Source organism: Rhodamnia argentea, chromosome 1 (assembly GCF_020921035.1).
Source record: "Rhodamnia argentea isolate NSW1041297 chromosome 1, ASM2092103v1, whole genome shotgun sequence".
In the NCBI taxonomy this organism is placed as follows: Eukaryota; Viridiplantae; Streptophyta; class Magnoliopsida; order Myrtales; family Myrtaceae; genus Rhodamnia; species Rhodamnia argentea.
In genome coordinates this window covers 17147531-17254225 of record NC_063150.1, presented here as the reverse complement: position 1 = coordinate 17254225, position 106695 = coordinate 17147531, and the positions used below count along the sequence as shown (strand labels likewise).

The 106695-nt window shown below is 41.2% G+C and overlaps 6 protein-coding genes and 2 non-coding genes across 12 annotated transcripts in view; 5 read left to right on the top strand and 3 right to left on the bottom strand.

Moving 5' to 3' along the window:
* The first annotated feature begins 29896 nt into the window (after positions 1–29896).
* Positions 29897–41701, top strand: LOC115728337 (probable LRR receptor-like serine/threonine-protein kinase At3g47570). Its single transcript, XM_048282287.1, has 4 exons — positions 29897–29908; positions 39622–40460; positions 40606–40976; positions 41577–41701. The coding sequence occupies exons 2-3, from the start codon at positions 39662–39664 to the stop codon at positions 40974–40976; spliced, it is 1170 nt and encodes a 389-aa protein (XP_048138244.1). The 5' UTR covers positions 29897–29908; positions 39622–39661; the 3' UTR covers positions 41577–41701.
* On the top strand, positions 37767–38792 carry LOC115733771 (probable LRR receptor-like serine/threonine-protein kinase At3g47570). Its single transcript, XM_030664393.2, has one exon. The coding sequence runs from the start codon at positions 37767–37769 to the stop codon at positions 38790–38792; it is 1026 nt and encodes a 341-aa protein (XP_030520253.2).
* A 298-nt stretch (positions 41702–41999) lies between the features above and the next one.
* Positions 42000–73961, bottom strand: LOC115731186 (rRNA 2'-O-methyltransferase fibrillarin 2-like). Of its 3 annotated transcripts, XM_048282298.1 has the most exons (8): positions 73791–73958; positions 72985–73280; positions 72379–72474; positions 72211–72288; positions 71949–72125; positions 70416–70484; positions 69920–70112; positions 42000–42043 (listed from the first exon to the last, which is right to left on the bottom strand). In XM_048282298.1, exons 1-7 carry the CDS (start codon positions 73807–73809, stop codon positions 69930–69932), a joined length of 918 nt encoding a protein of 305 aa, XP_048138255.1. In that variant the 5' UTR covers positions 73810–73958; the 3' UTR covers positions 42000–42043; positions 69920–69929. The 3 variants fall into 3 exon arrangements, with proteins under 3 accessions (XP_048138255.1, XP_048138256.1, XP_030517687.2); XM_048282299.1 differs by lacking the exon at positions 42000–42043 and having other exon boundaries at positions 69738–70112; positions 70416–70445; positions 73791–73961; XM_030661827.2 differs by lacking the exon at positions 42000–42043 and having other exon boundaries at positions 69738–70112.
* Positions 64956–65945, top strand: LOC115733405 (LRR receptor-like serine/threonine-protein kinase EFR). The gene has a single exon (XM_030664061.2). It carries the CDS (start codon positions 64956–64958, stop codon positions 65943–65945), a length of 990 nt encoding a protein of 329 aa, XP_030519921.2.
* LOC115733843 (probable LRR receptor-like serine/threonine-protein kinase At3g47570) lies at positions 66546–68942 on the top strand. The gene is given in 4 exon segments (XM_048282283.1): positions 66546–67234; positions 67236–67650; positions 67799–68169; positions 68819–68942. Coding segments are annotated over 3 exon segments (1473 nt in total). The 5' UTR covers positions 66546–66547; the 3' UTR covers positions 68819–68942.
* On the bottom strand, positions 71142–71211 carry LOC115728341. Its single transcript, XR_004013818.2, has one exon. It is a non-coding gene; the product is annotated as a small nucleolar RNA snoR60 (small nucleolar RNA).
* On the bottom strand, positions 71377–71449 carry LOC115728340. The gene has a single exon (XR_004013817.1). It is a non-coding gene; the product is annotated as a small nucleolar RNA snoR60 (small nucleolar RNA).
* A 31762-nt stretch (positions 73962–105723) lies between the features above and the next one.
* LOC115731081 overlaps positions 105724–106695 on the top strand; it is a 3039-nt gene continuing 2067 nt past the window's right edge. For 2 of the 3 annotated variants that reach the window (XM_030661705.2, XM_030661703.2), the window contains exon 1: positions 105918–106150. In XM_030661705.2, coding sequence (XP_030517565.2) covers positions 105923–106150 — 228 coding nt within the window. In that variant the 5' untranslated portion in view covers positions 105918–105922. The other variant, XM_030661704.2, reaches the window with a different exon arrangement.

The following is a 106695-nucleotide window of genomic DNA, read 5'->3' as shown; positions in this document are numbered from 1 at the left end:
TGACGCATTCTGAATCGATTGGCATAGGTCTTGTAGTCCAATTTTATCAAATTAACGTCCAATTGAAATTTTCCCCAATTTGGGCAAATAGAAAAATTTGGGGTTTTTGTGCAAATTGATAAGAACTTTTGGGCAAAATTGTATTTCTAGATAATATCCAGGCCCCTAAGTTCAATTTTGAGGTTTAATTGTGAAAATTCCTAGTCAATTTGGATTAATTTTGAAAATTTTGCAAAAATTACTGTTCGAACCGGTTCGGACCGGTCGAATCGGTCCAGAACAGTACTTCATCTTCTTCAGAACGTCTGCGCGAATGAACAGTGTTTGGGCGAATTTTGACGAGCAAATTGACTGGGCAATCGAAGGTAATTGGACTAATTGACTTGGGCGTTTTATACCCGAAGTAACCATGCGTCGATTAAGCCTGGTTTCGGGGACAATGGCCGTCGGACGAGCTCCGGCGAGCCGGTCAAAATCTCGGTGACGTAAAAAGTCAACACTCTCAACCCAGGATGCAATTTGTGTTCCCTTGAGGCTCGATGGACTTCTAACGGGCTTGGACGGAATCGTAATGATTCCGTCACCGTCCGGCGAACCTATATGCATGTGATTAGCACGTGAGAGCCTCGGCCAGCTCACGTCCGACGCGCCAATTTTTCAAAAAAACGAGTATAAAAGCCGGAGAAGATTCTAGAAAGGAGGGGGCTCATTTGCTCGCTCAACACACCAGAATAGAGAGAGAAAGAGAGGGAAAGCTAGAGAGAGAGGCTCCGGCGAAGATTGGTCAAAGTTGCAGACCGAGACCGTGAGATCTTCGTCGCCGTCGTTCCCGGCCAAATCAGGTCACCGGACCACCGCCAGAAGCTTCTTCAAACTTCCAGAAGACGATCGCGGCGGCTCGTTCGGCCTCAAACCTCCATATCAGGTGAGTCGAGCTTCATTTCCTTCTACTGTGTAATCATGGCATCTCATCTTCGCGATCACGATTTTCTCAATTACCGTGTGCCTTTTACTGCTTGAACTTCACTAATCACAATCGCATTCCACTTTTGCATTGATTTCGCCCGAGTCACTTGAATCGAACCTCCAACCGGTCGCGACCGGGCCGGACTTTGGCCGAGCGAATCCAGCAACTCCGGGCTCAATCGGAGCCCGAGGTAAGTGTTCTTGACCTAATTTACGCGTGCCCGAAGCTCAGATTTGGTTATTATGCTATACATTGCTTGATTGAAGTTCTAGATGCCACGACCGTATATGATCCGATTCTCGTGATTTTGTGAATGAAATGTTTTGATTCCGAGATATGTAAATATAGAGGTTAAATCGAGTAGATCTACGGTGATTTTGCGCCGATCCGGCGAGACCTCACCGTTGGATCTCGCCGGAGCAATTCTGACCGTCCATTGAGTCGTCGCGAGGTTGAAGACGACCGAGCCGACGTGGCACGGTCAACAGGTCGGCGTCCGGGTGTCGTGTGCCGTCTGGTCCAACTCACACCTGACTCGGCCTAGTCGTTGGCGCGAATAGGCTGAGTCAGATCTGATCGAACGGCTAGGATAATTCGATTAGTTTAATTCTAGGCCGTCGGATCCGACTTTTGTATTGTTTTAGATATTAGTATATTAGATAAAATTTCGAAAATAGGTGAAACGGTGCCGTTTTTGCTTGAAGAAGCGTCGTCGTTTAGGGTTAATAGGAACGGACGGTCTAAATGGAATCGGGATCAATCGTAGCCGTCCATATATTAGTGGATGCGGCATCGTTTAGCTTAGTGGGCTTCGACGGCCGAGATGAAGTCTTGAGATTTAATCATGGCCGTCCATTTGATGTTAAGAAGCGGCGTCGTTTTAGTGAGATCGAGTCAACGGTCGAGATGAATTCCAGAGTAGATCTTGACCGTCCGTTTGAATAGGGCGATACGGTGTCGTTTTGTTTAGTAAAGGCCCGACGGCTGAGATTGATCCGCAGATTGATCTCACCAGTCCATCTTTTTCTTTGATATTCAAATATTAGAAAATCAATTTTAGAAAATTCAAAAATAAATAGAATAATAGCATGCAGTGTCGTTTTGGTCTTTGAGCGGGTTTGCGGGCGGTCGGACCGGGTTGACCGGCCGTTGACCGGTTGACCCGGTCCGGTTTATTAATAAAAAATAAATAAAAATTCATAAAAATTTCCAAAAAAAAAATCCAAAAAAAAAATTGCAAAAAATACCTAGAAAATTCATAAAAATTCCCAGATTTTCACAAAAAATTTCTAAAAATTTGTAGATCGATTCGGGACTCATAAAGTCTGGATCGATATTTTTGAGACTTCAAGGGTCGATGAATGTCGATCCGGAAAATTTCCAACTTTTTTAGAAAATAAATAAAAAAATTAGAAAAATTAGAAAAATTCCATAAAATCACAAAAAATGGGAAATGGCCACATTCAACTGGCCCAACCCCAATTTTATGATTTTCGGGTCCCGAACTCCCAAAAATGACCATTCTACCCTTTTGGGCCTTTCGCCCCCCAAATTTTACCGAACCACCCCAAAACCCAAATTCGATATTTTTGTGAATCGATAGAATCCTCTTAGGCTCGTTTGCTTGATTTGTTTGATTGATTTGATATTGATTGTTTTGAATGCGCATTTTAATTTTTGATTTTGATTGTTAGAAATAGAAAATTCCCATCTGCATGTATACCTAGAACTGTTAGAACCTACCTCACCCGATATCGCATCTGCATGAATTCGTAGGTTAGAAAATCACTCAACATCGGTAACCGAAAGGGCGTCGATTAAAATTTCGGCGTAACCAAGTCCCCGGACCCAATAATCTCTGGTTTTCGCGGAACCGAACGGTTTCTCCCGACCGCTCGGTAAGGTTTTTCGATCGTACCTTCCAATAAATCGATCGGTGGCGACTCCAAATTGCATGTACACCTCGCACATGCCACCCGACCACACAAGGTCAATTTCGATATTTTATAAATTTTACCCTACATCACGATTCGAGTAATGGGTCTTGGGAGAGATCCGCGATCCTAAAAGACACCCCGCCGACAACCGGGGTCTCATATAATAAAAAAATCGTGAAGAGGGATCGGCTTGTTAACCTTCGCTCGTTCATAATTTCCGGGAGAGTGTCGCGACAGACCGGCGACTCAGCTGGGGACAAATTAAGAGGACTTAAGCCGATAAAAATGTTAATTATTTTCTAACCTCGTTTTTCTACGGATGCTCTTGAAGATGAGGTACGTCCACTAACAAAAAGTGTTAAATGTTGATGCAGATGGGAGTTATAAGGGGTGGCGTCCGTGCTAACCATTTTTTATGCAGATATGGAGTTTTGGATTGTTTGTTTATTTATGCAAATATTGAAGCGGTGTTTTGAATATAAACTGTTGTGCATGTCTTGCATATTCCGAGGATCACGACACTGCACACACAAGCGTCTATACCCGAGCCGCGAATCACCTTATAGGTCGCCATAGATAGGGATCGGTATGCGAAGCTCTTATGTTTGATTGCACTTGGGTTGACCATACTTGATCCCGCTCGCTATGCAAGATTGATGGTCCTACCCACTTGTTGTTTGATTACACTTGTGGGCGGCCCATCGATTTGTATAGCGGGAGCCTTTTAGGTCCATTCCCGAGCCTTTTTGATTTCTTTAGAGTTGAACCTCACTTGTCTCATGCGCATGTGAATTGGATGGTTGGTATACCTAAAACCAAAAACAAAAAAAAAAAGAGTAACATCGGTTGGTAAGGCTTTCTACCCTTTTTATTTTGAACTTGTAAATTTAAATTTTGCATATCATGCATTTTCACGACATATCATCACAACTTGTAAGATCGTTTAAGTGGTCGGGGTTGAAAGTCAAATTTTCCTTTTTAGGATAGATGGCGCCCCAAAGTCATGTTGATGTACCCGACGTATTCACATGGGAGCGAAGGACCGTTCGGCGCAAGGACCGAGTACCCGCTACATTTCGAGTCTTTGGATTTGTCCATGGACGGGAGCTCAATGGACGGAACTGCGTTCGTAGCGAGAGTTGCGATTATACCCGTTGTGGACGCTACTTGGAAATCAAGCGTGAAAAGGAGAGAATTTGGGAGTTGTACATGAAATTGGCGAAGAAGCCTCGTGCGACCAAGACGACCCCAAGACACTCCCCAATTAAGAAGAAGGAAGTCATCACCATATCCTCCGATGATGAAGAAAGATGTCAAGCTTCCCGATATAGTAGAGATTTCATCCGATGAGGATACCATTCCGATTGTCTAGATTAGTACGACTTTGGGGCATTTTCTAGGTTTTATTACGGTTTGAGTCGATTATGTACTTTCATCGACATTTATTGTCCGAACATCTTTAGATGCTATCATGTCCTATCTCTTTTGACTTTATTGTACTAGACTTGTGAATTTTGTGAGTGGACAAATTTGGAGTTGTAAAAAGCGGTTTTTTACCCCGATTACGCTTAAACAATCCTAATCAAATTACATGCCATCTTTGGGTGAGATTAGGTCTGTAATTACCCTATTTGGCTTATTTGGGTCAAGTGGGAGTAGTTGACCCTCATGTTACCAAAAGATGACATGGAATTTGGTTAGCACATTTGCATCACATTTTATGCATATGCATATTAAAACCGTGGTAATTGACTTTAGGATCATCTTTTTTTTGCATTTTTAAATCATGGAGAATGGAGACGTCAAAGTCATCCCAATACCGCGCGAGGACCCATACCCGTGGGATTCCGATGAGTCAGAAGAGCAAGAAGAGTGGAAGCGTCCTCGACTTGGATAGATTCATTCCCCCCATTTAGATTTTTACATATTTGTTATCTTTTAGATGCTTTTAAACAATCTGGTTTGTAATAAATACATATTATTTCTTTTATGAGCATTTCATACATACATATAGAAAAGTCAATTATCACGGATCAATGTCTCCAATCCTTTAATATTTTCCATACTAATTTGATGTTCCGAAAACAGGTGAGTAACAAATACGAGGACACGTAGCAAGACGCGCAAATTAAGGATGGAACAAGAGGAGCTCGCACCTCGTATGGGTAATCTGGAAAACCAAATGAATATGATCGCCACAATGGTGGCGGAGATGAAGGCAATGATGATTGCAAGCCAAGGGAGATACCCCATTGATCCTAATTCTCAAGCCCCCGCAAGGTCATCCGATGGAACAAACGCTAGTCCGGCGCCTGCCGCTAATCCCACTTTGAATCCGGAGAGACCGCCTAAGGATCCTCCTGTTGTGATAGATTTGGAAAAGAAGGAGAAACAGGTCCTCAAAATGGAAGAGGAGATAAGAAGGCTTGCCAAGATCGAAGAGTGTTTGGCGAGTCGGGGTTTTGAACTCTCGAGGTTCGACAAGGTTGCACCGTTCGAAAAGATAGAGGTTCCCGCCGACTACAAGGAACCGGACTTTGTAAGGAGATATAATGGGACCGGGTGTCCCAAGGCGCACTTGAAGTATTATTTGCGCCGAATGTCGCAATTCTCAGACAATGTTCCGTTCTTGGTTAACACCTTCCAGGAGAGCCTATCTGGGGCAGCCCTAGCGTGGTTCATTGAATTGGAGCCAGAGAGGCTCGCCGATTGGGACAAACCGGCAGACGAGTTCCTTCGGCAATACAAGTTTAACACTTTGACCGCCATCACTAGAGAGGACCTTCCGAGGACCGTAAAGGGAAAGAGTGAGGCCGTTCGCGCCTACGCCCAGAGATGGAGAGCACCGGCTGTGCGGGTAAAGCCGTCCGTCCCGGAAGAAGAACTAATAGACCTGTTTCTCAAGGCCCTTCCCTTTGAGTTTTTCGACAAGCCGAACACCTCTGGGTGTCGGACATTTGCGCACCCGATCAAGGTAGCAGAATGCCATGAGTGGGCACTAAGAGAAAAGAAGATGCCCGAGGCGCCTTTCAAACGCCAATACTCTTTGAGAAGGGATAATAGGGAGCAAATCGGAGAAGTAGCCTTTGTCCCTAACCCGCCAAAGCCCAGAAATTTCTCGCCTTCAATCCCTACCCAAGGAACGTCCTCCTGGACCGCTTCCAAACCACCGGAATTCAGAAAAAAGAACCAAATTGTTTTTACCCCACTACCCCGACCCTTATCCAAACTACTACCAATGCTTCTGGAGAACCGCTTAGTTGCAAAAGAGCCACCTAGAGCTCACCCGCCAAGATTTCCCGGGTATGATGAGACCCGGACGTACATATACCATATGGGAGAAAAAGGGCATAATGTGGACAGCTGTCTCGCTCTCAAGTTCAAGGTGCAAGCATTAATTGATGGAAAAGTTCTAGAGTTTGATAAGGCTGAACCTAATGTGCAACATAACCCGTTACTCGAACATCGCGAGGTGAACGCGATTTTTGGAGGCGAAGAGGAAGAAGTTCTGGAGTTCATAGTGGACATAAGTAAAATGCGGGATGTCTTGACATTGGCCTCACAATACCCGGAAGGAGAGAGTATTTCCCGGGAGCAAAAGGAAGCTTGCTTAGAAAAGCTGATTAGCTTGGGCGTCATAGGAAAAATGGAAAATGTCGCTTTCAAGGGGACCTACGTGGCGGTGGACATGCTGTCAGAGGAATTTGCGATGAAACCTACAAGGGGAGCTGTTTTGAAAATACCCTCGGGATATTTGATGAGCATCAAAGATGGTCAAGAAATTGAAGAGATAGACGAATATGAAGTCCGTCTGGATAAAGCGCGCAAAGGTGATAGAAGATTTATGCAGAAGGCCCTAGAGAGGGGCGAGATAGTGGATAACCTCGGAGAAGATAGTGTTGGTTACAACTTTAAAGTGTTGTATTCGGCACCCCCAAGCTTTTTCGTCGATTCTGGAGATGTAGTCCCCGATGGGTGGGGTGGAATGGACGACCCCGAAAGTGAAGAATTTGTGGGAACGGTCGATGAAGTCAAAGACCAAGCGGCTCCTCGGAATGAACAGGTGAATCAGGAGTCCAACGTGCGACTTTCTAATTTGGAGACCCATATGCGACATTTAACAACCATGGTAGCGGAATTATCGCAACCGATGGCTAAGAATGACGCCACGAGAGTAGAAGAGAACATGCGGATTCCCGGAGATACGGCGGACCATGGAGACACAGAATCGAAAGATCGCCCTACCGCAAGGGCAAGGAGACGATATGTCAAGGAAAATGGATGAGTTGAAAGAGCTGATTACGCCACTTACTCGGGCAAGAAATGTTCCGCCCCAAGGCGTGAACCCGAGAGTGACCTTCCGCACGAAGTATAATGGCGCTGGGTGTCCTCTAGCACATATCTCATATTATCTTCGCCAAATGGTTGGCCATTATGAAGATGATGAAACGTTGATTCGGAATTTCGGACGTAGTCTGGCGGGCCCCGTACTGGTGTGGTTCCAATCAATCGATCTGGACTAGATCCCGAGCTGGGAGGATTTATCGGAGCACTTTATACGACACTTTGAAGCTGGAATCAGAGGTTATTTCACTAAGGCTAATCTGTTGAACATCCGGAAAGGTGAAGATGAGAGTTTTGAACTCTTCGCCAGGAGATGGAAGAAACATGCTATGATGGTGCAACCGCCACCGTCGGAAAGGGAAATGCTGGAGTTCGTACCGAAATCACTTCCGGCTGAATATTTTGACCGCATGTATGCGTACGCGTATTCGTCGTTCCAACATCTGGTGGAGATTGGTATGATGATTGAAGGAATTATCCCGAGAGTCAGAAAGGAAAGGCAGAGGGATCTAGATGAAGAAAATGCCACGTTGGTGAGGCCAGGTCCAGAACATAACCCCGAAGATGTTCATGAGGACGAAATGATCGGGATGGTAGATACCCCGATTCGTTTCGTGATTGATTTGAACAAAATTGATAGCTGGGAGTTGGAAGCTTCTAGTTCGAAAAAACCGTCATCACAAGAAGAGATCATACCGGTGAAGATTAAGTTACCGCCGGTGGAAGAGTACAACTCGAAGGCGGTGCATTGGGACTATGAAACGGGCGAGATCGACGCCATAATGAGATCGGGAAGATGTTATCCACCAAGAGAGGCGGACCCCGAAAAGAAAGTCCCGATCACGGAAGAGGTAGAGAAGTTGCAATCGGTCGTAAGGAACAGTGAATATGAGGTCGTTGACCAACTGCGGAAAATGCCGGCACGGATTTCCTTATTAGATCTCTTCAAGAATTCTGAAAAGCACAAGAATGCCCTTTTGAAAGTGCTGGATGAGGTGCATGTTCCGGAAACAATTAACGAAGTTCAATTAAGGGACTTCGTAGGTGCTATCCTTTTGAAAGACCAGATATCCTTCTCAGATGAGGATTTTCCAAGAGAGGGGCGTGTCCACAACAAAGCCGTCTATATTGCTGTGAAGTACCACGGGAAGGAGGTCCCTCATGTCCCGATTGATAATGGCTCGCCTTTCAACCTATGTCCTCTGAGCACCCCGAGAAGCTTAGGGATCAATGAAGATTTCGTGAAGACATCCAAGGCCACCATCTGGTCATTTGATGGAGTCTCTAAAAATGTTGTAGGAGAAATCGAGCTGGACATTAACATTGGACCAAGAACTTTCTCTATACCGTTCCAAGTACTGGACATTCCTAGCGCCTTCACTTTGCTCCTGGGAAGACCATGGATTCATGTGTCCGGAGCGGTACCTTCCTCCCCGCATCAAAAGTTAAAATTTGTGGTTAAGGGCCAACTGATCACCGTCCATGGCGAGACGGGACATTGAGCCGCTTTAAAAGGGATGGTTCCATACGTCGAGCCTTCAAAGGAGGAGGAGCTGAGTTATCATACCTTCGACATTGTATCTGTCATGCATGTATCGCCGGATGCAAAAATAGCTGCACCAGAGCTTTCGAAACCTACGGCTATGGCGGGGAGAGTGCTACTCTCAAATGGATTTATTCCAGGTGCCGGATTAGGGAAATACGGTCAGGGAATCCATAACCCTTTGAATTTGAGCTCAAATGACCACAAGGTTGGTCTGGGTTATAATGGAATAGTGAAGAATAACACAGGTCGAGGCCGAGGTCGAAACAAGTGTTATGGAGACCGCGGACGCCATGGACACCAAGGTGGCCGTTTTATAGGCACCGACACATGGAAAGCTAGAGGAAAAATTTTCCTAAACCCCTTATTCGAGGTATTCTCTAAAGGAGGCAAATGGCTGGAAGATGAGGACATCTCTGAGGATGCAGAGCCGGACTTATTCAACCCGTTCCTAGATAATCGGGTGAACGTGATAATTGAGTGGTTGGATGATGATTTCCCCACCCCCGAGTAAAAGGCCCTTTCTGAACTTTATTTTTTAATGCATTTTTGATTACTGCATTTGTTTTTGAAGCTTTTCATTTTTTTAGCACCCTTTGGGTCGCATGCTGCGATCCAAGAAGTGCAGTATTGTATTACTCTTAGTTGCATTTATTAATGAAAATCATCACAAATTTGATTATAGACATGTGGAGCAACGGATTGGTCCGATGATGACAATTGATTCTACCATGAGACTTGAGGACTGATCCGCCATATGATTTTGGATTTTAAATATCTTTTGAGAACCAGGATGTCCGGAAGATCGTGGACTAGTTCTCCTTTCTTTGTCTAAAAATTGGAATTTGAAAAAATGTTTTCATGGTAAAAATCATGCATCCTTCAATTTTATCATCTTTGAATACTAACCTTTCATGGTGCATTTCGGGCATGTCATCCCACCCATACATAAAAGGTTAATATGTGACTCGGATCAGCTCGATGATTATGCATGCGAAGTTGATATAGACGAGGTTGATGTGAGCGATATCAAGAAAGAGTGGGATTGTTTTGAAGAATCCGAACCACTTATCTCCGAAGAACCCATTACTATTAATTTGGGAGATTCTGATCGCGTCAAGGAAGTGAAAATAGGAGGACACCGTCAGAGCAGATGTTTTAAGAATGACAAGCATTGCTCAAAGAATATCAAGATATCTTCGCCTGGTCATATGCTGACATGCCGGGTCTAGATCGTAAAATTGTGGAGCATGTTTTGCCCACAAATCCTTCTTGCACACCAAGAAATCAATCGCCCAGAAGAATGAATCCCGAACCGGCGGGTAAGATCAAGGAAGAGGTGATGAAGCTCCTTAAGGTTGGATTTATCGAGGCTGTCCCATATGCTGATTGGGTCGCCAACATCGTACCGATTAAGAAGAAGGATGGGAGAATTAGAATATGCGTGGATTATCGGGACTTGAACAAAGCTAGTCCCAAGGATGATTTTCCCTTACCGCACATTGATGTGCTCGTCGACAGCATTGCGGGCTTTGAATTATTCTCCTTTATGGATGGATTCTCGGGATATAATCAGATCATGTTGAAGGAAGAAGATAAGATCAAGACCTCATTCACTACACAATGGGGAACTTTCTGCTACAAGGTAATGCCCCTCGGATTGAAAAATACAGGGACAACATATCAGAGGGCTATGGTGACCCTTTTTCACGATATGATACATAAGGAGATTGAGGTCTATGTGGACGATATGATTGCCAAGTCCAAGCCTGGAGAAGACCATGTTAAAGTGCTGAAGAAGTTATTTGATCGATTGAGAAAATACAAGCTCAAGTTGAATCCTGCGAAATGCGTATTTGGCGCAAGATCCGGAAAGCTGCTAGGATTTGTGGTGAGCAATCGTGGTATTGAAATTGACCCTTCCAAGATTAAAGCCATATGGGAAATAGGGACTCCCGCCACTGTCAAAGAAGTAAGGGGTCTACTAGGAAGATTGAATTATATATCCGGATTCATATCTCAACTATCAGAAACGGCGAAACCCTTTTTCAAGCTCCTGAAGAAAGGTGCGAAGGTCAAATGGGATGCGTAATGTCAACAAGCGTTTGAGAAGATCAAGGAATATTTGGTACAACCTCCAGTGTTGGTACCTCCTATCCCTAACGTTCCTTTAACTCTATATCCGACGGTTAATGATGAGTCCTTGGGAGCTTTATTAGCTCAAACTAACCCCAAGGATCGTAAAGAGCGGGCCATATACTATTTGAGCAAAAAGTTCACAACATCTGAAGTCAAGTACCCAAAGGTGGAAAGGACTTGCGTAGCATTGGTCCGGGTCCTCCACAAATTGAGGCGAGATACGCTGCACTATCATATAGAACCGGTCACCGAGAATGACCCCATCAAATACCTTTTGGATAAACCAACATTGTTGGGAAAGATGGCTAAATGGCAAATACTGCTTTCAGAGTTCGATATAAAAACCTCTCCCCAAAAGTCTGTCAAGGGAAGAGCAATTGCTGACATGTTAGCCGAGAATCCTCCTAAAGACGTTTCAGAGCAAACCAAGGGAGGTCAAATCCTGAATATATCCGAAGACAAGTGGACAATGTACTTTGACGGCGCAGTGAACCTTCACTGGATCGAGTGCCGGGCGAGTTCTGATATCCCCTGAAGATCAACATTATCCAGTTTCAGCCAAGTTGGTATTCCCCTGCACCAACAACATTTCCGAATATGAAGCCTGCATACTTGGGTTACAGTTGGCTGTATCATTAAAGGTGAAGAAGTTACTGGTATATGGAGATTCCATGTTGATTATCTTATAAACCCAAGGGGAGTGGAAGACAAAGGATCCCAAGCTTATTCCCTATCATAAGTACCTTGAGGAGCTGATCCAACATTTTGAGGAGATCACTTTCGAGTATCTTCCAAGAACCCGAAATCATTTTCCCGATGCTCCGGCCACACTATCAGCCATGTTACAAGTGCAAGACGGCCTTGAGATAGAGCCGTTAAGGATTGACATCCTTGAGCAACCTGCGTATTGCATGGTCATTGAAGAAGAACCCGATGAAGAACCATGGTATCATGACATTAAGAATTATTTGCTGAACGGCGAATTCCCCTGAGACGATCAACCAGAAGATAAAAAGTACATAAGCAAAGATGGCATCTAAATTTTTCCTCGGCGGACGGATCCTATACAAGATATCCTTTGACTCAGTCCTATTGAGGTGCGTGAATTCGAAAGAAGCAAATCTCATTATGAAAGAGATTCATGAAGGGGAATGCGGACCGCATATGAATGGCCACCTCCTCGCTAAGAAGATCATGAGACTCGGGTATTCTTGGATGACTATCGAGTCGGATTGCAACCAACATGTTAGATCCTGTCATCAATGCCAAGTGTACGGCGACAAGATAAATGCGCCGCCAATCGAGCTACATCAAATGTCAGAACCATGGCCATTCCGCATGTGGGGAATTGATATGATTGGCCCTATCAACCCAAAGGCCTCTAACGGACATTGTTTTATTCGGGTGGCTATTGGTTATTTCACCAAATGGATTGAAGCCAGCTCATATGCCAATGTCACTGCGAATAGTGTAGCTAAATTCATCAAGCGAGATATCATCTCAAGATATGGAGTTCCAAGAGCCATCATTACAGACAATGGTTCCAATCTGAACAACAAGGTAGTCGATCAATTATTGGAATAATTTAAGGTACGACACCTTAATTCTTCACCTTACCGCCCACAAATGAATGGAGTCGTGGAAGCGGCAAACAAGAACATCAATAAGATATTGGCCAAAACTGCTGAGAAATATCGAGATTGGCACGAAAGATTGCCATATGCTCTCATGGCCTACCGAACTTCAATTCGTACTTCAACCGGGGCAACTCCCTACTCTTTGGTATACGGTATGGAAGCAGTCCTACCAGTAGAGGTGGAAATCCCCTCTTTAAGGATTCTGTCTTAGGTAGAGCTCACGGAAGATGAGTGGAGCCGACAGAGACACGAACAATTGAATTTGATTGATGAAAGGCGATTAAGGGCTATCTGTCATGGTCAAAGTTATCAGAAGAAGGTGACCAGAGCTTTTAACAAGAAGGTTAAACCTAGAAATTTTGAAGCGGGGATGCTAGTTGTGAAGAAAATGCTCCCAAATGCACAACACCCGGGAGGCAAATTTATGCCAAATTATGAAGGCCCCTACGTGATTCGGAAGGTCTTATCCGGAGGAGCTCTTATACTTGTAAACATGGATGGAGAAGAATTGGCGAGTCCGGTAAATGCAGACGCCGTGAAGAGATATTACCCTTGAAATAAAATTGAGCTTCGGAGCGATTGATGAGCAGATCTGAGTCACATAGAATTTTGCATTCGCGTGACACTTGCATACATGCATCTGCATACATTTGTATTTTTGTAGGTGAACTGGGAATCATGAAGAACTTCGCAGAGTAACCGATCAAAACAGGGAAGTTATTTGTTATTGTGGATTACAAATTTTGAATATCTTTAACTAATTGGTTCCTTTTGTTTTTATAGGAAGCGGGAGTCAACACACGTAAGAGACAAGAGAAGTTGCTTAGGGGCTTGAAATTTTGGATATCTTGAACTAATTGGTTTCTTTTGTTTTTACGGGAAGCGGAAGTCAATATTTGAAGAAGACAGGTTTGAGGTTCTCCTCCTTCACAAAGTATTTTCATACACTGTCGTGCTTAAAAATTAAAAAAAATTTGATTTGTAAAGCCATAAGGCTCTTTCAAAGAAGCATTCCTTCCAAATTACAAAAACATCTTCCGAATATATCACTTTGATAAGAACTTTTTGCAAGCGATGAATTTTTGATGAAATGCCTTGAGTTTTTATAAAAGGGTATGTTTTGAAAGCTTTTCGAAAGAATGATCCTTCAGAAGAAAAGAGGCAAGCAATATCCTCAAACACATCCCCGATACACTTGAGCGATGAGTGAGAGTGGTAGAGCGAAAGAGCTTAATTTTGGGACGTAGGGATCATTCGCGGTGATTACATGGATTAAAATGATGAAAGACATTTCCATTTCAAAATTATCCATACACATTTATATCCCTTTGATAACCAATCGAGCCGAAAAAGGGAGAATTTTCTGAATATAACCCTGTCAAGAACCACCCCACACTAGGGCGTACTTGGAGGTTCGGTGGATGATTCCTTGGAGAAAAGATCAAGGTAAGACTTTATTGTGCTAACCTGCATAAATCTTTTTGTGATAGCCTCGGGTGATTTCTGGCAGAGACTTGGAACACCTCAAAGTGAAGAAAAGCACTTCATTTCTATATCCCTAAACACTTGAACTTTGTTAAGCCAATTTGAGCCTTTGAATATTCATTTCTAAACTCTTGTTGGTGATCACCTCCCCACCTTGGGGCAAACAAAGGAATTACCAGCAATAAGTCAAAATGCATAATTTGGAAGAATTCCCGATGTCGGCCTCGAAAAGAGCCGACCAATGCAAAAAATGATGAAGAATGAAAGGACTGGAAAAAGCAAAGTGTCTGGTAAAAGCAAGGCTAAAGCCCATGAAAAGAGCATCCCGAAAAGGGGCAAATCCTGAAGAAATATCATCAAGATGAAAAGAGGGAAATCCTCAAAATCAATTGAAGAAAGAATGATCATGAGTCTATTGCAAAAGCAAATGGGTGCTGGAAAAATGTCAAGGTGATCACCCAAAGTTTACCCTCTTTGAAAATATGGCCATTCTTAAAGAGCTCACCTTAAGCCAAGATACAACCTGTCACCGAGACTTTTCCGATCTAAGAGGTGTTTCGGGTTGACGCAAAAAATCACACAGGAAGCTATCGCTTAAAGAGGTAAGTACAATCCTGTCTTATCATGTCTTCGGGGTTCTTGACTTGTAAACTCGAAGAAGCTATTGTTGATCAAGGTTCATTTCTAAGCCTCAAAATGAATATCCTTTGATAAGCCTTTGACCTGGCCCGAATTACGGTCCCTTTTAAAATGCCTTCTCCGATTAGTCGGATTGTATGCATCTCGAATGATCCCGAAACCTCAAGGTTAGGTTTTCTGTGAGTGGATTTGAATTTTAAGAAAAGCCTTCCTAAAATGGTGAGAAGCCCTCTTGGATGAAGGAAAATCTTTTGAAGAACTTTCAAAACAACCTTTTTGTAGAACACTCAGGATGTGTCATTTAAAATCCATCCCCAGTGAAAATTTGAACTTGTGATTAGACACATTTCATTCGCAAGTACACTTTGAAAATTTGTCCGGAATTCTAAAGTTTCTCCCCAGAGCTTAAAATTGTCATTCTAATGATGTTTGATTGAACTTTCTGCAGGTTCCTTGGTGATCCCAAATCCTCGGAAAAGTTACATTTTAGAGATTTGATTAACTTGGATTTTCTGCGGGTCTTCCGGCATCCCCAGGTCCTCGGATCCCCAATTAGAAAATTTGAAATAGGGTTTGAACTTCTGTAGGTACACTAGTCAACCTAGGTCCTCGGATGGCACCCTCTCCGACGGTGAGTAGCTTCCTAGATGAAAGCCGATCTGCTTTTTAGAAAATTTGAAATAGGGTTTGAGCTTACGTAGGTATACTAGTCAACCTAGGTCCTCGGATGGCACCCTCTCGGACGGTGAGTAGCTTCCTAGATGAAAGCCGATCTGCTTTTTAGAAAATTTGAAATAGGGTTTGAGCTTCCGTAGGCACACTAGTCAACCTAGGTCCTTAGATGGCACCCTCTCGGACGGTGAGTAGCTTCCTAGATGAAAGCCGATCTACTTTTTAGAAAATTTGAAATAGGGTTGGAGCTTCAGTAGGTACACTAGTCAACCTAAGTCCTCAGATGGCACCTTTCCGGACGGTGAGTAGCTTCCTAGATGAAAGCCGATATGCGTTTTAGATGGTGAGTCCCTACATAGACGATAGCCAATCTCTTTTAAATAGGTGAAACCCCTTTGTTACAAGGGTGAACCTCCCTTCCGGACGGTGAGTAGCTTCCTAGATGAAAACCGATCGTTTTAGATGGTGAGTCCCCGCATAGAAGATAGCCAATCTCTTTTAAATAGGTGAAACCCCTTTGTTACAAGGGTGAACCTCCCCTTCCGGACGGTGAGTAGCTTCCTAGATGAAAGCCAATCTGCGTTTTAAATGGTGAGTCCCCGCATAGAGGATAGCCAATCTTTTTTAAATAGGTGAAACCCCTTTGTTACAAGGGTGAACCTCCCTTCCGGACGGTGAGTATCTGCATAGAGGAAAACCGATCTGCTTTTTAAATGATGAATCCCCAGTGGATAGTCAAACCCATTTTAAATAGGTGAAACCCCTTTGTTACAAGGGTGAACCTTCCTTCCAAATCTTCAAACCACCGCTCGACACCGCACGGACGCCGACCATTGCAAATCTCGTCACACCATTCATTCGAAGGTAATTCCATACACCGAATCTTTCAACCTCGGATCGACAAATCTCAAACCATAGACAAGTGAGCTACGGGTAAGTCTCTCTCTCTCTTCTCATCTCTCTTTCACATGAAATGAGCATGAGTAGAAACAATTCCCCACAAAGTCGGAGCTTTAATGACAAGGGTAAGGCAATTGTATGTCAAGACTTATTTTCTTTAAACTTTTCCCCAGCAGAGTCGATTAAGGATCCAGGTGTCACCTTATCTTTGAAAGCAACCTCTAAGTGAGATTACTTTCAAAGAGGGGCAACTGTTGACACCCGATTTTTAGTCAGTTTTCCTTTAGTTTTATTTCTCAAAATTCACCAAAAATTCACAAAAAAATCAAAAAAATTAAAAAAAAATCAACATTGGAAGCCTTGGCCAAGCATAAGGAACCAATTTGGAACAAAAAATAATTTTTCATATTTTTTTACATTTTTTAAATATTTTCGGGAAATAGGAAAATACTTGAAAATTTATAAAAAAAATGCTTTTCGAGGTCGCAAAAATACAGAAAAATATCCAATATTTTTATTTTAATTCCCTTTTAATATTGACCTCAAGAAAAATCAAAAATTGAGTTCAATTTTAGGTGTTCCTTCACAACGCCTAAGGTTGAATTTTCATAAAAAATACAAATTGAGTCTTTTTATTTGCAATTTTTGCACATTTGTTGTCTAAACATTCAATTACAGTCCCTTTGAACTTCAATTTGATGAATTGCACCCTCAATTGCGCGAATTGCACGAATTGCACAGAAATTCTTAAAATTTTTGCAATTAAGTCCCTCAACTTTGCAATTTTTGAAATTACTTTCAATTGGTGAACTTTCTATACACAATGGGACCACCCCTAGGGTTTTGGCGCATTCTGAATCGATTGGCATAGGTCTCGTAGTCCAATTTTATCAAATTGACGTCCAATTGAAATTTTTCCCAATTTGGGCAAATAGAAAAATTTGGGGTTTTTGTGCAAATTGATAAAAACTTTTGGGCAAAATTGTATTTCTAGATAATATCCAGGCCCCTAAGTTCAATTTTGAGGTTTAATTGTGAAAATTCCCAGTCAATTTGGATTAATTTTGAAAATTTTACAAAAATTACTGTCTGAACCGGTTCGGACCGGTCTGATCACCGGTCGGACCGGTCGAACCGGTCCGTAACAGTACTTCATCTTCTTCAGAACGTCTGTGCGAATGAATAGTGTTTGGGTGAATTTTGACGAGCAAATTGACCGGGCAATCGAAGGTAATTGGACTAATTGACTTGGGCGTTTTATACCTGAAGTAACCATGCGTCGATTAAGCCTGGTTTCGGGGACAATGGCCGCCGGACGAGCTCCGGCGAGCCGGTCAAAATCTCGGTGACGTAAAAAGTCAACACTCTCAACCCAAGATGCAATTTGTGTTCACTTGAGGCTCGATGGACTTCTAACGGGCTTGGACGGAATCGTAATGATTCCGTCACCGTCCGGCGAACCTATACGCATGTGATTAGCACGTGAGAGCCTCGGCCAGCTCACGTCCGACGCGCCAATTTTTCAAAAAAACGAGTATAAAAGCCAGAGAAGATTCTAGAAAGGAGGGGGCTCATTTGCTCGCTCAACACACCAGAATAGAGAGAGAAAGAGAGGGAAAGCTAGAGAGAGAGGCTCCGGCGAAGATTGGTCAAAGTTGCGGACCGAGACCGTGAGATCTTCGTCGCCGTCGTTCCCGGCCAAATCAGGTCACCGGACCACCGCCAGAAGCTTCTTCAAACTTCCAGAAGACGATCGCGGCAGCTCGTTCGGCCTCAAACCTCCATATCAGGTGAGTCGAGCTTCATTTCCTTCTACTGTGTAATCATGGCATCTCATCTTCGCGATCACGATTTTCTCAATTACCGTGTGCCTTTTACTGCTTGAACTTCACTAATCACAATCGCATTCCACTTTTGCATTGATTTCGCCCGAGTCACTTGAATCGAACCTCCAACCGGTCGCGACCGGTCGGACTCGTGACATCCCGAATTCCGACCCACTTTCGAAGCTTTGAATAAATGAAAGGTCTCATTGATGTATTTCAGTCTAATCTCACTCGGAGTTGATCCCTCTCGAGCAGACTAACCAAATGGGAATGGCTAGCTAGGAAGATCAAGTACGTGGACCTAAGAACTTGATCCCGGATTGACTCTTTGGCCATGAAAATTGTCGAGGGAATATTCCGGACCAATATAGGCCGATCCTAGAATGATTAAGGAATGATTTGGATAATACCCTACGCTTGGATCTCGGGTGATTCCGTTTGACCTCGTATGGGTTCCGAACGTCCCCGAATTATTCTCTAACGATCGTGTCCATCGGGACTAGTGATTGACCCTCACAATTGAATGACAACCAAGGTCGCCAAGGCTCGAGTAATTCTTAAACGTGATTTTAATCACGGGTCGATACGCGTAGCTCCTAAAAGCCGCCCGTTAGTTTGAGATACGCTGAAAATTCTATTGATCGAGATTGATTGCGAATCGAGCTTTAGAATTTGACGTCGGATCTTCAGGGGTTTCAATAAATAAAATTTTGGATGTTTCCTCATCCTGTGTGAAATTCCTTCGCGGTTCGCCCCAAAGAGGTTCAGGAAAAGTATATTTGGACTGGATATGGGAAAGGACCCATTTGCCCTCGAAAAATACCCCATTTTTCACTTGAAACTAAGGGTATTTTGGCCATTTTCCCCTTTGGCCGAGATTGACTAGTCAATGAGGGGAGATAATTATTTTTCTCTTGACTTTGGGAGCATAATTAATTATTATTAACCTATATTAATTATTATATTGGCATCTTCTTCTTCTTTATCCAAAGACTCTCTCTCTCTCTCTAGCTCACTTTCTCTCTACCTCACTCTCCCTCTCCCTCACTTGGCCGAACACCCTCTCTCTCACCCTCCGTTGCCGAAAATTCTTCAAGCCTTCTTTGGTGTCGCTTTGGAGCGCTTGGAGTCGCTAGAACGTCGCCGAGTCGCCGGCCGTGCAAGGACCGCCGGAATCGCCGCTCGATTCAAGCTTTTCCTCAACCGTTCAACGGAGGTTTTTGCGAGTTTTTGAGGTAGGATTGTTTCTAAACCTAAATTAGGTGGTTAGGTTGCTAAAAGACCATGAAATTGTGAATTTTTGATGAAGAAAAGTGTTGGATTGGAGCTTGTGGAGGGGTTGGACGAAAATTGCAGAAATGGAGGTGAGATATGCTTGTTCTTGCAATGAATAGTAATTGCAAGAGGATTTTTGTTTGGTCAAAGTTTGACCATGGTTACCCTACCAACCCTAGTTACTTTTTGTTCAACTATGGTTGCTTTATGCTATTTATTAATCATGGTTAGGTTAGTATTTGACTCTAGTTAGTTTTTGAACCATGGTTAGTTTAAATATTAACTAGAGTTACTTTTATGTGACATAAAGTCGTTACGCCACGGTGCTAATTAAATGTGACATTATTATAGTATAGTACTATGGTCGTGAATTAATTATATGTTAGAAAATTATCATTGTTCGGCCGTGATATATTTCCACGTTAGTATAATTGTAATGGCACGTGATTTATAAATTGCTACGTTAGCGTAATATGGTCGCATGACGTGGATTGGATACTATGGTAGTATTAATTGACCGGGTAGTCTCGAATTAATATTTGGATTAGTGTGAATTAATCGGGTGATCCCGAATTATTAATTCTCTAACGTGAGCGAATCACGTGGTCCCGAACTATTCTGAGAAAATGTGATGGTCGTATTCAATCAAGTCGTCTGAGGCCAAAGTGAGCCGTATTCGTCTGATTGTCCGAGACCGAGGAAATGTGATGGTCGTATTCAATCAAGTCGTCCGAGGCCAAAGTGAGCCGTATTCGTCCGATTGTCCGAGACCGAGAAAATGAGAAGGTCGTATTCAATCAAGTCGTGCGAGGCCAAAGTGAGCCGTATTCGTCTCGATTGTCCGAGACCGAGAAAATGTGAGGGTCGTATTCAATCAAGTCGTCCGAGGCCAAAGTGAGCCGTATTCGTCGATGATTGTACGAGACCGAGAAAGTAAGAAAGTCGTGTTCAATTAAGTCGTCCGAGACCAAAGTGAGTCGTGTTCGACTAATTGTCCGAGACTTGATCCGGTCGTGTTCCTATGTGTCCGAGACCGAGATCCGTGGGTCGTATTCCTATGTGTCCGAGACCCCGGTATATGTATAGAGCCATGTTCCATAAAGGTCCGAGGCTCAATGTTATGAACTTATTTGATGGCGGTGGAGTAACGTGGAATATTCTGGAGTAACGTAGAATATTTTGGAGTAACGTGGAATATTCTGGAGGAACGTGGAATATTTTGGAGTAACGTGGAATATTCTGAAGTGACGTGGAATATTTCTCGAGTAACGTGGAATATTCGGAGTGACGTGGAATATTTCTCGGAGTGACGTGGAATATTTTCGAGTAACGTAACAATTTTCGAAGTAATGTGGATATTTATATTATGGCCTGATGTGGTTAAAACGTGCCCTGGAGCACGTAGAATATTTTATTGTCGGCCGAGGCGTGGAACGCAGAGAGGGGAGTAACGTAGAATATTTGAGAAGGTGTGAGAATTTTCGGAGAAAGAGTGGAATTTTCTGGAATTGAATTGGGGAATTTTTTTGGGTAAGAAAGAAAGAGTTGTTGGAAATTGTTGCTCGCCTAGATTGTGTCTGGAGGCACTAGCGACCTGATCTAGGGTTAGAGATTTTCCTACTTTGAGATTTTATCTCACCCCAGTCGTGGGTTCGTTGTTTATTTCGGACCCTCCGCCGCAAGCATGAATGATCTGCCCAGGAGATTCGGTATTCCCCGAGGTCATGGTACCGGGAAAAGATGGGAAGGTTGTAGAGCCATCGGATTCGAAACAGCCACTTGAGCTTGACGAGGATGAGTTGGAGGCGAGAGATGATATAGTACCAAATAGCGAGGACGAGGCCTAGGGTAGTTGGCCTCTTGACTTTTGTTGGTTGTTTTATTTTGGATGTATAATAGGCTTCGACCACGTAATCGTTTTGTTTTAGTGGTCATAGGCTTGTACAAAGGGCCTCCGAAGCCGTAGGTTTGGAAAATTGTATAGAACATGTGGATATGTATATAAGTTTGTTTTTTTTTTTACCGTCCCAAGTCATCATGATGTTAATTGTTTCTGTACGGGGATTTGTTTTTGCTTCCGCATGAATTTGTTGGCCTTTGGATCCTGGAGAACCGTACATAATCATGGCCAGGTGGGATGTTAACGAGCTCGCAGGATTCGGGTCGTGACATCCCCGTTTGAAGTGGTATCGGAGCAAGGTCAGCTCGATCAAATGAGATTGAGACTTGGAGTAATAAGGAGTGATGACTTGGGGACGATTAGATACTGGGACCCTTAGGATAAGGCATTGATTTCTGAATTTTGAGGATTATAGGCTTGAACTTGTATTGTATTCTAATGGTTCTAGTATCGTTTTGTTTTATTGGTAAATTTGGGTGATGATATTATTGAGGTTTATAAGTGAGCAAGCAGGAAATTGAGGAGTCATAAGTATGGATTTTGAGGGTGTACATGTGGTTGAGGCTAATAGACGATTGCTTTTGAGTGAAGGGTCGGTTGGATTATATGACTATGATTATGGTTTGTCAATGACTCAACTTGAAGAATATGCTAGAACATAGGCAATTGATCTATGAGACGTGACAGTCATTGGTGGAGTTAGAGATCTTTTGTGGATAAGAATTGATCCGGAAGCGACTATGGTACGTCGAGTAACGAGGACAATCATGCAAAGAGGTGTTTGTAACATTAAAACGAAAGTCGAGGGATGTGCATGCGTGAGCTTATCACTATCAGACCTAATAAACTGTTGCTTGGTATGGGACAAGTTGACGGGATACCTATAAACCGTAATGAAGCATGGTATGGGACATGTGGAACGGGGCTTCCTCCGTAGATGTATGACTTGGGACAACTTGCAACGACCGTGTCCGATGAGGGCGGGGGGTGATCGCCGGGACAGAGAGGTCCGGACAAGGAGCGGCTCCCGACAGGCTTCTAAAATATCAAGGAGGCAAGAATGAACCAGGCCATAAATTGAAAGGGAAAGTCTAGGTATCAAGTTAAGTTTGATCTTGATTAAGAGACGTGTTGCACCGAGTTGATCCTCAAGGTGAAATTTCAAAATTTGCTTGGCATTTGTGATGGTGCCTGGGATTGGTATGATTAAAGGCTTCGTCTTGGGCAGTGGATGCCGTTATGTAGTTGGCATCATGTGATTGTTATGGCAAAGGTCTAACCGAGAGATTAGACGGCGTGTGGGGTTCATACCCCGTTGAACCGGTATCTTCCGAAAGTGCGATAGTCTATTGTTTTCGTATTAGAGGAACAGGTGCCTTTATAGTTAAAGTATGAGCGATTGACTCACTTAAGTAATGTCTTGAATAATTGCTTGATGTTGGCCTAGTTGAGGCATGCTTAGTAATTGGTGGATAATTGAGAAATTGCCTCGTTGAGGCTAACTTGATAGATAGTCACCGGTAAAGGGTGACTTGGAACCCTTGGATAATTGGCCAGTAGTTGAGAGTTACCTAAGAACCACTTGGGTGGTTGATTGCTTGGTGACGAGATAATGAGAGGAGCAGCCCGGAACCTGCTAGACTCGAATAGATGACTTAAGTCTTCAATTCCTAGAGGGAATTGTAGTGGTTCAAGTGCCATAAGAACCTAATGAGGTCGAACAACCAAAGTATGGTCACTAGAGGAGCATTTTGCTCAAGTATGAAAAATATGAGAAAATTCAAGAACCGAAAGGAATCATGATAAGTGAGTAAATATGAACCACGAGAGTATGAGCGCTAGAAGAACGTTTGGCCGAGCTTGTAAATTGTGCAAAACCCAAGAGTTGAATGGGTCAAGAAAACCTTGAAAGGAATTTGGAATTCGATGGATAAGCGGACTCGAGAAGGAGCTGCCGTTGTTACCTAAAGCAGATAAGACTCCTACTGTTGATTGTGTTGTTAGTAAAGTAAATGGTAGAGATTGTAGACGAAAGAGAATGGAAAAGAAAAATCGTTTGAAAGAAAGCTTGTGGAAGAATGCATAAGAGTGAGATTGATTAAGTTTGATGGAGAGTAAATTTAAAACTGTCTTTCTCCGGATTGGGGATTGTGTAAGGAAACCTCCGAGGTTTTGGGTGCACGGATGAAAAGAAAGTGACCCTGGCAGTTACTAGCCTTAAGAGGCTGTCGTTATTTGGTGAAAGGTCATCAAAGGAAGAGTTTTTCCTTGAAGGCATGATATCTACCTAGATTGCCTTCGCTAAGTTGTTCAATAGAAAATACTTTCTGAGGTTTCTCGAAAGTAAGGATTGCCTGAACTTCAATAACGTTGCAAAGATCCGAAGGCGATCAACCAATACGAGACAAAGTTCTCGAAGTCGTCTAAGTGTACTAAGGGTGGTTAAGGACCCTTTGAATGAAACGAGAAGTCCCCGAGTGGATTGAAATTCGAAAGCCTTACGGCTAGTTGTCACTCCTAATTCTGAGAAATGGTAATGGGTTGTAATGAATGAAGTGGATAATCGGAAGAAGAATAAGCAAGAGAATTTCTGTTCATGGATTGCGAGTAAGGGAATTTTCACTTATGGAGCATAGAATGTGCCTGTGAGGAATGACTATTACCTCGGCGTAAAACCCGTAATGAAAGATTGATGTTTCTTCTCTTCTCGTCACGGGAAGATTATGAAAAAAAAAAAAAAATTATGTCGCTTGCCGACTTTGTTGATTTATATGCGATTGAGTGAGGTTGAATCGGGACCACCGGCAGTGGTATTGTGAGTTATCATCCTAAAGGATAGGGCGTCATTTTTTTTTAAAGGGTGATTGGATCAGGAAAGTGAATGGACTTGATAGTCCCGACTACTCACGGTGTTCATGGATGGATGAGTAAGCAAAAAGGGGTACTTGGATTGTAACCCGTAAGGTGAATTGATTTGATCAATTAAGATATCCAAGGTGTGGATGTGCGGAGACCAAGGAAGAACCTCGACTCCTTTGAACCTTGTCACTAAAGATGACTGGGTTATTAGAAGAGAATGTCAAGTGTGGGGGCATTTGAATCCTGGAGTAAGAACACCGCTATTGGCGTGGACTTCAAGGACAAGGTGGATTTGAGGTAGAAGAATGCCACTGAAGTGTATACTTTCCTTCATAGGGTAAGAGACCCTAATGTGGAAGGAAGAGAAAGTTCTAATTGTCGTGGCATTAAGATTGAACATCTAGACCGAGAAAGAAGACGCAAATTCAAATGATCTCCGTAAAATTTTTCTAAGGAGCCGTCTTGTAGACAATGTTGAATTCCGGGAAATGTTGATGTTCGATTAAATGAATGAAATGGGGACAAGATCGCATTAGCTGGTTGTGGAACCAAGAGATTGAGGCACCGATGCTTCCCGAGGAAAGAGTGACAAAAATGAATAAAATGCGGCATGGTCTAACCGGAAACCTATAAGGACAAAGAGCCAAAGTATAAGCTCTCAAGTGGATGGTGCGGATGACAAATTAAATGAATCAACACTTGGTAGCAAGAGCTGATAATAATCGGATTGGGCATTCAAGAAATAATTGAATTAATTGTTACCATCTCAGAGACGATGATCGGACTCGTTTAAGGAGTCACGAGAAGCTTGACCCCGAGGAGACAATCATGATATGCTAAGTGTGAAGAGTGCGAGTTTTGGGTCGGATGAGGTGAAATTCATTGGTCATGTGGAGTCCGAGAGAGGGGATCCCTATGAATCCTTCAAGAGTAAAAAGTGATGATGGATCGACTAAGGTCGATGTGAGTTATTGAAATTTGAAGTTTCCCGAAATTGATGAACTGTCATAGACGGATCGTAGGAAGATTCCCCACAAGAATTATTCCATTGATGAAAAGGACTAAAGACGAGATGTAGTGCGGATGGATGAAACCGTTTATGAAAATGAGAGCGTTGCTTGTGCAAGGAATGACCTCGCAACTATGTGAACTACAAGAGTTAGAAATATTGACCGCACTAAAGGGAACTAAAGGAAAGGTCATGATTGAGATGCCCTTATCGCTAAGGAATGGTAAATTAGGTAGCAGAGGCATACAATTGAAAATTGAGCGTCTTGCATTTGGCAACGAAGGGATAGACCTCACTGTGAGGAATAAGAGATTCAACTTCTAAATTGGAAGTTTACCAATTGACTAGTTTGATGGCTACTTGAAGCATCAAGCTTGAAGGTCAGAAAGGAATTGAGATGTGGCGATGAATGGACCCGGACTTCTAAGGGTCATGGAAACGAATAGAATAAGGAGAAAATCCAAACTTCTAATTACTTGGAAAAGAAATCTCGAAGTTGACGATAGAAACTATGGAGTTCAATAGACGAGTGTACGAGTTCAATAGTGGAGAGGAATCTAAAGATATGACCTCATCGAAATTTGAGGGGAGAATTACGATGTCCAATGGAATGGACTGAATGTTAGATTAGTCTTACATGTGGTCAAGGATGAGACATGCCGGCCAGGAAGAGGCATGACCTTGAAAATCGAAAGATTACTATGATCGTTGAAGGTTTTCAAATGGAATTGAGAGCAAATTACTACAAAAGTAATCTTGAACTTGCTTAAGGAGTCGAGAATGTTACGACTCGATTTGAATAATAGAGGGCAAGTTGATAAAGGCCATGAGTTTTATGCGATGCTTTGGAAAGACCTTCAGTCCAGAATTAGAAAAAGCTGGATTGTAGTAAGGTATGCATGTTATTCTTGGACCAATAGTCAATTGAAGAGGTGATTTGAATACTCGAGGGCATGCTACCAACAGATTTTGCGAATGTCAAAAGGGAAGAGGAAGGTGAACACAATGGAGGACCAAAGAATAAAAGTTTTGAAGGATGAAAACCATTGCTGTTAAGGACGTTACCGAAGTGTCAAGTGACGACAAGAACTACTTTGGGAAGCGTAGTAGTGATGAGGCGTCGCACCCCATAAGACGAGATGATTGGAGGATTGCAAATTTCGAGGACGAAATTTTTGTAAGGGGGAAAGAATTGTGACATCCTGAATTCCGACCCACTTTCGAAGCTTTGAATAAATGAAAGGTCTCATTGATGTATTTCAGTCTAATCTCACTCGGAGTTGATCCCTCTCGAGCGTACTAACCAAATGGGAATGGCTAGCTAGGAAGATCAAGTACGTGGACCTAAGAACTTGATCCTGGATTGACTCTTTGGCCATGAAAATTGTCGAGGGAATATTCCGGACCAATATAGGCCGATCCTAGAATGATTAAGGAATGATTTGGATAATACCCTACGCTTGGATCTCGGGTGATTCCGTTTGACCTCGTATGGGTTCCGAACGTCCCCGAATTATTCTCTAACGATCGTGTCCATCGGGACTAGTGATTGACCCTCACAATTGAATGACAACCAAGGTCGCCAAGGCTCGAGTAATTCTTAAACGTGATTTTAATCACGGGTCGATACGCATAGCTCCTAAAAGCCGCCCGTTAGTTTGAGATACGCTGAAAATTCTATTGATCGAGATTGATTGCGAATCGAGCTTTAGAATTTGACGTCGGATCTTCAGGGGTTTCAATAAATAAAATTTTGGATGTTTCCTCATCCTGTGTGAAATTCCTTCGCGGTTCGCCCCAAAGAGGTTCGGGAAAAGTATATTTGGACTTGGATATGGGAAAGGACCCATTTGCCCTCGAAAAATACCCCATTTTTCACTTGAAACTAAGGGTATTTTGGCCATTTTCCCCTTTGGCCGAGATTGACTAGTCAATGAGGGGAGATAATTATTTTTCTCTTGACTTTGGGAGCATAATTAATTATTATTAACCTATATTAATTATTATATTGGCATCTTCTTCTTCTTTATCCAAAGACTCTCTCTCTCTCTCTAGCTCACTTTCTCTCTACCTCACTCTCCCTCTCCCTCACTTGGCCGAACACCCTCTCTCTCACCCTCCGTTGCCGAAAATTCTTCAAGCCTTCTTTGGTGTCGCTTTGGAGCGCTTGGAGTCGCTAGAACGTCGCCGAGTCGCCGGCCGTGCAAGGACCGCCGGAATCGCCGCTCGATTCAAGCTTTTCCTCAACCGTTCAACGGAGGTTTTTACGAGTTTTTGAGGTAGGATTGTTTCTAAACCTAAATTAGGTGGTTAGGTTGCTAAAAGACCATGAAATTGTGAATTTTTTATGAAGAAAAGTGTTGGATTGGAGCTTGTGGAGGGGTTGGACGAAAATTGCAGAAATGGAGGTGAGATATGCTTGTTCTTGCAATGAATAGTAATTGCAAGAGGATTTTTGTTTGGTCAAAGTTTGACCATGGTTACCCTACCAACCCTAGTTACTTTTTGTTCAACTATGGTTGTTTTATGCTATTTATTAATCATGGTTAGGTTAGTATTTGATTCTAGTTAGTTTTTGAACCATGGTTAGTTTAAATATTAACTAGAGTTACTTTTATGTGACATAAAGTCGTTACGCCACGGTGCTAATTAAATGTGACATTATTATAGTATAGTACTATGGTCGTGAATTAATTATATGTTAGAAAATTATCATTGTTCGGCCGTGATATATTTCCACGTTAGTATAATTGTAATGGCACGTGATTTATAAATTGCTACGTTAGCGTAATATGGTCGCATGACGTGGATTGGATACTATGGTAGTATTAATTGACTGGGTAGTCTGAATTAATATTTGGATTAGTGTGAATTAATCGGGTGATCCCGAATTATTAATTCTCTAACGTGAGCGAATCACGTGGTCCCGAACTATTCCGAGAAAATGTGATGGTCGTATTCAATCAAGTCGTCTGAGGCCAAAGTGAGCCGTATTCGTCCGATTGTCCGAGACCGAGGAAATGTGATGGTCGTATTCAATCAAGTCGTCTGAGGCCAAAGTGAGCCGTATTCGTCCGATTGTCCGAGACCGAGAAAATGAGAAGGTCGTATTCAATCAAGTCGTCTCGAGGCCAAAGTGAGCCGTATTCGTCTGATTGTCCGAGACCGAGAAAATGTGAGGGTCGTATTCAATCAAGTCGTCTGAGGCCAAAGTGAGCCGTATTCGTCTGATTGTCCGAGACCGAGAAAGTAAGAAAGTCGTGTTCAATTAAGTCGTCCGAGACCAAAGTGAGTCGTGTTCGACTAATTGTCCGAGACTTGATCCGGTCGTGTTCCTATGTGTCCGAGACCGAGATCCGTGGGTCGTATTCCTATGTGTCCGAGACCCGGGTATATGTATAGAGCCATGTTCCATAAAGGTCCGAGGCTCAATGTTATGAACTTATTTGATGGCGGTGGAGTAACGTGGAATATTCTGGAGTAACGTAGAATATTTTGGAGTAACGTGGAATATTCTGGAGGAACGTGGAATATTTTGGAGTAACGTGGAATATTCTGAAGTGACGTGGAATATTTCTGGAGTAACGTGGAATATTCCGGAGTGACGTGGAATATTTCGGGTGACGTGGAATATTTTCGGAGTAACGTAACAATTTTCGAAGTAATGTGGATATTTATATTATGGCCTGATGTGGTTAAAACGTGCCCTGGAGCACGTAGAATATTTTATTGTCGGACTGAGGCGTGGAACGCAGAGAGGGGAGTAACGTAGAATATTTGAGAAGGTGTGAGAATTTTCGGAGAAAGAGTGGAATTTTCTGGAATTGAATTGGGGAATTTTTTTGGGTAAGAAAGAAAGAGTTGTTGGAAATTGTTGCTCGCCTAGATTGTGTCCGGAGGCACTAGCGACCCGATCTAGGGTTAGAGATTTTCCTACTCGAGATTTTATCTCACCCCGTCGTGGGTTCGTTGTTTATTTCGGACCCTCCGCCGCAAGCATGAATGATCTGCCCAGGAGATTCGGTATTCCCCGAGGTCATGGTACCGGGAAAAGATGGGAAGGTTGTAGAGCCATCGGATTCGAAACAGCCACTTGAGCTTGACGAGGATGAGTTGGAGGCGAGAGATGATATAGTACCAAATAGCGAGGACGAGGCCTAGGGTAGTTGGCCTCTTGACTTTTGTTGGTTGTTTTATTTTGGATGTATAATAGGCTTCGACCACGTAATCGTTTTGTTTTAGTGGTCATAGGCTTGTACAATGGCCTCCGAAGCCGTAGGTTTGGAAAATTGTATAGAACATGTGGATATGTATATAAGTTTGTTTTTTTTTTTACCGTCCCAAGTCATCATGATGTTAATTGTTTCTGTACGGGGATTTGTTTTTGCTTCCGCATGAATTTGTTGGCCTTTGGATCCCGGAGAACCGTACATAATCATGGCCAGGTGGGATGTTAACGAGCTCGCAGGATTCGGGTCGTGACACGGACTTTGGCCAGGCGAATCCAGCAACTCCGGGCTCAATCGGAGCCCGAGGTAAGTGTTCTTGACCTAATTTACGCGTGCCCGAAGCTCAGATTTGGTTATTATGCTCTACATTGCTTGATTGAAGTTCTAGATACCGCGATCGTATATGATCCGATTCTCGTGATTTTGTGAATGAAATGTTTTGATTCCGAGATATGTAAATATAGAGGTTAAATCGAGTAGATCTGCGGTGATTTTGCGCCGATCCGGCGAGACCTCACCGTTGGATCTCGCCGGAGCAATTCTGACCGTCCATTGAGCTGTCGCGAGGTTGAATACGACCGAGCCGACGTGGCACGGTCCAACGGTCGGCGTCCGGGTGTCGTGTGCCGTCTGGTCCAACTCACCACTGACTCGGCCTAGTCGTTGGCGCGAATAGGCTGAGTCAGATCTGATCGAACGGCTAGGATAATTCGATTAGTTTAATTCCGGGCCATCGGATCTGACTTTTGTATTGTTTTAGATATTAGTATATTAGATAAAATTTGGAAAACAGGTGAAACGGTGCTGTTTTTGCTTGAAGAAGCGTCGTCGTTTAGGGTTAATACGAACGGACGGTCTAGATGGAATCCAGGATCAATCGTAGCCGTCCATATATTAGTGGATGCGGCGTCGTTTAGCTTAGTGGGCTTCGACGGCCGAGATGAAGTCTTGAGATTTAATCATGGCCGTCCATTTGATGTTAAGAAGCGGCGTCGTTTTAGTGAGATCGAGTCAACGGTCGAGATGAATTCCAGAGTAGATCTTGACCGTCCGTTTGAATAGGCTGATACGGTGTCGTTTTGTTTAGTAAAGGCCCGACGGCCGAGATTGATCCGTAAATTGATCTCGGCCGTCCATCTTTTTCTTTGATATTCAAATATTAGAAAATCAATTTTAGAAAATTCAAAAATAAATAGAATAATAGCATACGGTGTCGTTTTGGTCTTTGAGCGGGTGCACGAGCGGTCGGACCGGGTTGACCGGCCGTTGACCGGTTGACCCAATCCGGTTTATTAATAAAAAATAAATAAAAATTCATAAAAATTTCCAAAAAAAATCCAAAAAAAAATTGCAAAAAATACCTAGAAAATTCATAAAAATTCCCAGATTTTCACAAAAAATTTCTAAAAATTTGTAGATCGATTCGGGACTCATAAAGTCTGGATCGATATTTTTGAGACTTCAAGGGTCGATGAATGTCGATCCGGAAAATTTCCAACTTTTTTAGAAAATAAATAAAAAAATTAGAAAAATTAGAAAAATTCCATAAAATCACAAAAAAATGGGAAATGGCCACATTCAACCGGCCCGACCCCAATTTTTTGATTTTCGGGTCCCGAACTCCCAAAAATGACTATTCTACCCTTTTTGGCCTTTCGCCCCCCAAATTTTACCGAACCACCCCGAAACCCAAATTCGATATTTTTGTGAATCGATAGAATCCTCTTAGGCTCGTTTGCTTGATTTGTTTGATTGATTTGATATTGATTGTTTTGAATGCGCATTTTAATTTTTGATTTTGATTGTTAGAAATAGAAAATTCCCATCTGCATGTATACCTAGAACCGTTAGAACCTACCTCACCCGATATCGCATCTGCATGAATTCGTAGGTTAGAAAATCACTCAACATCGGTAACCGAAAGGGCGTCGATTAAAATTTCGGCGTAACCAAGTCCCCGGACCCAATAATCTCCGGTTTTCGCGGAACCGAACAGTTTCTCCGGACCGCTCGGTAAGGTTTTCCAATCGTACCTTCCAATAAATCGATCGGTGGCGACTCCAAATTGCATGTACACCTCGCACATGCCACCCGACCACACAAGGTCAATTTCGATATTTTATAAATTTTACCCTACATCGCGATTCGAGTAATGGGTCTTGGGAGAGACCCGCGATCCTAAAAGACACCACGCCGACAACCGGGGTCTCATATAATAAAAAAAATCGTGAAGAGGGATCGGCTCGTTAACCTTCGCTCGTTCATAATTTCCGGGAGAGGGTCGCGACATCGAGCTCCGACGGTTCAAGGCGATACTGGCGGCGGCTAGGAAAAATTTCAGCAATGGAGGTGGGAGAGAGAGAGAATTCGGCCAAGAGGGTGAGGTAGAGAGAGAGAGTGAGCTAGAGAGAGAATGTGTTCTTCAATAATGAAGAAGAAGCCCAAAAATTCAATAATAAAAAGTTAGGATAATAATGGGAGAGATATTTTGGTGTTTTGAATGCAAGAGGGGCAAAAATGGAAATTCCCCTCCCCCCCCACAAAAACTAGTCAAATTTCGGCCAAGGGGGAGAAATGACCAAAATGCCCTTTGGTCCAAGTGAAAAATTGGGCATTCTCCAAGGACAAATGGGTAATTTCCCATTTTCAATCCAAATTTTATTTTTCCTGAACCATTTAGACAAACCGTGAAGAAATTGTACACTGGATGAGGAAACGTCCAAAATTTATTTATTGAAACCCCTGAAAGTACGACGTCAAATTCTGAAGTTCGATTCGCGATCAATCTCGATCAATAGAAATTTCAGCATATCTCGAACTAACGGGCGGCTTTTAGGAGTTACGCGTATCGACCCGTGATTAAAATCACATTTAAAAATTTCTCAAGTCATGGCGACCTTGGTGGTTATTCAATTGCGAGGGTCAATCACTAGTCCCGATGGACACGATCGTTAGAAAATAATTTAGGGATGTTCGGAACCCATACGAGATCAAACGGAGTCACCCGTAATCCAAGCGTAAGGTATCACCCAAATCTTTCCTTAATCATTCTATGATTGGCCTATATTGGTCCAAAATATTCCCTCGACAATTTTCATGGCCATAGAGTCAGTCCAAGATCAAGTTCTTAGATCCACATACTTGATTTTCCTAACTAGTCATTCCCATTTGGCTAGTCTATTCGAAAGGGATCAATTCCAAGTGAGATTAGATTAAAATACATCGACGAGACTTTTCAATTATTCAAAGCTCCAAAACGAGTCAAATTACAGGATATCACAAATTTTGATTCAATGTGCAATACCATCCTTGAATTTTCGATTTGTTTAATGTGATATCCGAACTTTAACCCAATTTGCAACGTCGTCCTTGAACTTTTAATTTGTTAAATGTGGTCCTTGAACTTTTGATAAATATTCAATTTAGTCCATAAACCATACGAAGATATCAAGTGGTCTCTTCCCATTTAAGATCAATATCGAACATTCTCTTATAGTCGATAAACTAAATTAAACATGCACAAAAAATTCAATGACCACATCAAATAAATCGAAATTTGAGGGACCACATTGCATATTGGGTTAAAATTCAAAGACCACGTTAAACAAATCGAAAGTTATTGAGCCAAAGTTCACGAACTATTTGTACCATTTTCGTTACGGAATACAATAATCACCTTACCCTACATAGGTAGTAATAACTAATCTGAATTTTGAAATCCTTCTTTTCTAGAACATATAAAAAAAAAAATGAACTGCATTATCATTGTGTATTCCGGCTACCATAATAAGGAGAGAGATGGAGAGTCGAGAATCCGGGAAGATGGCATCTAATTTTTTTGTTGACCTCTCGGAAGAACTGCCGAGACAGATCCTCGTTTTGGTGATTCGTCGAGTTCGGCCGTAACCAAACTCAACGGGCTAAAGTTGCCCGATAATCAGCACAAGAACTTAGAGGTAATGGAACGACAATTTACCAATCAAGGTTATCCGTAGATATTGGTTTATTAATGTTCTTAAAGCTTTTTCACAATCTTCAATCCAATGAAGAACTTCATGGGACAATTGGTGTGGTGGAGTTACTGAGCTTCTTTATTTTGTAGTTTCACATTCCGAGTCATTTCGTTTTCATGCCCGCGAGTTCCAAGTCTCTTCTTGATTCCAATGTAGAAAATAGAAACGGTCGGACCGTGTGATCTCAAAAGGTACTTTTTCTATTTTCTACATAGAACTACCATAGGTAGCAACCTTTATCGTTTCAGTCTCTTGAGAATGGTTGCCCCCTCTCCGGTGCTCATCTCACTCGGTACCTTTGCATTGCTCCTCCAATGTCGTCGGGTGCGGTTCGCTTCCCCGCCGTTCTTGTCCTAGACACCGGGTGCACAGGTGCGTCCGCCCCCTCCTAGATGGATGAGAAAGAAATGTTTTATCAACGGCTGTAATTGAACCGCAGATCATGTATTTGCTCAAGAAATGACTGAGAGAAATGGGGACCAGGGCCTTCTAGACGCGGAGTCATGGTCAGTCATTGGGAGTTGACATGACGATCAACCCGTAGATTGTTTATCTCAATTCTCTTTCACGTGCCGTGTAGACTTAGGTTGAAAACTACAAGCACGTGGGCCCCAGTAAAACGACTCAGGTCAAATTCTCAGCAGATGAATATAAAATTTTAGTTTGACCAATATATATATATATATAATTTTAGATTCTTGACCAATATAATTTAGATAAAATTCCATTTTTAATCCTTGAACTAACACAAATTCCTAATCGTGTGCAAAAGGTGCTTATCTCGCCTGCTGCCTTTGCGTCAATCCTCCAATGTCCTCGGTTGCGGTTCACTTCCCCGCCATTCTTGTCCTAAGTCACCTGTTGCACAGGTGCGTCCACCCACTTCTAAGTGGATTGAAAAGAAATGTTCTATCGACGGCTGTGATGGAATCGATTTATTGTGAATCAGCTCCATGGAAGTATTTGCTCAAAAAATGACCTAGAGAAGTGGGAACCAGAAGCCTTCCAGACGCGCAGTCAAGGTCAGTCAATGATAGTTTACATGACAATCAACTTGTAGATGGCTTTGTCTCAATTCTCTTTCACGTCCCGTGCTGACAAGGTTGAAAACTACAAGCATGTCGGCCCCTGTAAAATGACTCATGTTATAATTAGGGAAAGTAAAAAAGGGTCAAATTTTCAGTGAGTGAGTATAAAATTGAAATGCCAATAGACATGCAGCTTTACCGATAAAAAGATTTGAGGTACTATAGATGCGAGGTTTGACTCTCGCGCTATGCAAAGAGATAAAGCAAAAGTCGGAGAGATGAAAGACAGAAATATGACAAAAAAAAATAGAATTTAGATAAAATTCTGTTTTCAATCCCTGAACTAACGCAAATTCTTAATCGAATATTTAAACTTATAATCGTCTAATCAAAATGATTCAATTTCCTTCAGCTTTATAATCAAGTTTTCGTTGCTCTAAATCTGAGATTAGTTGGAGCTAACGTGTTCGTCTGAATCGGCTAGAGTTTTGAGTTAATGTACTTGAAGTTCCATTTATGAATACTTAATGTATACACCACGGCTATTGAATGCTGTTTCGGTGAATAGTAGAATACTAGTTGATTTTGAAGGATGACTTCATAATTTACATGTAGCTATACTCATGTACTAACTCCGCCTTTGTCCAAATGCTGTTCCGGTGAGTAGTAGAATACTTAATGTATTATACGATTCTTCAAAGTTAAATGGGAAGCATTCACTTTGTCTTTCCTTTTTGTTTTGTTTTGTTTTTTTTTGTTTTTTGTTTTTTTGCGTTTTTATCACGTTAGTCCATTCCGTAACCATCGCCAATTGATTGCATGAAGTCGACTCATTCGCTAGTGAACAAAACGAGCCATGTTACTAGAAATTTGCCGTGATATGTGGGCGGGATGACTACAAACATGTGGGCCCCAGTAAAATGACTCAGATCAAATTCTCAGAGGGTGAATATAAAATTTAGATAAATATTTGACATTGATAGTTGACATGGCAATCAACTTGTAGATTGTTTTATCTTAATTCTCTTCACGTCCCGTATAGCCTTGGTTCAAAACTGCATGCATGTGGGCCCCAACAAAATGACTCGGGTCAAATTCTCAGCGGGTGCATATTAAATTTAGATGTATCGTAGAATATAATAGCATAGAACAGACAAAATATACATATAGTTTAGATAAAACTCCATTTTTAATCCTTGAACTAACACAAATTCCTAATCGCGTATTTAAACTTTTAATCGTCTAATCAAAATTATTCAATTTCCATGAGCTTTCCAATCAAGTTTTCATTGCTCTAAATCCGATTAGTTGGAATTCACTTATTTGTTTGAATCGGCTAGAGTTTGGATGTGACTTACATAATACTTTAAACTTTCAACGTACTTAAAAAAAAAAATCTCCTTTTATGAATAGTGGATCATCAAGACATAAATCAAGCATTTCTGGCATTTGACTTGAATTTATGCGACTTTCGGATTTTATATATCACATAGCCTACTAATGCACAGTGGGGTCGAAACACCAATACGTGGACCAGTAAGACATAAATGTCATTTAAAGATAAGTGGATCATCTTCTTTGTAATTCATCGCCCAAATATTGGCCTCTGGAGAAAATTTTGATCCACAAAAGTACTGGGATTATTAGAACCGACTTATTTATTTTTAGCTAAATCTTGCAAATTGATATTATACATTGAAACGATAGTACATTCATATTTTTAATTAGTCTGGTCTTTTGCCTTGTACTAAGGGTGGATATAAATAAGTTGGGAGACAAATGGGGCGTCGAAAGATTTAAACCTCCCGCTTAAATATCATGTGAGATTTTGTGAGAATACTACTAACCATCCTAAAAGTTTAAACTATTAGATGAAAACATGATTTCATATTTAAGTATTCAAACAATCCTAACTCTGCCTTTGTCCAAATGGGTCGGGTCAGTACCTAAGATGGTATCATATGATTCTTCAAAGTTAAAAAGGAAGCATTCGCTATGGACTTTGTGGAGCTCGTGTGAGAGCCACACCTAGAACTACGTGGGTGGCAACTTTTATTGTTTCAGTTCAACTCCTTGGAAATGGTTGCCACCTCTCCGGTGCTTGCTTGCTACCTTTCCATCACTCCTCCATTGTCGTCGGGTGCAGTTCACTTTCCCCGCCATCCTTGTCCTGAGTCACCTGTTGCATAGGTGCGTCCACCCCCTTCCAAGTGGATTGAAAAAAAATGTTTTATCGACGGCTGTGATGGAACCGATTCATTGTGAATCGGCTCCACCGAAGTTGACAAAGAGAAATGGGGACCATAAGCCTTCTAGATGCGTAGTCAAGGTCATTCAATGATAGTTGACATGACAATCAACTTGCATATGGTTTTGTCTCAATTCTCTTTCACGTCCCGTATTGACTGGGTTGAAAACTACAAGCATGTCGGCCCCCGTAAAATGACTCATGTTATAACTAGGGAAAGTAAAAAAGTCAAAATAAAAGGATTTGGGGGTGGGGACACTAGTATTATAGATGCAAGGTTTGACTCCGGCACTCTGCAAAGAGGTAAAGTAAAAGTCAAAAAGAGAAGAGTTAGAGATAAGACGGACAAAGAAAAAGGAATATAAAATTTAGATAAAATTCTGTTCTTAATCCCTGAACTAACGCAAATTTCTAATCGAATATTTAATCTTTTAATCGTCTAATTAAAATTATTTAATTTCCACGAGCTTTATAATCAAGTTTTCACTGCTCTAAATCCGATTATTTGGAGCTAACGTATTCGTCTGAAATGGCTAGAGGTTTGAGTTAATGTACTTTAAGTTCCTTTTATGAATACTTAATGTATACACCGCGGCTATTGAATGCTATTTCGGTTAATAGTAGAATACTAGTTGATTTTGAAGGATGACTTCATAATTTACTTGTAGCTATACTCATGTACTAACTCCGCCTTTGCCAAAGGCTGTCTTCAGTAATAGTAGAATACTTAAATGTATTATATGATTCTTCAAAGTTAAATGGGAAGCATTCACTTTGACTTTTCCTTTTGCTTTTTTTTTTTTGTTTTTGTTTTTTTTTTTTTTGCGTTTTTATCACGTTAGTCCATTCCGTAACCATTGTCAATTGATTGCACGAAGGCGACTCATTCGCTAGTGAACAATACGAGCCATGTTACTAGAAATTTGCCGTGATATATGGGGGCGGGATGACTAATTAACTTGGCGTGCCCAGCTGAGATTTGACTTCAAACAGCTGCTAAATAAATATCTTCTCCATCGAAGCTTGTACGTACAAATTACAATCCTGTTCATGGTCCTGCAAATTCCTTTTGTTCAGCTTCCTTAAGGTATCACTTACGATTTCCCGTCAAGTACTATGAAGTCTCTCAACTTGTCTTTCCTCGAGTTCTCGTCGCCATGTCGTCTATTTTTCACATGTGTAGTGGTGCTTTTGCCGTTCATTAGCCTAGTCTCTTCAGTTAATAATGGGACGGACAAGCTCGCATTGCTTGCATTCAAGGCCACGATAACTGAGGATCCTTACGGGGTGCTGAGTTCATGGAACCATACGGCGGACCATTGTCAGTGGTATGGTGTCAGGTGCGGTCGCCTCCACCACAGAGTAACGGGACTAGACCTACAAGACAGAAAGCTTTTTGGATCCATCTCTCCTCACATTGGAAACTTGAGCTTCTTGAGAGTCCTGATGCTAAACAACAATAGTTTCCACGACAAAATCCCGCAACAAGTCAGCCATTTGCACAGGTTACGTGTCTTGCAATTATTCTACAACACATTGGAAGGCGAAATCCCAAGAAACCTGTCGGGTTGCGCTCGCCTTACACAGCTCCGCCTAGGTTTCAACCGGCTGGTCGGAGAAATTCCCGTTGAATTTGGTTCTTTGCTGGAGCTTCAGTATCTCACTTTACCTGAGAACCATCTAATGGGAACTGTTCCTTCATCCATCGGAAACATGTCATCATTAGAGTTTCTCAGTCTCTCTAATAATGAATTAAGTGGGAAGATACCCTCAGCTCTTAGAAAACTAACCAAACTCATAGTGCTTGCTGTAGCACGAAATAGGTTGTCTGGCTCAATTCCTCCATCTATCTTCAATCTTTCTTCTGTGATGCTGTTCGACATCGGTGAAAACCAAATAGAAGGGACTCTTCCTGCCAATATAGGCTTCACTCTTCCAAACATTGAGATTTTCAGCATTTACTCTAACCGATTCACTGGAGCGATTCCTTGGTCAATATCTAATGCAACCACTTTAGAGTTGCTACAAGCGCAATTTGAACGAGCTTTCGGGGAACATGCCTCCTTTGGACCGCTTAAACAAGCTCCGAGCATGGAACTTTCGATTCTAATTATTTGGGGAGTGGAGGATACGATGATTTGAGCTTTCTTTGCTCGACTAACACTACCAACCTACAGGCCTTGTTCATAGGAGACAACAGGTTTGGCGGGACATTGCCCCAGTGCATCGGTAATCTCTCCATCACTCTCTGGCAATTGGTGCTGAACCAGAACCTACTGTTTGGCACGATTCCTCGAGTAGTCGGAAATCTTGTCAATTTGGAAAGGTTGTTGTTGGACCACAACGGGTTTTCAGGTACGGTCCCCACAGATTTTGGAAATCTTCATAACCTAGTGGACCTAGATTTATCGTATAACAAGTTTTCGGGAGCAATTCCTTCTGCATTAGGAAGCCTAGTAAACCTGGCACGACTCTCTCTGGATCACAATAACTTTCACGGCCACATTCCTTCACGTATATCGGAGTGCCGAAGTTTGGTGGAGCTTGATCTTTCTAGTAATAACTTGAATGGTACTATACCTCCAGAGTCCATAGGTCTATCATCACTATCTATACTTTTGAACTTGTCTCAGAACCATCTCACCGGTGTCCTGCCTAAGGAAGTCGGGAAATTGAATCTTTTGGCTCAATTGGATGTCTCTGGAAACATGTTGGAAGGCGACATTCCAGCCAGTCTTGGCAGTTGTGTTGGATTGGAAGTGCTCAAAATGCAGGAGAACTCCTTTCGAGGCTCCATTCCTTCCTCTCTTAGTTCGTTGAGGAATATCATGGGGCTAGATCTTTCACACAACAATTTATCTAGTCAGATTCCAGAGTTTTTCGAGGCACTCCACTTATTAGAGATCCTGAATCTATCGTACAATAATTTTGAAGGCACATTACCCACTAAAGGAATCTTTAGTAATGCCAGCGCTACTTTTGTCTCCGGAAATGACAAGCTTTGTGCAGGAATGCCTGAATTTCATCTCCGAAAATGCAGCTCTAAAAACTCCGGCCGGAGACTAATCCCTAAATGGAAGCTCACCATCTCAATTTTCTTCGGGGTTTCAGGAATAGCTCTTGTTCTTGCTCTTATGTACTTTCGTTGGTTGAAGAAGAAAAGAACAGAACCAACTTCAAGTTCTAAAGATGATTCGTCATTGAATCTATCTTATAAAATTCTCCTTAAAGCAACCAATGGGTTTTCTTCAAATAACTTGATTGGGGTCGGTGGTTTTGGATCTGTTTACAAGGGAGTCCTCGATGAGAATGGAATTGTTATTGCTGTGAAGGTACTTAATTTGATGCTTCATGGAGCTATGAAGTGCTTCTTATCCGAGTGCGAAGCTTTAAAGAGCGTCCGACATCGTAATCTTTTGAAAGTCCTCACAGTATGCTCGGGCATTGATTATAGGGGCAATGAGTTTAAGGCCTTGGTTTATGAGTTCATGGTCAATGGGAGCCTAGAAGTTTGGCTGCATCCAAGACCATCATCAGCTAATCTAGGTGGCAATGTGCAGAAATTGAGTCTCATCCAGAGGGTAAATATTTCCATCGATGTTGCTTCAGCATTAGATTATCTCCACAACCACTTGCAAAGCCCTATTATCCATTGTGATGTAAAGCCAAGCAACGTCTTGCTAGATGCCGAAATGGTTGGACATGTTGGAGACTTTGGTTTGGCAAAGGTTGTGATTGAATCCACCGATGACGCTAAAGCGAAGATGAGCTCAGCTGGTGTAAGAGGAACTGTCGGCTATGCTGCTCCAGGTGAGTCTCCTCTCCTCTGTCCCCTAAAGGCAAACGAATGCATTATAGTCAATAAAAATGCAGTGTGTGTGCATTATTTCCTTCTGCCTCAACTGCTTGTGCTGCTATTACTTATCTTTTATTTGGAAATTCGAATGAAGCGCAGAATATGGAACGGAAAGCGTGGTTTCAAGAGAAGGTGATATTTATAGTTATGGCATTCTCTTGCTTGAGATGTTCACGGGCATGAGTCCAACAAACGAAATGTTCAAAGAAAATTTAAGCCTTCATAACTTCGTCAAAGAAGCCTTGCCTGGACATCTCCTAGAGATTACCGATCCTCTTCTACTTCAAGAGATGGAGAGCCATATGGGCACCGGCAGAGGTGATGCAGGCCGGGAATGCCTGGAGATGGTCTATGGAATCGGAATCGCCTGCTCAGTCGAAGCACGCAGAGAGCGGATGAACATTACAGAAGTCGCAGCTCAGATGCATTTTATCAGGGATAAACTTCATGCAGCTGGTTTCCAAGGATAGGTAACATATAACTTTTTCTTTTTATTTTCCTTTGGACCACCGGATCATCGCCATATATGCGCCGATAGGGAGGCATTCATGTGCCTGCTTGTGTGGATGAATTCAAAATTGCACACATGGTTCCTCAATTTTCTGGTTTTGTGTGAATAAAAAAGGCATGAATTGCCAACTGAATCACATGAATGCACATTACAGGAATAGAGAATTCATCCTATGGAACCATCGTTAGAACTCTAAGGGCAGCATGAGGAAATTCTCGTGATCAAAGCAGTTGACAGGCTAATCATGATCCTCCATTCCTTAATTATGTTCAGCGTATTCATTCGCAGTTGCATCAAATTGCAATGGATTTAGGACATTTTGGGTATGCTTTTGACAGAAAAATAAATGAATCTAAATGTCTCTTCCAGGTTATATGAACTCAGGAGTGCTTGGAGTCGGTTTCTGCAATTTCAGTAGTTTCCTTCGTCCATGCTTAGCACTAGAAAGAGGGGACGCATGCTGTGTAGTATAGGAGACCTAGAGAAGGCAAAGGTTCTCCAGTCCCGGCCACAACATATAATGAGGGTTCAATCTTGTCTGTAGTCCAATATGACTCAGGTTTGAGCCCAATTGCTGCAAGAACTGCAGCCAGCTTTGGTGGCTCGATGCATTCCTCCCCGCAAACCTTTGCGTGTATGATTCTTCCGTGAGGCAGAGCAGGAATTTGAGAAGCAAATCATCTCATCCTTTTCATGTACGACTTATAATGAGAGTTCAATCATGTCTGTAATCCAATATAACTCAGGGTTAAGCCCAACAGTTGCAAGAACTGCAAGTAGCCTTTTAAATTTGATGATGGTTGATCCATTCCGTCTTCGCAATCCTTGAAAAACATCAATTGAATTACCTACCTTGAGGTGGAAATTTTCCAAACTCATTTCAGAATATTGGTCCATTACAAGAGCCTACCAAAAACCTTGAATAGATTGGAATCCCAATCTAAGAAAGACATACATAAAGAATGACATTCAATTGCATCCTGAGAGGCTAAAAGAAGGAGATTGAACAACTAAGGCGGCCTGGGACTTTTTACAATGCAGGAGCAGCTCTCTGTTTCTTTTGTATGCAGTAGCCACCAACGACGCAAGCATGCTCTCGCTCAAAGGGCTCGAGAGTGACTTGCTGAAAAGGCTTGAATCGCTCCACCTGCAATTTCTTCACTTCCTGGGAAAATACCATCTCGGTTGGAACAGTAAATTCGAAACAGCTTGCCTACAAAATCAAACACCAACAAGCGGCATTTTCGCCCTCCAACTTGAGCACATATTACAAAGGGTTTAAAAAATATAAAGGAATAACGAAAGTCTACAACTCTCTCTCCCTCCCTCTCCCAACTCATCGTCACCCTCCCTCTCGCATGTTTGGCGCTCAGTTGTCCATCGCAACATTTTACTTATGCCAAAGCACAGTGAACACCCCTCGCAGTTCCCATGACTTGGTACTCAGACGCGGTGACCAGCGCAAGTACCGATTTTTATTTTAACTTTTGCCATTGTTGCTACGGTCTTCAATATGGATTTTGGACTTCTCTCATGTGGCAATGGTCTCTTGCTCTATAACGTATAAGAACAACGAATTCTGGTCCACTGGGTAAGCCAAAAGAGGAAGCTATCTCGGATTTCTCTTTAATTGGTTTTGATCCCACTGTTCATGATCATGTCAAATTCAAGGTAAGTGTTGTGAATTATATGTCCTAGTACATTCGCATGCTATGTAATTATTGTATTGATAGAGTTCTCAAAGTGTTCTTGTCTGTGCTAAACAGGACTTCAAGTCTAGTCATCACATCGAAGCAGGTCTTAGTCCATGAGTTAGGTTGATAGAGTCCTTTTAGCCTAGGGCTTTGCGTTTTATGTGCTGATTCCTCTCAAGCTGATCTGGTCTTGAAATCAAGTGTTGTTCAAAGCAGGTCTTTGTTAGTACAACTGGTTTTTATCTTTAGCCCACACCATGTTATGGCTATAAGGATCTACCCATCCTTCTACTGAAAAGGAAGTTCCATTGATATGTCGATGCCAATTAAAATTTGACACACAAATTACTGCCAATACGGTTGAAGCATATATTCCTGTCGTGTCGCTTCAGCAGAGAAACTGGCCATGCTAATTATTTAGACTAGAGACTTCTTGAAAAAGGGATCACCAATTTCCAGCAAGAAAACAAAAGATTTTGAATGGGAACACTGAGAAATCTGCATACCCAAAGGGAAACACAAGATATCGAAGGAAAAGAAGAGCAAGATACAATTCCTTCCTGACTCGATGATCGAATTAATTAGTAGAAGCGATTGTCCGAGTAAATAAATATGGCCTAAGCTTATTTACGAGAATTCAATATTAGAAGGAAAAAAATAAATTAAGGGGGGATTGGTAATTTCAATCAAATTTAGCAGGCTGTCCTCGACATTTTCCAGTTCCTAAAGTGATACGTTCTCGAAGAGCGGTATATTCTTCTTGTTGATCAACGAGAATTACAATATCAGGTAACCCCGTATTTAATCCAACGGCCGTGTCAATCTCACAGATGGAGGCATGTGAACGATTAAAGCTTCTCTACAACGGCGGTAACAGAAACCACCCAAAAACAGAGTTCACCTTGAGTGATTAAGCCACATAGCTGATGGAGGAGACGTTGCTCTTGGGAAATCAGTCGAACACAGCTCAAATCTCTCTTTATCTCTCAGAGTACATGAGAATGGATGGAAGGTAACACCGTCCTCCAAGCAAAACCATCGGATTTGCAGAGCAAATGCAAATCCGAAGGTTGTGTTGTGATCATTTCGATCTTGTTGTGTCCATTACCTCCGTATTACTCTACAAAATCGGCCACCAAATTGAATCTCGACCGATTTTTACATGATGTTTTTAAATGGCTGGTCAACCGCTTCGAATATCATCCAACCCCATCACCAGCTTTGATGTGCAGATAGCTCAAGAGTTTCTGCTTCATCGGAATTACTGAGGTACTCCCCCATGATATGATATTGTCGTGAAGCACCAAGCGTCGAATCCTGAATTAGTATCTTAACAATGGGGCCAAAAAGCAAAGAGATGTGGTCATGTCAAAACAAAAAAGCAGAAGAAAATTAATTGGGGAAAAAAAAAAGAAACCACCGGAACAAATGTGGACAGACAATGTGTAAAAGCTAGAGGGTAACATACCACAAATCCAGTAGGTCCACAATCACGATCTACATCTACTCGAACTTATCTATCTTTTGCAAATAGGACGATGAACCGATTTCTCCGTTGACCAATGTTATATTAGACATTATAACCTCCCAAAAATTGAAGTAAAATCCTAATACATGAAGTACATATAATGAAATGAAACGGTTCTTCAAGTGCCATAAACGTCAAAGCCGGAGGCTCCAATGATCCAACATTATAAGCAGCAGCTTTGGAGCCAGATTCACCGCGTGCACTTGGTATACATGTAAAGAGACAAATTAGAGTGAATTCAAATTGTTCAACCATATTAGACAAGCGGTCTTTTTATGTTCCTTTGTCATTCAAGCAAAACAAGTCTTGGGAGTCATTCAAGCGGTCTTTGTATGGCCCCATCTTTGATGGCCGGAGTAGTCACATGCTCGCCGCCCTGCCAAAACTCCTTATTTGAGACAATTTGGCGACTTCATGCCCTTGTTTTTGACAATTTGGTCATCCCGGATCCTTATTTAAAACAAGATCCACTTTAAGGTCTTCTTTTTTTTAGAAAATAGGGCACTTTAGACAGTTCATGAATTGATACAAATTGTTTGCTAGTTAGGTTTGGCAGTTCACATTTGACATTGCATCTAGGACAATGTTAGATCGGTGATATAATTTCTTCACCCCTTTTTTTGTTGAAATATAACGCGCGGAAACTAACCCAGATCTTGCAAATAAATCAATGCGAAAAGCCCGGAGAAATAACGATGAACAATAAAGGACACCGGAGATTACGTGGTTCGGTCCGAATATCGGTACCTACATCCACGGGAGAGCCAGCAAGAACAATCCACTATAATCGGAGAATCGGAAATACAATCGCTCAATACGCTCGTGTTTCCCGCACCTAGATTATACCCAAACCCTAAGTGTTTACAAATAAAACAACTCAATCGGATATACGAAAACTCACGAAGCACAAATCGATGAATGTTTGAGCCCGAACGAAAACTCTCGCGCACGACCTTCAAAACCAGAACACCGTGCGTGCTCACGTTTTTCTTTCTCTTCGTGCGGTGGCCGTTTTTACTCTTCTGCTAAAGGAACTTGGAAATAAAAGCCCTCACTTTTATTTCCTCTGTTTGTGCAGCTTTTTAAGAAGTCAAAAAAACTTCTTTCTTAATTGACCAACCAATCACATGAAAGTTGAGTCCCCTGTACGAGCAAACGAGTAATTCTCTTGGGTGGCAATCTTGGATAAGCTTCCTTCAACAGAATAACAAATCTTCACGAGATTTGACGAGGTTTTCAAGAAAAGAAATTCTAATCCAAGATTTCTTTTCTTCCCAAATATATCCATTTATGAAAACGATATACATTCTTCAATTTATTCGGATTCCGCAAACGGTTCAAACTCGAGACATAATTAACAATTCTCCACCTTGGCTCGAAGTTTGAAACCAAAGTCATAGTGCTCATCATCCATGCTGCTCTCCATCGCCCCAATGGGCGATCACTCTTCACAGACGCCAATAGTGCTCAAGCAAAGCTTGAGCTTCGCCAAAGGAACAGGCTTAGTCATCATGTCCGCGGGGTTCTCTGCTGTAGCAATCTTTTTCACAACAACCTTACCCTTCGATAAGACATCTCGGATGAAGTGGTACCTGATATTGATATGTTTCGTTCGCTCGTGATAAACCGGATTATACGCCGGATAAATCGCACCTTGGTTATCACAGTGTATGTCAACATTTTTCTGTTCTAACCCAAAGTCCAAGAGCAAACCTTGTAACCATATCGCCTCTTTCGCTACAAAGGTTAGTGCCATGTACTCCGCCTCGGCCGACGACAAGGCTACGTGGTCTCGTAAGGACGCTTTCCAACTAATTGCACCACCCGCAAGCGTAAACACGTACCCTGCTAAAGACCCGCACTCATCCAAGTCACCCGCATGATCAGAATCCACAAAACCGGTGGTCTCACTGCCATCACTGTCCCTCCGGTATACTATACCAACGTCTGCTGTCCCCTTCAAATATCCGAGGATCCATTTCACGACTTCCCAATGAGTTTTACCTGGACGCTTCATATAACGACTAACTACACCGACAGCTTGTGAAATATCGGGCCTAGTGCATACCATAGCATACATAATACTACCCACGGCATTAGAATAAGGAACACGAGACATATGTTCCTCCTCCTCCTCAGTCTGCGGTGATAACTTAACCGAAAGTTTAAAGTGCTTCGCTAATGGCGTACTCACGGACTTCGCCGATCGCATATTAAAACGTGCGACAATTTTCTCAATATATTTCTTTTGAGACAGACGTAATAATCCTGCGATCCTGTCACGCAAAATCTCCATACCCAATATTTTCTTCGCAGCACCTAAATCTTTCATCTCAAACTCAGCACTTAACTGCCTCTTCAGCACATCAATATCGGACATATTTTTCGCTGCTATCAACATATCATCAACATATAATAGCAGATATATCAAAGACCCGTCCTCTAATCTCCTAAAATAAACACAGCTATCCATCCGACTTTTTGAATAGTCTTGACTCGCCATGAAAGTATCAAACCGTTTATACCATTGCCTAGGAGATTGTTTCAGCCCATATAATGATTTCTTTAATAAGCAAACATGATCTTCCTTACCCGGAATAGCAAATCCCTCCGGCTGCCTCATGTAAATCTGTTCCTCCAATTCACCGTGAAGAAACGCCGTTTTTACATCAAGTTGCTCCAACTCGAGATCCCGTGCAGCAACTAAGGCAAGTAAAACACGAATGGAAGTATGCCTTACCACGGGAGAAAACACCTCATTGTAGTCAATGCCCTCCCGCTGGGTATACCCCTTCGCAACAAGCCTCGCCTTGTACCTTGCTGCCTCGATACCGGGAATGCCCTCTTTCCGTTTATAGACCCATTTACTTCCGACAATCTTCTGGCTCTTGGGTACTTTAACTAACTCCCATGTCTGATTTCGATGGAGTGATTCCATCTCTTCACTCATAGCCCCTAGCCACTGCGACGACTCAGAACTAGCCATCGCCTCGGAGTAAGACGAAGGCTCATCTGTCTCCACCTCATCACCTACGATCAAAGCATAAGCAAAATCAGTATAAGCATAACGTACCGGTGGTTTAATTTGCCTTCTTTGTGTGCCTGCGGCTATACTATGCTGCGGCTGTCTTCGTTGTTCACTATCACCGACTTGAGGAACTGCGGCTTCATCTGCAGTTTGAACATCTATTACCTTCGAGGTCTCTGGAGTCTCCACCTGAAGCTCCACCTCACTACTAACACCATGATCCGTGCGTTCAGCTGGTTGTGTCTCGGAACTCCTCTGTCGAAGCATTGCGGTCTCGTCGAAGATCACATCTCTGCTAATTAGAAAACCGGGTGATCCGGGATCGGTGCACCACAGCCGGTAGCCTTTCACCCCATGTGCATAACCCGAAAATATGCACTTCTTCGACCTCGGCTCAAGCTTACCATCACTCGCATGAGCATACGCAGGACATCCGAATATTCGTAATCCGGAGTAATCAACAGGTTTCCCCGACCATACTTCCTCTGGAGTCTTCTACTCGATAGCAGATGATGGAGATCGATTAATCGGGTAACATGCCATGTTCACCGCTTTGGCCCAAAATTCCTTGCCTATTCCAGCATGCGAAAGCATGCTCCGAGCCCGCTCAAGTAAAGTTCCGTTCTTCCGTTCCGCCACGCCATTCTGCTGTGGTGTCCCAGTGCTTGTGCGGTGTCTCACAATCCCTTCTCTCTCGCAGAACTCGGTAAAATCTTTACCACAGAACTCCATGCCGTTATCGGTTCTCGGGCACTTGATCCGTTTATCCGATCGCTTCTCAATCAATGCCTTAAATTTCTTGAACCGATCAAACACATCGATTTGTGCTTCAGAAAGTATACCCATACTTTCCTGGAATAATCGTCGATAAATGTCAGTATATAACGAGCACCTCCTTTCGAAGGAACAGGAGACGGGCCCCAGACGTCCGAATGAATATATTCTACCGGTTGCTTGGTCGAATGAATACCTGTAACAAACTTAATCCTGCGCTGCTTCCCAAAGATACAGTGCTCACATAAGTCTAACTTACTTGTCTTCTGACCCTTTAACAACCCTCTATCACTCAGCATCGTCATACCTGCCTCACTCATGTGCCCTAGACGCATATGCCATAAACGAGTTAAATCAGAATCTGACTCACCCGATGAAACCGCAGCAGCTCCTGTCACAGTCTCTCCCAGTAGATGATAGAGAGAACTCAATTTCTTCCCTTTCATCACTGTCATAGCACCTCGAGAGATCTTCAGCACTCCACCTTCAGCGGTGTACTTACACCCGATATCATCGAGTGTCCCCGGAGAAATAAGGTTCTTCTTGAGCTCCGGTACATGCCTCACGTGCGTCAATGTGCGCACCACACCATCGTGCATCCGAATCCGAATCGTCCCGATCCCCACAACCTTGCAGGCTGCGTTATTCCCCAACGGAACTCTACCACCATCTGCAGTCCGGTAAGTAGTAAACCAGTTCTTATGTGGCGTCATATGATAAGAACACCCCGAATCTAGCACCCATTCATCTCCTGATGAACCCTGCATCACACACAAAACGGCCTCTCGCATCACTAGTGCTCTCTTCAAGAACATTCGCCACACCGGTTGTGGCTTTACGCTTATCACTTCGTTTCTCAACTTAGGACAATCTCTCCCGATGTGCCCCTCTTCGTGACACTCAAAGCACTTCACGCGTCCCTTGGACTTCCTATGGCGTGACTTAGATCCGCTTTTACCTCTGCTGCTCTCTTGGACCCTCGTTGTTGCTCTCTACCCCGAATCACTAGTCCTCGCGCTACATCCTGCGCTAGATCGTCATCTCGCAACTTTCTCTCGCCACTCTTTAGAAAATAAGGCGGACTTTACCTCTTCCGAGGTAATCGTAGTACGCCCTCGCAATGATGAATCGCTAAAGTGCTCCCATGACTCTGGTAGGGAAGCCAACAACATCATGCCCCGCTCTTCATCATCAAGTGTCTTACCGACGTTCTTCAAATCCATCATGAGTTTATTAAATTCATCTAGATGGGTTCTGATAGACATACCTTCGATATATCCGAACTGGAACATCCTCTTCAGCATATACAAGCGATTGTTCAAACCCTTCGTTACATAGAGCGCCCGAAGTTTTGTCCACAATGCTGCGGTATCCTTCTCCTCGCCTACCTCTATTAACACTTCATCCGATAAATTCAACAGGATTAAACTTCTAGCTTTCCTCATTACCACATCCTTTTCAGCATCTGTCATCGTTTCGGGCAACTCAGCCTTGCCCTCCAATGCTTCTGCTAAACCTTGGGTTGTCAATAACGCCTCCATCTTGAGGCTCCATAACCCAAAGTTGTTCCTCCCGTTAAACTTCTCAATTTCAGCTTTCACTCCAGACATAATTGCAATAACAGGATATCCAGATAATAATCGGACAAGCAAAAGCCCCAAATCACAATCTAGAATATCCGAACCCGGCTCTGATACCAATTGTTGAAATATAACGAGCGGAAACTAACCCAGATCTTGCAAATAAATCAATGCGAAAAGCCCAGAGAAATAACGATGAACAATAAAGGACACCGGAGATTACGTGGTTCGGTCCGAATATCGGTACCTACATCCACGGGAGAGCCAGCAAGAACAATCCACTATAATCGGAGAATCGGAAATACAATCGCTCAATACGCTCGTGTTTCCCGCACCTAGATTATACCCAAACCCTAAGTGTTTACAAATAAAACAACTCAATCGGATATACGAAAACTCACGAAGCACAAATCGATGAATGTTTGAGCCTGAACGAAAACTCTCGCGCACGACCTTCAAAACCAGAACACTGTGCGTGCTCACGTTTTTCTTTCTCTTCGTGCGGTGGCTGTTTTTACTCTTCTGCTAAAGGAACTTGGAAATAAAAGCCCTCACTTTTATTTCCTCTGTTTGTGCAGCTTTTTAAGAAGTCAAAAAAACTTCTTTCTTAATTGACCAACCAATCACATGAAAGTTGAGTCCCCTGTACGAGCAAACGAGTAATTCTCTTGGGTGGCAATCTTGGATAAGCTTCCTTCAACAGAATAACAAATCTTCACGAGATTTGACGAGGTTTTCAAGAAAAGAAATTCTAATCCAAGATTTCTTTTCTTCCCAAATATATCCATTTATGAAAACGATATACATTCTTCAATTTATTCGGATTCCGCAAACGGTTCAAACTCGAGACATAATTAACATTTTTTGTTTAGCATATCTTAGGAGGCATCCTACGAGATATACGATTTTTAACGTCTTGCATGCTGATAATTTTTAGATTGCATCTAAGTTACAACATCACAAAATATATGGCTGGGGTACTAGGGAAACTTAGATTTATTCCTATATTTGCATTTTGAGTTAAGTTTCCAATTTTACTAAATGCTCGCTTTCGGAAATTAATTTATCCAGAGTGGGTGTTATTGCTTAGCATGTGAAATCTTCACATTTACATTCCCTTTAATAACAATTACTAATGGGGGTCACGTAATAGCTTTTTACGTGATAGCGGCCATAACTATTGGTGCAAGCAAATTCTGGAATTGGCCGCCAACTTGTAATAGGTATATATTGTAATACCTGTCGTTGCAAGCAAATGTAATTGTAATACCTATCGACAATCGAGTCCTTTTTAAAATATGATGGTGGTTTGATCATGGCCAATGCAACACAAGAACCTACACAGTTTATTGCTAGATAAGTGACTTTTGTGTGATTGAGTCAATTTGGCAAGTGAATGCTTTTACGTGTCAACAATTCAACCGTAAGTATGTAGGTTATTTCAAGCGCGCCCAATAGAAAAAAAAATTATTTTTTTATGGTGCTCTAACGGAGAAAATCAATAATCAATGCCCCAAATTCTACCACGTGTCTAGCAACTAATGTTGTGCGAGGGCGGCCCTCGTCTAAGACCGGCCGAGGGAAAAAAAGAGAAAAGAAAAGAAAAGCAAAGAGCAAGAAGAGGGAAAAAGGGAAAAATAAATAAAGATTCTTTTAAAAAAATAAAAGTATTATTAAATATTATCTACGTCAGCGCCGGCGATACCACATAGGACAGCCGGCGTCGATGTGAGCGATTTTTGGTCAATAGGCTAAATCGGCAAACTTGAATGCTTTAGAACTGAATTGGCAAAAGTGCAAAAGGTTTAAGGTTTTTTCGACAATTTTCTAAATAAACTATGTTCTATTTTAAAAAGCGTTTAAAATGTTTTTCACGACCCATTCCAAAAAATTCAAAAGTCTAGTTTACAAATTTGGTGCGTGTTACAAATCAAAATCAAATCATAAAAGTCTGCTGTGTTTGCAAATTTCCCTCCAACTAAGCCCGTGGTTGGTGCTCGCATGCCCTAATATCATCCATATGTAACTTTGACACATGTTACGAAAAGTTTAAGAATAAATAAAGGAATACTAAGAGTCTCCAACTCTCTCTTTTGTACTGTAACTTTTGCCTTCGTTGCTTTGGTCTTCAATACGGATTTTGGACTTGCTCTCAGGTGGCAATGCAATTTATTGTCACAGAAGGAGAAGAATGATCTCAATCAGTCGGTTAGCGCAATGGCGACCGATTGTCCTATACTGATTTTGACGATGCAACTTCAGTTTTTTATCGCCAGGAGGAGACTAGAGACGCGAATTGTCTTATCCTGATTTTGACTTCTTGAGAGAAGTAATTTTTTCTTTTTAGCTTCTTTAAGTGGCTCCAAAACTATTTCTGGAACTAAAAAAAAAAAGCTTCAAATATAGAAAACTGAAATTGCATAACCAAATGAATTTATGCTCTAAAAGTTATTTTACCAAACGAATTTCTGATTGAGAAGCACTTCTAGAGCAAAAATTCTATTTCAAAAGTATTGTCATGCGCGCCCTTACTTTACAAAGTGCACAAATATGCCGAGTCTTTGCAAAATGGACTAGATAGGTACGTGCAGTGTAAGATATGCTACTACTGGATGAGTTCTTCTTGTTCCATCTGAAGTTGTTGACATGGCTCCCTTCTGTGCTTTAAATTCTGAAAATGGAGATCTCCATAGAATTCAAAGAGTCTGGGAATGCCATGTTAGCTTAAAAAGTAGTGTGAGCTACTTGGGAAAACATTGAGGCGAAGACTGGTTTTTTCTTACCCTAATATTAGTAGAAGCACAGGCGGAACTAAAATGAGAATAAACTCCAGTCATTGCACTATCAAATTTAACCTTGGTAACTTATTTATTCAATCAAGAAGATTACGAATTTTTTTCAAGAACAATCACTCCGGATATCTCAGACTCCAGAGATGATGAAATTCTTCGAGAAGAATCTCAGGCAGCTTCAACTCACATGGAAGCAATATTCAATAAGCAGATAGACATCGCAAATATATTTAGTTTTGGATGTCAATCCTCAAGAGCGATGAATCACAATTGAGGATTAACAAAGAAGCGCTCTGTTTTTGCCTGGACTTCACCGGCCGGAATGCTTTGCATTTGCAGGATCTAAACGGAGCATTCAACAACTGCGATCCAGCTTCAGGCAAAAAGGAGATGAGAACTTTTGATCCACCGGAGAGCTTGGGATTTAACAGCAAATCATATTAAAGGTTTTGCCTGGAAGTTGCACGCCAGCACCAGTCAGACAAAAGCCGAAGCCAAGAATTTAACTTTAAAATCTAAACTACCGGAGCCAGAGTTAATAGCGGATCCCAGCAGTCGACCAATAATAGCGAAGAATAATTTAAGCAATCTGAATCCTATAAAGTAGCAAATACAGTATCAACAAAGTAAAACGCCAAATAGTTACTCCATTTGTTTTGCGAAAAAAATGAAGCATTTCTGGAAAATATTTTTTAGGAAGTCGTTTCCTAGGAAAATAGCGATATTTTCCGACGTTTGGCTAAAATCTGAAAACGAATTGGAAAATATTTTCTGCTTATTAGTAAGGAAAATCAATTTCCATCGCACATAATTTTTTCATTTTTAAATAATTTATTAATTATTTTTTTACTTTTTTTCATTTTTTAGAATTTTTTCGTTAAATTTTTTAATTTTCTTTTCTTTTTTCTTTTCCCTTTCATTCCTCCTTCTTCTTCCTTTCTATGCCGCTGCTCCTTCGTCCGCTGCTGCTCCTTCTTCCCTCCTCCGCTACTCTTCCCTCCTTCCTTAGCCCGGTGCCGGCGAGCTCGACGCCGGCCGGTCCCGAAGAGTCTCGAGCTCAAGCGAGCACCCACGGCGCGGGAGCGAGGAAGTTGAAGGTGAAGGTACCCTTGGCGATGGACTCAGCAGCGTCGAGGAACGGCTCCACTAAAACATGCTCGTGGCGGAGGCCAAGCTCAAGAACGGGGAGGCAAGTCTTGGCCTCGCTAGATCCGGCGAGATCGTGGCTCGCCTCGTCATGGAGGCAAAGATCTCAAGATCGCAGCTCCGTCGGGGATGGAGGAGAGAGAACGGCGAGAGAATAGGGATGAGGAGAGAGAACGTGGATTGAGGAGAGAGAGGAAATTTTTTTTAATTTCAGAAACTTACGAGAACAGGAATAAGGAGAGAGAAAGGAAAATTTTTTCAATTTCAGAAACTTACGTGAGACGCCCGAGATGGAAAGGGAAAATGATTTTCATTTCTCAAAAAGGAAAATTTTCTTAATTTTAGAAGGTTTTCTCTGTTGATTGAAAAATATTTTCCATTGACCTATCATTTTCCTCCTCCAAACACCGAAAGTTGAGGAAAATATTTTTCAGCGAAAATATTTTCCGTGAAATAAAGGGAGCTTTTAGTTTTTGTTTGTTCTTCCAAGACTTATTTCTGCTTCGATATCATTATCCAGTAGGGAGAGTCACATCTCATAATCTCACGATAATACTTGAGCTGCTGAGTTGTCGCGATGCACCTCTCTTTTTACAACTTTTTCATGTTTTATTTTTAAAAGGGATATATTCACTAAAAGTCCTAAAACTTGTAAATAAATACAATCGAGTCCTAAAATTTATCTAATTTGTGCAATCGAATCATTTTGTTAACTTTGTCCAATTTGACTAATGAAAAATACTAACATGATTTTTTTAATATTTTTTCTCTCATATATGACAATGACGTGGCTAAAACAATGTCGTTTTGACGTAAATCTGATTTTAATATGATTTTTACTGAAATTAATTTACAAATAATCATTAAAATTATATTTTTAAAAAAAACCAATGGGATGGATCCAAGGCCCGCTGATCCACGTCGACCACTTCCCTACAATCGCTGACCGTTCTTGACGGTTGTGGGCCGGTGGCGGCGAGGGCTGCGAAGCCCTCACTGCTAGTTCCGGGTATTTTTTTACTTTATTTTTAAATTAATTTTAATAAAATTTTATAAAAAAATCATATTTGTGCTAAAACGACATCGTTTTGACCATATCATCACCACGTAGGAAAGAGAAAATATTTTAAAAAAAGTCACAAATAAGCATTTTTCGTTAGTTAAATTGGGCGGGGTTAACGGAATGACTTGATTACGTAAATTCGATAAATTTTAGGACTCCATTGCACCTTTTTGTAAATTTTAAGACTAAATTACACTTTCGTAATAGGTTTTAAAATTTCTAATGAATACACATATTTATGAAAATATCATTTGGCATACTGTCACAAAATCACATTTCCCTTTCAAAAATAAAAACAGAGTACGGAAATGCTAGCCCCCAAACCTCATAGCTTAATGCTCTCCACCACCCGTCATCGTCGTATGCCGCCCTGCAACCTCTGGACACCGCCAATGGTTATCGAGCTCCGTCATCCTCCCACCGCCACTGTCAACCTCGCCTGCCACTCCGACATCCGATTTTTCACTTTATTTGCTCTCTCTCTCTCTCTCTCTCTCTCTCTCTCAGCCCAACGCCCACGTCGAGCTTTTTGACCAGTGTGACATGAAAATTGGCATCCACAGGGAAAAATTAGGAGGCAATCTGGTTAGAGATGGCCGGTTCCGGTTCCACGAAAAGGTGGAACCGGAACCGGCCATTGAAAATACTAGTTCCGGGCCGGTTCCGGTTCCGAATCGGAACCGGCGGTTCCGGGCCGGTTCCCGGGCCAATTCCTTCCGCTTCCTTTTTTAATTTTAATTTTTAAAATAATAAATAATATAATAAATATAATAAATTATAAATTATAATCAAATTGTACATTGTAATAAAATGTGGGAAAAAAGAGAGAGAGGAGGAATGGGCTTGAATTTAATGAATTATCATTAAGCGCCTACATATCTCCTTGGAGATAGAAGAATCAAAACCCATGTAGTTCTTTTACCTTTGATAACCCCAACTTACCTCATCGTCAATCGTCGCTACCCGTTGTGGTACCCGTGGCGGTGGTATCTCCACAATCCTCGCTAAAAAATTCGTGTTCTCGATTCGGTTCTTGGTATCGAAATTTCGTCCTCGTCCAATCATCAACACAAGCTTGAGCTTCCACGGACTACGGGCTTAATCTTGACCGGCGAGAGTCCAAAACTAATCGTCCAGCGCTAAATGCTTGTTCAACTGCAACTATTGAAGAAGTGGTTACTAATATTTGGCGAGCGATGAAGGCGAGAACTGGGTAATCGATTTGGTAATTCTTCCACCACTTTAGGATTTGAAAATCTGTACTATGTTTTGCATCACGAAACTCAAATCGAGTGGTTAAATATTTTTCTAATTCAAAAATACTACATGTTGCCCCTTTTTTATTTTTTATTTTTTTGCCTACTTTTGAGCATATTATACCCTCTACTAAGTGAATTACCACATTCGCTACGTGAGGCGGTAGATTGTAAAGATCCGGAATCACTTAAACCATATCTACTACAAAATTCTCCAAATAATACTACTATAGATTCTTTAACATCTCCTTGTATATTTGAAATATCTATTAAATCTTCCAAATGTAAACAATCATGATAATACACATTCAAATAATCTAGTAAACCGTCTAATTTAATACGTGGATAAAAAAGGATACCAATTAAATAGACAAGAGGAATTTGCAAATAATAATGCAACCGTTTTTCTCGCATTACTAAAATAGTTCGAGCTAATTTAGTATCATTTTCATATTCACTAAAAACACTACCAATATTAACACACTCTATTAAAAATAAATGCATAGAACGATAACAAATACCAGATAAAGTCTTGGTAGCATCATTAAAAATTTTCAAAAAATCTAAATTTTTTTTTGCAAATGTCCCAATGTTGCGGAAGTAAAGTAATTTCGGGAATATTTTGTGAAATAAATATACATAATAAATCTTTGTAATCAAAAGTTTGCCGAAGCAACTCGTAAGTAGAATTCCAATAAGTCGGAATATTTTTTGGAAATCTTCTTGCCCTTCTCCCATGTTGTTTACAAAAGTTTCCCCACGATTTCATAAAATGGGGGCGACTCCATAAAAATTTAATTGCACCCTTTATTGGGGTGAGAGAAGTGTTAAGAGTTTGTAAACCATATTGTACACATAATTTAAAACATGGCAAGCACATTTAATGTAAAAAAATTATCCGCCAAAAGTGGGTTTGCAAATATTTTCTAATTCAGGAATAGAAGCGGTATTTACGGCGGCATTTACGGCGGCATTATCAAAACTAATTGAAAATATTTTATTTATCAAATTATATTTTTCTAAAACTTGCCTAATTATTCTATAAATATTATGAGCCGAATGTCTTTCATCAAAAAGTCGAAATACAATAAGTCTTTTTTGAATAGTCCAATCGTCACTTATCCAATGATACGTAACACCCATATAAGAATGAATTTGCTAAGGATCACTCAAAATATCGCTACCTATATGCACACATCCATTGAATTCCGCAAAAAATTTTGCTAAAGATTTTTTTCCTTTTTTATAAAGACGAAAAACTTCGCGTTTAAGAGTATTTTTTGGAATAGTTGGTGCTTGCGGAACTAACGCAGTATTTATCAAATATTTCATATTAAAATGTTCACCAGTATTAAACGGAGCATGATCAAGGGCAACATATTCAGCTAATATTTGTTTATAAAATGCATCGATGTAACGGAATATAAGATGATGATTAGAAGTGGCGTACCCAAAAATTTGTTGTAGCGTATTGTCAATCCCCGCTTGCGTTGGATTTTTTTTGTCGGATGCCGACGGAATGTTCCGTAGCCGTCTCCTTTCATAAATTTATATGTTTGCGAACAATATTTACATTTTATATTATACTTACCGTTGCCTTCATCATGAAACTTGTCGAAGTGTAGCCACAAGTCGGATGTATTATCTCGGCCCTTCTGTTCCGGCTCATTTGCTGTTGACGTTTCTTCGACACCAGTGGAAGGATGAAGACTTTCTTGTGTTGGGATGTGCTCGACGTTCGGAATAGGGACATAGTTGATATTATCGTCGTTGTCTTCCCAACATGCATACTCACGAGGATCATATTCAGGAATGGGATTCTCGGAATCTCCCATAGTCATCTTGCTCTTGTCGGCATTTCTGTTTCCACTTGCCATTTTTGAGAGAATTGATCGGAAATCCGATTGAGAGAATTGAGGCGGGATAGAGAGAATTGAGCGAATTGAGAGGATTTGAGACAATTTGAGAGAATTATTAAGAGAATTTGTGAGAAAAATGAAAGGGAGATGATAGGTATTTATAGACAATAATTAAAAATTTCATCATATTTTTTTTTTTAGGCAACGGCCTATTGGTGTGGGGGGGCAAAGAGCCCAACGGCTCTTTGCCCCATCATTTTTTTTTTAAATTATAAATGACGGGTCGGAATTGGCGTTTCCGGGCCATTTCCCAAAATTATGGAATTGTGGGCCCGGTCAACGGACCAGTTCCGGGCCCACGGTTCCAAATGGCCACCTCTAAATCTGATAAAGATAGAAAAAAGAAAAGATGTTAATTGGTAATTGCGGCAAAAGTAATGGTGGTTTTTGATATTTTCCAATAGAAAATTCGTAGTACCAGCTGCAAATTGGAGGCAGAATAGCTATTGGGAACATCACGTCTACTCCCTTTCCATCCCAAAATTGTCGATTCCAAATCTGGGCAGATTCTGCATCACATGCGATAGAAAGAAAGCATATATCTCGCGTAGCATATTGCAACATTTGGCACGACGAAATGAAATAGAATGTCATAAAAAAAAAATGAATCGGAATGGAATGAGTACAACAGTTCTTGAGTTTGTTTATCGTGAAGGAACGAAAACGAGAAAATTTGATAATATCTTTTGTAGCGTTGGGAAGATTCTGGATTGAAAAGGAAGTCTTAAAATAGTATATTGTGTAAAGGAAAAAACAAGATCACACTTGAAATGGTTGTATAAAATTATTTTGTTAATATTTGGCTGAGGAATGGAATGGCCGTCGTAGGAATAAGCACTCTTAGACTAAGCATTCTACCCTTCTTCTAGGAAGCAAGTTAAAGTGACAGAATCCAAGGCGGAATGATAATTCCATTCCAAGTAAATTCCTTTTTACTATGTATCCTTTAAGTCACTTCTAGAACCCAATGTGAAAATAGAATAGTCTGAACGGATCTTCAGGTGCATGAGCTTGACTATGTACAGTGCCGTAACCTGTAGCTGTCGGGGAACATAATGAGAACTCAGCAAAGTAGATCTGCATTTGCATGGAAGACGATAAGACGAGAAAGTAAAGAAAGAAGGGGAAAGAAAAAGAAAGAGAAAGGAATGAGTTGCCGTAGGAAATTGGTAAGTGCGTCGTGGTCGTGGAGAGATTAGACTTGACGGAAATTGATTTGGAATTACAGCTTAGCCAGACCGAACTTTCAAAGTTTTGTTGCCCGAGTTGCACGTATCTCCATTGGGTGAGCGTTTTGTCAATCCATAGGAGTTATTTTGCAGATGAATAAGCTTGATTGAGTCAAGTCATAGTTATTATTGCGTTTTGCTTAATAATGTTTATCCCGTATTTGATAGGATTGTAAGTTGGTCGGCTCGAGTAATCTTTGTTTTACCTAACTCAGCTGATCATGCTAGGATATATTTAATTCTATCACGTGTTTGGTAGCTGTTCAGGATAGGATTTGTGGCGTTCGATCGTGCTTTCTAAGACGGAGCTTTTTCACTTTCAAAGCCCATGTTCCCATTCTCTTTTTATCATTTTCAGACGATTTTCAAAATATCAATAGAGCTTTTTTTTTTTTTTTTTGTGCCTAATGCTCTTGATTTCAAATGGAATTGAAAATAGAAAGCATAATTAGTCACCTGTTGCGCAGGTGTGTCCGCCAGGTCCCGCGGATGACAAGGAAATGAAAATTTCAAGCTGTGATTAACTCGATTCATATGGGAATCAGGTCCACCTAAGCATCTGCAAAGAAGGCTTCCCATGGTAAGTCAACGTCAGTCATTGATTATTGACTTGGCAGTCAAATGAGTTTTCTTTTGGTAAAAAACTACTGCTTGTTGGGCCCAGTAAAGTGACTAGCTTCATAATTGGAAAAGCAGAAGGGTCGAATTTGGGTTTTTTTTCAATTTAATTTTTTAAAAATAAATATTTACAAAAATATTTTTTAAAAATTAATATTTAGCATCGCTGTTGCGAGCGAGGCCCTTGCCGGCCAGGCTCCTCGCGGCCCAGACAAGGCCTAATCCCTTTTTTTTTAAAATTTCATATTATTTTAAATTATTCTACTTATAATAATATTATTATTTTTTGAAGCTTGTCTTAATAACATAATTAGCAATAATTAATGCAAAAATTTATTAATATCTATAATTAATATTAATAAATTTTTGCATTAATTACTTGCTAATTATGTTATTAAGACAAGCTTCAAAAAAATAATAATAATATTATAAGTAGCAATAATTTAAAAAAATACGAAATTTAAATAAATAAATAAAAAAGGAGGCCGGATATGGGCCTTGTTGGGCCCAGCTAAAGTGGCACCTCAACCGCCGAGCGTGGCCCAAATCTATAAATATTTATTTTTAAAAATATTATTGTAAATATTTATTTTTAAAAAATTAAATTGGAAAAAAAAACCCGTCAAATTTAAGTGTGTGGAAATGATTTTTCATCTTTAATCTCTAAATTAACGTAAATTTTTAACAAGTACTTAAATTTTTAACTTGTCTAATCAGATTATTGAATTTGCATGAGTTGTCTAATCAAGTTTTTACTGCTCCAAATCCTAGTATTTGGAGCTAAAACATTGGTAAGAATTGGATTTTATTTTTGTTAGTTAAAAAATTAGGGGTCAACTTCTTTGTAATGTATCGCCCGTATGGAGATAATTTTATTGGTTCGCTTCTTTGCAGAGGCAAGATTATGATAGCAGATATCATATTATGATGGGTGCCTTCAGTCGATATTCGGTGCCATTTTTGCATGACCCATTTAGAAGACAAGCACATTTATTTTTCTAGTGCAACTGGACTTGAAGTATATGGTGTAGTATCTTGGCACAACGTGGGATTCGGCATTCTGCAGGAGGATGGAATGATGAACCCCAATGAATGATTAGTTCTATTAAAACCAAGGACTGGGCGGCAAGGCTTCTCAAGGTATCATTCTTAGCAACAATATGTTACATTTGGATGGAGTGCAAATACAAACGTTTTCAAAACAAATTAAATGATATCCACATTATTTTGGCTGAGGTGCATAAAACTGTTAGAAAAACTACGTCACTCTATACAAATATTGAGACCGTCCTAGGCTAGTATTGCATTGGCTATTATGTGGAGACTTCCGATCTCCATCTTCCCGCATTATTAGTTCTACTTGTCATGCTGGGAGATGCCCTAAGTTTTTGTATTTCATCTTATAATTAATACTTAAATTTTACACGAAAAATTGAAAATAAAAATCCCACCTTCGGAGATTGGGATTTCGGCACAGCAAGGGCACCACTTTAGGAAGAGAAAATCTACATATCATGTGTAGGGGAACGATATACACTTAGGATTCTGTGGTATGGCCCTATTCTTGAGTTCTTCGAGACATAAACGTCAGTTAAAATAGGAATGGATCATCTTCTTTGTAGTGTATTGCCCCCTAGGGAGATAATTTTTGTCCACAAACGTACTGGAAGTTATCAATTTTAGTGGATCATAAGGACCGGCATATTGCGCCATTTGTATTTAAATTTGCAAAAATTGATAGTCTACCTTAAAATAAAAACATAATCACGTTTATAAATTCCTATGCCCTAATCAATTAACTGCACTATAATTTTATCTTAATTCCGTCATTGCCCAAATGGATTGATTGGATCAGGTGAGATCGTTACATAAGAGGGTATTATGTGATTCTTCAAAATTAAAAAAGGCGCCTTGTCTAAAGACCTTTTGAAAAAGAGTTCTTTTAAAAAGTTAAAGAGGGTTTTTTTTCTTGCCTTTTCATTCCGACGGAAGAACTTTTGCCGTGTTATATGGAGCCGGTTGTCTCATGAACTTGGCGTGCTCGGTTGAGATTTGACTCACAAAGACCTCCTGAACAAATATATTCTCCATTGAAGCATGTATAGGCAAATTACCGCAACGTTCCTAAAAAGAACACATTCGGAATCTGGCGGGCGATTCCACTAACTCCAAGATAATGGAATAAGAGTTAAGTGGAAGTGCTCTCCAACTAAGTAGGTAAGCAGACGTCCGGATCAGATATTTTTTAATTTTTGTACACCTAAGCTAAGGTTCACATTTAATTCCAAAAACACAATATACATTAATAAATACCAAACATTATAAATCCCAAAGTTCTAATAACAAAACCATAATTAATGTTATTCTCTCTCTCTCTCTCTTTTTTTGCAGCCCCACGCCCACATCGAGTTTTTTTTTTTTTTTTTACTAGTGTGACATGAAAATTGGTGTCCACGGTGAAAAATTAGGAGGCAATCTGGTAACGTCAGGAAAAAAAAGGATGTTAATTTGTAATAGTGGCAAAAGTAATGGTGGTTTTTGATATTTCCCAATAGGAAATGCGTAGTACCAGTTTGGGAACATCAAGTCTACTCCCTTTCTATCACAAAATTATCGATTCCAAATGTGGGCAGAGTTTGCATCGCACGCAAGAGGAAGAAAGTACATATCTCGCGTAAACATATCACTACATTTGGTACGACGAAATGAAATAGAATGACATAAAAGAATAAATGGAATGGAATGGGTACGACAGTTCTTGAGTTTGTTTGTCGTGAATGAACGATGAGGAGAAGATTTCTGATTGAAAAGAAAGTCTTAAAATATTATAATGTGTAAAGAAAAAAAATAAGATCACACTCGAAATAGTCGTGTAAAATTATTTTGTTAATATTTTGCTGAGGAATGGAATGGCGGTTGTAGGAATAAGCACTCTTAGACTAAGCATTCCACCCTATTTGTAAGAAACAAGTTAAAATAACGGAATCGAACGCGGAATGACGATTCCATTCCAAGTCAATTCCTTTTTACTATGCATCCTCTTAAGTCATTTTTTTGAACCCAATGTGAAAAAGAAATAGTCGGATTGGAAAGATAGGGTTTGTGGCCTTTCGATCGTGCCTTTTAAGACGGAGCTTTTTCACTTTCGAAGCCCATGTTTCCAATCATTTGCTAAAGTGGCCAAGAGAAAAGAGCACCAGAAGCCAAGTCAAATTCAGTCATTGATCATTTCAGTCAATGAGTCTTCTTTTGGTAAAAAAACTACTGCTTGTTGGGCCCAGTAAAGTGACTCGCTTTATAATTGGACAAGTCAAAAGGGTCGAATTTACGTAAATTTTTAACAAGTACATAAATTTTTAACTTGTCTAATCACATTATTGAATTTGCATGAATTGTCTAATCATTTTTCTACTGCTCCAAATCCTATTATTTGGAGCTAAGACATTGATAAGAATCATCAAGTGTTTTGACGTAAATTTTTAACAAGTATTCTTTGATGGATATATTATGTATATATGGAACATTTAGTCCATATGATGAAAATTGGATTTTATTTTTGTGAATAGTAGAATACGAGTTGATTTAAAAGGATGTCTGCATAATTGATTATTGGGTTTACTCATGTCCTCATTTTTCTTCATTTATTGGATAGTTTTGTCATAAGTAATTATGGTATTTGACTAAAATTTTGGTGATTTTTTTGACATTTTTTAACCACATAACCTACTAAGAAAACACCCTACGCGATTGTTGACTAATCCTAAGATTGTGTTGTGTTATAAACTACGCTAGAGCGAGCGAAACTCTGATATGTAATAAAAATCCATCCGTCCTCTACTCTATGGAGTAAATTGGGTTCAATGTACTAAATGCAGAAGCACTTCAATTTTGCAGCTCAACATCAAGGGCAGCAGTAGGGCCTGGAGTAGGCGAGGTCTTCTGACGTTGACACCTGCTCTAACTTAGGTCATATCTTGCGGTAGATACTACAGTAAAGAGATTTACGATGAACTCAGACAAATGGGATTGATTGTGGATTGGCATAGCCCAATTTGGACCAGCGATATCAGCTTACAAAATTTTATCGGCTAGCTTCTTTGCAGACACATGCTTCTGATAGCGAAGATTGTATTACGATGGATGCCTTCAGTCAATTGACTAGTTTAGAAGACATGCGCATTTATTTTGCCAGTGCAACTGGACTGGGAGTATATGGCGTTGTATCTTGGCACAACATGGGGTTTGGCATTCTGTAGTGGGGGTGAAATTATGAACTCCAATGAATGATCAACTCTACTAGGAGCAAGGACTTGGCGTCAAGGCTCCTCAAGGTATCATTCTTAGCAACAATATATTGCATTTGGATGGAGTGCAAACACAAACGTTTTCAAAACCAATCAAATGATATCCACATTATTTTGGGTAAAGTACATAAAATTGTAAGAAAAAGTGCGTCGTTTCTATAAAAAATATTAGACCTTCTTAGGCTAATATTGTATTGGCTATTATGTGGAGACTTCCTATCTCCATCTTCCTGCATTATTAGTTTTATTTATTATGCTGGGAGATGCCCTAAGTTTCTATACTTTATCTCATAATCAATACTAAATGTTACACGAAAAAATGAAAATTAAAATCCCACCTTCGGAGATTGGGATATGTGCACAACGAGGGCCACCACTTCAGGAAGAGAAAATCTACATATCATGTGTAGGGGAACGACATACACTTAGAGGATATCATCTTCTTTGTAATGTATCGCCCCTATGGAGATAATTTTTGTTCACAAACGTACTGGAAGTTATCAATTTTAGTGAGTTATAAAAATTGACATATTGCGTCTTGTATTTAAATTTGCAAAAATTTATCTTCTTCCTTAAAAAAAAAAACTTTAATCATGTTACAAATTCCTATGCCCTAATCAATTAACTGCACTATAGTTTTATTTTAACTTCGACATTGTCCAAATGGATTGGATCAGATGAGATCGTTACATAAGACGGTATTATGTAATTCTTCAAAATTAAGAAGGGCCCCTTTTTTAAAGACCTTTTCAAAAAGGGTTCTTTTTCTTGCCTATTTTATCCCGATACTAGAACTTTTGCCATGTTATATGGAGCCGGTTGTCTCATGAGCTTGGCGTGCACGGCTGAGATTTGACTTACAAAGACCTCTTAAACAAATATATTCTCCATCGAAGCATGTCTATGCAAATTACAACAAAACTTGTTTATGCTCCTGAAAATTCCTCTTCTTCAACTTTCTTACATTCTTCAGGTGTCAATTAAGATTTCACCATACCACAAGTACTATGGAGCCACTCAACTTGTCTTTTCTCAAGCTCACTTCGTCATGTCGTCTCTTTTTCGCATGTGTAATGTTTTTGACGTGTATTAGCCTTGTCTCTTCAGCTAGTAACATGACAGACAAACTAGCGTTGCTTGCATTCAAAGCCGGGATAACTGAGGACCCTTACGGGGTGCTGAGTTCATGGAACCATACGACCCACCATTGTCGGTGGTATGGTGTCACGTGCGGTCGCCGGCACAGCAGAGTCACGGGACTAGACCTACAAGATCTGAAGCTTTCCGGATCTATCTCCCCTCACATTGGAAACTTGAGCTTCTTGAGAGTCCTGATGCTCAACAACAATAGTTTCTGTCACGAGATCCCGCAACAAGTCGGCCATTTGCACAGTTTGCGTGTCTTGCAGTTATTCGACAACACATTGGAAGGCAAAATCCCGAGAAACCTGTCGGGTTGCGCTCGCCTTACACGGCTCCGCCTAGGTTGCAACCGGCTGGTCGGAGAAATTCCGGTTGAATTTGGTTCTTTGCTGGAGCTTCAGTATCTCTCTTTACCTAAGAACCATCTGACGGGAACTGTTCCTTCATCCATCGGAAACATGTCCTCGTTAGAGATTCTCAGTCTTGCTTTGAATGAATTAAGTGGGAAGATACCCTCAGCTCTTGGAAAGCTAACCAAACTCAAATCGCTTGCTGTAGGACTAAATAGGTTGTCTGGCACAATTCCTCCATCTATCTTCAATCTTTCTTCTGTGACGCTGTTCGACATTGGTGTAAACCAAATAGAAGGGACTCTTCCTGCCAATATAGGCTTCACTCTTCCAAACATTGAGATTTTCAGCATTTCCTCTAACCGATTCACTGGAGCGATTCCTTGGTCAATATCTAATGCAACCACTTTAGAGTCTGCTACAAGCCAATTCGAACAAACTCTCAGGGAATGTGCCTCCTTTGGACCGCTTAAACAAGCTCAAAGCATGGAACTTTGGTTCTAATTATCTGGGAAGTGGAGGATACGATGATTTGAGCTTCCTTTGCTCGTTGACTAACACCACCAACCTACAGGTCTTGTTCATAGGGAGACAACAGGTTTGGCGGGACGTTGCCCAAGTGCATTGGTAATTTGTCCGTTACTCTCTCGCAATTGAAGCTGAACCAGAATCTACTGTTTGGCACGATTCCTCGAGTAGTCGGAAATCTTGTCAACTTGGAAAGGTTGTTTTTGGACCACAACGGGTTTTCAGGTACGGTCCCCTCGAGTTTGGAAAATCTTCATAACCTAGTGGAACTGTATTTATCGTATAACAAGTTTTCCGGAGCAATTCCTTCTTCATTAGGAAGCCTAGTAAACCTGGCACGACTCTATCTCAATCACAATAACTTTGACGGCCACATTCCTTCACGTCTATCGGAGTGCCAAAGGTTGGTGGAGCTTGATCTTTCTAGTAATAACTTGAATGGTACTATACCTCCAGAGTCCATAGGTCTTTCATCACTGTCTATACTTCTGAACTTGTCTCGAAACCATCTCACCGGTGTCCTACCTGAGGAAGTCGGGAAATTGAATCTTTTGGCTCAACTGGATGTCTCTGGAAACATGTTGGAAGGTGACATTCCGGCCAGTCTTGGCAGTTGTGTTGGATTGGAAGTGCTCAAAATGCAAGAGAACTCTTTTCGAGGCTCCATTCCTTCATCTCTTAGCATGTTGAGGAATGTCAAGGAGCTAGATCTTTCACACAACAATTTATCTGGTCAGATTCCGGAGTTTTTCGAGGCACTTCACTCATTGGGGATCCTGAATCTATCGTACAATAATTTTGAAGGCACATTACCCACTAAAGGAATCTTTAGTAATGCCAACACTACTTTTGTCTTCGGAAATGACAAGCTTTGTGCAGGAATGCCTGAATTTCATCTCCGAAAATGCAGATCTAGAAACTCCAACAGGATATTAATCCCTAAATGGAAGCTCGCCATCTCGATTTTCTTCGGGGTTTCAGGAATAGCTCTTGTTCTTGCTCTTATATACTTTCGTTGGTTGAAGAAGAAAAGAACGGAACCAGCTTCAAGTTCTAAAGATGATTCGTCACTGAATCTATCTTACGGAAATCTCCTTAAAGCAACCAATGGGTTTTCTTCAAATAACTTGATTGGGGTCGGTGGTTTTGGATCTGTATACAAGGGAGTCCTTGATGAGAATGGAACTGTTATTGCTGTGAAGGTACTTAATTTGATGCTTCATGGAGCTGTGAAGAGCTTCTTATCCGAGTGCGAGGCTTTAAAGAGATGTCCGACACCGTAATCTTTTGAAAGTCCTCACAGTATGCTCGGGCATTGATTATAGGGGCAATGAGTTTAAGGCCTTGGTTTATGAGTTCATGGTCAATGGGAGCCTAGAAGATTGGCTGCATCCAAGACCATCATCAGCTAATCTAGGTGGGAATGCGCAGAAATTGAGTCTCATCCAGAGGATAAATATTTCCGTCGATGTTGCTTCAGCATTAGATTATCTCCACAACCACTTGCAAAGTCCTGTTATCCATTGTGATCTGAAGCCAAGCAACGTTCTGCTAGATGCTGAAATGGTTGGACATGTTGGAGACTTTGGTTTGGCGAAGGTCGTGATTGAATCCACCGATGACGCTAAAGCGAAGATGAGCTCAGCTGGTGTAAGAGGAACCGTCGGCTATGCTGCTCCAGGTGAGCCTCCTCTCCTCTGTCCCCTAAAGGCAAACGAACACATTACACTGAATAAAAATGCAGTAATTGTGTGCGCACTATTTCCTTCTGCCTCAACCGCTTGTGCTGCTATTATTTATATTTCATTTGCAATTCGAATGAAGTGCAGAATATGGAATGGAAAGCATGGTTTCAAGAGAAGGCGATGTTTATAGTTATGGCATTCTTTTGCTTGAGATGTTCACTGGTGTGAGTCCAACAAATGAAATGTTCGGAGAAAATTTAAACCTTCATAACTTCGTCAAAGAAGCCTTGCCTGGACATCTCCTAGAGATTACCGATCCTATTCTACTTCAAGAGATGGAGAGCCATATGGGCACTGGCAGAGGTGATGCAGCTCGCGAATGTCTGGAGATGGTCTATGCAATCGGAGTTGCCTGCTCAGTCGAAGCACGCAGAGAGCGGACGAACATTGCGGAAGTCGCAGCTCAGCTGCATTTTATCAGGGATAAACTTCATGCAGCTGGTTTACGAGGATAGGTAACATATAAGATCAATCGCTTTTCTGCTTTTTATTTTCCTTCGGACGACCGGATCATTGCCATATATGCACCGATAGGCATGCATTCACGTGCCTGCTTATGTGAATGAAGTCAATAATGCAAACATGGTTCCTCAATTTCTGGTTTTGCGTGAACCAAAAAGGCATGAATTGCCGCCTGAATCACATGAATGCACATTACAGAAATAGAGAATTCATCCTATAGAATGATTGTCAGAACTCTTAAGGGCAGCATGAGGAAATTCTAGTGATCAAAGCAGTTGACAGGCCTAATCACAAACCTCCATCCCTTAAATATGTTCATCATATCGCAGTTGCATCAAATTGCGATGGATTTAGGACATTCATGCAGCTTTATTAATAAGAGTCTGCTTTTAACCGGAAAGTTATCGACTTTGCTGAATAAATACATCTAACATTTCTCTTCCAGGTTATATGAACTCAGGAGTGCTCGGAGTCGGTTTCTGCAATTTCAGTAGGATTGTTTTTCTTCTTCCATGCTTAGCACTAGAACAAGGAGATGCATGCTATGTTAGTATAGTAGATCCAGGGAAGACAACGGTTCTCCGATCTCGGCCACAGCTCAAAATGGGAACTCGACCTCGTCTGTTATTCAACAACACTCGGGTTTCCGCCCAATTGCTGCAAGAACTGCAAGTAACTTTTTAAATTTGACGACAGCTCGATGCATTCCTTCTTCCGCGAACCTTTTCATGAACGATTCACCCGTGGGGCCGAGCAGGAATTTGAGAAGCAAATCGTATAATCCTATCCGGCTCTCGAAATTGCACTTCTCGTGCGTGGGCGGGATTTCGCTACAGCGGTCACTGTGAACAATTTGTCCATGCAGACCAACTACTTTACTTATACCCAGCGCTCATTACAATTTTTAGTCATTATTCTACTGAATTATCTAGTAAGATTTCCTGCCCGCCCCATACGATTTTGCGTAGTTTTTAATTGCGAGCAGTCATAAAAATGTGAGTACTCTACTTACAAGAGTTCGTAAAGAACCTTCGTGGTGGTTGGCAAAATTCGAAAGTTTTCGATTACGTGCATCGTCTTTTCATGAGAGATTTTCCAATGAGAAATTCCTTTAGCCATCTTAAAACAATTTATTTTGATGCAAAAGATAAGAATCTAAGAAAATTTAGTGGGTTGTGTACTTGTGTTCCATTCCATACAACCTCAAATTAATTATCGTTGAGCCTGTTATGCTACACGGTTTGGACAGAACAAGACCAGACATGTTTAGCTTTGTCTAAACACCTTGTGGAAATCAAATATTAGAATCATACTTGGTCATCCTCTATAATGTTAAATTGATTTTACACTGATCAATAAGTGCTCTTATTTATATGGAAATAATGAGTATTATTAGCCCTTTTTTGAAAATTTTGATAAGCATTCATTAATTTGAAATGCAAGTGTGCAGCTTATTCAATTAGATGTCGTCAGATCCCAAAAAAAAAAATTAGATGTTTATAATTCAAACAACGCAGTAAATTGTCGGTTCAGATAATTAAACATGAAAAATATCGACTGCTTAAGGTGAAAAAATCTCTGACTCATTTCAGAATATTGGTCCATTACAAGAGCCTACCAAAAACCTTGAATCCATTGGAGTTCCAACTACCAATAATAATAATAAAGACACGCATCAAGATTGACATTCTAAGTGCATCCCCAGACACCAAAAGATAGTGAGATTCGCACAGCCAAGGTGGCCTGGGACTTTTTATGATGCAGGAGAAGCTTTCTGTTTCTTCGGCATGCGATAGCCACCGACGACACAAGCATGGTCTCGCTCAAATGGCTCGAGAGTGACTTGCTCAAAAGGCTTGAACTGCTCTGCCTGCAGCTTCTTCACTTCCTGGGAAAATACTATCTCGGCCGGAACAGTAGAATCGATACAGTTTGCCTGCAAAAACAAGCAAAACGAAAAGTAATTGATTACCCGCCTCTTCTCATTGAAGGAACGCTTTCTTTTTCCCATTGATTGGTTTTCACCCTCCCTCAAATATGATGAGATCATTTCTGATGTCACCGCCTGTCTCCTAGGCTTGCAAAAAGTTGCACCAGCTACCTAACTTAATTTCTAAGGGAAAGTGATAAAGAAAGATGAGTGTGACCAACAGTCCTCTAATCCAACAAGCTACATCTAAAAAATAATAATAAAGAAAACCAAGTGCGCATCTGTCCAGAGAGAGAGAGAGAGAGATACCTTTATTGAGATGACAAAGTGACCTCCACCCTTGAGAAAATATGACGCATTTAGAGCCAAAATTCTTGCCTGAGATGTAACCACTTATCATTTGAACATCACATATGAACGAGACACATCTTCAGGCAGACGGTTATCCAAATAACAAAGACCTTGCATTCCTTTCCCTCTGACGTATAATGAACACACTTCATTACCCTGAGTTCTAAGTCTAGTGTAATTCTGACCAAAAAAAAAAAAAAAAGTCTAGTGTAATGAGTGCTTCAACAAGTCATGCAAGTTTTATCATAGTCAGCATTCAATCGATAAACAGTCAAATGTCAAGAGACTTCCATGACTATTGCCACAGCAACTTTCACCATAAGTACATACAAAAAGACCTTTCAGATGATCAGAGAGACATATCATGTGCATCCAAAGTTTAATTAAATTAAGATTCCCTAGCCCAAAGCCGTAAAGGCAACATAATGTACACAGCCATGCTATAATCTGGAGGTCAGGTTAACCTTATCAGCAAAGTTTGAAATGGTAACTTAAATCAGCAATTGGTCAGAAGGAAAATAACATGCATAAAGACCCCTAACCAGACTTAAATATTTAGGAAGCCGCACATTGTTGTCGCTGATAGTAAACTAAATAGTCATGTACACTAGTTAAATGACAAACCTGATTTTCATAAATGCTTAAGCTTCATACAACATAAACAATTTGAAAGGTTATAAACCCTGCATCAGAACTCAAGAGTGCATCACCCAAACTGTCTTGAAGGGGAATCCAAGTATTTCATCAAATGCTTTGTAACAATCATAAAAAGGAAATAAAAAGGGGGAAGGGAAAGAAAAAAATATTTTTAAAAAAAAAAAAAAAAAAAAAAGATTCAACTACATTCTCAAATCTCACAAAATAAATCAAATTAGAACTAGAGAAACAAAAAAAAATTATGGAGTGAGCCAACCAGATATGCATCAGAAAACTCGAGCTTGCATCACCCATGCTGTCTTGAAGGGGAATCCGAGCTAATTCTTCATGTGCATCAGTTTCCCTCTGGGGAAAACATTTACACTCAACATAGCAATGAAGAAAACTGTAGTTACAGGGGTGTGTGCGTGTGTGAGAAAAGGTAAATCACAAAACCAAGAAGTTAATCCCCAAATAACAAGTCATCCCATCCATACAAAACGAAGCCTCACAAATACATGAGGAAATGAAAAAAAATTCCATGGCAAAGAAATGCATGGGTTTGCATTATCAGAAATAAAAAGTTGGCAATTCATGAAACCTGCTTCCAAGGATCAAAAGGTAAAAAATCTGCATTTTCATAAAAGAAGAAAAATCCAAATAGAGAAATAAGTTGCTAGGAGCATATAACAAAACCATGCAGTAAGTCCAACAGAAATGAAGATAGGATGCATGATATAGGATTTTCTTTTCAGTGGTCCAGAGGCAAGGTGAAGTCCTGGACCTACACTTTGGCAAGGAAGACCTTCATAAGAAAATATTCAATTTCTTTCACAGGCAAAGACAAGTCTATACCTGATCTGGCTGAGCAACATCTGAAAATATAACATCCACCATTCCAACCAACATACGGTACTTGGCTGGATGTCTAGCATCTTCAATAATAGGAATAACATTTGTTCTCTTCTTAGCCATGTTGACTAAGTCCCTTCCACTGCGATGCGAAAACTCAACCGCATACACCACTCCTGTCCGCCAAAAGGAACACAAGACTATAAGTCAGTCATCTGATGAAGTCATTGGTAAAAGAATCATTCTTCCAAAACAAACAACCTACAGGGCCAACAACGTCAGAAACATGAGATACTGTGGTCCCAGAAGCAGCTCCTAGATAGAGAACCCGAGCACCAGGTTTCTGAATTTGAAAATAATGAAACATGATCAGTGATATGGAAGAAGCTACACATCTATAGTACTCCAGAGAAAAAGGAAGAGAGACGCTCACAATCCATATCTCATCAACCCCACCAAGAATGGCAGCTGCCAACTTTGATCTGAAGGGGTTCCACACTCTATATTCCACTTTACTTCCATCTTCATTCTAACAAGAGGAAAAAACACCAAAAAACACAGATTAGTTACATTTCTCGGTCAATGAAAAACAGAACCTTTCAAATTTAACACGAGAATGACAGTTAAAGAATGTAAGGGAGGTCAACAATATTAAGCTCCTGAAACAGGAAGGTCTAAACAGTAGAAAATTGCATTTGTAGCAACAATGTTTTCTAGAAGAAAACTCTTTACCTAATAGCCCTACCAAAAGGAACCTCACATAAATCAAAGAACCAACTCCAAGGCAGATCCTCCTTTACTAATCAAATTCAGGTGGTATAAGTATATATAGCAAAAAAAAAAATAAGTTGGCATTCCTAGAACCATTATAAAAGTCTGAAAACCAGTTGATCCTAGATAAGCAAGTTGTTCACCATTTGTTTCCATTTCTATTTTGAGATGAATTGGGAGCTTATCAGTTCTAATATTTGAAAACCAATTAAATCAGTGCAAAATGCCTAGCAATCACCTAGCAAGAAAAATTAAAAAACATATTCACCTGCACAGAGACTCTCTTCTCGTTGTAGACAGCCTCTCCTGGGACCATATTCTTTGTAACAAGAGCATCTTCTTTGCCCTTAGCAATGAACACCCCCTCATGTCTATGAGGCTCAACCACAACTTTGCTTCCACCTTTCATTCCGCCTCTACCACCACCGCGTCCTCTTCCACCACGACCACCACCACGGCCACCACCACGCCCTCTCATGGCACTGCCTCTGTCACCACCGCCCCTCCCTCTTCCTCTCCCTCCATCGCCCCTTCCCCCCCTAAATCCGCCGCTGCTGCCACGACCTGAGAATGACCAAATACGACCATTAGTCAAAAAAAAAAATAAATAAGCTCCCAAATTCCATGTTAAGATCTCCAAATACAGCGAAAAATAGCACATTGAAAGCCAAAATTATCAGAGACGGCAGCATAAAATCAGCCACCATCAGCTCAGAGACTGTCTAAATGAAACTGACTCACACGAGTGTAAATCGACAGAATAATCTCAAAAAAGACAACCTCAGCTCATCCCCAGAGCAGAAAACAACAACCACGCACTTTTCTTCCACTAACAAGAATCACAGAACGCAAGCAGGATCAGTATTCCACTAATTTCTACGGCAGCAATCAAAACTTGGTATCATCCTCGGTTGCAAAGACATCTCAAAAACTGACCCGCGACTGTCAAATGAAACCAGGACCAAACTGGGAAAGAAAAAAAAAAAAAAAGCATACATCGACCACCCAAAGCTAAACTCCATTTCCCTCCGTCTCCGACACAGTCGCAACAACAAGGACGAGGCGAAGACTTACCTCTCTGAGGCGGCCTCATCTTGGTGACGGCTTGCGAGACTAAGGAGAGCTGCTGGTATCAGCTGAGAGATCGATTGACGGAGGAAGAGACTGAAGCTGCAGATTACACCATGAGAGAGGCATGGAGAAGGAAAAGGAGAAGGGGAAGGAGAGGTAGGGTTTTTCGAAAAGGAGGTATTATATTAAGACGGAGGGCTATTTCCACCCTGCATAATTAAATTCACCCATTCTCAAATTGTCTTCGATAATTAATTTAAAGTGATTGTCCAAATTTATTTATTTTCCTCCTTTTTAGTTTTTTTTAACATTTATGTATAATTTAATTGGGATAAGTACAGTATAAGTACCACAATTTTTGTACAGCGATCACAAGTGCAATAATTTTTTTTTCGCTCACTTGAGTAACATAACTTTTAAATATCGACCACTTGAGTGTCATCGACAATTTGGGTCATCGAAAAATCCTACGTGGCATTAAAATAATGTAAAACCAGCCGACATGGGCTGCCGGAAAAGCTGAAACAGCAAATGAACATTGCCAAATGACGTCGTACACTCCTCTTATTAAAGAACCACTTTCTTACTTCAACAAATTGGGGCAAAATCAAGGTCGAAGAACCCCAACCTTCTACCGAATCTTACTTGAACAATTTGGGGGAAAATCAAATTTGAAGAACCCTCAACCCGAACCCGCAAAATCATATCCGAAAAACCCTAACCCTACCCAACCAAACCCCACGAATTTCAAAATCTTCAAATTGCCCAAAATCAACTCGTCAAATTCCCAATGGGGAGCAAAAGCAAGGCAAGTAGCTCACGAATGTACAAGCAAAGCCAAGATGAAGCTCCATGTTTTTGCTATTATGGGCTACGAAGTCCAACAAGAATAACTTAGACAAGAGATAATCCTAAGAGAAGGTTCCATGGATGTGCCAAATATAGGGAAGACTTCAATTGTAGATATTTTAGGTGTCCATTATTCTATTATGCTGATCTATCAATTTTTTTTATGACTTTAGCCATGATTTAGGATTTCTTTGCTTGTTTTGAGAGGATATCTTAGGTTGCTTTGCCCTGCTAATGCAACAAGCATGGACGAAATTCTCTTGCTAACTCATTATATTGTTGTCAACTATCTTATAGGTGGGTTGACGCGAAATTCTCGAACCAAGCAACGGAGGTTATCTTGGAGTTACTTCAAGGACGAGATGAACGTCGACATGTATTAACAGATGAGTTGGACGATGGTGACTCAATAGAAGTAGAGATAAAGGGTCTGCAATATTTGGTGAACTACTGGAAGAATGAATTTTCAAAGATGAAAAATCAAAGAGATATTTATCGATTGTTTCTTGTGGTATTATTGTTTGTGGGTTTGTTCTAGTTTATGGGTATATGTAACCCTACTAAAGAGAAGGCTCTTTTGAGTCTACCGTAGTTGAGGAACCGGTGTTGTTGTATTTGGAGCAATGAATATGAGCCAAGAATGTTGTACTAGAAGAAAGTAGATAATGCAATGTGTGTATGATTCTTTGGGGCAAATGCATTGTTTTATAAATGATGGATGACGTGCAGCAAGAGCATAGATGATCACGCATTTTCTGGTTGGTTTTCGCTATTTTGCACATGGATGTTCAAGGATGGAATAAGTTCCGACAAGTTTATGAAATGATCGCTTGAGTTTCATAATTTAGTTAAATCAACCACTTAGGTTACTCAACTTTCACAAAGTGGCTACTTAAGTACCACATCTCTTTAAAAGTTACGATTTAAGTTCCTCAATTTTTGAAAAGTGATTACTTAGTTTACTTTTTTAAACCATTCATTAGTCTTGTTCTTCACCCGTATCGGCTTATATTCAGCTTATATTAGGTTCACTTTCTTTTTAAACCATTCATGTGGTCTTGTTCTTCACTAGTATCGCCTTTATATTATACGAACAAATACAACAAGTTCAAGCCTTGCCCTGGCTCTGGATTTATAGCAAATACAATCAAACTAGAAACAACAACATGATCAATCTTAGTTGTTCTTACATTGCAATAGTCAGGCTTATTCACTTACATAAAATTGAAAATATTGCTGCTAAACACACCACCAAAAATGCTAAACACACCAGCCAAAAATGCAGCAGTAAAACTCCTAACAACATTGCTTCTAAACACATAACCAACCAAAATGCAACAATAAACACCTAGCCACATTATTGCACATGTATATCCAACCAAAATGCAGCAATTGAGATCTCACTACATTGTTGCATAACATATATCGAACCAAAATGCAGCATTAATATCAAACACAGCTCTAATAACAACTTCAAAATCCTAAAAAAAAACATCAACGGACATCATCTCCGTAATCAAATCCTCCCATCAATCAAGCTGAATAACCTTGTCACTTCCTTTTATTTTCTTCACTTGGTCGCTTCTTTTTCGCTTGTGCTTGAGTAACCATTGATTGTTTCTTTTTTGCTTGTACTCAAGTAACCATTGGTTGGTTTGGTCTTCCTTGAGATATGAAGACCTCTCGAACTTTTCCCACCTATGAAGCAATCATATAACCTTCAGTTACTATACCAATCAATCAAATGACATATATTAAATGTATAACATTCACTGTTGTAAATCTTAGTACTTGGGCAGCGTGTCGTATAGTCACATTTTCAGAATCATTTGACTGAGATAGAACTAAGGTTGGGCCAGTAGGTAATTTTGGGGCTGCCCTTCGTACTATTTTTCTTAGAGGTGCCATTGGTTGCTTCTTTTTCGCTTATGCTCCACTAACCATTGGTTGGTTTATCATTGCCTCCCCTTGGCTTCTTCTTGTTAGTACAGTCGATTCTTGACTTGGTCCTCCTTGAGATATCAAGACCTTTGAACTTCTCCCTAGCTACAATCATAAAACCTTCAGTTACCATTTTAATCAATTAAATGACATATCTTAAATGCATAACACTTAAAAAAAACTAACATGCAAAACCGTTATATCCGGTATTCATGTCTATGAACAACCCATAGACATATTCCATTATCCTTTTTTCCAATTACACCATGTGTACGTTGTGGTGCACAACTTTCAGAAATGTCTTCAGTTAGTCTTCTTCTAACTTGCGAAAAGACATAAAGCAATGAAGTTAATGCACAAAGCATTTACATACAAAAGCAAAGACAATACGAACAGCTTAGGATATTTCCTCCTCTATTGTACACTATTGGACTGAGTTGGGTATGGAGTTGGTCTTGTATGATTGCTTCAGTTACCCTATGATGCCCCGCATGATTGGCTTGTGTTATCTCCGATTGTTGTTGTTGCTGCTTCTTAGTTGGACAACCAGCCTTGTTGTGCCCTTCCCCATGGTAGTGTGAACATCTAATCATTCTACCAACCCCGCTCATTTTGTTACCACTGCTCTCAATTTCCTCCAATCTCGTTTTCTTTTTAGACCTCTCAATTTGTTTCCTCAATGGTAAAAGCTTTGGGGGTTGATGGTTCGTTTCCTCCCAAAACTTGCTACTCCTCGGTGGTTACATCATGCATTGGTATGAGGCAAGATACTGGCCTTTTTCATAATAGTCATCTATATAATCCTCTGCATTGAGGTTCTTCTCACCGGATGGCACAAATGGCATGTACACATGGTATTTCAGCCAATTGCCACGCTCGACAAGAACATTTTCTCCTGTCCAAGTGGACAACATACTTTTCAGCATTATTCATAATCTCGAATCCGTCGTCCCCATTTCAAATCGGCTCGCAAAACCTACTACCATATATACTCTCTCCCAATTTCTTCACAATCCTAGACCCACATTGTGTAGGCTACTTTGCACATTCATCTCTCTATCTGTACAACCTAGTCATAACCATGACTCTAATGTCTTTAAGTATACCGAGGATTGATTTGCACTTGTGTCCTATAATCATGCCGTTGAATGCCTCACAAAGATTGTTATCAACGATATCGCACGTAAATTCTTCACTAAAGAAGGCTATATACCAATGTTTTGCTTCAGTCCCGAACAAGTCTTCAAAGGCTTCAAGAGACAAGTTATATAGAACTTGTATGTGAACTCTAAAGTCCGCCATATTGGTGCTCTTTGCAATCAACCAAATTTGCTTCTGCAGTTGATCACCACTATGCTTCTTCGCCCAATTTGTACCGAGCACACATTCTATGCTCAGCATATTTAATCAATTCAACCATAATCGGAACAAGTTCCTACAAAACAAAACCAACAAATATTACTAAGGTATAAAAAAAATGAGTGTCATGGCAAAAACAATAGTTCAATGATAGTATCTTACATTTTGTTGATAACTCATAAATGCCCAACTACTTCCATCGGTTATGCCAAGATCGGCCATTAGGTTTTTTAAGAAAACAGGACCTAGTGTCCTTGTTCTCCGACTTCACAACAGCCTAGGCTATTGGAAACATTTTGTTGTTTTCATCTCTCCTAACTGCAGCCAATTACTCTCCGTTGCATAACCCCTTCAAGAAACAACCATCTAACCCTATTGTCGCGACCCTCCTCCGTCGGGATGCGCGGGAGGTGAGCGAGGGTTAACGAGCCGATCCATTTTTTTTAAATGTATGACCCCGGTTGTCGGCGGGATTTTTTTTTTGGATCGCGGGTCTCTCCCAAGACCCATTACTCGAATCGCGATGTCGGGTAAAATTTCATCAAATATCGATATCGACCTTTGTGTGGTCGGGTGGCATGTGCAATATGTACATGCAATTTTGGAGTCGCCACCGATCAATTTATTGGAGGGTATGATCGGAAAACCCTACCGAGCGGTCGGGAGAAACCGTTTGATTCCACGAAAACCAGAGATTTTTGGGTCCGGGGACTTGGTTACGCCAAGATTTTCATTGACGCCCTTTCGGTTACCGATGTTGAGTGATTTTCTAACCTATGAATTCATGCGGATGTAATATCGGGTGAGGTAGGCCCTAACGGTTCTAGGTATACATGCAGATGGGAATTTTCTATTCCTAACAATCACAATCGGAAAATTTAATGCGCAATCAAAACAATCAAAATCAATTCAGACAATCAATCCAATAAAAGAGTCTAATATGCTCCTATCGACCCACGAAAATATCTAATTTGAGTTTCGGGGTTGGTTCGGGAAAATTTGGGGCGGAAGGCCCGGAAGGGTAGAATGGTCATTTTTGAGGTTCGGGACCCGAAAATCACAAAATCGGGGTCGGGCTAGTTGAATGTGGCCATTTCCCATTTTTTGTGATTTTCTTGAATTTTTTCTAATTTTTCTAATTTTTTGGATTTTTATTTATTTTCTAAAAAATGCGGAAATTTTCCGGATCGACACGGATCGACCCTCGAAGTCTCAAAATTTTCAATCCAGACTTTATGAGTCCCGAATCAATCTAGAAATTTTTTAAAAATTTTTTGTGAAAATCTGGGAATTTTTATGAATTTTCTAAGCATTTTTATAATTTTTTAGGATTTTTTTGGAAATTTTATCTATTTTTATTTATTTTTTTATTAATATTTATTAATAAACTGGACCGGGTCAAACCGGTCAACGACCGGTCAACCCGGTCCGACCGCCCACAGACCCACTCACTCAACACAAAAACGGCGCCGTATGCTATTTTCCTATTATTTCTATTTTTTTTGATTTTCTAAATCTATTTTCCTAATATTCGAATATAAAGAAAATGAATGGACGGCCGAGATCAATCTTGGAATCGATCTCAACCGTCGATCTTCGCCTGACTGAAACGATGTCGCCGCCGCATCCGCTCAAACAAAACGACGCGCCGCTTAGACTATAAGACGGGCGGCCACGATTAAGTCCTATGGTTCAATCTCGGCCGTTCGACTCCTCTTTAATCTAAACGACAAAGCATTCCTTTAAATGTTTCAACGGCCACAATTAAAACCAAACTCGATCTGGGCCGTCTATTGTATCTAAAACCAAAAAGACGACGCTTTACCCTCTTCACAAAACGACGCCACTTCAATTAAAACCTTGAACGGCCACGATTAAACTTAGGACTTAATCCCGAGCCGTTCATTCCCATTCCAAAGCCTAAACGACATCGCCGCAAACTCTAACTAAAACGACACGTTTTTGATTTTTTTTATTTTTTCTATCTAATATACTAATAATCTAAAAATACAAAAAACGATCCGACGGCCCTAAATCAAACTCATCTAATTATCCCGGCCGTCGATCAAGGCCGAGCCGGCTCGTTCGCGCCAATGGCCGAGCCGACTCGAACGTGAGCCGGCCCAACCAAGAGCTCGACACGTAAACGCGTTGACTCGTTGACCATGCCACGTCAGCCTCGTCTTCCACCTCGCGACGACACGAACTGGACGGCCGAGAGCTCTCCGGCGAGATCCAACGGTGAGATCTCGCCGGAAAGGCCTCAAACCAACGCCGATCGACTCGATATACCCTCCGGATCAACATATCTCGGAATCGAAGCATTTCATCCATAAAATCAACCTTAATCAAGCTCGCACAGCATCGATTTCTCATAACCTAATCTCATCACACAGCATAACTAGTCTAATTCAAGCTTCAAAAAGCATTAAAAGAAGTCGTAGAACCTTACCTCGAGCTCGGATCGAGCTCGCAACGGCTGGAATAGCCCGGCCGAAGTCCGGCCGGACCGAGATGATGTCGAAGGTTTGACTCGAGGTATTCAAGCGAAATCGATGCAGGAAAAGGATACGATCATGGTCAAAGGTGTGTGAGGATCAAAAGGCACAAAACAATTTCAAGAATCGAACGCGAGAACACGAGATGCCATAGTAGCTCAGTAAAGAAGCTCGTAGTTCGACTTACCGTTTTAGGGGATCTCAAGCCGATCGAGCTAGTGCGATCGTCTCGACCAAGCTCCGGCGAGCTTCCGGTGGTGGTGCGGTGGTCCGATTTGCCTTGGATCGGCGGCGGCGACCTGCACAGCGCTCGGTCCGCAACTCACGCCCGAGCCTTGCGAGAGCTTCTCTCTCTTCTCTCTCTCTTTCTCTCTCTATTCCGTTGTATGCGAGCCAAATGAGCCTCTCCCGATTCGCGAAGCTTCCTCGCTATTTATACCCACTTTTGAATTCGTGCGCGTCGGGTGTGAGCTGGCCGAGAGGTCCTCACGTGCCAATCACACGAGTTTTGGTCACTGGACGGTGACGGAATCGATCATGATTCCGTCAACGTCCGTTAGGTCCTTAATCAAGCTCAAACGTGCACGAATTGAACCTGGATTTGAAGATGTTGACTTTTACGGGCGCCGAGACTTTGACCGGCAATGTCGCCGTGCTCCGGCGATTCGGCCGTGCCGTCGACGGCAATCGACGCTCCTCGACCCGAGAAACAAAAGCCCCAAAACAATTAGTTCGATTATGGCTCGAATTGAACCCCAATTTGATCGTTGAAACTCGTCTTACAATTCTGCAATTTGCGCAAGTGCTCGGAGGAAGACGACATCATGGACCGGGACCGGTTCGACCGAGGTCGACCGGTCTCGAACCTGGTTCAAACAAAGTAATTTTGTGAAATTTTCAAAATTAATCGAAATTGAGTGGGAATTTTTGCAATTAAACCTCAAAATTGGACTTAGGGGCCTGGATATTATCTAGAAATGCAATTTTGCCCAAAAGTTCTTATCAATTTTCATAAAAACCCCAAATTTTTCAATTTGCCCAAATTGGGGAAAAGTTCAATTGAGTGTCAATTCGATCAAATTGGACCATGGGACCTATGCCAATCGATTTAGAATGTGTGAAAACATAGGGGGACAGTCCAATTTTACTATGATAGTCCCTCAATTAAAAGTAATTTCAAAAATTGAGAAATTGAGGGACTAAATTGCAAGATACTTTGGGGATTTTGTGCAATTCATGCAATTCGTGCAATTGAGGGTGCAATTGATCAAATTGAAGTTCAAAGGGACTGCAATTGAATGTCTAGACTTAAAATGTGCAAAAATTGCAAATAAAAAGACTCAATTGGTATTTTTTATGCAAATTCAACCTTAGGCATTGTGAAGGAACACCTAAAATTGAACTCAATTTTCAATTTTTCTTGAGGTCAATATTAAAAGGGAATTAAAAGAAAAATATTGGACATTTTTTTGTATTTTTGTGACCTCGAAAAGTATTTTTTATGAATTTTCAAGTATTTTCCTATTTTTCGAAAATATTAAAAAATGTGAAAAATATGAAAAATTATTTTTTGTTCCAAATTGGTTCCTTATGCTTGGCCAAGGCTTCCAATGTTGATTTTTTAATTTTTTTATTTTTTGTGAATTTTTAGTGAATTTTGGAAAATAAAACTAAAGGAAAACTGATTAAAAATCGGGTGTCAACAACTGCCCCTCTTTGAAAGTAATCTCGGTTAGAGGTTGCTTTCAAAGACAAGGTGACACCTGGATCCTTAATCGACTCTGCTGGGGAAAAATCTAAAGAAAATAAGTCTTGACATTCAATTGCCTTACCTTTGCCATTAAAGCTCTAACTCCGTGGGGAATTATTTCCAATTCATGCTCATTTTATGTGAAAGAGAGATGAGAAGAGAGAGACACTTACCCGTAGCTCACTTGTTTGTGGTCCGAGATTTGTTGATCCGAGGTGAAGAGAATGAATACATGGAATTACCTCTGAATGTTTGGCACGATTTCATGATGATCGGCGTCCGTCTGGTGTCGAGCGGTGGTTTGAAGATTTGGAAGGAAGGTTCACCCTTGTAACAAAGGGGTTTCACCTATTTAAAAGATTGGCTATCCTCTATGCAAGGATTCACCATCTAAAACGTAGATCGGTTTTCATCTAGGAAGGTACTCACCATCTGGAAGGGAGGTTCACCCTTGTAACAAAGGGGTTTCACCTATTTAAAAGAGATTGGCTATCCTCTAGGAAGGGACTCACCATTTAAAACGCAGATCGGTTTTCATCTAGGAAGGTACTCACCGTCTGGAAGGGAGGTTCACCCTTGTAACAAAGGGGTTTCACCTATTTAAAAGAGATTGGCTATCCTCTATGAAGGGACTCACCATCTAAAACGCAGATCGGTTTTCATCTAGGAAGGTACTCACCGTTTGGAAGGGAGGTTCACCCTTGTAACAAAGGGGTTTCACCTATTTAAAAGAGATTGGCTATCCTCTATGAAGGGACTCACCATTTAAAACGCAGATCGGTTTTCATCTAGGAAGGTACTCACCGTTCGGAAGGGAGGTTCACCCTTGTAACAAAGGGGTTTCACCTATTTAAAAGAGATTGGCTATCCTCTATGAAAGGACTCACCATCTAAAACGCAGATCGGTTTTCATCTAGGAAGCTACTCACCGTCTGAAAGGGAGGTTCACCCTTGTAACAAAGGGGTTTCACCTATTTAAAAGAGATTGGCTATCCTCTATGAAGGGACTCACCATCTAAAACGTAGATCGGTTTTCATCTAGGAAGCTACTCACCGTCCGGAAGGGTGCCATCCGAGGACCTAGGTTGACTAGTGTACCTAAGAAGCTCAAACCCGATTTTCAAATTTTCAAAGGAGAGGGTGCCATCCGAGGACCTAGGTTTACTAGTGTACCTACGGAAGCTCAAACCCTATTTCAAATTTTCAAAGAGGAGGGTGCCATCTGAGGACCTAGGTTTACTAGTGTACCTACAGAAGCTCAAACCCTATTTCAAATTTTCAAAGAGGAGGGTGCCATCCGAGGACCTAGGTTTACTAGTGTACCTACAGAAGCTCAAACCCTATTTCAAATTTTCAAAGGAGAGGGTGCCATCAGAGGACCTAGGTTTACTAGTGTACCTACAGAAGCTCAAACCCTATTTCAAATTTTCAAAAGAGAGGGTGCCATCTGAGGACCTAGGTTTACTAGTGTACCTACGTAAGCTCAAACCCTATTTCAAATTTTCAAAAGAGAGGGTGCCATCTGAGGACCTAGGTTTACTAGTGTACCTACGTAAGCTCAAACCCTATTTCAAATTTTCAAAAGAGAGGGTGCCATCTGAGGACCTAGGTTTACTAGTGTACCTACAAAAGCTCAAACCCTATTTCAAATTTTCAAAGAAAGGGTGCCATCTGAGGACCTAGGTTTACTAGTGTACCTACAGAAGCTCAAACCCTATTTCAAATTTTCAAAAGAGGAGAGGACCCGGGGATGCTAGAAGACCTACGCAAAAATCCAAGTTAATCAAATCTTTAAAATGTAACTTTTCCGAGGATTTGGGGTCACCAGGGAACCTGCAGAAAGTTCAATCAAACATCATTAGAATGACAATCTCAAGTTCTGGAGAGAAACTTAAGAATTCCAAACAAATTTTCAAAGTGTAATTGTGAAGGAAATGTGTCCAATCACAAGTTCAAATTTCCACTGGGGATGGATTTTGAATGACACATCCCGAGTGTTCTACAAAAAGGTTGTTTTAAAAGTTTTTCAAAAGGGTTTTCCTTCATCCAAGAGGGCTTCTCACCATTTTGGGAAGGCTTTTCTTGAAATTCAAATCCGCTCACAAAAACCTAACCTTGAGGTTTCGGGATCATTCGAGATGCATACAATCCGACTAATCAGAGAAGGCATTTTAAAAGGGACCGTAATTCAGGCCGGTCAAAGGCTTATCAAAGGATATTCATTTTGAGGCTTAGAAATGAATTTTGATCAAAAATAGCTTCTTCGGGTCTACAAGTCAAGAACCCTGAAGACATGATAAGACAGGATTGTACTTACCTCTTTAAGCGGTAGCTTCTGTATGATTTCTTGCATCAACCCGAAACACCTCTTAGATCAGAAAAGTTTTGGTGACAGGTTGTATCTTGGCTTAAGGTGGGCTCTTTAAGAAAGGCCATATTTTCAAAAGAGGGGTGAACTTTGGTGATCACCTTGACATTTTTCCAAAGCATTCATTTGCTTTTGCAAAAGATTCATGATCATTCTTTTTTCAATTGACTTTGAGGATTTTCCTCTTTTCATCTTGATGATTTTTCTTCAAACTTTGCCCCTTTTCGGGGCTCTTTTCATGGGCTTTGGCCTTGCTTTTACCAGGCACTTTGCTTTTTCTAGCCCTTTCATTTCTCGTCATTTTTTGCATTGATTGGCTCTTTTGGAGACCAGTATCAAAAATTCTTCCGATCATGCTTTTTGACTCATTGCTGGTAATTCCTTTGTTTGCCCCAATGTGGGGGGTGATCACCAACAAGGGTTTAGAAATGAATATTTAAAGGCTCAAATTGGCTTTTCAAAGGGTAAGTGTTTGGGGATATAGAAATGAAATGCTTTTCTTCACTTTGAGGTGTTCCAAGTCTCTGCTAGAAATCACCTGAAGCTATCACAAAAAGATTGATGCAGGTTAGCACAATAAAGTCTTACCCGATCTTTTCTCCAAGGAATCATCCAATGAACCTCCAAATATGCCCCAATGTGGGGTGGTTCTTGACAGGGTTATATTCAGAAAATTCTCCCTTTTTGGCTCGGATTGGTTATCAAGGGATATAAATGTGTATGGATAATTTTGAAATGGAAATGCCTTTCATCATTTCAATCCATGTAATCACCGCGAATGATCCCTACGTCCCAAAATTAAGCTCTTTCGCTCTATCACTCTCACTCATCGCTCAAGTGTATCGGGGACGTGTTTGAGGATAATGCTTGCCTCTTTTCATCTGAAGGATCATTCTTTTGAAAAGCTTTCAAAACATGCCCTTTTATAGAAACCTAGGGCGTTTTCATCAAAATTCATCATTTGCAAAAAGTTCTCATCAAAAGATGTATTCAAAAGATGTTTCTGTAATTTGAAAGGAATGTTTCTTTGAAAGGGCCTTGTGGCTTTGCAAATCCAAATTTTTCAATTTTTAAGCACGACAGTGTATGAAAATACTTTATAAAGGAGGAGAACCTCAAACCTGTCTTCTTCAAATATTGACTTCTGTCTCCCGTAAAAAAATAAAAGGAAACAATCAGTTCAAAGATATTCAAAATTTCAAATCCCGAAGGACTTCTTCCTGTCTCCTTCGCGGATGTTGATTCCCGTTTCCCGTAAAAACAAAAGGAATCAATTAGTTAAAGATGTTCAAAATTTCAAATCCCGAAGCGACTTCTTCCTGTTTCCCTTCGGATGTTGACTCCCTTTTCCCGTAAAAACAAAAGGAAACAATCAGTTAAAGATATTCAAAATTTTAAATCCCAAAGCGACTTCCTCCTCTCTTCGGATGTTGATCGTTTCCTAGAATCATTGTAAAGTTCAAAATTTTAGATTCCAAAAGTGACTTCCCTGTTTGATCCATTGCTCAGTAGGATTCTTCATGATTCCCAGTCCACCTACAAAATACAAATGTATGCAAATGCATGTATGCAAATGTCATGCGAATGCAAAACTCTAATGTGACTCAGATCTGCTCATCAATCGCTTTGAAGCTCAATTTTATTTCAAGGATAATATCTCTTCACGGCGTCTGCATTTACTGGACTTGCCAATTCTTCTCCATCCATGTTTACAAGTATAAGAGCTCCCCGGATAAAACCTTCTGAATCACGTAGGGGCCTTCATAATTTGGCATAAATTTGCCTCCGGGATGTTGAGCATTTGGGAGCATTTTCTTCACAATCAGCATCCCCGCTTCAAAATTTCTAGGCTTGACTTTCTTGTTAAAAGCTCTAGCTACTTTCTTCTGGTAGCTTTGACCATGGCAGATAGCCTTCAATCGTTTTTCATCAATCAAATTCAATTGTTCATGTCTCTGCCGGTTCCACTCATCTTCCGTGAGTTCTACCTGAGACAAGATCCTTAAAGAGGGGATTTCCACCTCTACTGGTAGGACCGCTTCCATACCGTATACCAAAGAGTAGGGAGTTGCCCCGGTTGAAGTACGAATCGAAGTTCGATAGGCCATGAGAGCATATGGCAATCTTTCATGCCGGCCTCGATATTTCTCAACGGTTTTAGCCAATATCTTCTTGATGTTCTTGTTTGCCGCTTCCACGACTCCATTCATTTGTGGGCGGTAAGGTGAAGAATTAAGGTGTCGTACTCTTAAATTGTTCCAATAAGTGATCGACTACCTTGTTGTTCAAATTGGAGCCATTGTCTGTAATGATGGCTCTTGGAACTCCATATCTTGAGATGATATCTCGCTTGATGAATTTAGCCACGTTGTTTGCAGTGACATTGGCATATGAGTTGGCTTCTATCCATTTGGTGAAGTAATCAATAGCCACTAGAATAAAACGATGTCCGTTTGAGGCCTTTGGGTTGATAGGGCCGATCATATCAATTCCCCACATGCGGAATGGCCATGGTTCCGACATTTGATGTAGCTCGGTTGGCGGCGCATTTATCTTGTCGCCGTATACCCGACATTGATGACAGGATCTAACATGTTGGTTGCAATCCGACTCGATAGTCATCCAATAGTATCCGAGTCTCATAATTTTCTTGGCGAGGAGGTGACCATTCATATGCGGTCCGCATTCTCCTTCATGAATCTCTTTCATAATGAGATTTGCTTCTTTGGAATTTACGCACCTCAATAGGACCGAGTCAAAGGACCTCTTGTATAAAATCTGTCCGCTGAGGAAGAATTTAGATGCCATCTTGCTTATGTACTTTTTATCTTCCTGTTGACTATCTTGAGGGAATTCGCCCTTCAGCAGGTAATTCTTGATGTCATGATACCATGGTTCTTCATCGGGTTCTTCTTCAATGACCATGCAATATGCAGGTTGCTCAAGGATGTCAATCCTTAACGGCTCTATCTCGAGGCCATCTTGCACTTGTAACATGGCTGATAATGTGGCCAAAGCATCGGCAAAATGATTTTGAGTCCTTGGTAGATATTCGAAGGCGATCTCTTCAAAATGTTGGACCAGCTCTTCAAGGAATTTATGATAAGGAATAAGTTTGGGATCCTTTGTCTTCCACTCCCCTTGGGTTTGTAAGATAATCAACATGGAATCTCCATATACCAGCAGCTTCTTTACTTTTAATGAGATGGCCAATTGTAACCCAAGGATGCAGGCTTCATATTCAGAAATGTTGTTGGTGCATGGAAACACCAACTTAGCTGAAACTAGATAATGTTGATCTTCGGGGGATATCGAAACTGCCCCAATACCTGATCCAGTGAAGATTTATTGCGCCATCAAAGTACATTGTCCATTTGTCTTCAGATATGTTCAAAATTTGACCTCCCTTGTTTTGCTCTGAAACGTCCTTAGGAGGATTCTCAGCTAGCATGTCAGCAATTGCTCTTCCCTTGACAGACTTTTGGGGAGAGGTTTTGATATCAAACTCTGAAAGCAATATTTGCCATTTAGCCATCTTTCCTAACAATGTTGGTTTCTCCAAAAGGTATTTGATGGGGTCATTTTCGGTGACCAGTTCTATATGATAATGCAGCGTATACTACCTCAATCTGTGGAGGACCCAAACCAATGCTACGCAAGTTCTTTCCACTTTCGGGTACTTGGCTTCAGATGTTGTGAACTTTTTGCTCAAATAATATATGGCCCGCTCTTTACGATCCTTGGGGTTAGTTTGGGCAAGTAAAGCTCCCAAGGATTCATCATTAACTGTCAGATATAGAGTTAAAGGAACGTTAGGGATAGGAGGTACCAATATTGGAGGTTGTACCAAATATTCCTTGATCTTTTCAAATGCTTGTTGGCATTCCGAATCCCATTTCACCTTTGCGCCTTTCTTTAGCAGCTTGAAGAAGGGTTTTGCCGTTTCTGATAGTTGAGATATGAATCTGGATATATAATTCAATCTTCCAAGTAGGCCCCTTACTTCCTTAACAAAGAAGGAGTCCCTATTTCCCATATAGCCTTGATCTTGGAAGGGTCAATCTCAATACCACGATCGCTCACTACAAATCCTAGCAGCTTTCCGGATCTTGCGCCAAATACGCATTTCGCGGGATTCAGCTTGAGCTTGTACTTTCTCAATCGATCAAATAATTTCTTCAGCACTTTAACATGGTCTTCTCCAGGTTTGGACTTGGCAATCATATCGTCCACATAGACCTCAATCTCCTTATGTATCATGTCATGAAAAAGGGTCACCATAGCCCTTTGATATGTTGCCCCTGCATTTTTCAATCCAAAGGGCATTACCTTGTAAAGCAGAAGGTTCCCCATTGTGTAGTGAATGAGGTCTTGATCTTATCTTCTTCCTTCAACATGATCTGATTATATCCCGAGAATCCATCCATAAAGGAGAATAATTCAAAGCCCGCGGTACTATCGACGAGTACATCAATGTGCGGTAAGGGAAAATCATCCTTCGGACTAGCTTTGTTCAAGTCTCGATAATCCACGCATATTCTAATTCTCCCATCCTTCTTCTTAATCGGTACGATGTTGGCGACCCAATCAGCATATGGGACAGCCTCGATAAATCCAACTTTAAGGAGCTTCATCACCTCTTCCTTGATCTTATCTGCCGGTTCAGGATTCATTCTTCCGGGTGATTGATTTACTGGTGTGCAAGAAGGATTTGTGGGCAGAGCATGCTCCACAATTTCACGATCTAAACCCGGCATGTCAGCATATGACCAGGCGAAAATATCTTGATATTCCTTGAGCAATGCCGTCATTCTTAAAACATCCGTTGCAGATAAATGTCCTCCTATTTTCACTTCTTTGACGCAATCAGAATCTCCCAGATTAATAGTGATGGGTTCTTCGGAAATAGGAGGCTTAGATTCTTCAAAACAATCCCATTCTCTCTTGATATCGCTCACATCCACCTCGTCTATATCAACTTCGCATGCATAGTCATCGAGCTGATCCGAGTCACATATTAACCTGTTATGTATGGGTGGGATGACATGCCCGAAATGCACCATGAAAGGTTAGTATTCAAAGATGATGAAATCATAAAATGCATGACTTTTAAACATGAAAACATTTTTTAAATTCAGTTTTTTGAAGAGGAAAGAAAGAGAACTAGTCCATAACTTTTCGGACATCCTTGTTCTCAAAAAGCTATTTAAAATTCAAGATCACGTGGCGGATCGGGCCTCAAGTTTCATGGTATAAGCAATTGTCATCATCGGACCAATCCGTTGTTCCACATGTCCGTAATAAAACTTGAGATGATTTTCATTAATAGATGCAACTAAGAGCAATACAATATCGCACTTCTTGGATCACAAAGATGCGACCCAAAGGGTGCTAAAAAAGCGAAAAGCTTTTAAAAACAAATGCAGTAATCAAAATGCATTAAAAGGTAAAGTTCGAAAAGAGCCTTTTACTCGGGGGTGGGGAAATCATCGTCCAGCCACTCAATGATCACGTTCACCCGATTATCCAGGAACGGGTTGAATAAGTCCGGCTCTGCATCTTCAGAGATGTCCTCATCTTCTAGCCATTTGCCTCCTTTAGAGAACACTTCAAATAAGGGGTTTAGGAACATCTTCCCTCTAGCTTTCCATGCATCGGTGCCTATAAAACGGCCACCTTGGTGTCCATGGCGTCCACGGTCTCCATAACACTTGTTTCGACCTCGGCCTCGACCCGTATCATTCTTTATTATTCCATTATAACCCGGACCAACCTTGTGGTCATTTGAGCTCAAATTCAAAGGGTTAAGGATTCCCCGACCGTATTTCCCTAATCCGGCACCCGGTATAAAACCATTCGAAAGTAGCACTCTTCCCGCCATAGTCGCAGGTTTCGAAAGCTCCGGTGTAGCTATTTTGGTATCTGGCGATACATGCATGACGGATACTATGTCAAAAGTATGATAACTCAGCTCTTCCTCCTTTGAGGGTTCGATGTATGGGACCATCCCTTTTAAAGAAGCCCGATGTCCCGTTTCGCCATGGACGGTGATCAACCGACCCTTGACCACGAATTTTAACTTTTGATGCAAGGAGGAAGGTACCGCTCCGGACACATGAATCCATGGTCTTCCAAGAAGCAAGGTGAAAGCGCTAGGGATATCCAACACTTGGAACGGTATAGAGAAAGTTACCGGTCCAATGGCAATGTCCAGCTCAATCTCTCCCACTACATTCTTAGAGACTCCATCAAATGACCGGATAGTAGCTTTAGATGTCTTGACGAAGTCTTCATTTATCCCCAAGCTTCTCAAAGTGCTCAAGGGACATAGGTTAAAAGCGTAACCATTATCAATCAGGACGTGAGGAACCTCCTTTCCATGGCACCTCACGGCGATGTAGAGAGGCTCTATTATGCACACGCCCTTCTTTTGGGAAATCTTCATCCGAGAAGGATATCTGGTCTTTCAAGAGGATAGCACCCACGAAATCTCCTAGTTGCACTTCGTTAATTGTCTCCGGGACATGGACCTCATCTAGTACCTTCAAGAGGGCATTCTTGTGCTTTTCGGAATTCTTGAAGAGATCTAGCAAAGAGATTTGTGCCGGCATTTTCCGCAGTTGGTCGACGACCTCATATTCACTGGTTCTCACAACCGATTGCAACTTCTCAACTTCTTCCGCAGTCGGGACTTTCTTTTCAGAAATCCGCCTCTCTTGGTGGATAACATCTTCCCGATCTCATTATGGCGTCAATCTCGCCCGTTCCATAGTCCCAATGAACTGCCTTCGAGTTATATTCTTCCACAGGCGGCAATTTAATCTTTACCGGTATGATCTCTTTTTGGTGGTGATTCAGAGGTTGACGGTTTTTCCGAGGTGGATGCTTCCCAATTATCCACCTTATTCAGATCAATAACAAAGCGAATCGGAGTATCTACCATTCCGATCATCTCATCTTCATGGACATCATCGGGGTTATGTTATGGACATGGCCTTACCCGGCGTGGCATTTTCTTCATCCAGATCCCTTTGCCTTTCCCTTCTAACTCTCGGGATAATTCCCTCAATCCTCATGCCGATCTCCACCAGATGTTGGAATGAAGAATAAGTGTATGCATACATGCGGTCAAAATATTCCGCCGGAAGTGACTTTAGCACGAACTCCAGCATTTCTCTTTCCGACGGCGGCGGTTGCACCATCACAAGCATGTTTCTTCCATCTCCTAGCGAAGAGTTCAAAACTCTCATCTTCACTTTTCCCGATGTTCAACAAATTAGCCTTAGTGAAATAACCTCCGATTCCAGCTTCAAAGTGCCGTATAAAGTGCTCCGATAAATCCTCCCAACTCGGGACCCAATCCAGGTCGATTGATTGGAACCATGCCAGTGCGGGGCCCGTTAAACTATGTCCGAAATTCCGGATTAATGTTTCATCATCTTCATGGTGGCCAACCATTTGACGGAGATAATATGAGATATGCGCCAAGAGGACACCCAGCGCCATTATACTTCGTGCGGAAGGTCACTCTCGGGTTCACGCCTTGGGGCGGAACATTTCTTGCTTGAGTGAGTGGCGTAATCATCTCTTTCAACTCATCCATCTTTCTTGACACATCATCTCCTTGCTCTTGCAGTAGAGCGATCTTTCGATTTTGTGTCTCTATGGCCCGCCGTATCTCCAGAATCTGCATGTTCTCTTCTATTCTTGTGGCGTCATTCTTAGCCACCAACCGAGATAACTCGGCTACCATAGTCGTCAAATGACGTATATGCGTCTCCAAATTAGAAAGTCGCACGTTGGACTCCCGATTCACTTGTTCATTCCGAGGGGCCTCTTGATTCTTAGCTTCATCGACCGTTCCCACAAATTCTTCACTTTCGGGGTCATCCATGCCACCCCACCCATCGGGAACTATTTCTCCTGAGTCGACAAAAAAGCTTGGGGGTGCCGAATACAAAACTTTGAAGTTATAACCGCCACTATCTTCTCCAAGGTTGTCCACTATTTCTCCCCTCTCTAGGGCCTTTTGCATAAATCTTCTATCGCCTCTGCGTGCTTTATCCAGGCGGAATTCATATTCGTCTATCTCTTCAATTTCTTGGCCATCTTTAATGCTCATCAAGTATCCCGAGGGTATTTTCCAAACAGCTCCCCTCGTAGGTTTCATCGCAAATTCCTCGGACAAGATGTCCACAGCCACGTAGGTCCCCTTAAAAGTGACGTCTTCCATTCTTCCTATAACGCCCAAGTTGATCAACTTTTCCAAACAAGCCTCCTTTTGCTCTCGGGAAATACTCTCTCCTTCCGGGTATTGTGAGGCCAATGTCAAGACATCCCGCATTTTACTCATATCCACTATAAACTCCAGAACCTCTTCCTCTTCGCCTCCAAAAATCGCGTTCACCTCGCGATGCTCGGGTAACGGGTTCCGTTGCACATTCGGTTCAGCTTTATCAAACTCCAAAACCTTACCGTCAATCAACGCTTGTACTTTGAACTTGAGAGCGAGACAATTGTCCACATTATGCCCCCTTTCTCCCATATGGTATATGCACGTCCGGGTCTCATCAAACCCGGGAAATCTTGGAGGATGAGCTCTAGGTGGCTCTTTTGCAACTAGGCGGTTCTCCAACAGCATAGGTAATAATTTGGATAAGGGTCGGGGTAGTAAGGTGAAAACAAGTTGGTTTTTTCTTCTAAATTCTAGTGGTTTGGAAGCGGTCCGGGAGGACGCTCCTTGGGTAGGGGTGGAAGGTGAGAAATTTTTAGGCTTAGGCGGGTTAGGGACAAAGGCCACTTCTCCGGTTTGCTCCCTATTGTCCCTTCTCAAAGGGTATTGGCGTCCGAAAGGCGCTTCGGGTATCTTCTTCTCTCTCGGTGCCCACTCATGGCGTTCTGCCACCTTGATTAGGTGCGCAAACGTCCGACACCCAGAGGTGTTCAGCTTGTCGAAATACTCAAAGGGAAGTGCCTTGAGGAAAAGGTCTATCAATTCTTCTTCCGGGACAGGCGGTTTTACCCGCACAGCCAATGCTCTCCATCTTTGGGCGTAGGCGCGAACGGCCTCACTCTTTCCCTTTACGGTTCTCAGAAGGTCCTCTCTAGTGAGGGCGGTCAAAGTGTTAAACTTGTATTGCCGAAGGAACTCATTTGCCGGTTTGTCCCAATCGGCGAGCCTCTCTCGCTCCAATTCAATGAACCAAGCCAGGGCTGCCCCAGATAGGCTTTCCTGGAAGGTATTGACCAAGAGTGGGATGTTGTCGGAGAATTGCGACATTCGGCGCAAATAATACTTCAAGTGCGCCTTGGGACACCCGGTCCCATTATATTTCCTCACAAAATCCGGTTCCTTGTAATCAGCGGGAACCTCAATCTTTTCAAACGGCGCAACCTTATCAAATCTCGAGAGTTCATAACCCCGACTCGCCAAACATTCTTCGATCTTAGCAAGCCTTTTGATCTCCTCTTCCATTTTGAGGACTTGTTTCTCCTTCTTTTCCAGATCTATCACAACAGGAGGATCCTTAGGCGGTCGCTCCGGATTCGAAGTGGGATTAGCGGCAGGTGCCGGATTAGCATTTGCTCCATCAGATGAGCCCGCAGGGGCTTGAGAATTAGGATCGACAGGGTATCTCCCCTGACTAGCGATCAGCATCGCCTTCATCTCCGCCACCATTGTGGCGATCACATTCATTTGATTCTCCAGATTGCCCACACGAGGTGCGAGTTCTTCTTGTTCCATTCTTAATTTGCGCGTCTTGCTACGAGTCCTCGTGTTTATCACTCACCTATTTTCAAAGTATCAAATCAGTATGGAAAATATTAAAGGATTTGAAGACGTTGATCCGTGGTAATTGACTTTTCTATATGTATGCATGAAATGCTCATAAAAGGAATAATATGTATTTATTACAAACCAAATTGTTCAAAAGTATCTAAAAGATAACAAATATGCAAAAATCTAAATGGGGGAATGAATCTATCCAAGTCGAGGACGCTTCCACTCTTCTTGCTCTTCCGATCCATCGGAATCCCACAGTATGGGTCTTCTCCTTCTTCCGACATCCACTGCTCCGGATCTTCGGGAATGTACGGCTCTACTCCCGGTACATACGGTACTATGTACTACGGCTCGTAGGACTCCACCTCTTCAATGCGAGGAGATACGCACTCAGGTACATATGGCTCAACCATTGATTGGCGATACTCCTTAAACTTCTGGATATACTCCTTGGAGGCTCTATGAATGTTCATCTCGTCATCCAAATAATCCGGCCATTCAACTTGTTGCAACGGGGAGTTCTTCAAAGCGTGAAGAATAAGTTTGATTCGGGCCCGATACAACTTCTTTGCTTCCTTGGTGAGCTTTCCTCGTGTCATGTCAAACGAGAAGATCCCGGGACAAACATCCGGTGGTATTTCTTGTAGAACTCCAAATTGCCTCACCACTCGAATGGGGTAATATGCCACAGCGCGAGTACATCCCAATAAGGGAATAGGGCTATCTTCAACACCAATAATGCGAGCCTCTACAATCTTGGGCCAAGTCAAACGCCATCTAACATGTTCGGGCTTCAAATTGTCCAATAGCTCAACCCACTTTTTGAATGAGTATTTGGGTACAAGGGATTGACACTTGAGGAAGGATCTAAGAGGGTGAACGTGCTCATTGATCTCATAACACCCTACTCGGAGTTGGAAAGTCTTTATATGAGAGGTGAACCACATGTGGAGTAGTCCGTTGGATGCTTGGAAAACGGCCTTTTTGGAAGTTTTGGAACGGTTTAGGGAGAGAAAGGTCTCAGCTAAAATCATGTACGAATAATTCCAGCGACAACATGCTTGTCTGGCTATATGGACTATAGAAGGGTCAAAAGTGGTCCTAGAGGTTGGGAATAGGACGAATGCAAAAAAAGCCAAGATGAACACCTTTCCCGATTTATGACCGGTTTCGGTGGGTAGAGAGGAATAATTGTCGAAAAGGAATGAGAAGGTGAACTTGTTAGAATTGGATTTATAAACTTTTTCTATCTCGGAAGTTTTAAGACGAAGAAAACTCGATAGAGAACGAGTAGAGTCCATGTCTAAAGGGGGTTGAGCTATACGTTCTTCAAACTTGGCCCCGATAATAGCGGTGTATTCTTCAAGTGTAGGGGTCAATTCTAAACCTTGGAAGTTAAATGTCATTGTGCGTGCGTCCCATGCCTTGGCTAGCGCTTGAATGAGAGCCGGTTGATATTCCACTTTGATCAGATCTACTAGTCGTCCCAAACGTCCTTCAACGTAAGCCTTGTTGATGATGTCGAGGCGATCCCACCATATAGAAAGCTCCTTGCGCGGTATTGGGATGACTTTGATGTCTCCATTCCCCATGATCTAAAAAATGCAAAAATGATGATCCTAAAGTCAATTACCACGGATTTAATATGCATATGCATGAAATGTGATGCAAATGTGCTAACCAAATTCCATGTCATCTTTTGGTAACATGAGGGTCAACTACTCCCACTTGACCCAAATAAGCCAAATAGGGTAGTTATGGACCTAATCTCACCCAAAGATGGCATGTAATTGATTAGGATCGTTTAAGCGTAATCGGGGTAGAAAGTCGCTTTTACAACTCCAATTTGACAACCCATGAAATTTACAAGTCTAGTACAATAAAGTCGAAAGAGATAGAGACATGATAGCATCTAAAGATGTTCGGACAATAAATGTCGATGAAAGTACATAATCGACTCAAAATGTAATGAAACCTAGAAATGCCCCAAAGTCGTACTAAACTAGATAGTCGGAATAGTATCCTCATCGGATGAAATCTCCACTATCTCGAGAAGCTTGATATCTTCTTCATCATCGGAGGATATGGTGATGACTTCCTTCTTCTTAATCGGGGAGTGCTTTGGGGCCGTCTTGATTGCACGAGGCTTCTTTGCCAATTTCATGTACAACTCCCAAATTCTCTCCTTTTCGCGCTTGATTTCCAAATGGCGTCCACAATGGGTATAATCGCAACTCTCGCTACGAATGCGGTTCCGTCCATTGAGCTCCCGTCCATGGACAAATCCAAAGACTCGAAATGTAGCGGGTACTCGGTCCTTGCGTCGAACGGTCCTCCGCTCCCATGTGAATACGTCGGGTACATCAATATGACTTCGGGGCGCCATCTATCCTAAAAAGGAAAATTTGACCTTCAACCCCGATCACTTAAACGATCTTACAAATTGTAATGATATGTCGTGGAAAATGCATGATATGCGGAATTTAAATTTACAAGTTCAAAATAAAGAGGGTAAAAAGCCTTACCAACCGATGTTACTCTTTTTTTTGGGTTTTTGGTTTTAGGTATACCAACCGTCCATTTCACATGCACATGAGACAAGTGAGGTTCAACTCTAAAGAAATCAAAAAGGCTCGGGTATGGACCTAAAAAGGCTCCCGCTATACGAATCGATGAGCCGCCCACAAGCGCAATCAAACAACAAGTGGGTAGGATCATCAATCTCGCATAGCGAGCGGGATCAAATATGGTCAACCCAAGTGCAATCAAACACAAGAGCTTCGCATACCGATCCCTATCTATGGCGACCTATAAGGGTGATTCGCGGCTCGGGTTTAGGCGCTTGTGTGTGCAGTGTCGTGATCCTCAAAATATGCAAGACATGCACAACAATTTATATTCAAAACACCGCTTCAATATGTGCATAAATAAACACACAACCCGAAACTCCATATCTGCATCAAAAAGGTTAGCATAGACGCCACCCCTTATAACTCCCATCTGCATCAACATTTAACACTTTTTGTTAGTGGACGTACCTCATCTTCAAGAGCATCTCGAGAAAACGAGGTTAGAAAACAATCAACATTTTTATCGGCTTAAGTCCTCTTACAAATCCTTCCCTAGCGGAGTCGCCGGTCTGTCGCGACCCTCCTCCGTCGGGATGCACGGGAGGTGAGCGAGGGTTAACGAGCCGATCCATTTTTTTTAAATGTATGACCCCGGTTGTCGGCGGGATTTTTTTTGGATCGCGGGTCTCTCCCAAGACCCATTACTCGAATCGCGATGTCGGGTAAAATTTCATCAAATATCGATATCGACCTTAGTGTGGTCGGGTGGCATGTGCAATGTGTACATGTAATTTGGAGTCGCCACCGATCAATTTATTGGAGGGTATGATCGGAAAACCCTACCGAGCGGTCGGGAGAAACCGTTCGATTCCGCGAAAACCAGAGATTTTTGGGTCCGGGGACTTGGTTACGCCAAGATTTTCATTGACGCCCTTTCGGTTACCGATGTTGAGTGATTTTCTAACCTATGAATTCATGCATATGTAATATCGGGTGAGGTAGGCCCTAACGGTTCTAGGTATACATGCAGATGGGAATTTTCTATTCCTAACAATCACAATCAGAAAATTTAATGCGCAATCAAAATAATCAAAATCAATTCAATCAATCAATCCAATAAAAGAGTCTAAAATGGCCCTATCGACCCACAGAAATATCTAATTTGAGTTTCGGGGTTGGTTCGGGAAAATTTGGGGCGGAAGGCCCGGAAGGGTAGAATGGTCATTTTTGGGGTTCGGGACCCGAAAATCACAAAATCGGGGTCGGGCCAGTTGAATGTGGCCATTTCCCATTTTTTGTGATTTTCTGGAATTTTTTCTAATTTTTCTAATTTTTTGGATTTTTATTTATTTTCTAAAAAATGTTGGAATTTTCCCGATCGACACATATCGACCCTCGAAGTCTCAAAATTTTCGATCCAGACTTTATGAGTCCCGAATCGATCTAGAAATTTTTTAAAAATTTTTTGTGAAAATCCGGGAATTTTTATGAATTTTCTAAGCATTTTTATAATTTTTTAGGATTTTTTTGGAAATTTTATCTATTTTTATTATTTTTTATTAATATTTATTAATAAATTGGACCGGGTCAAACCGGTCAACGACCGGTCAACCCGGTCCGACCGCTCGTAGACCCACTCACTCGACACAAAAACGACGCCGTTCCCTATTTTCTATTATTATTTTTTGATTTTCTAAATCTATTTCCTAATATTCAGAATATAAAGAAAATGAGTGGACGGCCGAGATCAATCCCGGAATCGATCTCAACCGTCGATCTTCGCCTAAGTGAAACGGCGTCGCCTCAGATCCGCTCAAACAAAACGACGCCGCTCGGACTATAAGACGGGCGGCCACGATTAAGTCCTATGGTTCAATATCGGCCGTTCACTCCTCTTTATTCTAAACGACACCGTATCCTTTAAATGTTTGGACGGCCACGATTAAAACCAAACTCGATCCGGGCCGTCTATTGTATCTAAAACCAAAAACGACGACGCTTTACCCTCTTCACAAAACGACGCCGCATAACTAAAACCCTTGAACGGCCACGATTAAACTTGGGACTTGATCGGAGCCGTTCATTCCCATTCCAGCCTAAACGACATCGCCCGGATACCTGGTAAACGACACCGTTTTTGATTTTTTCGATTTTTCTACCTAATATACTAATAACTAAAAATACAAAAATCAGATCCGACGGCCACAAATCAAACTCATCTAATTATCCTGGCCGTCGGATCGAGTCCGAGTCGCCTCGTTCGCGCCAACGGCCGAGCCGACTCGGATGTGAGCCGGCCCAACCGCGCTCGACACGTAGACGTCGGACCCGTTGACCATGCCACATCAGCCTCGTCTTCCCCACAGCGACGACACAGAACGGACGGCCGAGAGCTCTCCGGCGAGATCCAACGGTGAGATCTCGCCGGAAAGGTCTCAAAACAACGGCGATCGACTCGATATACCCTCCGGATCAACATATCTCAGAATCGAAGCATTTCATCCATAAAATCAACCTTAATCAAGCTCGCACAGCTTCGATTTCTCAAAACCTAATCTCATCACACAGAGCATAACTATCTAATTCAAGCTTCAAAACATTAAAAGCAAGTCGGGGAACCTTACCTCGAGCTCGGATCGAGCTCGCAACGGCTAGAATAGCTCGGCCGAAGTCCGGCCGGACCGAGATGTGTCGAAGGTTCGACTCGAGGTACTCAAGCGGAATCGATGCAGGAAAAGGATACGATCATGGTCAGAGGTGTGTAAGGATCAAAAGGCACAAAACAATTTCAAGAATCGAACGCGAGAACACGAGATGCCATAGTAGCTCAATACGAAGGCTCGTAGTTCAACTTACCGTTTTAGGGGATCTCAATGCGATCGAGCTAGTGCGATCGACTCGTCCAAGCTCGGGCGAGCTTCCGGTGGTGGTGCGGTGGTCCGATTTAGCTTGGATCGGCGGCGGCGAAGTTGCACAACTTCGGTGCGCAACTTGCGCCCGAGCCTTGCGCAGGAGCTTCTCTCTCTTGCTCTCTCTCTTTCTCTCTCTATTCGGTTGTATGCGAGCCAAATGAGCCTCTCCTGATTCGCGAAGCTTCCCAGCTATTTATACCCACTTTTGAATTGGCGCGCGTCGGGTGTGAGCTGGCCGAGAGGTCCTCACGTGCCAATCACACGAGTTTTGGTCACCGGACGGTGACGGAATCGATCATGATTCCGTCAACGCCCGTTAGGTCCTTAATCAAGCTCAAACGTGCTTGAATTGAACCTGGATTTGAAGATGTTGACTTTTCCGGGCACCGAGACTTTGACCGGCAATGTCGCCGTTCTCCGGCGACGATCGGCCGTGCCATCGACGGCAATCGACGCTCCTCGACCCGAGAAACAAAAGCCCCAAAACAATTAGTTCGATTATGGCTGAATTGAACCCCAATTTGACTCATGAAACTCGTCTTACAATTCTGCAATTTGCGCGAAGTCGCCCGAGGAAGACGACACTGTTCTTGACCGGTTCGACCGGTCCGACCGGTCCGAACCGGTTCAGACAATGAATTTCGTGAAATTTTCAAAATTAATTGAAATTGAGTGGGAATTTTTGCAATTAAACCTCAAAATTGGTCTTAGGGTCCTGGATATTATCTAGAAATGCAATTTTGCCCAAAAGTTCACCTCAATTTCTATGAAAACCCCAAATTTTTCAATTTGCCCAAATTGGGGAAAAGTTCAATTGAGTGTCAATTTGATCAAATTGGACCATGAGACCTATGCCAATTGATTCAGAATGTGTGAAAACGTAGGGGGACAGTTCAATTTTACTATGATAGTCCCTCAATTAAAAGTAATTTCCAAAATTGAGAAATTGAGGGACCAACTTGCAAGATTCTTTAGAAATTTTGTCCAATTAATGCAATTCGTGCAATTGAGGGTGCAATTGATCAAATTGAAGTTCAAAGGGACTGTAATTGAATGTCTAGACTTAAAATGTGCAAAAATTGCAAATAAAAAGACTCAATTGGTATTTTCTTATGCAAATTCAACCTTAGGCATTGTGAAGGAACACCTAAAATTGAACTCAATTTTCAATTTTTCTTGAGGTCAATACGAAAAGGGAATTAAAAGAAAAATATTGGATATTTTTGTGTATTTTTGTGACCTCGAAAAGTATTTTTTATGAATTTTCAAGTATTTTCCTATTTTCCGAAAATATTAAAAAATGCGAAAAATATGAAAAATTATTTTTTGTTCCAAATTGGTCCCTTAGGCTTGGCCAAGGCTTCCAATGTTGATTCTTTAATTTTTTGATTTTTTGTGAATTTTTAGTGAATTTTGGAAAATAAAACTAAAGGAAAACTAATTAAAAATCGGGTGTCAACACCTATCATTTTTCTATAGCCAGCCAAGAATCCCTTTCTGCATGCGTCAAAACAGATATATATTCTATGAAATTGTGTGTCATGATCATCCAATGACGGTTCCTCAACCTCTACATGAATTCTACTAAGTGGATTTTGAAGCCTACACCCCCTAGCATAGTCTTAGATTTTGTGCATATTCTTGCTTGTACATACCTATCAATTCAATCATCACCTTGTGCTTAACCCTTTTGCACTAATTTCTAGACACATTCACGCCTACTTCCTCTTTGACCAGTTGTCTCAATCAATTCTTGTTCATTTTTGGCATGACCTTAATGGTGTTGAAGAAGTACTTGGCCAACCACACACTTGTGACCCTTTTATTATGAAAATCATTACTACATGTGTGCTCCTCCTAGAGTGATCGGATATGGAATAAGCCAATTTTTCTACATAATGTAGCATATATCATCCATGGACCACTATCTTATGCACACTTCACTCCAATATAACTCTTCGTATTTCTAGTGAACTTAAGATTCCTCTGCTGAGTGATCGAGTACTTTATGATAATCTCTCTCAATTGTTTTGCATTATCAAATTTCATCGATAAACAAAACATAGGACTTGCATCAGCTAAATCATGAGAACGGCATTTACTTGAACTTTTTGTTTGTTCAAGTGCAACATATTTATTGTCATTGTTGTCCTCGCTACCGCTAGCATCCTCGCTACTTTCCTCATATTTTGTATCATCACCATCATTCACAGGAGCTCCATCTTCCCTATTCACATAAGTGCTCTCATCCACTACCCCCAAGTTGTGCTTCTTTCCTTTGCTGATATGCCCTCACTTCTTCTCTTGCTTGTGGAATGTCTTCATTATCAACATCACTTGGGCAATGTGTATATAGTGATGCTTCCTCATCTTCATCACTAAAAAATGCAACTTGCCAAGAGCCCAGGTTTATTCTACTCGATTCTTCGGGCAATATGTCTTTACCATCATATATGCCACCGGTTCTCTCAAGTTGCTCACACAACTCTAACACACGAGCTATATAGAAAGCATGAGTTTCATCTGCTCTTAGATTTCTTTCTAAAATAGATTCATCACCACCTTCGGTTTGGACACTAGCTTCCAAGATTGTTCCCTCATGCCCATCGCCATCATATTCAACATACACATACATCTCTTAACCATGAAGAAAATAGCAAATAACATCTATAACACCACTATTATCATGCATGTATCTCAATCCATCCTTAACACTCTTACCATGTACTAGATAATATAATTTACCTATTTTGCATTGCAACCGTTGTACTATGTCCTTCCGAAACTCTTATTATGACAACCTACTCACATTGATAAGGACAATAGCAACATCTCTACCAACATATTCAGTCTCTTTGTCCCCATTCAGAAACTTACCACCATATAGAACTTTGATGAGCGTAGCGGTATCACCCATGTTAATACTGCACCAAAGAGAAAACAATTATTTTTATAATAGGGACCACATGCAAGACAATTGTTAACACCGCACCAAAGATAATTTTTTTTTTTTTTCTTAAAATAGGGACCCTCCATACATTGTTTCCTTAAAATTTAATTAATGAGACTTGTAGCCGACCCACAAAGACAAAAAGGAAAAAGCATAATAGGTCCAAGTTCCTTGAAAGACAGATAATTTGTCACTAGCTTAAAAGAATAAAATTGTACAAGAATGTGCGTAGGGGTAAGTGACAAGAATAGAAAACATCCAGCTAGCTAAATTTACTTGCACTAAAAATAACAAGCCTACGGGCATATCAAGGAGAAAACAAGAATCGTAGGCATTCTAAAGATGGCCCGCAAAGCCCTCGTCCAAGATAGACAGAAAAGCAATTCAGACTTGCCTATTAAGCTCTCAAATTCATGTACTACACAGACACAACCTTAAAGGGAGAACCTCTCAAAGAGGTCTATCTAGCTAACTTTGCTTCTTAGGAAAAGAAAATGGTGCTTGCGGTAGTGTTTGGCCTTAAATTAGGCTTCTAATCCGCATAAGTAAATAATTTCACTAGTTCCTTCATTCCCACAAAAGCAAGCAAATAGCCAAATGCAAGTGAGACTCATAGTCCCAAGGCCCGAAGTTTCTCTTCCAACAAAAATGACATAGACAAGTCATTGAATTGATTTTGTATTTTTTTGTTTACCCGAATCAAGAGGTTTCTAAATTGTAAACTTTGACAGATCTAGAAACTATCTCCTATACAACTTGAAGTTGCTTGATTTACATGAAAATTAATGAACTTCCATTTCGACATCAGTTTTCATCAACAACCAAACTAGGCAAGAAAACAACATAATCTCCAAGACAAGTTGGACAACGTACAAGCTATTCACTCACTCAAGAATTTCGATTTAGTTTTCTAAGGACATTCTATTCAACAGCAACATACTGCACCCACTACACATGAGAATCACATGACAAATCATTGCATTGAAATTCACAATACAACATCTTGAATAACTCCAAGGGCTCAAGGAGCTTCACCCATTGAACTGCCAAAGCAACCAAAGACAGAGAGCTTGCAATGAAGCTCCCATAAAAATGAGAAAGGGGAACCACTACAAGCATCGGAGTCGAAAATGTCGTGGAACAACTAAAGAACTAACTCACCTAAGCAAACAACTAAAACCGACCACGACGATAAGTATTCCCAACAAAAAAGACCTCCAAATCGCAAAATCTGTACCTGAACAAGCTTAAGCCAAAAGCGATTACCTATGGAAAGGGGGCCGATAGGAGGGAGAGGACTTTTCACAAGCCACACATGAAATCGAGGGCTTCCTCGAGAGCCAACGATGGAATGACGAATTAGGGCTTCCTCAGAGCCAACATTGGAAATGAGGAATTATCTGCATCACGAAATCGAAGACAACCTAACATTGTTTTGTTTTTAAGGACACACGGTGGATTAGAATTTCCATCGTGGACTTCTTCTTCTTTTTTTAATTTTCACGTCATAATAAAATATTAAGTAAAAGATCCACATGGGATGTTTTACCGGAAGTGAAACTCAAGTCAACCATTTTGCTCCTATTTTGTACTCAAGCGAGTGAAAAAAAAAGTTATGGCACTCAAGTGATCGACGTACAAAAGTTGTGGCATTTGCACTGTGCTTACCCCGTATAATTAATAATTCAACGTGCTTTTTTTCTTTATTGTGGATATTTTGGCTATTTAATGCAGTATCTTTTCGTTCTTAGTTTTATATTTTACTTCTGTAAAAATCAGCTTTATTTAAAAGAAAAATCTCCAAAAAATCTAGTTCTCTTCTATGTTATCGAGCAAGTTTACATATTACGTGTAAGGTAGACCCAAGAAAGATTTTAATTATCATAAACAGTTTTATAATATAATCACATATTTATAAACTTTCGGTTTGTGGTGCATATATATAATTTTATATATATAATGAGAACCTCTTGAAAGATTTTTCGAAATAAAATTACAATTACATTCGCCAACGTGAAACTTTCATACACGAAATTAAATAAAATCAAATGTTTTGACAAAGTAAGGTTTTTTAAGTACAAATGAAAGTTCATTCATTTCAGATTAATACAAATTAATATTACTCATGGAGTGTTTACGAAAAAATATCAAGACGCCTTAATGTGTATGATCTTTTCACACTGAATTTTTTAGTGCACTTCTAAATACTCCTACCATGTATAAATAACGAGACTTGATATTTTTTTTTTCTATACCAATGAAATTAAAGAATAAGGACATATACGCTCGAAAAGGTGAGCTTTCATACCAATCTGGCTTTATCCAGTCTTAGATGGCAATGATTTTTATCATGCCCTCATTTTTATCTTGGTCACCAAATATCCTCCATTTGCTTGGTGAAAGTCAAAATTAGGAAAAGTATACTAGAAATGTCATAATTTTTGTACGGCGTTCACTTGAGTGCCATGTTGACGTGGACGCCGAGAAATTTGACATGGCACGTCAGAAAGGCGACGTGGCTTACAAGAAAGATGACGTGATAGGCCGAAAAGCTGATGTAGCATGCTGAAAAAGTTGTTGTAGCACTTAAGTAAAAGATTTTGTTCCGACGTGGCACTCAAGTGAACGATTTTTGAAAGTTATGACACTTAAGTGAACGTTTTGAAAGTTATGGTACTTAAGTAAACGCCGTACACAAGTCATGGCACTCATGGTGTACTTATCCCGTCAAAATTTTATACTTACGTGTGTTGTCTTTTAATTACAAAGTTTCCTATAAGAATTCCCTTTTGTCGCCTGAAACCAATTTTATTCGGACGTACAAAAGAGAAAAATCTGAAAAGTTTTGGTGGGTTGTGTATTTTCGTTCCATGTACAACCTCGAATTGATTACCGTCGAGCCCATTCTACTTGGAGGCCCAATAGCTCATAACCCTCTCCCGATTCCTCATTTTGAACTGACGGCGCCATAAAACTTTGAGCGCGAATGGAAGACTAAGAATGGAGCTCAAAGGCAGAACATTGAAATAAGCCGAAAAGTTCTAGTCTCGAGCGCAAATGAGCTCGAAAGATTCTGCATTCCAAGTGTTTGGGCAGCGTTCGATCAAGTCGTCTGCCCTCTTTCGATCTTCGATCCCGTAGGATGAGTCCATTCATGTACCTACCTTTCTTGATCCTTCAAAATTGCTACGCTTTTGACGTTGATGTATGTCTCTGGGTGTTCCTTTTTGTGGGTTCTTTCTTGTTGGGTCGCGAGATCAGGGACAAGGACGCCAAGGAGGATGTGAACGGAGACCGGAAAGCGGGCTGGACGCGGGTCTCTCTGTCAGAGTTCCTCGATCAGAAACTGCGAAGGACCTCTGCTTCGCCAGGCACGGTTCAGGTACTGTTTTGTCTGCAACCTTGTGTTTGGCTGCCGAGAAAGTGAAAAGGAAAATCTGAAATGCCGTCTGTGTTCTACTTGGCTGTCGGGACTTGGCGACGTTATTTTGGGAGTGATGAATGTTGCCAGCTCTGTGTGGATATTCCCATTGTTTCCTTGACAGATTCGGAACATAAGAACCTGAAAATCGTTTGTGTTGCCTGTAGAAATCAAACACAGCCCAACCGTTCGAATAATGTGGTCTCTCTTTCTAGGTGCGTAGGAGGATTCATTTGCTCTTTTCCTTTCCCTTTCAATTCACTCCAAATTCGCGGGTAAAATGCATGGATGGCCTAGTCTGGGACAATTTCTTCCTTGCAACAGCTGAACTTTCATAGGAGCAATTGCCAAACCAGAAAAAGAATGTCGCATTTAGTATCGTAGAGACTTGTCTTGATATGAATTGTTCTTCTACTTATGTTAATCAGGTCAGTATTATTTTCGGCTGGACTCATTTGATTCAAACTCATGCTCCTTTCTGCTTAATAGCCTTAGGAATATGATAT

Excerpts from the sequence above, each read along its gene's own strand:
- LOC115733771 (XM_030664393.2), top strand. The coding sequence starts at position 37,767 with ATGAAGTCTCTCAACTTGTCTTTCCTCGAGTTCTCGTCGCCATGTCGT.
- LOC115728337 (XM_048282287.1), top strand. The coding sequence starts at position 39,662 with ATGCCTGAATTTCATCTCCGAAAATGCAGCTCTAAAAACTCCGGCCGG. Across the intron at positions 40,461-40,605 it reads TGTCGGCTATGCTGCTCCAG|AATATGGAACGGAAAGCGTG; the intron begins GTGAGTCTCCTC and ends AATGAAGCGCAG.
- LOC115733405 (XM_030664061.2), top strand. The coding sequence starts at position 64,956 with ATGGAGCCACTCAACTTGTCTTTTCTCAAGCTCACTTCGTCATGTCGT.
- LOC115731186 (XM_048282298.1), bottom strand. Across the intron at positions 72,289-72,378 it reads GGGTTGATGAGATATGGATT|AAACCTGGTGCTCGGGTTCT; the intron begins GTGAGCGTCTCT and ends TTTCAAATTCAG. Across the intron at positions 70,485-71,948 it reads ATGTTGCTCAGCCAGATCAG|GCAAGAATTTTGGCTCTAAA; the intron begins GTATAGACTTGT and ends GTTACATCTCAG.